This window comes from Microtus oregoni, unplaced genomic scaffold, assembly GCF_018167655.1.
Source record: "Microtus oregoni isolate MIOR12 unplaced genomic scaffold, Mior012 000020F_ref0000438, whole genome shotgun sequence".
Lineage (NCBI taxonomy): Eukaryota > Metazoa > Chordata > Mammalia > Rodentia > Cricetidae > Microtus > Microtus oregoni.
The window spans coordinates 1,112,345-1,234,240 of NW_024543079.1; the positions used below are offsets into that span (position 1 = coordinate 1,112,345).

The window sequence follows — 121,896 nt, forward strand, 5'->3', positions numbered from 1 at the left end:
ATCTCATGCCCGGGTCCAGGGCATCCTCCACGCCCCTCTCATGCCCGGGGCCAAACTTCCCTGAGGATCCCTGCAGGTGAAGCCCAGGCAAGTGGAACATTGAAGAGCTTGTTCCTGGAACTTCTTCCGCCAAGTTTGCTTTGACGGGACCTCGGGTGTTTCCTTCCCCACCCCCTTACCAGCACTGAGGACTCCATCCCGTGTAAAAGTGGAACTTAATTTTATTTGAAGTTTGTAATTACCGCACCTACGTAATTTTAAACGTTTAATGGATTCTATGAATTGCTTGAGGCTATTAGATTTTATTACTGTACCAAGAGTCCATAGGGACATTTGTTGAGTGCAGATTACACCACGGGCACCTCACCTTGTCTCGTTCTCTCCCCTCCTACTCCTCCTTTTTTTTTTTTTTTACTTAAATTTATGTATTTATTTGTGCGTTTGTCAAGGGAGGTCCACATGCCACAGCTCGATGTGGTGGTCAGAGGACAACTTAGGGGAGTGGGTTCTCTCCTTCTACCATGTGGGTCCCAGGCACTGAACTCAGGCCATCAGACGTGGTGGCAAGCCCTTGACCCACTGCGCCATCTCCTCAGCCGCTCCCGCCGTTTCTCCAATGCCACTTTAAAGCCGGGATTTGGAGCTGCACGGAACACAAACCACTCAAACTACTTTGAGTGAAAGGGGAGAAATTTTTTCCCAGACAATCTGTATGAAGAACAACCTTGTCAAAAGTTTTTTTTTCTTTAAGATTTTGCACAGAGTGGCCCGAGCGAGTGTCACGACCCCACCAGACTCCTGCCCTGTAGACTGCAAACCAAAAAGCAAGTCGAGGAGGAAAGGATTTATTTGGTTTACACTTTCACGTCTCTGTTTCTCACTGAAGGAAGTCAGGACAGAAACTCAAACGGTAAGATCTTGGAGGCAGGAGTTGATGCAGAGGCCATGAAGGGGGTGCTGCTTACTGGCTTGTTCCCCGTGGTTTGCTCAGCCTGCTTTCTTACAGAACCCAGAACCACCAGCCCAGGGATAACCCCACCCACAATAGGCTGGATCCCACATCAATCACTAATTAGGAAAATGTACCACAGGCTTGCCTACAAACCAATCTCAGGGAAGCATTTTTTCGACCAAGGCTCCCTCCTCTCTGATGACTCTAGCTTGAGTCAAGTTGACTTAGACTGGCCAGGACAACCCCTCAGTGGGGGACAGGGTAAGTTTCCCAGGATGCAAGGTGAGCCTTCTCAAACAAATACGATCCCCACCCTTGGCCGCTTAACCCATCAAGAGCTGGCGAGATGGTTCACCAGCTAAAAGCCTCCTGCTGCCGAGCCTGAAGATCTGGATCTAATGCCTAAAGCCCACAGAGCAGAAGGCAAGAACTGGCTCCCAAAATTTGTTCTCTGACGTCCACACATGTGCTATATCACAGAGAGAGAGAGAGAGAGAGAGAGAGAGAGAGAGAGAGAGAGAGAGAGAGAGAAGAAAAAATGTAGTATGATTTTAAAAGAAAAACACTTAGAAAAACATCAGAAAGTAAACATAGAAGTTAAACTCTCCCTAAAGAATGAATAGAAATATTTTCCTTAATCGGAACCCTTGGCCGCCCCTCCCATTCCTCTGCACAGGTATGAGAGAACTTTGTGAGGTTTCTTGTGGTGCTGACTAACGTCTTGACAGATGTTGACAGGTGTGAGCATGTTCTGATACTTACACTCAATTTGTTTGACTTCTATGCTACATGGAGACTGGACAAACATATACTCCAGGAGCTATGCTTTATAAAAAGAAAGAAAGAAAGAAAGAAAGAAAGAAAGAAAGAAAGAAAGGAAGAAAGGAAAAGAAAAGCCGGTATCGTGGTGCACACCTGGGGCCTCACTACTTTGGGGCTGAAGCAAAGAGATTGTGAATCCAAGGCTCCTCTGAGGAGCAGAACGAGATGTGATAAAGACAGATCTGTGTCTGCCCTGAGGACCACGCACTGTCTCCCTGATGGGAACTAGGGCTCAGCATCTTTAAGGGGCACCTTCCCAGTGGCAGGAGGGGCCTCTGTCTTCACCCTTGCTGGCTGAGGCAGTCACACTACAGACTCCCAGTGCTGACATGTGTGGATCCTGCCTGCAGAAAACATGTATGGGGAAAAATACACACGCTACCTCAGAACTGTGGTCATGTTCCCTTTGTGGGTTCAAATTAATGGGACATTTCCTGGTTGTGTTGTTCTGTTTTGTTTTCTGAGTGGTCTACCAGCTGCACACACTTCAGTGGGGTTTTGTTTTATGCGTGTACATGTACATGTGTGTACGTGAGTGCACGTTCATGTGGAACCTCAAGTGTGTGCAGGGCAGAGGTCAGTCACCCTCAGGTGCTACTCTCCAGGAACCATGTTTCTGACACACACTCTCTCATTGGTCTGGAGCTCACCAAGGAGGCTAGGCCTAACCAAACACCAGGGATCCTCCTGTGTCCACCTCTTCAGCTAGGGTCACAAACAGGCAACCCACGCCCAACCTTTTAGGTGGGTTCTATTTTATGTGTATGAGTCTGTCTGCATGTTTGTATGTAATATATGTATGCCGGGCCCGTAGAGGCCAAAAGAGGGGTGGGAAAGAGGAAAGAGAGAGCAAGAGAGAGAGATCAGCAGATCTCTGACAAGGAGGCTGGAAGTGAACCCAGGTCCTCTGGAAAAGCAGCCAGTGAGCTTAACCTCCAAGACCCCTCTCCAGCCCCACATCTTACAATTTTTAACCTGAAGGTGATCAGTGTTTGTTTGTTTGTTTGTTTGGGAGTGTCATAAATTTAGTTTGGTTAGCTAAAAAGAGAAGCCAAATCTATGAGCATCTGTGGCTTGAAACAAAAAATACATCTAAGTTCAGTAGCGTCTGTGCCCACAGAGGGAGCAGAGGGGAGCAGCAGCACCCAGAGGGTGAGATGGGGGCACGAATCAGCATCCTCCCAGAGGGGATGGTGGAGTGGCTCAGCGGTTGCCATGTGACTGAATGTGGAGAGATCAGAGGATGAGGATGAAAGGGTGTGGCAAAGAGGAGGCGAGGGAGAGAAGAGGTGAATCTGGGGAGACGGGCAACGGTTCTAGTGATCCTGCAGTGACCATGCAGGGACAGAAGGGACAGAAGGGACAGCGGCAGCATGTGGAACAACACAAACCATTATTTAAAAACTCCGCCTGGGGCTGGAGAGGTGGCTCCACAGTTACAAGCACTGGCTGTTCTTAAAGAGGGCCTCTACAGGTGCCTGCAGGCATGTGACTTACACACACACATGCACACACACACACGCGCACGCACACACACACATACATGCACGCATGTGCACACACACATTAATAAAAATACCACTTTTTTAATGTGTGATGAGGGACTGGGAGATAGTGCAGCAGATAAAATGCTTGCCACAAGCACAGGGGCCTGAGGTTTGTTCCCACATCCATGTCCAAAGCAGTGACAGCGACTTATACTCCCAGCTCCAGAAAAGCAGAGACGGGAACATTCCAAGGCTCACTGCTGCCTGAACTTACAAGCAAGCCGGGTACCAAGGAGAGACCCTGTCTCAAACAGGAAGGTGGACAGCTCTGAGGAACACCCCTGAAGGTGCCCTCGACCTCCACAAGCACATGAACACCTACAGAAACCACACCACGGCACATATGCCCATACAGAAGTGTTACATACACAAAATAAGTCAATGATGAAATGTTTATTGCTTGAATTTTGCCAAAACATCTGTCCATATGATGGAAACCCTTGACTGGCACAGAAATCCATTTCTTTAGACTTAGGGACCTAAATTTCGCATGCCTGCTCTATCACTCTCAAAGGAGACTTGAGCTCTAAACTATAACCGCTTCAGAAATGTGGAATATAGTGAGACAAGTTAAATTAAGAAAAATGCCAAGCGTGGTGGCACACACCTTTAATCCCAGCACTGAGGAGGCAGAGGCAGGCGGGTCTCTGTGAGTTCGAGGCCAGCCTGGTCTACAGAGTGAGTTCCAAAAGAGTCAGGGTTTTGTAGAGAGACCCTATCTCAAAAAAAAAAAAAAAAAAGCAAGAAAGTGGGGAGGAAGGGAGGGAGGGAGGGAAAGAAAGAAGGAAGGAAGGAAGAAACAAAAGCCATTGATTTGTGTTGTTTTCTTTTCTGACCATGGGGAGATTCTCATTTGCCTTTTTTGGAGGTGGTGTGACTTGATGCAGTTTTTAAAATGACAGTGTCTCATGCAGCAGGGTCTGAGTTGAGTCTAAAGAGAAAGACAAAGAAGCCAGAATAAGAATCAAAAGGGGAAAGGGTCAGAGTTACTGTGTGGGCAGAATGAGCTTCAGACAGAGACTCCTGAAAAACAAATTGAGAGGTTGTACTGGAAATGATTCGGATAACAAAGTCCCTGGAAAACTGGACAGAACTCATCCCCAGACCACACGGCCTCTCTTTTGTCTCTTCACAAAGGATTTAGGCGGGCAAGCAGACAGAATTAATATTTACAATTTATTTCCTTTGAGTGGTAATGTATATAGAGAAACAATAGCCCAAAGACCTATGGGGTTGCAGTAATTTAAACTTATGTCTTTTGCCTCTGTGGTGCCAGTGTGCCATGGGGACTTCACACACACGGACAGATTTGGGGTCATGTTATACTTCTTAAAATGGGATTTCACACATAGAAGCTGAAAAATAAAACAATGTCTGGGAGAAAATCTCATAACATGTTCAACAAGAATTGTATCAGAATTCATAGCCCTATCGTCATTTTTATTATTGTTTTTGTAAAAAAGAAAACGTTAAATACACAACTAAATAGCGCCCTCTAGTGAGGCACGCTACGTATAGAAAGCACCCAGAATTTGACCTATTTCCAGAAAATGCCTTCTCGGGTTTGCTGCAAATAAAATCAACTGTGCTTAGAATGTAGTCCTTTAAATCAGGGTGCTCTCGTCAGTACCACCGTCTTCATTATCGGCTCTCCTTTATGGCGAGTGAAATGGCACGGCTTAGTCTTTACAACATCTTTCTCTTCTCAGGGAACATCAAGACTTCGACCCTCCATCACTTCCCGTATTCAGACAAGTTCTTTGTTTGGAAATCCCTGCTTGCTTCCACCACTCCAGGCACATGCGGACGGAGACACTGACTGTAGGTTTTTCCATCTCTTGCAGGCTCAGGGCAGAGCTGCTGTGTCCTCTTAGGGGCTGGTGATGACATGGTAACTACCAAATTTAAAGCCATGTTTGGGCAGGATGGAGATGAGGAGAAAGCCAGATTCAGCGTACTTCAAGTACCCAGGCCTCGCAACCTCTGTGCGGCCATTAATCTTGGGCCGCACACGAGGGAAAAACAGTATTTCAAAGCTACCGAATTGAGACAGTCTGAAGCACAGTCGGAAAGTCAACCTCAGAGGTCCCAAAATGAGGTTCCCAAGGCGACAGCCACAAGAACTTTTACCACAGGAGTCTTCCGAGAGCATCCGCCCAGGGTCTGCCCTTCAGGGGTCTTGAGCACGTGACCACCTCGTCTGCCCATCTTTCTTTCTAACATTTGTCGTTAAGAAGCTTGCCATTCATTTAAATAAGGGAAGACCAAAATCATGCCGCGAGCACAAACTAACCATCAAATAAATAAAATGAAAACCCACTTGTAAAGAGAGCAAGGCTGAAGTGGGAGAGAGAGAGAGTCAGGTCAAAAGAGCATTCAGTGGAGTGAAATGTGGACAGCCATTTTTATAGAAATCAGTGAGGAGTGTCCTCCAAAAATTAAAAATTCATCTACCATATGACCCAGCTACGGCACTCTGGGGTGGACACCCTAAGGACTCTGCACCCTCCCACAGAGACACTTGTATTTCCATGTATTGTTGCGTATTCACAACAGCAAGCAAATGAGATCAGCCTAGACGAGCAGGTATGAAAATGCGGTTCATACCTATACATCAGAATATAATTCAGCTGAAAAAGAAGATAAACTCAAGAAAACTGCAGGAGAATAGATGTAGAAAGCATAGAGCGAGGTAGCCCAAGACCAGGGCGACAAAAAGCACACATTCTCCCTCTCGTGTGGGTCAGAATCTAGAATTCAAGCATGCACTTATAGGCAAGCAAGGCGGGGAAAGTCTTCAAAACCTAGAAAAGAGACCAAGAGAGGGTAATATTAGATAGAGAGAAAGGTACACAAAATATTAGATAGAGCAGCCAAAGGATACAAGGGATGTGAAGAGTCCAGGGAAAGAGGCTACGAGACAGCAGAGAGAGAAGTGGAAATAAGAAATCAGACGTGAGAGTCGGAAAGCAAGACAGGCTCGGGCCTGTGAGACAGTTTTCCTTAGTTATGATAAAAGACAAATTAGATATAAAACTTTAGACTCACAAAGATAGGATAGATGATAGAGTATTTTCCTTAATTTGCCAAATGTAAATTGGTTAAATATTGTAACTATAATTCTTGTTTAATAACTATTTTGAATATGTAATTTTACTATGTTAAAGTTAAAGCCTTCTTTTTTAATTAGATAGAAAAGTGGAGATGGTATGGGATGTCCTTCTGTATATGTGTTGCTTTTATTGGTTGATGAATAAAGTTATTTTGGACAATGGCTTAGCAAAATAAAGCCAGGCAGAAAATCTGAATAGAGATATAGAGAGGGTAGGTGGAGTCAAGGAGATGCCATGTAGCTGCTGAAGGAGAAAGATGCCAGAACATTACTGATTAGCCACAGCCTCATGGCAATACATAGATTAATAGAAATGTGTTCATTTAAGATGTAAGAGCTAGCTAGGAATATGCCAGTGTTGTAATTAATATCGTTTCTGTGTGATTATTTGGGTCAGGGCAGCTAGGAGACAAAAGCACAGTCTGTGTCCACATTTCCAGATCAAACAACTAGGCCTTTGTAAGGCAAAAGCAGTCGATCATAGAGCTGGGATGAGCAGGAGTGGAAGGCACTGACATTGTATTGAGAAAGGGAAGAGTCTCCATTAGGCTGCAAACAGAATGAATCCTGCCTGAAGGCCCAGAAACATCAATTTTACCATCAGCAGTCACAAGATGTGACTATTGAAACCTAGGTCATTGTACAGACAAACAAATCCCAGGTGGTCTCTTGAAAGGAAATACTTCAGGCATTCATATAAATAATAATGTTTCTCAAGTTTGAATAATGAAACCAGGAAGGCAAGAGTTATCCTCATGATACTTGACTTTCTTTTAAAATAAAATAAATAAATCTACTTCAGGGGAAAAATGTGTTCTCTTGGGTGTGAACGCGAAGGTTAAGAAATATTAGCAGTCTATTTATTTCTACCATAAAACAGAAACAAAAAAGTAGATGTTGCATAAAATAAAAATTGCCACGCTTCCCCTGAAGTATGTATTAAAATATACCTGGGAGAAGTTTAAAAAACAGAGGGTTAATATAGACGGCTTCTCTGTTCTGTGATTTGTTGAAAAGTGGGGTTGGGAGGAAGAGCACAGAACGCTGCGAAACTTATGGCACTGGAAGGATAACTTTATGTAATCAAAAATTCATGCCTGGTGCTAGAGAGATGGCTCAGCAGGGACAGGCACTTGCAGCCAAGCCTGATGACCTGAGTTCGAGCCCTGGCACCTAGATGGTGGAAGCAGAGAACCGGCTCCCACAGTGGTCCTCTGACCTCCACATGTGTGGCATAGCTCCCATACACACACCCAAAATAAATAAAATATAATTTTTTTGATCCACACTTAATTATGTTGTAAACATTAAAATCAAATTGTGCTAAATCACTTCTGATTCGGCAAACGTTTGAATGGCAGTCTTTGAATTCATTCATCAGAACATCAGTTGGGCTACAGAACAACTTAGCACTGTATGAGACAGATGGGCAAGATGAGCATGCAAATGGCATGCGTGTACCCAAGGTCTCACCTTCCCATATGCAGTCACAACATTTAAGAAGCATGGATGTTGGGGTTTTGTTGTTGTTGTTGTTGTTCCATTTTCTTTTTATTTTTTTAGATTAATTTTATTTTATTTATTTGCAAGTGTGTGCATATGTATACGTATACATGCCTGCAGGGGACCTTGGAGTCCAGAAGAGGGTATCAGAACCCCTGGAGCTAGAGTTTCAGTCAGTTGTAAGCCTCCTGATAACAGGTGCCGGGAACTGAACCCAGGTCCTCTGGAAGAGTAGCAAGCTGCTTAACCACTGAGCCATCTCTTCACCGTGTTCTGAAGCTGCATTTTTTTCTTGTTATGTTTGCTGCCCTAATGCAGCGGTTGTCTGGCCACTTCAACGGCAATAGAACACACAGAAGTGCAAGTGCTCTTCCCCAAATCTTACCCGTGACTCAAATTCCAAAGAAGCACTTCTAGATGAGTTTCCATCCTTCCTCTCAGCCTAACTTTAAGGCTGTGAGTTATTTTTCTAGGCACTGTCAAGAAGAGAGCAGTTTGAGGAAATGAAGAAGGGAGAGAGAGGGAGGGAGGAAGGGAGGGAGGGAGGGGAGAGGGGTGGAATGAGAGAGTGAGGGAAGGGGGAGAGAAAGCGGGGGATGGAGAGGAGAAGGAGTGAGGGAGACAGAGAGAGGGGAAACTGTTTTGGGGTCATGGTTGAGAGTGCACAGTCCACCACGGTGGAGGAGGAATGGCGTGGCAGAAGCAGTTCATTGCTGGGACAATGAGACTGACTAATGCAGTTGGTTACATCACAGGAAGCAGAGAGCTCAGGTCTTACTATATCTGATACAGCCCACCTTCCCCAGTGACCAACTTCCGCCCAAAAGACACTGGCTTCTAAAACAGTGGTTCTCAACCTGTGGGTCACAATCCCTTTGGGTCACCTAAGACCAATGGAAAATACAGATGTTTACCTTATTATTCATAACAGTAGCAAAATTACAGTTACGAAGCAGCAGTAAAATAATTTTATGTTTGGGGGTCACCACAACATGAGGAACTGTATTAAAGGTCACAGCATTGGGAAGGCTGAGAACCACTGTCCTAAAGACTCCACAGCCTCCAAAATAGCAACATCAACTGAGGACTAAGTGTCCAAATACATAGGCCTGTGGTACATTCCACATTCAAACCACTGCAAACAATGGGCCAATTAAAAATAAAAACAAAAACACATTGACTCTACCCCATCATTATTTGCAAGTATTATACTAATTAAAACTTAAAATCATCATGGCAATGGTGGCACATGCCTTTAATCCCCGCACACGGAAGGGAGAGGCAGGCGGATCTCTTAAGTTTGAAGCCAGCCTGGTCTACACAGTGAGTTCCAGAACAGCCAGGGCTACACAGACAAACCCTGTCACAAAAAATCAATAGATAGAGAGACAGATACACAGACAGGCAGACAGACAGACAGAAAATTTAAATCCTGGGGCTGGAGAGACAGTCTGACTGCTTGTCAGCTAAGAATGCTGGCTGTTCTTCCATAGACCTGAACTTGGTTCCTAGCATCCAGGATAGACAGCTCACAACTGCCTCTAGCTCCAATTCCAGATCTGAAAATGCTTGTGTTGGAACTGGAGAGATGGCTCAGCAGTTAAAAGCACTAGCTGTTCTTACAGAGGACCAAGGTTAAATTCCCAGCACCCATGTGGCAGCTGATAACCATCCAGTTCCAGGGAATTTGAATCCTTTCCTGGCCTCTGAAGGCGCTGGGCACCCAAGTGGTGCACAGACTACTTGCAGGCAAAGTTTTCACACACATAAAAATAAATCTTTTTTAAGTATTTGTGCTAAAATGCTTTAGACAACTGTCTCATACCTTTTTTTTTTTTGATAGAATCTCCTGTGGCCCTGCTACCCTCTAGCTCTATGCACAGCTGAGGATGACCTTGAACTCTGGACCCTCCTACCTCCACACCTCAGGTACTGAGATTACAGACTTGTGACATCAAACCTGGATTAAGTGGTTCTGAGAATTGAACCCAGGGCCTCACACATATTAGACAAGTGCTCTCCCAATGGAGCTACGGCCTCAACTCTTCCCTCAAATCTTAACTTACCTCCTTTGTTTATTCTCCACACCAGTATCTTTGAACTACTCATCCTGACCAATGAGATAGGTCAGCTGGTCAAACCTGAGGACCCAGTTCGAGTCCTGAGTCCCACAGTGGAGGGAGAGAAATAACTCCCAAAAGTTTTCTTCTGGCCTCCACATTCATGCTGCTATACATATGGGCTTGCATTCATACACACTGTGCACATGCACACAGACACACAAATAGTAATAATGATTATAAAATTACCCCCAACAATTCTACATTGACACACTTACCTATTTATAAGTAATAAAAAATACACACACATGGTAAATATATCAAATTATAATAGTGAGGAACTGTAGACAGTTGCCTTCCGTAGGGAATGGCTAATAAATTTTATTAGGGTCATAGCCCCAGGAAATGCAGCTCTCAGTTTGCCGTCATTCTGATAAAACTGCCTTTCCGACATGGAAGTTTATTATCCTTGGCTTAGCACTGAATGCGCAATGCACTCGGCATTCAGACAGCGCAGGAGGATCTGGGGTAAATAAGCATGTGCAGATATATTTGAGCATTGTTTGCATAATGCATTACTTTAAACCATTGTCTGAAGGATCCAGAAGGGAAGGGGGAAAGTCACCTGTTAAAAGAGGACCTGTGGGAAGATTGCTCTTCATCTTTTCTGTATCAAACCTTAGATTTTATTACTCTTTTTAAATTCATATACGAAGCAACAGTTTTCACGACAGCATTTGCATAAATACATCTCTTTTCGTTGTTCTGAGACAGTCTCATGGAGCCCAGGCTGGCCTCCAGCTAACTGTGAAGCCAGGGCTAACCTGATCCTCTTGTTTCTACTGTCCAAGTGCCAGGATTCCAGGCATGTGCCAGCACATATGGTCTGTGCAGTGATAAGGATGAAACCCATGGCTTCATGCGTGATAAACACATGCTCTATCAGCAGCTGAGCCATGTCTGCAGCCCCCACAGTTCACTTTTCTTGGCCTTCCCCCCACACTCTTCCCGTCTCCCTCTGTCCTTTTCCTTCCTGTCCTCTTCCTTACTCAGTAGCCCTGCTTTTTCTTTCTCGACACAGACTCTCCAAAGCCCTCTTTCTTCCTACCTGCTTCCCCTCATGATCCCTCTCTCAAGACTTCCCTATCCCCTCTTGGGGTCCCTTCTATAGCTGCACCATGCCCCATCACACATATGTACACATACACAAATTTTAATTTTAATGTGTCTCTCCGAGATACTCTGTTTAAGCTAACAATTTCCAGTTCCAGCCGTTTGTCTACAAATGTCACGACTGCATTTTCCTTCATGGCTGAGGAAAATCCTTTTTTTACCCATTCATACATAGATGGACACCTAGGCTGGTTCTACTTCCCCGCTGTTGTGAACACAGCAGCAACAAATGCAGACAAGCGGGTGTTTGTGGGAGGATGTGGAGTCCTCTAGGTGTGTACCTAGACATAGCACAGCAGAGTCATATGGCAGCCATATTTGCAATATATTTTTATTTGATTTTTATCTATTCATGAATAAAATTTAATTTTAGATTCCACATGTGAGTTCATGAAGTAGTTTTTTGTGACTACAAAGGCTTTGCTCTCAACCAATACACTGACCTATGTTCACACTGTCACAGAAAAAAATGGTTCCTTATTCCATAAAAATATGGAATACAGGGGTTAGGGGTAGCTCTCGTGATAGAATGCCTGCCCAGCGTGCACAGAGCTCTGAGTTCAGTCCCCAGTATCACATGAAATTGGGTAAGCAAACACTTATGAGGTAGCGGCAGGAGGATCAAAAGTTTAAAGTCATTCTTAGCTGTGTAGTGAGTTTGAGGTTAGACCAGACCACAAGAAACCCTGTGGCAAATACACACACACACACACACACACACACACACACACACACTCGTATGTGGGAAAGTATGAGATGAGAGAGAACATAATGTAGTATTACAGCATGATCCTCTAATACATGCTACACACAAACATATAATTTCCTAAAAGTAACAAATATTTAATTCTTGACATCAGAATTGGATGTGGAGGTTTTTAATCATATTCTAAGTACTTAACAGCGAAATAAGCAAGAAAAAGAAGAAAAGATACAAATCCCATGTTATAAAATTCTATCTCAAATTCCAAGATCCGAAGTCCTACATCAATGGGCTTTTCAGACTTCTTATCCTTGTCTGCCTCTAGCTGTGTGGCAATCTCTGCCCTCCTCTCCTCAGAGGCAGGCAGCAGAAAAAAATGAAAATATAGACATGCAACTGGAGACTATCTGAAACTGAGGATCAGGAATAAACGCAATGTCCTCATTGCACGCAGAAAGCATTTTCAGAAGTTTTCAACATTAGGACTTTGGGTGGGAGGCATGTCATGAATACATTAATTTAAACCTTTGTCATTTGATGTGGGATGTTCTTACGTATATGTGTTGCTCTATTGGTTGATGAATAAAGCTGTTTTGGCCAATGGCTTAGCAGAGTAGAGACAGGTGGGAAATCCAAACAGAGATAAAGAGAGAGTAGGCAGAATCAAAGAGGACACATCAGAACCTTACCAGTAGGCCACAGCCTCGTGGCAATACACAGATTGACAGAAATGGGTTAATTTAAGATGTACGAGCTAGCTAGGAACACCCTAGAGTCATTGGCCAAACAGTGTTGTAATTAATATAGTTTCTGTGTTATTATTGGGATTGGGCAACTGGGAGACAAATGAGTGTTCTCTGCCAACAGTCACTGACCTTCAAGCTTGGACTCATCACAGTGTCTCTCACCCAGGGACAGCAGATAATCACAGTTCCCACCTCAGTGGCTCCAAGAGCACATCAGGGCACCAAGCCTGGAGTTGGGCCTTGAAAGTGTGTTAATTCCAGAGCACAGCTGTCCTACCATCCCTGGCTCAGTGACACAACCTTCACCTCATAGTGTCAGCTGCTGGGGGACACTGGTTCTGAATACTGCCCTTGGCCAAGTAGCACAGCAGATTCATGGTGTGAACATTAAAAAATAGAAAAGGTAGAAGAATATGAGGAGAGAAAGCAGACTCTGGCAAACAAGGCAAGAACAGAAGAGACCATTCTGAGAGGGCATCTCCACCCACAGTTCTTAGACATTGATTTTTTAGTCTGAGACACCTTTCTAGAACTTTCTTGAGGATTTTCAAAAAGGTTTTTTTTTTCCGGTGGAGGAGATGTAACAGATCCTGCCAAAAATAAACTCTCAAATAATACATCTCAAAAGAAAATGGACACGTTGTTCCAGAAGGTAAGCCTTGACTCTAACAACATGGCTGGCATTTCCCATACCCTTCCCCAAATTAATAATTACACATTTTAGAGAGGAAGCAGACAAATTGCTGTTTTGACATAATTAATTTGGCACATCTCTGCTGTTATGAAATTATCATCGTTGCTCAGTCACACTTTGATGTGTACATGTCAATAGGGTGAGTGGAGGTGGGGTTTGTCAGCGGTTTCCAGGAGAAAAGTCATTTATTTTTATGACTGCTATGTAAATATGGCACCAAGTGTCCACATGGCACATTGGAGGAATCCAAATGGCTTCATCAAATCCAAGGGAAGGAAAATCCTAATTACACATATTGGGGGTGGCTAGCTACTCATTTAGCAGAAGTCTTTTGCTAAAATGTAATGATCATTGGGTTTTTTGTCAGAATGTTCCAAAATGTGCACTACTGTTGAGACAAAGAATACATAAGACTACACACACACACACAGGAAGAGGCAGGAAGATAGCTTTCTCCAGAAACCAAACAGACTGGCACATGGTAACCGGATTTCCCAAACTCCAGAATGAGGAGAAACAAATGTCTTTGGTGCTCGCTGGACACTGCCCCAGTGCTTTCACCAGATGTAACTCTGAACTGCACCCATGATTGGAATTACTGCTGCAGCTCCACCCCTGAAGTAATCATGTGACCCCAGACAAGGTACTTCCCTTGGCCCTCATAGAGTCTGTATACAACTGAAATCAAATTGCTATCATTTAAAAAATACTTTCATAGCTATAAAATGCATAGACCAAGCAGATAGAGCAACAAGGTGGCAGAGGACCTACACAATGGCCAGCCAGGTCTAACAGAAAAAAGACAACTTAGGAGAAGAAAAGGTCTATTTGGCTTACAGTTCTAGGCTCCCATCCATCATTCTGAGGAAGCCAAGGCAGGAACTTAAGCACCTGGGCACATCATAGTCATAATCAAGAACAGGAACAGGGTGTGCCTGTGCTGCCTACTAGTTTTCAGCTAACTTTCTACTGCCCTATACAGTGCAGAGCCCCTGCCTAGGGGATGGTGCTGCCCACTGTAGGATGAGTCTTCCTACACCAATGAACAATCAAGACAATCGCAAAGTCACACACAATGGTGCATACCTTTCATGCCAGCACCTCAAAGGCAGAGGTGCAGCACAAATTCTAATTGTTCTTAATAAAAACATGGAATCAGATATGGGGGGGGGTGAGAGCTGAAGGAGCAGAGAAGCGGAGTGGCCAACCTTTACCTCTACCTAAGCCTCAAACCAAAATGGCGATCATGTCCTCAGCCTGCTCCCTCAGACTGCATCCTGATGTAGGATTCCCCTCTGTATGCTGTGAATGTGTTTTATTACCCTTGGTTAAGAAAGAAGCTACTCTGGCCTATGGCAGGACAGAATAGAGCTAGGCGGGAAAACTAAATGAATGCAGGGAGAAAGAAAGCCGAGTCAGGCAGATGCCATGTAGCTGCAGAAGGAGAAAGTTGCTAGAACCTTACTGGTTGGTCACAGCCTCTGGTGATACACAGATTAACTGAAATGGATTAATTTAAGATGTAAGAGCTAGCTAGGAATACACCTAAGCTATTGGCCAAACAGTGTCTGGGCAGCCAGGAAATGAACAAGCAGTCTCCATTTACAGAGTCCTCTGACTGACCTCTTCAGATTGCACCTCAGACTGCATCCTCAAACCACAACTGTCTCCATCAAACCTCAGACCACATCTGAGTTCCTGTCTCCTCCCGCCTTATAATTTATTTCTCTTTCTGCCCAGCCATATCACTTCCCTTCTCCACCTCCCTGGTGCTGGGATTAAAGGTGTAAACCACAACCACCTGGCTCTGTTTCTTTTTAAGACTGGATCAATCTGAGTTCAAGGGTGGCCTTGAACTCACATAGATCCATCTTCCTCCGCCTCCCAAATCCTGGGATTAAAGGTGTGTGGCAGCACTGCCTGGCCTCTAGTGGCTTAGCTCTGCACACTGCTCTTCAGGCAAGCATTATTTGTTAAAACACAAACAAAAGTATCACTACACAGAGGCAAGCTTATCTCTAGGAGTTTAAGGAGAGCCTGGTCTACAAAGTAAGTTACAGGTGAACCAGGGCTACATTCTCAAGGAAAAAAAATCAACATAGTTTCCTACATGTAGACCAACCTGTGCCTCTCTGAAATGATTCTAAGTTGTGGCAAATTCACATTTAAACTTAACCATCACATTAACAGATATATTTATGGAAAGAATAAATCTCAAGGAAGAGCAGAAAGCCAAATGAAAACAACACAATATACCAAAGCTTAGAGGATATTACAAGAACAGCAGGAAGATGAAAGTTTGAGTTTGAACACTTACATTTAAAGTAGGGTGAAAATCTATTTTATGCCTGAGAGAAAGAAGAAAAAAAAATCAACTAGTCCCAAAGTTAGCACAGGGAAGGAAATAAAAAAATATAGCAGAGATAAACAAAATAGAAAATAGGGGGAAATCAATGAAATTAAGAGTTGAACTTTGAGAGAAAACCCAAATTCAATACAATATCAAGTGGACTGGGAATGTGGCTCAAAGAGAAAAGTGGTTGGTAGAAAAGCATGAAAATTGAAGCTCTGACCCCCAGCACCTACACAAAACCCAGGGGACTTAGTGACCCATCTATGTAAATCCAACACTCAGAAGGCAGAGACGGAGGACACTAGGGCAAGCTGGCTAGCTAGAATAGGGTTCAGTGAGAGATTGTTCGTCCATAAAGGACATTCAAAGGATATACCTAACATTAACCTCTGACCTCCATACACATACATGCGCACACACATGTGCACCCACACACAACTGCAAACATGCATTACACCACACACAGATAAAATGAGATATGAAACAGAGATGTTACATCTGATGCCACAGAAATAAAAAAAAAGGATTATTAGAGACTACTGTAGATAATTATATTGTTAACAAATTGGGTGACCTATAAGAGAGGGCGAAATTTCTAGAAATATTCTACCTGTAAACCTGAACCGCATAGAAATTCATATTGTTCTCTGGCCCCCTCTTTTCACAAGGAATTGAATCTAAGGCGCTCCACAGTAGACCAACGACTTTACACGGTAGACCAGTGACTTTACACGGTAGACCAGTGACTTTACACAGGAGACCAGTGACTTTACACAGGAGACCAGTGACTTTACACAGGAGACCAGTGACTTTACACGGTAGACCAGTGACTTTACATGGTAGACCGGTGACTTTACACAGGAGACCGGTGACTTTACACGGTAGACCAGTGACTTTACACAGGAGACCGGTGACTTTACACGGTAGACCAGTGACTTTACACGGTAGACCAGTGACTTTACACAGGAGACCAGTGACTTTACACGGTAGACCAGTGACTTTACACAGGAAACCAGTGACTTTACACGGTAGACCAGTGACTTTACACAGGAGACCAGTGACTTTACACGGTAGACCAGTGACTTTACACGGTAGACCGGTGACTTTACACAGGAGACCGGTGACTTTACACAGGAGACCGGTGACTTTACACGGTAGACCGGTGACTTTACACAGGAGACCGGTGACTTTACACAGGAGACCAGTGACTTTACACAGGAGACCGGTGACTTTACACGGTAGACCAGTGACTTTACACAGGAGACCGGTGACTTTACACGGTAGACCGGTGACTTTACACGGTAGACCAGTGACTTTACACAGGAGACCAGTGACTTTACACAGGAGACCGGTGACTTTACACGGTAGACCAGTGACTTTACACAGGAGACCGGTGACTTTACACAGGAGACCGGTGACTTTACATGGTAGACCAGTGACTTTACACAGGAGACCGGTGACTTTACACGGTAGATCCGTGACTTTACACGGTAGACCAGTGACTTTACACAGGAGACCAGTGACTTTACACAGGAGACCAGTCTCTTTGCACAATAGACCAGTTTCTTTTCTCTCGCTGTGATAAATCGCCGTGACCAAGGCAACGTCTAGAAGAGTTCATTAGGGCTCGTGGTTCCAGAGGGTTGGTGTTCATCACCACGGTGGCAGGTGAAAGTTTCCACATCCCGATAAACCTCTCCGCTGATGCAGCCATCCAGACCAAATCAAACCCATTAGGAAAAGCTGGGGTTTAATGAGTAAAATGTTCCCAGATGATTTTCCAGCCCCACCCCAGAAAGGAAGGGAAGATGAAGAGAGACCAAAAAAATCACATGTGCATTTTCTTGGGGGCAGTTTAAATACCCTGTGGGAGCATCTCTGGGGAATGAGCCATGTTTGGTGGGCTTTCTGAGCTGAGGCAGGGTTTCAGGAGAAAGAGATAGGGGAGGGGGACTGAGGTGGAGTGTCTGCCAGAACACTCCAGACTCTGGGTATGTGGATGCCAGGTATTGGGGTGGAGCTTCCGCCAGAAGAGCAGGGAGCATGGCAGCAGGCAGGCAGGCAACCAGAGCTGGACTCACATCTTGAACCACAAGCAGGAAGCAGAGAGAAGAGTACTTGAACTCTCAGTCACACACAAACCCCGTCGGTGGCATACTTCCTTCAGCAAGGCCGGGCTGTGGAATAATCTTTTTATGCGCTGTGAAGATGAGTCTTTGCCAAGGCACTTTCTGATTGGCTTAATAAAGAGCTGAATGGTCAATATCTAGACAAGAAGGTGGGACTTCGGGGAGAGAGGGGAACTCAGGGGGATGCTCATGAGTCGCCAGCAAGACATGGAGGGAGTCAGACATACAGAGTGAAAGAAAGGTAAAGAGTCACGTGGCAGACCATAGATTGATAGAAACAGGTTAATTTAAGTCATAAGAGCTAGTTACGAATAAGCCCTAAGTTAAAGGCCAAGCTTTCATAATTAATAATGTTTCTAAGTCATTATTTGGGGGTACAAGGCCACACCTAAGCTCCTCCAAACAGCACCACCAACTGTAGGTCAACTGTTCAAATGCCCGAGACCATGGGGAATATCTCATCAAAACTACCACAGATTCTAGCCAAGTGCTCTAACACTGAGCTGCAACCCCAACTCTTTGTATTCTTTATTTTGAGTCAAGGTCTCTTTACCAGAGACCTGCTTCAGTAGGGGGGGTTCAGGTCCCAAAGAGGATGTGTGGAGAGTCAGCGGGGAGGCAGGGAGATGGACACCTTCTGAGGGCGCATCAGGATGGCTGCAAGCAGCTTTTTTTTTATGATTTTTATTGAGCTCTACATTTTTCTCCACTCCCCTCCCCTGCAAGCAGCTTTTAATTGAGAAAAGATTACACCTTTTATACTCTACTCTTTAGGTGTACACAGGATTAAATGGGAGACAAGGGGCACGTGAGCTGAGATGCTAAGACCAGGGATTGAGAAATCTATAATTGGCATTGACAATTGGAACCAGTCACGTGTTAATGAAAGGGTCACAATTTCCTCTTGCCAGAGATATCAAGCGGGAATTTTCCTCAAGCCCGGGGAGGCCCTAGTCCACATGCCTGACCTTGGCAAAGGTCTTCTGCAGAGCAGACTCTATGCTATAATTTCTAGGTCTCGCTTTATGGGCCTGTTCCCCTCGAAGTGTTCCCAAAAAGGAAGGTTCTTACTCTTTCCCCACTCTACCGTACCGCTCCGATTTCTCAGTATTTACTCACTGAACACTTGCCTTTAATGGCCTCAGGCTCTGGATCTGAACTGTAGGCGTTTCACCCTTGGGACCGGGTGTCTAGTAAATCTCTAACTTTCCTGTTCTTGATCCCACTCCACGCTCAGGTCTCACTCCTCTCATTCCAAATACCACCCACCTTCAAAAGGTCCACCAAGCAGCAGCTCCTCCCCTCAGAAAGCCCCCCAAGGGTCAGCTCCTCCCCTAGGGGCTGCTCAAGACCACGCCTATAGGCTACTTAAGACCTGGCTGCCATATTTGTCACGTGATTCCTCTCTCGCCCTCCTGAGGGTCACCCAGGAGGGCTTTGCTCTGTTCATTAAGCCTGGATTTATTAATTCGGTTTGATTGGCTTATTACATCCGCGGCGGTAGATAGCCGATAACTGGGGATTCAAAACTTAACAATCTGCAGTTCTAGCAGCCAGAAGTCTGCAATGAAGGTACCACCAGGTGCTAGCGTAGAGCTTATTCTCTTGATTTCTTTCTTAGCTTCTAAAGATACTGGCATCTTTGATGGGCCCATAGCAGCATCCCTCCAATGTCTGTGCCTCCTCCACTAATTTTTTTTCTTGTACAAACACCAGTCATTTTGGATTAAAGACACACGCTATTCCAGTGGGACTTCATCTCAATTTACATCTCAACTACGCGTGCAAAGATCCTGTTTCCAAATAAGGTCACTGTGCCAGGCAGCGTTCGTTGTTAATGGGACAGAAGTTAGAAGTGCCTAGGCAGGGAGTCTGAATGACTGTATGGATAAGACTGGCCTGCTGGCATCCCTCTGAGGGATTTCACTAATCAGGTCGATTAGTGTTGACTTCTTAGTTAGGATTTATTATTGCTGTGAAGAGACACCATGACCATGGGCACTCTTATAAGAAAGCATGCAATTGGGGTGGCTCACTTATAATTTCAGAATTTCAGTCCATCATCGTCGTGGCAGGGAACATGGCAGGGAGCATGGTGGCGTGCAGACAAACATGGTACTGGCTACATCTTGGCTTATAAGCAACAGGAAGTCCACTGACTCACTGGGCGAAGGAAACCTCAAAGCTGGACTCCAAAGTGACACACTTCCTCCAACAAGGCCATATCCACTCCAGCAAAGTCACACCTCCTAATAGTGCTACTCCCTATGAGATTTGTTTAAAGATTTATTTTATTTATTGTGTATGCAGGGTTCTGCCTGCATGTATGCCTGCAATTTAGGCCAGAAGAGGGCACCAGAATGTATTATAGATGGTTGTGAGCTACCATGTGGGTGCTGGGAATTGAACTCAGGACCTCTGGAAGAGCAGTCAGTGTTCTTAGCCTCTGAGCCATCTCTCCAGCCCCACTCCATATGAGATTATGGGGGCTAATTACATTCAAACAACCACAGCAGCATCATTTTAGGAGCTGGACCTGGACTAGACGAGAGAGCTGAGCACTCAAGTTCATTGCTCTCTTTCTTAAGATTAATTTTTAATTATGATTGTGTATACGCATGTGAGTGCAGGTGCCCCTTGGAGACCAGAGGTGTAGCATCTGCTAGGAGCTAAAGTTACAGACGGTTGTGACTGGGTTGTGAGATGCCCAGAGTGGGCTCAGGAATCAAACTCGAGTCCTCTGTGAGAGCAGTACTTGCTCTTAACTAATGAGCCATTACTCCAGCCCCACTCTCTGCTTCTCGACTGTAGACACCATGTGATGTCTTGCCCTCTGCCCCTGTGACCTGAAACTGTGAGAATAAGTTATTTTCCTTTTAAATTACTTTTATCATAGCATTTTATTGCAGGAACCAGGAAAACAAACCAAGACATTCACATCCACATCTGCAGCTAAGAGGGCTGGAAACTTGTCTTCTGTAGGGAGGGAATTACAGACAGCATAAGAGAAGCTGACCCCTAAAGCCAGTCACAGGACTCTCCGTGAGCAGTTCTGGGTAGAGGGTGGACCGGAAACGAAATGCCCCCATAGGCTCCGATTTGGCCATGAGATGACAGAGATGCTTTTGGAGACTGTAGGATCTTTGGGAGGTGGAGTCTAACTGGAGGAAATGGGTGCTGGGGACGGGTCCTTGTATATTATTTACTTCCTGCTTCCCCCCCCCCTTGCCGGTCAATTTACTTCCTGCTTCCTCCCCCCCCCCCCCCCCCCCCCCCCCCCCCCCCGCCCCTTGCCGGTCAGCGGGGCTGATCCTTTGTGTCTTCCTGCCGTGATGAACAGACCATTGCAAAGCTGGAGCTCAAACGGCTCCTTCCTCCTTCGGGTGTTCACGCCAGGTGATCTGGACATGGGAACAGAAAAGTGACCGTTAAGGAGAGTCACAGAGGAAAACAGGGAATGCGGAGATGGTAAATACGTGGAACTTGGACAGCAGTGAGCTGCCGGGGCCTAATCTGGCCCCTCTTCTATTTCATTTTCCTCCCTTCCTACTCTAGACTCGGGTTTTGTTCTGTTTTGTTTTTCCTTATCTTGAGTCAGATAGGCTAAGACACAAGATTAAAGAACGGTATACAATTTAACAAGCTTTTTTTAAAGATTAGTTTATGTGTGTGACAGCTTTCCTGTACATCTGTGCATTACCCACAGAGACCAAAAGAGGGCATCAGACACCCTGAAACTGAAGTTACAGGCAATTGTAAGCTGGGGACCAAATACAAGCCTTCCACAAGATCAGCAAGTACCCTGAACTGCTGAGCCATCTCTCCAGCCCTTGAGGGAGATTTTTAAGGGGAAAAATAGGGATGGGATACAGCAAATCTGCTAAACACACACACTACACACAAACAGAGAAATTCAGAACAGGAATGGACTGTGATATTTCAGCTAGAATGTCGTCTTTGCAAAAATGGGAAGAGAATAAAGTCAGAGACTCTCCCCGGCTGCTCTGCTCAGCCTTTGGTACCTGCTGAACATGGACTCATTAGCACCAACTTTCTCTCCCTTAGCTGCAGGAGGTAAGAACAACCTTCAGTGTCCCACATCCAGACAGGAATGCTGACCCAACCAGATCTTTATGTCCTGTGCTTCCAGGACAATTGCTGTCGTATTAATGGGAATTCGGGGATCTTGGCACATTATTTAAAACTACATAAGCAGTCCCAGTACAATAAAAGCTTGTTTCAATTCAGGTGGGTGACTTCACTCTGAGTTTTCTATCGCCAGTGAGCTATTCAAGATTATCTCCACAGCAACCTTTTCATTTCAGGCCCTGCCACTAAAATTTCCTTTGTATCCCCAAACAGAGGATGAGTGTTAGGTTTTGTATTTAAGGTTTTACTTCTTTTGAAACAGGGTTTCACTTTATAGCCCTGGCTGTCCTGGAACTTTCTATGTAGAGCAAGCTGAACTTATAGAAATCCACCTGCCTCTTCCATCTGAGTGCTGCAATGAAAGGCACCACCCCATTCTGAAAAACTTGTTTACTTTCTATTGACTGATTGATTGTACAGCTGTTTGCCTGCATGTGTGCACACTTCTGAGTCTGGAATTACAGAGAAAGAGAGAGAAAGAGAGAGAGAGAGAGAGAGAGAGAGAGAGAGAGAGAGCCTTGTTACTCTTCTAGAAGACCTAGGTTAGATTCCCAGCACCCACCCATACAGCCACCCACAACTGTCTGTAATTCGGGACTCGGTGGTGTACACGCCTGCCTCTGCCTCTCAAATGCAGGGATTAAAGGCGTGCACCACCACCCCCTCACAGCACAGCAAGGGCTCTTAAGTAATGAGTCCTCGTTCCAGTCCTTTAAAGGAATGTCTGAGACTAGCCTCAAACTTGTGATCCCCTTGTGCCCACCTCTCCAGCATATCCTACCAGTGTGAGATACCACAGTTGGCTTAAATTTCATTCTTGCACATGCATGTTGGTGGGGGGGGGGGGCGTGTACATGTGAGTGCTGCTGCCTCTGGGAGCCAGAAGAGGGCACTTGACTCCTTAAAGGTAGAGTTACAGCACCAGAGCCAAGCTCTCATCCAGGAAGAGCTGCAGGTGCTCCTAAGGCTGAGTGATCTCTCCAGTCCCCGGGGGTATTCAGGCTTTGGTTTGGCTTGGTTTGGGTGTTTGTGTTTTCTGTATTTTTTTTTTATTTTTGTGGTTGTTTTGTTGATTACTATAATAAACAGCCCTGAACACAGAGGTTTGAAGCAACACTGATTTGCAATGGTGCCACAGGCCCAGAGGTCAAAGTCCAAAACCAGACTCCTCTGCCTAAACTCATGGTGTCGGTGTTACAATATAGCGCAAGAGGGACCTTGACAGGTCCAAGGAGTCCCACAGCAGCTGAGCACCCGAGGTGAGAGACAGACACGCCATGCAAATGGTGCTCACATGCAGGGGTTTTATTGAGAGAAAGGGAAAGGAAACTGGTGAGGGGGGAGACTGACCTCTGGGTACAGGAGTGGCAGAAGAGAAGAGTGGCAGAGAGAAAGAAAGACAAATAAACAGGCAAAGAGGCGGAGACAGAGAGAAAGACAGAGAGAGAGAGAGAGAGAGAGAGAGACAGGCGGCACAAAGACCTGCCTGCCTCTTCAGAGGAGTAGTGGGAAAGAGACAGCAGGAATGGGCAGAGCTTGTCTCTTAAAGGGGCCTTTATGCCTGCATACAGACTACATAGTGACATGCAACCATAGGACCCTAGGCTGGCCAGGGGACTGCCTGAGTGCAACCTGCCAGGTGACAGACCAGCATAATGTCTGAATCCTAACATTCCCACATTCCCACATTTCTCTTATTATAAAAAGGTAGGGAATTAAAGGGAATAGCAGGTTGGAGAGGGATGGGGGCACCAGGCTCTCAGGACTGCTTCCTGCTGATTTGTGGGGATTAAAATCTTAGGGGACCTGACAAAGCTGGGGTACCAGCCACATGATGGGGGCCCTGGACTCTCAGGACTGCTTCCTGCTGATTTGTGGGGATTAAAATCTTGGGAGACCTGAGAAAGCTGTGGTACTGGCCACATGCTGGGGTATCTGATTGCCTTACTTCTGTCAGGTTCAGGTACCTCTTGGACCTGGTGTCAAAACCAGGGAAAGGTGGGGAGGCATAGGCTGTCAATTGGCAGTACTTACCTGGAGTGCACCTGGCTGTCTGAGATGAATCCAAACTGACTTCCTAGAACTTACAAGAATTTTTTGAGTTTGTGAAAGGGTAAGATTTATACACTCACATTCCCACTGTTTATAATCTGCACTGAAATTTTACAGATTATAGAAATGGCAGTATAGTCATGCCAGAAATGATTTTGGTTGACAGCACTGACCTTCTTTCTTCTACCCCCACAAAAAAAAAATCGTGACAGATGTTTTTAGCACAATGAAAAGCACCCTTTAAGTCTGTAGCTAGGAAACAGCCAGAGGGAGTTTGAAATCTTGAGCACGTGGCTATGATGATAGTGGTAGTCCTCTGCCAGAGTTAGCTAACAGCTTATCAGAATTTTATTGATTAGTGTTAAGACTATGAACTTTTGGAATCTTAATATAACAGTAGCATGATGAGAGAGCAAAATCTGGAACATGTTTCATTCTTTTTCTTTCTTTCTTTCTTTCTTCCTTTCTTTCTTGGGTTTTGTTTTGATTTTCAGTAGCTAAGGAGCCTGTCCTGGAACTAGCTCTTGTAGACCAGGCTGGCCTCGAACTCACAGAGATCCGCCTGCCTCTGCCTTCCGAGTGCTGGGATTAAAGGCATGCGCCACCACTGCCGGACGTGTTTCATTCTTTTAAACATCTCAATCACTTGTCTTCGTCATCACTTAAGCTTTTTATCCTTAGACCTTTATAATTTGCATTGCACATCTTATTAACCTGCATTTATACACCTTAAAACACCTTCTTAGACCCTAAAAACATTCTTAGAGCTTCATATGTTAAGCCTTTCTATCTTTACATAAGAAAACCTTATAGCACCCCATTCCTTCCCCATCATCACGGCATCACTGTAACACTCAGGACACAGGAGATTGACTGCTGTGGGCAGTCACTGCAAAGTAAGATCCTTAAACAGAGGAATGGTAAGAAGTTGCACTGAAATTTGTTTTGTGAACTTTTTGAGTCTGGTAATGAGGTAAATTGTGTCTAGACTTGGTATTAGCTCTAGGAGAGTGAGGCCTGTGACCCTAACCCTACATCAAGAACCACGAAGGCAGCTGGAGCCTGGGGATGCAGTTGAAGCCCTAGTTGCTGCGGCCAAACTGGCAAAGCTCCCACTAGCCTAGTCATCAAACAGCATCAGAGTTCGGAGAAGGATAAATCTCACCTGAGTTAGTGATTAAAAATGACAGAGACTTACCTGCTTGGCTACCTAGGCAGACACCCCAGGGTCCTCCATAGTCGTTGAGGGCAGAGGTCTCAGGGCAACATCCCACCTCTAGCTGGCAGAGGTAGGCCTGCAAGGCCCCAGAGAATCCTACAGGGTCCTCTGAAGTAAGGACTCATGGGAGAACCAGTCTACCTTTGTCCAGGCAGCTCGAGGCTGTCAATTCCCCAGTGTCGTGTTTTGTCCATGGTCTGAAGTGGGTCTTTGCAGTAGCTGAGGTGAAAGGCAGGTTTATTCAGAGGCTAGCACTGCCACTTTTGAAGCAAGTTCTGGGTGGAGATTCTTATGTGCCCATCTATCTTCTTTGGAGGAAATAGGGATGCTGCCAGGAGCAGGCATGTCTCTCTGTTACAAAAAGCTTTTTACATAAACATTTTAAATGCCATATTCTGCAGATCTCTGAGCATTTGAGAACATTCCGTCTATTGGGTATATCTGAGTGACAAACTTTGTCTTTAGTTATCTGTTTCAAGCTTAACTCTGAAAACATTTAGGGGGCTGAGTAAGGCTTTATCCCTGTGATGAATTACATCAGTACTTAGCATGACCACAATTAAAGAACTTGATCATTTCGTCCTTCACAGTCTGAATAGATGATGCTTATAACCTTAAATTTTATCACCATATAGAATATATTTTAAAGCAGAGTTGAATCACATATACAGTATGTTGTAACAGATCTAACCATATATTTTTATCATCATCTAAAAGCACATACCAAAATAAAATATTTGAGACTTGCTTTCTTAGTCTGGAAGGAGATAGAGTGAACAGAGCTCATTAGAGGTGTTTAAAAGAGATCATTTGGCTGTTTACATCACTTTTTTAATCAATAGCTACAAGGACACATACACGAATTGAATTTAAGAGGGGACATTGTGCAGTTACCTGTACTTTCCAGGTGGCTACCCTGTTACTTTTGTCCCTAGCCATTTCTGAGGACTGGAATGTTTTATGGGAAGCTTACACAAGACACAAGATGGAGGCAGAGGACAAAATGGAAGAACTTTGGTTCTTCAAGAGGAATCCTCAGTTGGGGGAAGCGGCCAGAGGTAGAGAAGGAGTGGCTTACCAGGGATGGACGGAGGGGCCCAGCAATTCTTGAGTTGGAAAGGTGATGCTGTTGATGGTTCCAGGAACCCAACACATCTCACATGGTCGGGAAAGCCTGCTGAGTTTCACGACCCCAATGTTACGATATGGCACGGCACAGCATGTAAGAGGGACCTAGGCAGATCCAAGGAGGCCCACTGCGGGTGAGAGTCCACAGTGGGAGAAAGACAGACAAGCCATGCAAACAGTGTTCACATACAGGGGTTTTATTGAGAGAAAGGGGATGGAAAGGGGGGTAGAGGTAAAGTTTACACGGAACATCTGGGGCACCCCAACTCCCCTCCCCTACCACATTCTGAGAGACACAGGAAAGATCACACCCTCCAGGTAGTCAGCGTACAGTTCTTTTTTGGGAAATCTGCCCAGTACAGAATATGCAAAGCGAGGGCAGGAAGGATGTCTCAGCAGGTAAAGGCGCTCATCTCCAAGACTACCAATTTGAGTCCAATTCCTGGGACCTACACAGTGGAGGGAGAGAACCAACTCCTAAAAGTTGACCTCTGACCTCTATATATGCACCATGGCCCAAATGCATACACATATACATGCTAAATAAATCAATAAAATATCTTTGTGTGTTCAAGGCCAACCTGGTCTATAGAGTGAGCTTCCGGACAGCCAGGATTGTTTACACAGAGAAACCTTGTCTCAAAAAAAATTTTTTAATTAATTAGTTAAATGGAAGACCATGTAAGGAAGAGACAACCCAGAATTGGTCCCTCTTCACCAATGCCCAGGCTCGAGATTAACATCCCCACCACCACCACACACCTACCATGCTCCCAGAACTGTCAATCACCTCCTTGTGGCTATTTTCTAGAATAAGACTGGACAGGTACACAAGACCCTTGAGGGTCCCTGAAAGGCCAAGACCCCATTGGTACAAGTCAGACCACAGGAAGGAAGCCAGAGCACATCGGATGGGTGAGGGCCCCCAGTGCTTTAGCAACCTCAGACAGATTAAACTCCCCACCCACAAAATAGGAGCAAGATACTAACTCTTAAGATGCAAATAGCAGGGGCTGGAGAGAGCACTCAGTGAGGAGTGTTTGTGAGGCACTGGGTCCTCCCACACTCTTTCTGCCATCTTCCTGGGCCATGGTGCGCATGAATGTCCTGTCTGATGCTCTCAAGGGCATCAACACTGCTGAGAAGAGAGGCACTGTAATGAAGCATGGTTACATCAGTGAATTTGAACTCACTGTGACCAGAGAGCTGGAAAAAAATCATTGTGAATCTCATAGGCAGGTTGAACAAGTGTGGAGTGATACACCCTATATTTGATGTGCAACTCAAAGACCTAAAAAAAATGGCAGAACAATCTGCTCCTGTCCCGCCAGTTTAGTTTCATTGCTGGCACCATGGACCACGAAAAAGCAAAATGAAAACACACAGGAAGGAAAATTCTGGGGTTCTTTTCCTAGAAATGTAAAACACATAAATAAAAAAAATCCTCCACAGCACTCGGGAGGCAGAGGCAGGCGGATCTCTGTGAGTTCGAGGCCAGCCTGGTCTACAAGAGCTAGTTCCAGGACAGGAACCAAAAGCTACGGAGAAACCCTGTCTCGAAAATTCAAAAAAAAAAAAAATCCTCCACAGAATGGGAAGAGGGGGAGAGAGGTATGTTTGCTATTCTTCCAGAGAACCTGAGTTCATTCCTCAGTGTGTTCTTAGGTTGGGAGGTTCACAACTACCTGTAATTTCAGCTCCAGGGGAGTCAACGCCCTGTTCAGGCCTAAGTGAGCATCTGCACCCACATGGTACACATATACATACAGGCACATACACAGACAAACACACACACATTAAATAAATAAATAGAAGCTTCAGGATGATGCTAAAAACAGTATTCTGGGGCTCTTGCCACTCAGCTGCCCTCTCTAGACTGAGAAACTGCCTTTAAAAACACAAAATTTACAGATACAAGCTTGTGTTCAGATATGGTCAGAGTCGTTTGTACAGCCAGCAGTGAGCAGTTGAGATGAATGATTATATAGAAAAGTAAGCAAACAAGATGTTGTTAATGCCAATGAAAACAAAGAGTATCGCACAAAGGAGAAGCAATCAGAATAGACACACTCTGGCTCAGCCAGGACCACTGTTTGTGTGATGCAAACATTGAATATTTATCTAAAAACACTATGTAATTCTTCTGAGGTCTGAGAAATGAGTATGAAAAATCTCTTTTTCCTAACATTTAGAGTAACTCTTTAAACTGGGTGCCCTTCGAACAAGGGTGAAGATTAAAAGTAGATTTAAGTGTTGAACACTATGGTGCCTCTTCTGTTTTCCTAGTTCAGAACTAAGAAAGGGTTATTCCTACGGTATCACACCTGGAACCATCTTTGATACTTTAATGGATCTGTAACATTGTGTTACTGGTCTGCTGGCGTGTTGCTGCTTGGGCAGTTGGATGGCATCTCCCAGACTCTGCCCTTCTTCACCTGTATTGCTGCTTGGATTTTCAACCTAACTCTGTCTTGCCTTGCCATAGGCCAAAGCAGCTTTATTTATCAACCAATGAGAACAATACATATTCACAGCATATAGGATCCCACAGCACTGAACTTTTTTTTGAATCCTTGAAGCAAGCCTAGAATCACCAGGAAGTGATTCCCTGATCTCATTGTCATGCAAAAAAACCACAGGGGGATGTCTTCGCCTTGTAGTATTTGCTTTAAAAAAAAAAAATCCTGAATTTGCATAAGGCCTTTGTGTGTCTATAAAAGAGTTTCAATGCACACCTCAGAAACTGATATCAAAGCTTGATTCCTGGGAGAGAATCTGGGGTCCCTGGCAGTAGATAACCCAGGGGAACTGGGGTTTTTCATTGTATGCCCAGGTAAGATTTGGATATTTCCATGTTTATTTAATCTTACAAAAGAGAGGCAGGCTTGTGTGTGCTTGCTTTGTGTGAAGTCATCTGATGAAAATAGTGAAAACCATATAGTGTGTCACCCTGAGTTAGGTGCCAGGCGAGACTCCAGGCCAACTCTCGGGAAAATACACGTTGTGTACCCACCGCCCAGCGACCAGCAGGTTCAGTCTTGATCATTCCCATAACAGCAGTTTAGCCATGATTTTACGTTTCAAGTTGTGTCTTCACTGACATTTACCTTAATGTAAAAGATTACAAGTCATTGTTAAACATTAGAGAATCCATTTTAGAATGGGAATTCCCCCCTTTGTCCCTGTCTGAGACTCCAGCGAGAGTCACCTGGGGCATGTCTCTGCTCTGTACACGCCTGCACCACAGTTCCAGCACATCTGGGTGGCACCCAAACATGCGTGGCCTCAGCAAGTTCCCTGGGAGAGTGTGAGGCATCCACGCAGGCAGGACCGCCCGTGGCATGATCAAGATGCAAACACAAGATGAAAATTCCCGTGTGCCATGCTCTCCTCCAGCTGTGTCCCTCGGGGCCCAGCGGGGAAGAGAAGCCACTCAGAGAGTGACGGTCATCAGAAGACTGAGAACTGAGAGCTAGTGACAAAAAGGATGGAAAAGTCAAGAACAATGTGTTGATGTGAAGGGACAAACCTGGTAAATGAAACCTGGGAGCCACTGCCCTCTCTCCCCTGGAAAGCAGGGGCAGGAGAAGAGGGGGAACAAAAGGGAAGGGTGGTGATTTCAGAGTGAGTCACCTGGCAGGGGTGAGGCCACTGTGGACCACGAGGGGACCCATCCTGGACTACAGGGGGGGACACAGCCACGGAGACCCGATAAAGGACTGATAAAGGATCAATCCTCAGACTTCTCCATTCTCCCCATTAGACAGACACAGCAGGAAACCAGAAGCCTGGGAAGCAGAGATGAGCATGGGTTCCCTGAGATGCAGAGCAGAGGCCACCCACCCAGCTGCCCATCAGCCGTGGTCAACCGAGATTGTACCTTAGCCGGCTATTTGGCCACACTAGCCATCACTGTTAGCCTTTATGTAGAAGAACATGGGGAGTGTAAAAACAGCAGCTATTTTACCAGCTGAGCCATCTCAGCAGTTAAGAGTCCCGGCTACTCTTGCAGAGGACCCAGACTCGATTCCTAGCACCCACACAGTGGCTCACAACCATCTGTAATCCCAGCTCCAGGGACTCTGACACTGAAGCTGCCTTCTGGACTCCTTGGGCACCCGGCATGCATGTAGCACAGACAGGCATGCAGGCAAAACACACACACACACACACACACACACACACACACACACACATATATATATATATATAATCGAATTAGTTAGAAGTGGAAAACAACAACTGTTATCAACTTTAAATTGACTCTCTAAAGCTCCTGTGCTGTCCTACAGTAGCTTTGCTCTTTACTGAGAAAGGAAACATACTTCCCCAGAACAAAGGTTTGCTTTCTTAGTTATTACGTTAGTTGAGGTTCTCATTGCTGTGACTGAATGCCTCACGGAAGCAACTTCCAGGAGAAGATTGCTTCTCTCAGGATTTCAGAGGGTTTACTGTCTGTCACGGTGGAGAAGGCACTGCGGGTGTGCTCTGTTGTGTTCTTTCCATGGTAGCAGGACTATGGAAGCCTGGGCTGTGTTGTACCATCTGAGAGGTCTCCCCCGTGGTCTATTTCTTCCAGCTGGGCTTCATTTTCCAGAGGGTCCACAATCTCCCAAAATAACAATACTGAGGACCAAACACTCAAAATGTGAGTGAAGAGGAGAGGGGAAACAGGCTGGAAGAACTTCCGATTCAAACCACTGCAATCACCTTCCAAGGCAGTCTTTACACTGTGTGTTCACACCTTCATTCACCTTCCAAGGCAGCCTTCACACTGTGTGTTCACACCTTCATTCACCTTCCAAGGCAACCTTCACACTGTGTGTTCACACCTTCATTCACCTTCCAAAGGCAGTCTTCACACAGTGTGTTCACACCTTCATTCGCCTTCCAAGACAGCCTTCACACTGTGTGTTCACACCTTCATTTACCTTCCAAGGCAGCCTTCACACTGTGTGTTCACACCTTCATTCACTTTCAAAAACAGCCTTTACACTGTGTGTTCACACCCTCATTCACCTTCCAAGGCAGCCTTCACACAGTGTGTTCACACCTTCATTCACCTTCCAAGGCAGTCTTCACACTGTGTATTCACTGTGGAGGCCCAAAAATGTGAGTCTATTTCCACCTTGTCTGAAGGTCAGAGTTTGTTCAAAGCTGTTGACAACAAGTTTGGCTACACTTCCTGACCTAGGGTGTGGTTACTTGGTCCTTTTGACATTAAGATGGCCCATGCAGGTAGATCCACACCCCTACACTCCCTGACCAAGAGTCAGGATATTCAAGCATACTTCTGCTCCTTCTTTTGAAATAGGAGGTTTGACCTTGGGAGTGGCAGCCTTCAGGATACTTGGCCTAGGGTGGGTTCAAGGCCTACTCAACAGAATGCTAATGAGTTGATGTCTCAAGTTTAGAAGCAAGTAGCTGTTCTAGTTGTTCTTTGCATCATGTTAAAGCCGTCTTTTGTCTGTTTCCCCCTGTTGCATTGGGGTATAAAAGTATATGGAAAATTAAACACAGATGACTTCAGGATTGACTGAAACTCCCTCCCAATACTATCCTGATGTGGGATTTACCATTCCCAAATATTGTTTGTAAATGTTTCTTTACATTTAAAGGGGGATATGCCATAGAGATTTGTATTGGTATGGATCTTGGTTTATTAATACAAATTTAAGGTCAATTTTGTTATTTGCATATGTATTTCTGATCTTGATTAAGGTGTGATTGTGTAGTTTATTTTTAAAATGTAATGTATAACTTAGAAATATAGGTTACTAGATCGTCATCATAATAGTCAAGATTGTAGTCATGTTAGTTAAGGTTACTAGATAGTCATCATAATAGTCAAGATTGTAGTCATGTTAGTTAAGGTTACTAGATAGTCATCATAATAGTCAAGATTGTAGTCATGTTAGTTAAGGTTACTAGATAGTCATCATAATAGTCAAGATTGTAGTCATATTAGTTAAGGTTACTAGATAGTCATCATAATAGTCAAGATTGTAGTCATGTTAGTTAAGGTTACTAGATAGTCATCATAATAGTCAAGATTGTAGTCATGTTAGTTAAGGTTACTAGATAGTCATCATAATAGTCAAGATTGTAGTCATGTTAGTTAAGGTTACTAGATAGTCATCATAATAGTCAAGATTGTAGTCATGTTAGTTAAGGTTACTAGATAGTCATCATAATAGTCAAGATTGTAGTCATGTTAGTTAAGGTTACTAGATAGTCATCATAATAGTCAAGATTGTAGTCATGTTAGTTAAGGTTACTAGATAGTCATCATAATAGTCAAGATTGTAGTCATGTTAGTTAAGGTTACTAGATAGTCATCATAATAGTCAAGATTGTAGTCATGTTAGTTAAGGTTACTAGATAGTCATCATAATAGTCAAGATTGTAGTCATGTTAGTTAAGGTTACTAGATAGTCATCATAATAGTCAAGATTGTAGTCATGGTAGTTATGTTTTCTACCCTGGTAAGTGGTATTTTTGTCCAAGATGTCTCCAACAATTCACACCTTCGTCCATTCATCTTCCAAAGAAGCCTTCAAACTATACATTCACACCATCCAATCACCCATACTTTTCCACAAACCATGCAAGGTCACAGGCACCAGAGGATAGCGAAGAAAATCAGCCAAATCTCCTACCTTGAATCCTTAAACATTGGCAGAACTGTGAACGGCCACCCTAGTATGGGCTGAATCAAACATATAGGAGGCTGGAGTGGCCAAGTTAGTGCAAAAACAGTCACAGAAAAAGACACAGTTGGTGTCAAAAAGCGTGACAGCTGGAAAAGGCACGAAATTCAAAAACCAGTGACGTTACAAAGCCCGCGAGAAATATTTCCAGCCAAGATGGCACTGATCAGAAGGGAGCGGGGAGGAGATAGACTTATTTACAGGAAGATGATTGGAGTTAGGGATGGGGTAAGATGACATAAAGCACTTGGTGCCCTTGTGGTCCCCATTAGGGGCCATAGGAGCTATGGATCATGCAGATGTGACTGCTGATGTGATTGGCTAATTCCCCTTCCGCTTCTTCTGGGATTCGTGGGTTTTTGCTTTATAAGTTACATGCTGTAAGGAAGTAAACAAGTTCCTGCTTGGCTCGACTGTCTGATTGTCTCCAGGACCCCAGGGTCTAGCACATCCCCTCCTCAGCCAGGGCCTGTATCAGGTGGCTGGCTCAATTCTTTAGCGGGGGTGTAGAGAAGGGACCCCCCACACCACAAGAAGTACATTTCTTTGTTCTCTTCTTCCTCATATATGTGGGTTGTGGGGCTTGAACTCGGGACTTCAGGCTTGCATTTTTGAATGGCAAGCTCCTTTACTGGCTGAGGCATCTCACTGGTCCCATAAAAGACACAATTCTAAAGGAAGGGGCATGGAAAAGTTGCACATGGTCCAAGACATGTGTATGAGGAACCTATCTATTATGTGCCGAATCACAGAGTGAGTCTGTAAAGAGGTCTTTTGTTTTTTTTTTTTTGTTTGTTTGTTTTTTGTTTTTTGGTTTTTCGAGACAGGGTTTCTCTGTGGTCTTGGAGCCTGTCCTGGAACTAGCTCTTGTAGACCAGGCTGGTCTCGAACTCACAGAGATTCGCCTGCCTCTGCCTCCCGAGTGCTGGGATTAAAGGCGTGCGCCACCACCGCCCGGCTGAGGTCTTTTGTTTTCAAATGCTTCGTAGGGATTTATTGCAAGGGTGGCAAGGCTTAACACGCAAGCATTGAACAGACTGAGAGTCAAAGCTTTAGTTTGAAAAAGGTCCTTTGCTTTTACATATGAATGCAGGCTCCGTGGTGGTTTTGGGAGGACCCACAATCTCCTGGCATCTGCGGCAGAATGAGGGTCCCAAGTAGAGCGAGGTGCAAAGGTGCAGGGTGGCCACAGAGCCCCCAGACTGCCTGGGGTGAAGTGGTGGAATCCGGACCCGGGGTCTCAGGTCCCTTCTTGTGTCCCCGGGAGAGCACAATATGAGAACCCGGCTGGGCGCACCGGGCCAGCGCCCTCTAGGCAGCGGAAGTGGCGCGGACTGTACATCCGTCCCCGCCTCAGAGTTGGGAGCAGACAGGCAGAGTTGGGGGGGTGTGCGGGGAAAAAAATGCAAGTGTAAAGTCTTTGAAGCATGTAGGGCGACCCGGGGGCTCCCAGAAACGGCACCTCAGGTCTGAGGCCATGAACGCGAGCGGCGAGGGCGACAGCTTCTCAGGGTCGGTGCAAAGTAAGTGCTGGGTGGATGCCCGCCGCCGGGCGAGCAGGCCCCGTGTATCTGGGATCCGGGTGACGGCGCACCTTGCATACCCTCATCCCCGACCCCGAGAGAGGCTGGGCTGGGAGCAGAACCCCTGTAACACCCCCAGGGAGGCATGGTCCGGGAAGGCCATGCCTTGCAGAGACCATCACCACCTTCCCCGCCCGCCTGGCAGAGTTTGGGGTGTAGCGGAGAGAAAAAGAAAGTGGGGTGACCCGGGCAGACAGGTAGTGAAAACTTCTGCCTCTGTGGACAGGTTTGTAAAGCTCTCCCCAGCACTCCGGGTGTGGGGAGGGGGGGGGGGGAAATAGGGAGGACCAGGTTGTGGTAGCTTGCTCTGAGTTTCGTGTTCTCTTATTTCCTGGCATTGATTTTACCCCCTCTAAGTTCTTAGTATGTCCGTACGCCTTTGTTTCCCAAAGTATGGGCCAGGGACTGAACCGAGGCCACCACCTGGAGCGCCAGCATGTGTTTAAAACAAGGCGGCTGGGTCCGGCCCCCCCAGGTCTCCGGGGGTGGGGCCAGAATCTGAGGTCTTCCCTGAAGCACCGGAAGTTTGAAAAGCCCTGGCCCCGGTTTGCAGACACCTGGCTCAGTTTGCTAACTGCTGTTCTTAGAGCCATTGATTCCCAAACTTGCTTGCGTGTGCCCTACATGACGTATAAAACAGAGAGGTTTCACTGAACCCCAGTCCCCACCCCATCATGTCTCAGTGTCTCCGGGTACCATGCACTTTAAAAGGGACGACCCCACCACGTGACCTGGTTTGGCGTTAGAATTGGGCCCCCTTTCAGGCATTAGCCCTTTTACTCTTTGGTGGCCCTAAGAAGAGACCTGTCTTGCCCTCCTCATTTTGCAGACTAAAAACCCAGGGCTAAAGTCAATGTTAATAGTGTCAGTTTAAAGATGCTAAGAAAAGTCCCCGTTGTGACTTACTTCTTTCGTGAGTACCAGAAGCATAACTTAGTACCGGAAACTGCTTCCTCCTGGACACCAATACTAGTCCACCACGAAGACAACCTTAGCTGAGCAAATATGGCTTCATTCTCACCGTTTCCCTAGTACTGGGGCTGTCCCTGTGGTCACCTTGTTCCTGGCATCATCTGTTAATTTCTGAGGCATTCTGCAAGGTGACTTCTAAAGTGTCGCTCCCCCCAGCATCACTTTCCCTGGGACGTCGACCACAGACACCTCAGGCAAATGCCTTGTCTTAGTCCTGAAGGAAACTGGACAGAATCGAAATAGCTTATAATTTTCAGAAAATTGCATGGTACGGGCACTGTGTTCTACAAATGTAGTCTTGTAATATTTAACTTGACTAGTTACAGACATTATTATGTGATACATGGATACCATGGAGTGACATGTTCCCACTAAGCAATTACATGTATAAAGAATTTTCATGCTTGGTATTATATAGGGGAAAGGTTAGCTTCACAATAGAGTGGAAAAAAATGAATTTTTAAGCATAAATAGAAAATGTGTTTGTAATGTCCATGAAAGTACAAGTGGATAATATTATGAGGGTTTTTCTGCCAGTTCTTACTATTCCAGATTTTATTCTGTGCGAGTTTTATTATAATGCAAGAGAAAAATTTTAAGTTTTTATTTCTATTTTTAATTGTATGTGTACATAGGAATGGGTATGTGGTTTTCAGAGCCAGTGCTCGTGGAGGTCAGATCCCCTGGAGCCAACGTTGCTGGTTGTGTGCTAACGAGTGTGGGTTCTGAACTCAGATGCTCCATAAGCAGTAATACTACAGAGCCATCCCTACAACTCCGCAAAGGAAAAATTTAAGGATAAAAATTAAATTTCTCGTATTGAGACTTACTAATTAATTGTTATCTTGCCAGAAGAGGGCATCAGATTCCATTATCTAGATGGTTGTGAAACACCATGTGGGAATTGAACTCAGGACCTCTGGAAGAGCAGCCAGGGCTCTTTAACCACTGAGCCATCTCTCCAGCCCAATTGTTATCTTGTTTAACAAACGTTTATATAGTGCTTTCTTTCACTGTTGTTCTGAGACAGGGTCTAGGTGTTTCAAACTGGCCAAGGCCCACGAGGAGTCTTAAGACCCAGCCCTCCAGCCTCCACCTCTCTAGTGGCTGAGATTGCATTACTGGCCTGTGTGCCTCCATCAGCCACGCCATTTTTAGGAGGTGCTGGGGTTTGAACTTGGGGCCTCAGATATGCAAGGCGAGCCCTCTACCCACTGTACTACACGTGAAGCTATGTTACCTTCTAATATAGTATCAGGTACCATGCTAGTTGCTTTGAAGCTCTCAATACAGTTACTAACACTCACTCTCTCTCTCTCTCTCATTGCCATAAAAAAAAAAAAATGATGTCCCTGTTAGTTAAGAATGAATTTAGTCTGCAAGTGCCAGAAACCTGAACTGTACCATCCCAACTGATCTATTCTGGGGTTGCATTCAGAGACCAGGGAAGTGGGAGCAAGAATCAGGGATTTTGGCATTTTCTTCATAGTTATAAAGTGTCTGCTGATGTGTGAACATCGCGTCTGCATCAGCATCTTTAGGAAGAGGAAGCCACAGCTGGCCTTGCTCCCTTTGTGGTGTGTGTGCTGGAGGAGTCCGCACATCTGTCAGAGCACCATGGTGAACTAGTGGGTTTGTAGGTGATGAGGCATTTGGGACTGTGTGTTGGGATTGGGGCAGGACTTGGCCTCAGTCCCTGGGAAGGGCTAGGCAGTCCTACACATCAAATTAACTTTGTCTTTTAGTGGTTGTGTGTATGTGGATACACTGGTATACATCCTTGTGTGTGAGCATATGTGGAGGCCAGAGGACAATCTCTGATGTTGTTCCTCAGGTACCATTCCTTGGGTTTGAGACACTTGCCAAGTAGGCTTGGTTGGAAACCTAGCCAGCAAGCGTGGGGATCCCCCTGCCTCCTCCCCTATGCTGAGATTACAAACTCACACCCCACACCCAGCTCTTTACATGGGCTCTAGGGTTTGGACTCGGGGTCTCATGCTTGCAGGGCAAGCAATCTGTTTACTGCCTCCCCAGCTCTGAAAGAACTCTCTTGTAAAACACAATCCCCAAGCCCTCAGTGGTGCCTGTGAACAGTGCTGCATCATAGACCGTGGCTCCCATCTGGGGACACAGCTGCTATGACAGAATTTGGAGTAGGTTTCCAAGAAAAAAGGAGGGACATGACCATGTCTGCCTCCTGCCGTGATACTGGTCTGAAATCAATCTGTGATTTTTCCTTTGTCCCATGGAGTCCCCGGAGGCACCGCGGTCCTGGTAGAGCTGACACCGGACATCCACATCTGCGGTATCTGTAAGCAGCAGTTCAGCAACCTGGATGCCTTCGTAGCTCACAAGCAGAGCGGCTGCCAGCTGACCAGCACGCCGGTGACAGCCCCCAGCACGGTCCAGTTTGTGTCGGAGGAGACAGTGCCTGCCACCCAGACCCAGACCACCACAACGACCATCAGTTCGGAGACACAGACCATCACAGGTACACAGGGCGGGGGAGGGGAAGGATGGACAGAGGTGGCTGGCTGCACCCCCCACTTCTGTGGGACCTGTTTGGATGGATGGCCTGCCCAGGTCCTAGCCCCTCAATCACCGATGCGTTATTTTTAACCAGCACTGCTGGGAAGGTTTGGAGGCTTTTAGGTTTAAACCATGAGTGTGCATTGTGAGAAATGTCACGTGTGTAAGTAGACGGACGAAGGCCAAGTTTCTGAGCCAAACCTCCAGGTGCTGAGAAGCAGAATCTCGTAGATATTTGGGGTGGGTATGCATACGAGCCCTGCGTTGGCATCGTTTGTGTGATAGACAAACCTAAAGAATGTCTGGGGTCTTATCTTGGCTTGATTTGGCTGGTTTTGGGGAGACACAGATGTTCATTTAGAGATTAAAAAACAAAATAGCCAGGTGGTGGTGGCACATGCCTTTAATCCCAGCACTAGTGATGGAGGAGGGTCATCTGTCTATTTGTTACTTTCATTGGTTAATAAAGAAACTGCCTTGGCTTTTTGATAGGGCAAGATTTAGATAGGTGGAGTAGACAGAACAGAATGCTGGGAGAAAGAAAACATAGTTGGTCAGACTGCCATAGAGCCAGCTGCCAGGTCAGACATGCTGAATCTTTCCCGGTAAGCCACCACACAGATTATTACAAATGGGTTAGTCAAGATGTGAGAGTTAGCCAATAAGAGGCTAGAGATAATGGGCCAGGCAGTGTTTAAAAAGAATACAGTTTCCGTGTAATTATTTTGGGTAAAGCTAGCTGGCAGCCAGGCCCCGGGTGATGGGAAGCGGCCCGCAGCTCCTTACAACACACTAGGGAGGTAGAAGCAGGCGGATCTCTGTGAGTTCAAGCGTGGTCTACAGAGTGAGTTCCAAGACAACAGGTACACAGAGAAACCCTGTCTCAAACAACCAAAAAAAAGTAAGATACCACTCTCTGAGATGCTGGGTGCTCCAGGAATTAAATAATACATTTCTTGCTGATTGGACTGCCCTCCCCAGAGGGAGGGAAATATGAATGTAGCTGCAATGACATTACTTATTTTTACCCCAGAAATATAGGGTCTAAAAATGAGCATGTTGAGAAAAGGTTTGCAGCTTATGCATATAAACAGCCTTCCTATATAAAGAACGTCTAAAAACCAACAAGAGCAGAGTACCAGAAGCCAGTGGGAAAGTCAGTAGAGGACAGCCAAAGGGTGTGATGAACACATCTGGGCATGGTCCCTGAAGGAGGAGAGCAAATCAGGCTAAAACCGGGCGTGCAAATTCCTACATCCTGGATAGTCCTGTGATAGCTTTCAGATTTTAACGCTTAAATTTTAAATCTCTGTTTTAAAATTTACCGGAATACTAGGCAGAAAAAATGGCCCAGAGGGTAAAGCCGCCGCTAACGGCCTGGGGACTTGAGTTTGATCTCGGCAAAAGGAAAGAGTGCTCTCCCAGGGTGGTCTTCCGACCTCCGCCCACATACACTGTGATGTGTGTACGTGCGCTTACATAACGCACACACATAAATAAATGAGGAAGAACTAATTAATGAACTATGCCTAAATACTTGTAATAGGTCAGTCTCTAAGTGTTTATGCTGTAAAGCCTGATGGCAGATGAAGGGTGTTCGTTACAGTTTTTACTGTGGACAAAGTCAGTTTTATGTGTGACGTTCAGGGGAAAGGTGGGTAAAAGCATGTCAGACACCATACAGCGCAAAGTGCCCAAGCCTCAGAAAGAGGGGCCGTGTCTGTGAGAGAGCAGGGCAGGTGTGTGCAAATCTAACAGTGTTACACTGTTACAGGAAGCAAAATTCAATGAGAGCCTGAAGAGGGTGGCCGTTAAGGCCCGGCACAGACTTTGGAAAACTGGAAAAACCACCCACAAAGCAGCTCTTCTTTGGGTCCGGCCAGTTCTGTGTTTTGATTTTTTAGTTGCAAAAAAAAAAAAAAGATATGAATTTTCCTAATTAGGTTAAATTATGTTTGTGTGTGTGTGCCAGCAACTTTAGAGTTGATTCTCTCTACCAGGTGAGCGCTGGGAATCGAGCTCAGGTGGTCAGACTTGGCAGCAAACACCTTTACCAGCTGAGCCATCTCAACAGCCCAAATGTTCTCGGTCTCAGCTCCAAGATCTACTGGAGCCAACGGTCAGCCAACTTCCCACTTTTATAAATTATTCATGTGCTGTCTAAAATTTGAGACCTGAGGCTGGAGAGCACTGGCTGCTCTTGCAGAGGACCTGGGTTCAGTTCTCAGCCCCCACATGGTGGCTCAAAACATCTGTAACTAGTTCCAGGGGATCAAGTTCCCTCCCTCTGACTCTGAGAGCATGTGCACAAGCAAGGCACACATACCACACTCATGTTCATGCACATGCCTGAAAGTGGCACATATACTATACTCCAGTCCACACACGTGCTGAAAATGGCCCACATACTACACCCAGGCCCACACATATATACATAAAACAGGTCTGGACAATAAGCAGAATTTCTTGAGGTTTTGTTGGTTTGTTTTTGATTTTTCGGGACAGGGTTTCTCTGTAGCTATGGAGCCAGTCCTGGAACTCAAAGAGCCACCTGCCTCTGCCTCCCGAGTGCTGGAATTAAAGCATGTCACCACCGCCCGGCTTTCTTGAGTATTTTTAATGCTTCCAAAATATGTGTCTGGAGAGATTTTAGGATAGGATAATAAACTAACCCTTAAAGGAAGTAGTCAGGAAAATATGGAGTCTAGAACCACACAGTACTCAGCACTCAGGTGGCAGAGGCAGGCAGATCTGAGTTTGAGGCCGGCCTGGTCCAGGACAACCAGGGCTGCTATACAGAGAAATCCCGTGTAGAAACAGAAAGAAGTCACTTTGCAGGTGGCCTGTTGCAACCTGCTTGGGTCTCAGCTAGATAAGGAGAAACTGCCTGTGGGGAAAAGATGGGTCCAGGAGAACCCACAGATCCAGGGCTGTCCTGGAACGAGTGCTTCGTCCTTTTCCTCATGGGCATCTCCCTGAAGAGAGCTGAGCTTCCTGACTGCAAACACAAAACCCCCTGTGTGGAAAGCTTTGAACTACACTCTGCCTGAGGCGTCCACCACACTGACTTCTGAGCCTTTTCTTTCTCTATTGCTTCTTCTGGAAATGCCTTTCCCAGCTCTGCCCGGCTGTTGGCACCTGGTGACAGTCTACACACACAGCTCTGACCTCCCTCACACACATGCCCTCCGCATGTACAGCCAGGGCACACACGTTTTTCCTTGCAGTTTTTCCAGTGAACCCCATTTCTTAGCACCCTAGAGCCCTGGCAGGTAGTGTTCCCTCTGCCTAGAATTGCAGCTCTGACCTCAGGCCAGGCATGGGGTTCTCTTGGTATCCAGTTCAGGGAGACATCTCCTGTCCAGAGACACCCAAGTCTCATATCCCACATCTGTCTGATAGCTCTGGCCACAGCTTCATGCCTGGGCTGGCACAGGAATTCTGTTGATAATGGTCCACTAGAGGGCAGGGATGGCTGCTGGGGTCCATGAGACGCGCAGAGTCTAACAGATAAAGTGGCGACTGGCTGATGTGCCAACTTCAAGTGTCTGGCTCTCTCTCTGCCCGACTCAGCTGCCCTTCTCCAGACAACCAAACAGGATCCTGCTTGTCTTTCGTCTGGACTCCCCTCTCACCCCCACCACCACTTGGACTTAGCTACTCCGTTAGCTATCAGTTCTAAGACCCGCTTGTAGATCAGGGTCCTTGGGGGAACTTGTTAGACACCAGTACCCAGGCTCCACCTTGGAGGAAACAGGATTTCTGAGGTGGAGACTCCAGCTTCACTGAAGAAGCTCCCTGGGGGACCCACGGCTCTGGCAGGTTGGAGAGTCACTCACTTGGCCCAAGGCCTCAGACCTTCCCATGTCAGTGACGATTTCTGATGGCTCCCATGCCCTCATTCTGAGATGGCCCTTGATGAAGCCAGACCTTCCCTCAACAGTTCCTTGCTGCCCAGGAGTCATGGAGCCATGTGAAAAGTAACCAGTGCGTTAGCAGTCATACCTTCAGCTCTAACCCTCACAGCCACCCCAAGAGAGAAAGAAAAAGGCCCATTCCCCAGACCAAAAAAAAAAAACTGAGGCCAGGGCCAGCAAAATGGCTCTGTGGTAAAGGCACCCACCGTCAAGCCTGACAACCTGAATTTAATCCTGTGGACCCACATGGTGGAAGGAAAAAAAAATTTCCACAGATTATCCTCAGACCTCTCTATATGTGTGATAGCACACATACACATATAAATAAATAAGAATGGAAGGAGGGAGGGAGGGAGAGAGGGAGGAAGGAAGGAAAGAGAAAGGAAGAGAGAGAGAGAGAAAGAGAAAGAAAAGAAAACGAGACTCGGAGGTGAAGCCTCCCAGCTCACACTTGAGTAGATCCTTTTTGGCCTGTGGCTCTGCCTCTAGACTGTGTGGGTCTCCTGTGATTAGCACCATCCCCAGAATGACCCCAGCTGTGCCTGGCTGTCCCCGCTGGATTCCACTTGCCCACCCCCATGCTCCCATCTGCATCTAATCTTGACATTCAGAGAGCAGCACTGGCCATGAGAGGGAGAAAGAGTAGCCTCAGAATGAGAGAAGATGCTCAAATCGTGACTCCAAGGGCTTGTAGCAGCATAGGCCCAAACCAGTCCCTCGGAATGTGGTTGACAGTTGCAGGGCTGGGGCAGACTGAGAGGCCACAACATGAACTGTATTAAAGCATTGCAGCATTGGGAGGTTGAGAACCACTGTTATAGAACTTAGGATCACCATCCCAGAGGTGGCACTTCCCATAATGGGCTGTCCCGCCCCATCATTCACTAATTAAGAAAATGCCCCACTGGCTTGCCTTCGGCCCGATCTTATAGAAGCATTTTCTTAAGTGAGGCTCCCTTCTCTATGATGACGCTAGTTTCTGTCAAGTTGACATAAAACTTGCCAGTACAACTGACCCCTGTCAGCTTGACACACAAACATTGCCTTTCCGTTAGAGCATTTCCTTTATCATTTATCCTCAAGATGACTCATTAATATTAATATACCAATATAAAACAAATAACTTCAAAAATTCAAACACATTAAAAGTTTAGTCTCTTTAAAAATCCCAAACATTTTTTTAATTTATTTATTAAAGATTTCTGCCTCCTCCCCGCCACCGCCTCCCATTTCCCTCCCCCTCCCCCAATCAAGTCCCCCTCCCTCATCAGCCCGAAGAGCAATCAGGGTTCCCTGACCTGTGGGAAGTCCAAGGGCCACCCACCTCCATCCAAGTTCAAAGTCTTTCAGCTGTGGGCTCCTATAAAAATCAAACTTAAGCAAGGCAGTGGTGGCCCACATCTTTTAATCCCAGCATTTAAGGAGGCAGAGGCCCAGGAGGCTGGAGGCAGGTGGATCTCTGAGCTCAAGGCCCACCTGGTCTCGGGAAAGAAAAAAAATCAAAATTAAATTACTTTCTTCAGGAGGGAAGAACCAGGGCACAGTCGCAATCTGCACAAAGCAAAACCAAACTCCAACAGTGTAAGAAGCTCAGTGCCCAATTATCTAGGATCCACTCACCGGGCTCCTCCAAGGGGCCTGGGTCAGTCCTCCAGCTCCGCCCCCTGCAGCACACACAGCTTGTCTTCTGGGCTCAGGCTGGCTCCACTCCACCGCTGCTGTTGTTCTTGGTGGCCATCCCGGGTACCAGCATCTCCAAACTGCTGGGGTCGCGTGCTGCAGCAGGGCCGCGCTTTCACCAATAGCCTCTCCTGAGCTCTTCTCAGGGACTCCAGCCCTGCCACACGGTGCCAAGCCTCAGCCGCTCTCCATGACCCCTGCATACCTTCAAAACCAACAGCACCTGCGTGACTCTGAACGCTACCAAGTTCAGCGGTCAGCAGGAGGTATAACCTTGGCCGGTGTGGAACACAGCTTCTGTGTACTGACCCTGAGGGAACACTTCCCAGAAGTTTTCGCCTCAGTGATGATGAACTTTTCTTTTTTCAGCTTTTTGAGACAGGGTTTCTCTGTGTAGTCCTGGCTGTCCTGGAACTCACTTTGTAAACCAGACTGGCCTTGAACTCAGAGATCTACCTGCCTCTGTCTCCGCAGCTCAGGGATTAAGGCATATGCCACACCCGCCCATCTGATCTCTTCTTAATCACTGCTGGATTTGCAGCTCCAGCCGACCAGCATCAAGTATCCCAGCAAAGGTTTCGCCTTCCTTAATGGTCTGGTCTCCTATTAGTCCCAGCTGATTCTGCAGCCCTGCTAACCAGAACCACAAAATCTTCCCACAAAACTCCCTGTAAAGTCTTTGCTCCTCTCTGAAGCTCCACAAGCCAGACCTCCATTGTCTGCACTGCTCTCAACAGCCTTATCTTCCAAGCTCCTACAGAAGAGCCCGCTGAGCTCTCAATAATCAGCGGCTTTTCTAGCCACAAGCACACAGGCAAGTGGGCCGCTCAGAGAGACTGGGTGTCGAGACGGAACAGTGCTTGTCAGAACTCCACGGCTGACCTTCAGTGGCCAGACGTCCACGACAGTTCCCCACTGAGAAAAGTGGAAACTGAGTTCGCTCAGATGCCAAAGGTTGTGAGAGCCTGGGTATCATCTGTCGTAAATCAGTGACAGCGTCATGAAGACTCCAGAAAGGTGCCGGTGAGCAGACCTGGACTCTCAGCCAGAGATTAGAGTGTGTGTTTATAAATTGTGATAGCGGAAGAGAAGTTGTGTGCTGGGAGGTGATGGCTGCGTGCAGTTTATTTTAGCAGGATTTTTATTTATATGTCATTTATTTATGTGCACATATGTGTGCCTCTGTGCGTTTATACCATGTGCAAACCCCTGGAAGTGGAGTTACGAATGGTCGTGGGCCGCCATGTGGCTGATGAAAACCAAACCCAGGTCCTCTGCCCAAGCAGCCGGTGCTCTTAACCACTGAGCCATCTCTCCGGCCCCCTCGTGATCTTCTTTTTTCTTTTTTTTTTTTTTTTTTTTGGTTTTTCGAGACAGGGTTTCTCTGTGGTTTTGGAGCCTGTCCTGGAACTAGCTCTTGTAGACCAGGCTGGTCTCGAACTCACAGAGATCCGCCTGCCTCTGCCTCCCAAGTGCTGGGATTAAAGGTGTGCGCCACCACCGCCCGGCTCCTCGTGATCTTCTTAAAGAGGTCCCCCTGGCCACTGTTAGGGTTCAGCTGAAACCATGCCTCCCCAGATGGTGTCAGGAGTGGAGGTGGAAGTGGACTCCATAAAGGTAATTGGGTTTTCCCGGTGAGGAACCCAGAATGGGATGCTGTTGGCACCGGAAGTGAAGGTGAGGACCTTAATAAGGAGGCATCACTCAAAGACAAAAACCAAGCCAAGTCAACTACCCTTCAAGAAAATCATCCTGAGGAGGAGGAGGAAACCACATGTTAAAATCAAGCTGGAGGGGTTGTTCAGTGGTTAGAGCACTTGCTACTCTTGCAAATGATCAGGGTTCAATTCCCAGCACCCACATGATGGTTCACAACCATCTGTAATTCCAACTCCAGGGAATCCAATGACCTGCAATGGTATCAGGCACACACATGGTGCACAGACATACATACAAGTAAAATACTCATATGCATAAAATATAAATAAATCATCTTTATGTCCTGGTTTGGGACACACACCGCTCTGTATTGTGACATCTCCTTAGATCCTTCCTGACTGTGACATTTTCTTGGGTTTCATTTTCAATGACCTGGACGGTTTCTGAGGTGAAGTGTTTTGGTTTTTCAAGACAGGGTTTCTCTGTGTGTAAACCTGGCTGTCCTGGAACTCACTCTGTAGACCAGGCTGGCTTGAACTCACAGAGATCCGCCTGCTTCTGCCTCCCGAGTGCTGGGACTGAAGGCCTGCACCACCACCGCCTAGCTGAGGTGAAGTATTTTTACCAGCTGCCCTATGCTGGGATTTATCTGTTGTGTTTCTCATTTTGCTGGGACTTTGGTCTTAGAAGAAAACGGCCTATGGCAAATAGAGCTAGGTTATGATGGCAGGTCTGAGTTGATTCAGATCAATATATTCGGGAAATAAAGTGGTAAAGGCAGGACCTCTCCACGTTTCCTGTCCCCGGTGAACATAGACCGCCTTCACTTGGAACCAGGCCTCCCATGGGCAAATGCTCAAACTAAGAACATCATTCACAAAATGGGCACAAAAAATTATAAACAGAAAAATTCAAGACTTCCTTATTTTTTTAATGATCTCATTTGGGATCTTTTTGTTTTCTTCTGTCTTTACAGTTTTGTTTAACTCTAAATTGCAGTGAGATGTCACGGATGCCTGAGTTTTGAGAGAAGTCCTGGAGTTTTAGGACTCTCTCAGGAGAGTGCCTTGTACATCTGCCTGCAGTTAACGGTGCCTACATGACATCAGTTTTAGGGACATTCATTGCTCGTTCAAGAGGTCTGAAGCTGGGGCTGCGGAGATGGCTCGGCACTTGAAGAGGACTTGTTGCTAAATCATGGGAATCAGAGTTCGGATCCCAGCGCCACATGACAAGTCAGGTGTCTTGCAGACACCTGTAACTCCAGCTCTTAGTGGTGTCCCCTGTCTTCTGCAGATGCCACCACACACAAATAAATAAGGCCAATCTTTAACATCAAAAAGAGAAAGGAGTTCAAAACTAAGAATGGTGGTGTATACCTGTAGCATGATGCATAAAAACCCAGAGACAAAAACTGGGGTTCAACCTGAAGGTTAGAAAAGCAAAACAGCCAGCCACTGGCTCCTACCTCAGTCCAAAATGGTGATCCTGCCTCCAGGAATCTCAGAATGAGACTATCTGAGAGCTGTCTCCTCCCGTCTTATATTCCTCTCTAGGGGTGGGATTAAAGGTGTGCACCACTACCGCCCAGTTTCTATGGCAACTAGTGTAGCTACTGGGATTAAAGGTGTGTGTCACCATTGCCTGGTCTGTAAGGCTGATCAGTAGGGCTGTTTTACTCTCTGATCTTCAGGCAAGCTTTATTTATTAAAATACAAATGAAATATTGCTACCTACTTGTAATCCAATTTTATAGGAGCTCAAAACCAACCTCAGCTACATAGTGACTTGGAGGCCAGCCTGAGTTATGTGAGACCCTGTCTTGTCTGGTGTTTTAGAGCCCTAGACCAGCATTTGTGTTGTGGTTGTGGTTGGATGGTCACTTTGTTGAGACTGGGTCTCATCGTGTAGCTCAGGCTGTCTGGGGCTCACTATATAGACTAGGCTGGCCTTGAACTCTTAAGTGCTGGAATTAAAGGCTTTTTTGTCACCACCTTCAAAAGCATTTCTTTTTATTTGAAGTGTGAGGGTTAAGGCAGGTTTGTAGCTCTGGCTGCCTGGTATTCCCTGTGTAGACCTGGCTGACCTGGAACTCACAGAGATCCACCTGCCTCTGCTCCCTAAGTGCTGGAATTAAAGGTGTGTGCCACCACACCCAGCCACTTGATTTTTTTAATTAATATTAATAATTTTAAAAAGTGCAAATAAAAACCATCACATACCGAAATTAACCAATTTTTTAAGGATTTTTTAATGTATGTGAGTATTTTCCCTCCATTTGTCTATGTAGCCCACGCGTGCCTGGTATCAGTGAGACCAGAAGAGGGCCTCAGATCCCCTGGAACTAGAGTTACAGACAGTTGTGAGCCACAGTGTGGGTGCTGGGGATTGAACCTGAGTCCTCTGGGAGAGCAGCCAGGGGTCTTATCCATTGAGCCATCCCTACACCTCACACACTTGATTTTTGAGTGAGAGATTCTTGTTTCATGCCGCATTAGCTGGATTGAGTTACGTCATCGCTCTGCGTCACGGAAATTAATAAGCCCTGGGTCCTTTAGTTTCAGCTCCAGAATTCGTCTTTGAACATGGCTATCAAACTTACCTGCCCACGGAGAGCAACGAAAACCAGACAGCCACCGTGATCTCGCTCCCTGCCAGGACACGTGCCAAGAAGCCCACCACGTCCCTTGGGCAGAAGAGACTGGGCTGCTGCTATCCAGGTAAAGGGGGCTCTGGGCACAGCAAGGGCAGACAGGGTTCATAGGATTTGTTTTAATAGGGGCAGGCTGGGTCCTGACTCTGTAGCTCAACCAGACCTGGAATTCACTATACCACTTTGGTGGGCCTCGAACTCATGATTCTCCTGCCTCAGCCTCCCACCTGTTGGAAGTAGAGGCCTGAGCCACAGTGCCCAGCTTCTTGGTGAATTCTTATTATTCCTAAAGGTTTATGAGTGTAAGTCTACACCTGTGTATAAGCCTATACCCTCCCCCTCCCACGTGTGTTGGATGCCCAGAAGAGGGCGTGGAACCCTCTGGAACTAGAGTCACTGGGGGCTGGGCACCAAACCTGGGTCCTTCGGTAGAGCGGCCTGTGCGCTAACTTCTGCACCGTTTCCAGTCCTGGTTACTCTGGTTCTTATGAATCTTCAGTCTTCTCTAAACAGGAGAGCATTTGTCTGCCTGATGGCTGTCTTTCCTAACACTGCCACCTTTTATTCCATACAGTTCCTCATGTGGTGGCGACCCCCAGCCATAAAAGGATCCCTCTGCTACCTGATAACTGTAACTTTCGCTACTGTTATCAATCACCATGTAAATATCTGATATGCAGGATAGTGAGGAGGTCCCGACCCACAGGTTGAGAACCACTGTTGTAAAGTATGACTCCATGCGTCATCATTCTGCTGACTCTTTTGGTGTTGTTGTTTTGGAATTTTCAAGACAGGGTTTCTCTCTGTGTAACAGCCCTGGCTGTCCTGGAACTCTCTCTGTAGACCAGGCTGGCCTTGAACTCACAGAGATTCACCTGCTTCTACCGCTCAAGTGCTGGGATTAAAGGCGTGCGCCACCACTGCCCGGCCTCCTTTTGATTTTGGTTTGTGTCAGATCAATACTGTACTGTGTCTGGCATGTGTTGTCAGTGTCTTTCCCGTGTTGCTGGCCATCTCCCCGTTGTGTGGCAAGTCGACCACTTCGGTTTTCTCTGGACTCTTCCGTTGGCTTTTTCAGGTTGCCAGTTCAAGACTGCCTATGGCATGAAGGACATGGAGCGCCACCTGAAGATCCACACAGGTAAGTGACATCATTCACTAGGTAGAGTACCCTGAACACCCACCCAGGAGAACCTGGGGACCCAGAGATGTCGGACCTGTAAAAAGGCCCAAGCCTCACAGAGGTCAAAGGAACACAAGTACAAAGTAAATAAACATACAGTTTGTACACGTGACTATGGCAGAAACATATCTAAAGCAATCAAAACCCAGCAGTAAACCAGGCAGTGGTGGCACACGCCTTTAATCCCAGCACTTGGGAGGCAGAGGCAGGCGGATCTCTGAGTTTGAGGCCAGCTACAGAGTGAGTTCCAGGACAGACAGGGCTGTTACACAGAGAAACCCTGTCTGCACCCCTCCCTCCAAAAAAAATGAAAACAAAAACAGCAGTGGAGGACGTGAGCACTGAGCCAGAGGCCAGGAACTGCCACGGCCACGTGAGCCATAGCCACGTGAGAAGTGACGTACTGTTGTTAATCCGCATCAGATGCAGATGGCATTCAGGTGGGAGATGTGTCCTATATGATACCACGTTAGTAAAGAGAGAGGAGAGTGTTTGTTTGTGTCCAGGGCTGGGGTCAAACCAGAGGATACATGAGCTTTGTTTTCACCGGTCATTTAATTTGTTGTTGATGTTGATTATTTAGAAAAGATCTCACTATGTAGCTCAGGCTAGACTAAAACTCATTATATAGCCTGGGCTTGCTTCCAATTCTCATACCCCTGCTTCACTGGGGTCATAGGTGCTCACCACCACACCCGGCCAGGGACAGCGGCTTTCCCACAGCTGCTTTCTTTACTCGTGACACAAAGCACAGAAAGGGGAACCTAAGGTGGTCTGCTTTAGAGCAGCAGAAAGGGCCAGAGGATGGTTCAGCAGGAAGAGGAGCTTGCCACCAAGCCAGATGACCTGAGGTCAGTCCCTAGGACCCATGTGGTGGAAGCGGAGAACCAGTTTGGGAACTTTAGAACATTTTCCTCTGACCTCCACAGGCTCAAGTGTGAACACAAGCACACATGCACATATCAAACACACACCCGCACATACCACACACACACACCACACACAATTTTTAATGTAACCAAATTTTTAAAGGAGGGAAAAACATCAATGCTTAGAAAAAGGAGGATTAAGTGGGGATATTTTAATTTTCTTGATACAGTCATCCTTTAGACCCCTGGGATTGCTGTCAGGGAGCCCCCTCTTCCCAGAGATGCCAGAAGCTAAGGATGTTCTGCACAGTGCCCACATTCGCCCTCCGGGTACCCACTGCACTACGGAGGACTGACCCTTCTTGCCAGAATGCCAGCCCCACACTCTCTGTCTTCTCAGTGCGGCTACTGCTTATGCTCCAAATATCATTTGCTCCGCAGCCATTTGAATGCACAGTTGCAGGGCCCTCTGGTTACAGAAGCCAGCTTGCGTGCTTTTATGGTTTCCAGATGTTACAGATAGAGAAAGAATTGCTGCCAGGCGGTTTTAGAGGAAGTCTGAGAGGTTCCCGGTCAAGTGACCCAGAGGTGTAAATTCCAAAGGGAAGAGTACAGAAGCGAGGGAGCGAAGGGTCTTCTCACATTCTATCTGCTGGGCAGCCTCAGCCCTTCGAAAGCTCAAACCGCTAATGGCTATCAGCTGTGACCCATGAGTGGCACTGGGGTCACTCCTGTCCGCTGGACCTCACACTGCCAAGTCACACGGACTTATTCTAATTACCCAAATATTAACTTTCATAAGAAAACAGTGGCTCCCCCCCCCCATATGGTCTGCATGGGTTAGGGTTTCATCGAGTAAATTGCACACATTATCAGTGACAATTGGGGAAACTGGGTCAGAGTATAAGTGAAGACATATTGGTTACTTTATTGTTGCTGTAGGATGTCCAACCAATGCCACTGGAAGGAAGGAAGGTGGGGAGGGAAGGAGGGAGGGAGGGAGGGAGGGAGGGAGGGAAGGAAGGAAGGAAGGAAGGAAGGAAGGAAGGAAGGGATGGAAGTTTATTTTGGCTCACAGCTTGACGGTGTCCAGTCCATGGTGGCAGGATCATGAGGCCGCTGGTCACATGGTACCCACAGGCAGGAAGCAGCTGGCCACACAGCATCCACAGTCAGGAAGCAGAAAGTTGAACCCCAATGCTCAGCTCACTTTCTCTTTATTCAGCTCAGGACCGCAGCCCAGGATGGTACCATGCCCATCCAGTCAGACTTCTCTACAGACCCCCTCACAGACACGCTCAGAGGTGTCTCCTAGGTTTCTCCTAAGTTGACAGTGAGGATGAGCCATCACTTGCTGCAGCAATCTTAGATCCATTCCTATATGTCATCTGAAGACACCGCTGCACAGCAGAGTGGGTGACCTGAGGGTATCCTTGCTGGCCTCTTTTAAGGAGGGTGGTTAGGGTTGGTGGCGAGCACCCCATGTGGTTCCTGCCTGGCAGAGCTGTTGAAAACCAGCCTCTGCATCACGAGCAGGCAGTACCCCTGGTGCAAACTGACAGTCCAGAGGGCACAGGCAACACCAGGCAGCAGACAGTGCAGAGAGATGCCCCACTGGGAGCTTGATTTCAGTAAAATGACTTTGTTTTTGCAGTGTTGAGGGTCAAACCCTGGGCCTTGTGCTTGCAAGACAAGTGGTCTACCAACTGAGTTACATCCCTAGCTCAAGAAAATGATCATCTTTAAGAAATTGTCAGATGTATTTTTTTTGAGACAGGGTTTCTCTATAACTTTGGAGCCTGTCCTGGAACTAGCTCTTGTAGACCAGGCTGGGCTTGAACTCACAGAGATTTTCCTGCCTCTACCTCCCAACTGCTGGGATTAAGGATGTATTTTTTAAGATTATTATTATTATTATTATTATTATGTATACAGTGTTCTACCTGCCTGTATGCCTGCATGCCAGAAGAGGGCACCAGATCTCATTATAAATGGTTGTAACCTACCATGTGGTTGCCAGGAATTGAACTCAGGACCTCTGGAAGAAGTCTTAACCTCTGAGCTATGTCTTCAGCCCCAACAGATGTGTTCAGATGTGCCAACCTTACTCTGACACGATCAGCTTTGGCACACTGTCAGTGCGGGGCTCAGTACATACTTGATCTACAGAGTGGAAAGTGAAAATCTCACTGGTGTGCTGACTCACAACTGTAATCCCAGCACTCGGGAGCCAGAGGCAGGCGAATCTCTGTGAGTTCAAGACCAGACTGGTCTACAGAGCAATTTCAGGACAGCCAGGGCTATATAAAGAGAGCCCGTCTCCAAAAAGCAAAACAAACCCAAAAAAGCAGAAAGATAAGACAAACAAAAGACAAGGTAAGAGTAAAAGTCCCTACTTAGAACATGTAACTTCTTAATATACCTCAAAGTCACCAACCTTTGTAGTCCACACCGCAATATTCTGAATTTTTTGTGTGCAGATATAAGGCCTAAGACAGACTAACAATTTATTTTATTTATTTTATTTTATTTTTTGGAGACAGGGTCTCACTATATAGCTATTACTGTCCTAAAACTCACTATATAGACCAGGCTGACCTCATACTCACAGAGCTCAGCCTGCCTCTGCCTCTGCCTCCCTGGGATTAAAGACGTGTGCTCCTATGCCCAACTCCAGACTCACAATTTTATTTTCTCTTATTAAGCAAATGTGATATTCTTGTCCCCACTTAATGTGTGTCTTTATTATTTTTAAACTTTATTGTGTGCATGTATGTGTATGTGTGTACACACATGCTCATATGCCCACTGCTTTATCCGTGTGGAGGTCAGAGGTCAATTATCATAATCTGTTCTTTACTGCCATGTATGGTTTCCAGGAATTAAAATTGAATCACCAAACTTAATGGCAGATGCCTGTAACCCCTAGACTGTACCCCCTGGAGCCATCTCAACATTTGCATGTCTTTGTGCAGGGGCGTGTGTGTGTGTGTGTGTGTGTGTGTGTGTGTGTGTGTGACTGGGGAATTGATTCAGTAATTTATAGCCCATCCATAAAGTAAAATCGCTCAACCTCAGCTGCTTAATGGTGTGGAAATGACAGGAAGGACTACATGAGCCAAACTAAGCCAACAGGGAGCGGAACAGAATCTGCTCGAAAAGCTGGGGAGCCCTGGATTCTAGTCCCAGCTTTGTGAAGAGGAGGAAGTGAAGTCCAGGGACCGGACAATAGAGCATGAAGGGTCTGAGTCAGTGCGAGGGCTAGGGCCGTGGCTCCGGTGGTAGAGCACTCGCCTGACGTGCTCGAAGCTCTGGGTTCCATCCCCAGAATGGCATCAGCGAGGCCTGGCGCACACTCACATTCCCAACGCTGTGCAGGCAGAGGCTGAAGTTCAGGGTCACGTTTGGCTTCTTGGCAAGTCCAGAGCCAACCTGGAATGCACGAAACTGCCGCAGATAAAAAAAGAAGACACTAGCTGGCACAGGTTTTTGTGCTAAATACACACATCTACAAAAACTAATTAATTAAAAAGAGGTGAGGCTATATGTAGCCCAGTTATAGAACACTTGCCTAGCAACCCCGAGACCCTAGCTTATTCCCTAACCACACGTACACACACGCACACACATGCACCTCTGCACTGGTGAGGAGGTTCAGTGGGTAAAGGCGCTTGCTGACAAGCCTGAAGACATTATAAATGAGTTCAGTTCCCAAGACCCACATGGTAGAGGGAGAGAGCCAACTTGTGCAGGTTGCCCTCTGACCTCACATGCCACGGTATGCACAGGTCCACACAGAGAAATATCAACATACACGCACTTAATAAATAGGAGCTCTCCAGGTCAGAAGTGAGCAGTTGCTTAGATGCTGACATCTGCCATCAAGGGTCAGACTAAACTGCTTTAGCAGAGAGACCTAAACAGCACCTATGCCAAGATGAGGATGCGGGCAGTGGAAAAGGCAGGCCACGCGGGCCCAAGACTGTAAAGAAGGAACGGATAGAAGAGAGATGGCTGTTTCATATTACACTAATGTCCTCAGTGCTTCTGTGTCTGTAGAATAAAGTAATACTTTAATATTGGGATGATTTACATATCAAAAAAGGCAGTAAAAGAAAATATGCTAAGTCAGGTATGGTGGTGCACACTTTTAACCCCAGCTCTTGGGAAGCAGAGGGAGGCAGATCTCTGTGAGTTCGAGGCTAGCCTGGTCTACAGAGCATGTTCCAGGGCTACATAGTGAGATCCTGTCTCAAAAATAAAAAAGTACAATAATCAAAATTAATAAGATAATAGAAGTTGGATGGATGAGCTACATAGAGTGTTTATACAAGACCCTGTAAAGCACGGGGAACATCGAGTAAAGGGGTCAGAAATAGCCAGAGGTAAGCAGAAAGACCTCAACGTTCTTGTTTTAAAGCCTGGCATAGTGAGGCATGCCTCTAACACCAGCACCTAGAAACTGGAGGTGGGGCAAGTTCAAGGCCAGCCTGGGCTACATGGATCCCTGTCCAGAAACAGCAAAATATTTATTTTTTTAGTTGCTGTGTGCTTTTTAGCTAACAAGGAATTCCTAGTCATCTTGGGGGAAAAAGTTTGAAATCTCCTAAAAAGCCACACAGCAGAGCCGCCACCCCACCCCGGGGCCTGCAGGTTGATTCTCCCCGAAGGTGTCGGGAGTAAGCGTTAACTTCTCAATCTTGTTTCCCGCCACGGCTTGCTGTGCACCCAAAGGTGACAAACCCCACAAGTGCGAGGTGTGCGGGAAGTGCTTCAGCCGGAAGGACAAGCTGAAAACGCACATGCGCTGCCACACGGGCGTCAAGCCCTACAAGTGCAAGACGTGCGACTACGCGGCCGCCGACAGCAGCAGCCTCAACAAGCACCTGCGCATCCACTCGGACGAGCGGCCCTTCAAGTGCCAGATCTGCCCCTACGCCAGCCGCAACTCCAGCCAGCTCACCGTGCACCTGCGCTCGCACACGGGTAAGTCACGCGGCGCCGCCTCCAACTCCAGCGCGGGCACCTGCCGTCCGTGGGCAGCTGGGAAAGAGAGGAGCTGGGGCTGGTGGGTTAGAGCCCTTGCCGGGCGTGCACAGGGCTGCATCCCCAGCACCGCTTAACAGGTGTGGTGGCACACACCTGTAACCCCAGCACCGGAGAAGTAGCAGCAAGGAGGATCAGGTCATCCTTGGCTGTGTCCAGAGTACAGGGCTAGCCTGGGCTACCTGGGACTCTGTTTCATGGAAACAGTTTTCAAGGCGCTGGGGTAGCCGACCCTCCTTCCTCTTGTCTTTGCCTTCTCACCCGTGTGAAAGAACCTGTCCCAGTAACACAGGAGCAGCTGTGTGGCAGTCATCACCTTCCGTGTGTTTTTATGGAACTCATATGTGCGGGGCTGAGGGACTATATCCTATGAAATAGATACAGTGAGTTTTTAATCGTCGTCCGAGTTACAGTCAGTAAAGCCATTTTTAAATGTAGCACTGTGTTCAGACTAGCGCGCCTTAATCGGAAAGCACGCGGCAAGGGCCCTGGTATGTGCTTGACTCTTGCCTGGCCCACCAGAGGCCCTGGGTTGCATCCTCAGTGGTGCTTCTTAGCAACCATCACCCTGTCCCCACGTGTACTGCAGCAGGTGTATTGTATCACGTCCTTCAGGTCCACAGGCGTTGATGTTGGTGTTCGCTTAGCTTAACCACGTGTGTGAAAAGGCTTCTGCCTACCTCTGCTCGGGAGCCGCTGAATGTGGGCTTGGCGGCTGTGCGTTGGTCTCACCTGGGGTGATCAGGCTGTACCCCATCTATCTCTGACCCTGCTCTCAGGCCTGTGGGCTAGCCCAGGTGTAGCGCCGGTCCTAAGGGACGGTCCGCGAGCCGGGAAAGGGGCTGGAGAATAAACACATATGCACATAGACAGGGACACGGGTCATTCTTGAAACAAGAATGTCCCCTTTATTGTGTTCCAGGGCAGCTTATATAGGGATCCTGAACTGATAGCCATGCCCCAGCCAAACCCACCAGAAACCACTCCCCTGTCATCAGGAACTCCTGAGGGTCTCGTGCTCAGAGCAGCTGCAAACACAGGAAAACAAGTTGTTTTGCTCAGAGCAGCTGCAAGCATTGGAAAACAAGTTGTTTACAGGAAATTCAGGGTCTGGGGGTCCACAGCCCCTAACACCCAGGCTTGGCTTTGTCATGGTCGCCACACAGAACAGGCAGGCAGGCCAATGTGGAAGCCCACTGAAGCCTCAGATTGCATGTGTCCACAAACAACACATTGGCACCTAAAGCAAGTCACAGGCTGGATCTGGTGTCAGGGGTGGTCTCGAGCTCACCCGTGGGACAGCCACCACCAGATTACATGGCAAGGGACAGGAGAGGAATGAAGGTTTAGTACTGTTCGTGCAGACAGTCACCTACCATGACCACGACCACCACCACCTTTGTCCCCACCATCAGGCTCATCTCTGACATTCACACCATGTCCAGGACGCCCATAAATCTCACCCAAGGATCACACCAAGAGACGGGGACTGAGTGAGGCCCCTCAGGTCAGAAAGGATAAGTCTGATTGTGGCATTCTGGAGTCCCAACAGTGACAATAATCCTGTATGGGGAATGGTGAGGATGAAAGCCTTATCTGTGCCTGGTCCCACACATGTCTAAAATCTCTCTTGGCGTATTTCCCAGATCCCTTTGTTCAGGCTTGGTTGGCGACGAGTAGTATCTAGCTCTGGCTCATAACCCCGCCCACTTGGGACATCCTCTCAGGCTATATTCTGGACCACTTCTAAAGACTTGGCCTCCCAAGACTGCCACTTCTGCTTGCTACCTACAGAAGGGGGTGGGCGGATATACATGCATTCTGCTCACAGAAGGGGGTGTCCAGGTGCATATGCATGCTGCCCGCAGAAGGGGGTGTCCAGGTACACATGCATGCTGCCCACAGAAGGGGGTGTCCAGGTACACATGCATGCTGCCCACAGAAGGGGGTGTCCAGGTGCACATGCATGCTGCCCGCAGAAGAGGGTGTCCAGGTACACATGCATGCTGCCCACAGAAGGGGGTGTCCAGGTACACATGCATGCTGCCCGCAGAAGGGGGTGTCCAGGTGCACATGCATGCTGCCCACAGAAGAGGGTGTCCAGGTGCACATGCATGTTGCCCACAGAAGGGGGTGTCCAGGTGCACATGCATGCTGCCTGCAGAAGGGGGTGTCCAGGTGCACATGCATGCTGCCCACAGAAGGGGGTATCCAGGTGCACATGCATGCTGCCCACAGAAAGGGGTGTCCAGGTGCACATGCATGCTTCCCACAGAAGGGGGTGTCCAGGTACACATGCATGCTGCCCACAGAAGGGGGTGTCCAGGTACACATGCATGCTGCCCGCAGAAGGGGGTATCCAGGTGCACATGCATGCTGCCCACAGAAGGGGGTGTCCAGGTGCACATGCATGTTGCCCACAGAAGGGGGTGTGCAGGTGCACATGCATGCTGCCCACAGAAGGGGGTGTCCAGGTACACATGCATGCTGCCCACAGAAGGGAGCGCATAGGTACACATGCATGCTGCCCACAGAAGGGAGCGCATAGGTACACATGCATGCTGCCCGCAGAAGGGAGCGCATAGGTACACATGCATGGACAGGCCAGGGAGGATCTTTTCCCTTTTCGTTTTAGTGGAGACTGGTACCCCTTGTACTACTGCATCTGCCTTTAAAACTTGAGTTCCCTGAGCTGGAAATGGTGGTGCAGGTGCACACCTTTAATCCCAGCCCTCAAGAGGCAGAGGCCAGGTGGATCTGAGTTCGAGGCCAGCCTAGACTACGGAGTGAGTTCCAGGACAGCCAGGGCTACATAGAGAAACCCTGTCCCAAAGAAGAAGAAAAAACTTTGAGTTTCCCATTTATTTGTAAGATTTAAAACTAGTTGTGCGGCGGGCATCCTGCCTCTCTAGACTCAGTTGTGGACATTTCTTTCTCTGACACTGGGGGAGCTGGGAGGCTCCTGGCGCCAGGGTAATCTTTTTGGAGGTGGACACAGAATCTTACACTAGGGTTTCCCTTTCTCATTTGGTCCTCATTCAGAGGTTATTTCCTTGGACATGATCTTGGTCCCCATGCCTTTGCCTAACTTTAAAAGATAGTTGGAGGGGGACTACAGAGATGGCTCAGCGGTTAAGAGCACTGACTGCTCTTCCAGAGGACCTGGGTTCAATTTCCAGCACCTACATGGCCGCTCACAACTGTCTGTAACTCCAAGATCTGACACCCTCACGCAGGCAAAACGCCAATGCACATAAATAAAAGTAAATAAATTATAAAAAGCTAGCTGGAGGCGCTGGAAAGATGACTCAGTGGTTAAGGGTACTTGCTACTCTCCCAGAGGATCAAAGTCTAGCACCCACATCAGGCACCTTACAACTGGCCACCTATACGCCAGCTTCAGGGGATCCACAGCCCTCATCTGTACTCCAAGGCTACACACACACACACACACACACACACACACACTTGCATGTACACACAGACACGTGTACATAAGTAAAAACTTCAGTGTTCTGTTTTGTGTGGAAACAAGGTCATGGAGATCCACCTGCCTCTGCCTCACAAACACTGAGATTAAAGGCGTGTGCCACCACGCCTGACTAAAGTAATTTTTTTTTTAAAGTCTGTACTATTTTATTTGTTTATTATGTACACAATGTTCTGTCTGCATGTATGCCTGCCCACCAGAAGAGGGCCCTAGGTCTCATAGATGGTTGTGAGCCACCATGTGGTTGCTGGGAATTGAACTCAGGACCTCTGGAAGAACAGCCAGTGCTCTTAACCTCTGAGCCATCTCTCCAGCCCCTAAAGTAAATTTTTTAAAGAGCTCGTAGGAAATGACTTCCAAGGATGCCCACAACAGATTATGTCTAGAAAATCCTTGCCTTTCCCTCCACACTCTGCTTGGAACCCACTGGGCTCTTTAGTGAACTATCTTCTGGGACCAATCATAGCACCCTCCAAGCTCAAGCTGCCTGGGTGTCTGTTTACCAGTGTGTGGATTGAATAACTTTAGCAGCTGGATCTGGATGTCTGTTGTCAGTGTGAACTACCATTTCTGTGACTTGATTCCCAAACCCAGGCTGAAGATTTGGGTTCTCCAGGTCTCTAATAACCTACCCTCCCCCAAACCTCCACACACAGCAATATCCTCCATTCTCAGGCTGGGAAGCAGCTGAGGTGCCTGTAGGTAACTCTCTGTCCCCAGCTGGGCTTTCAGTCTGAGAAGCTGCTGTGACAGGAAGTCACTGTGCCCTGGGCTGGAGTGATCTGCCTCTGCACCACACGTCTGTCCGTCTGTCTGTCTGTCTGTCTGTCGTCATTCTCCTGGAACCAGCGGGCTAGCAAGAAGCGACCTTCTCATGACGTGTGAGCAAGACATTCCCAAAGACAGAGCCTTTCCAAAGTGCCTAGTGGGCCTTGTTTTCTGTCATCCCAGCACTCAGGAAGTAGAGGCAGGAGGATCAAGTAGTTCAGTGTCATCCTCAGCTATGTAACCAGTTTAAGGCCATCCTGAGCTACATGAGACCCTATCTCAACAACCCCCTACCAAATAAATGACAATAATAATAGTAATAATAATAATAATAATACCACTTTCATGTCAAGTCTGGTTGCTCCTGCTAAATAGTATCAGCCAGATCCAGTGACCTTTGAGCCCAATGTAGGTCACAGCATGTCACTCTGCCCTATTCAATAAGCTTATGTAATTGTATAGGAGTCAGAGGACACAAAGAGGGACAGGAGGTGGGAGACTGGGGGATGCTTGTGCGCTCTTTGCAGCAGGCTAGGACACTGGTGTAACTGGCACCCAGTCTGTTGTCTGGAGTCTGCTCCATTTCTTCCATCTGGTTCTTCCTGGTGACTCACACCCAAAAACCAAGTACCCGACTGAGGCAGGAGGATCAAGAGTTCATAGCCTGGGGATTAAGGAATTGGTTCAGTAGATAAACTACTTGCTAAGGACATAACACCGGTGGATGAGGATGGTGGCCTGCCTGTAATTTCTGCACTCGGGAGGACGGAATGGGGAATCCCTGAAGCAAGCTGATTAGCCAGACTAACGAAATAGCAAGCTTCAAGTTCCCTGAGAGACCCTGCCTCAGTAAATAAAACGAATAGTGAAGGAGGAAGACGTTGACGTCAACCTCTGGCCTCCACACGCACGCTCACACATGTGAACACACACACACAAAATAAATAAAATATGTACAAAATGAATATGAAATTAAAGAGTTCAGAGCCAACCAGGGCTACACAGCGGTTCCTGCTCTCACACAACACCATTACTAGTCCACTTGGGCTTACGGGGTTGGACTCATTAGTGGCATCTTTGGGTTATGCTAGAAAGGCATGTTTCCTAACATTTTAAATGTGTGCCGGTTATGTGTCGTCTCCACGGAGTGTTCATTTTGTTGAGTTACAGTGTTCTTTCACCTGCCGGTCCGTCTGGTATTCTGTGCCGCCGACCGTTCTGCTTACCGCTGAGAGTAGGAAGGCTCTGTGGGTTTAAACACACTGTCTGTCACTCTGCAGCATTCCTTAAGTTCCGCTTTCCCCAACGCTGGGGGCATGGGCTGCGGTCATTGGCACTGAAGAACTTACAGTAGGGCTTTGACCAGTACACTCCATTTAAGAAGTAAATTTAGAACTGGGCAGTAGTGGTGCACACCTTTAATCCCAGAACCGGGGAGGTAGAGGCAGGAGGATCTCTGTGAGTTCAAGGCCAACCTGATCTGTAGAGCCAGTTCCAGGACAGCCAAGGTTACACAAAGAAACCCTGTCTCAAAAAAAAAGAAAGAGAGAGAGAGAGAGAGAGAGAGAGAGAGAGAAGGAAAGAGGGCTGGAGAGATGGCTCAGCAGTTAAGAGCACTGACTGCTCTTCCAGAGGACCCAGGTTTGATTCCCAGCAACCACATGGCAGCTCACAACTGTCTGAAAATGCAGTTCCACAAGATCTGACACCTTCACACCAATGCACATAAAGTTAAATAAATCATTTAAAAAATTTTTTAAGAAAGAAAGAAAGAGAAAAGGAGGTAGGAGGAGAGGGAGGGAAGGAGGGAGGAAGGAATTTAGGGCTAGAGAGATGGCTCAGTGGGTAAAAGTGTTTGCTGCCTGCTACATGACCTCAGTCCTCAGGACCCACTTGGTGAAAGGAGAGACTGGCTCCCACAGGTTGTCGTCTGAGCACCCACCACCCACGCAATCATTCAATCAGTAAATAATTATTGTGATTTTAATGCATCCAGATGTAATAAAAAGAAAGCTGAGAAATGTTTGTGGGGTCAGAGTGATGGCTGAGCTGTTAAGAGCACCTGCTGCCCTTGCAGAGGGGCTGGGTTTGATCCCCAAAACACATATGATGGCTCACCACCCTGTAACTCCAGTCCTGGGGATCTGGATCTGTCTTCCGGCCTCTGTGGGTACCGCACACAAGTGGTGCATAAACATGCATGCAGACAAAACACCTATACACACAAAATAAATCATTTTAAAACATGTGTGATTAAAGAAAGAATAGTCGGGGCACTGTGGTGTACGTCTGTAATCCCGGCACTTGGGGGGAGGGCAAAAACAGGAATTTAAGGTCACCTTCAGCTACATAGGGAGTTAGAGACTAGACTGGGCTACAAGAGCCCCTATCCCAAAAAAAATCACAATCTCTAAGAAAGAGTTGTTAGCTCTGCGACCTAGCTATAAGATTTGGTTCTGGGTTGTTGGGTTTTTTCCCCTGGATTTCGTCACTAATGCAATTGATGGAGAGAACAAAAGGAAATTTCTGTTATTCCACTCTGAGCAAATGCTATGAACTTGTCACCCAGGGGACTCACGGGGTTTCAAAGCCATCAAAGCAGTTAAGCAAAAATAAATTTGTAACTACCGTCTAGAAGCTGCTGAAATTCCAAGACCCGCCGCTAGGTGGCGATGGAATCGCGGCTAAAGCACATGTGGCTCGCTACGATTCTTTCAGTGGTTTTAATAGCCCTCTTAATGTAATTGGTTTCTTCTGTATTCCTGGTTTTATTTTAGTTTGTGCGTTTGAAACTTCCTGTAGAAGGGTTCTGTGAGTTAACTGCCGCAAGGGGGCGACATTGTTTGAAGGCAGGGGGAAGCTAATGTTTACTGAAAACCCATTTGGGAGCCCGGGATATGGTTCAGTCTGTGTTTACCACTCAAGCACTCATGTAAAACGCTGGCCATAGTGGCAGACACGTAATCCTGGACTGGGGGCAGAGGCAGGAGAACTCCAAAGGCTCACTGGCAGCTAGCCTAACCTTACTGGTTGGGCCCAGGCCAGTAAGAGACGCTGCCTTAAAAAATACAAAGTAGGGTCTGACAGCGGTAGCCCACCCCTTGAGTCAGAGCACTTGGGAGACAGAGGAAGGTGGCTCTCCGAGTTCAAAGCCATCCTGGTCTACAGGTCTTCAGAGTGAGTTCCAGGACAGCCAGGGCTACACAGAAACCTTGTCTCGAAAACAGAAACACCAAGTAGACAGCTGCTAAGGAGCCATGCTTGAGGTTGATCCCTGGAACCCACCCACACCACACACCCTGCATTTGCATAAATTAAAAAGACGACTTAGGAATGCCTGGGGCTTTAAGGGCCAAGCAGCCACTGGCACAGCCACTCGTCCACACGTGGCTGCTTTCCTTTTCCTTCTGTTGCTGTGATTAGCGTCATGGCCCGAGGCAACTGGAGAGAAGAAAGGTCTCACACTTCCCAGGTCCCAGCCCATCCCTGAGGAAAGTCAGGGCAGGAACAGAAGCAGAAGTCACGAGGGAGGCTGCCTCGCGCTCCGAATTGTTCTCTGCTAGCTTTCCTGCACATTTCGGGTTACCCGAGGAACAGTGATGCCCAACAGTGGCCTGGGCCCTCCCACATCCATTCTCAATCAAGACAATGCCTCACAAGCTTAGCAGGTCTTCAGGTGAAGGTCTCGGGTGACTCTGGGTTGAGCCAATAAAACTAACCAGGAAAGTGGCCACGTGACAGTAAACCGGTGTAAACAGATGTAAACAGCTGCACCGTCCTAACATGGCTGACGCCTGGGCTCAGTCTTCGGCACAGGAGGAGAATGGCTGGCCCTGATCCAATAAGCTTTATTTATAAAACCACCAGTGGCCAGGGTCTAGGCCACAGCCTGGAGCTTCCCACTCAGGAGTTAGCGACCATTTGGTTTTTTTTTTTTTCTGTGGTTGTGTTAAACTGACCCCTGCAGCCTCTCGTTGGATGCCTTAGGCAGCTCAGGATGACGTCATTGGCCACCTACCAAAAAGTGAAGTCTGACCACAGCCTTCAGAGGGCGCGGCCTGAGACTGTGTGCGTGGCTTGCACGAACAACTCGTCTGCGGAGTCAGTCTGGCTTGGTAGCAAGCCCTGCCACATGTTATATGGTGAGCATGAGTGAGTTACGCGGGCTCGGGCCCCACTCGTTTGTAGAGTAGTGCTCAGACCAATGTCAACAATGGCTCCTGCCTTGTAGGGGTGTAGTGCTCAGACCAATGTCAACAATGGCTCCTGCCTTGTAGGGGTGTAGTGCTCAGACCAATGTCAACAATGGCTCCTGCCTTGTAGGGGTGTAGTGCTCAGACCAATGTCAAGAATGGCTCCTGCCTTGTAGGGGTGTTGCCAACAGGGACAGCCTCACCCTGTAGTGTCCTTGCCGGGGCTCCAGCCATCCAGAATCAACCTAAAACTCTGCACCACTGTGAGCTCACTTGCCTAAACCATGATCGCGTGCTGGGGAAGCGCCTGGGCTCCTAAGAGCTCGGCTCCCAGATTTCACATAACAGTGCCAGCTGTGGTGGACGGTTGTGATCCCAGCCCTGGGCTAGCAGAGACAGGTGGATCCCTGGGGCTCGGTGGCCAGTCTGGCCCAGTTGTGGACTCCAATGAGAGACCCAAAGAAGGTGGGCAGCATTCCTGAGGGTGACACGCTCACACAGTCACACTCGCGGCACACGTGAAAACACACTATTCAAGAGCAGGCCACTTGTTTGATGAGCGCTGCCTCCCCCAATTTGGACCTGGCATCCACTGAGTAAATGAGTTTGGGATGTCCCAGCCACTTAGATGTTTGTAATTACACTCTCCCCATTCATCTCTCAGCAAATACAAATTAAAAAAAAAAAAAATCAAGCAGCTGGATTCTGCAACTTCTTCCCAAGTAGAGAGCACAGTAAGGGAAGAGTAAATCTTGTGCAATAAACACGTCTCTATTCATGAAAATCTGCAAGAACTATCCACAGTGTTCCCATAGCGTGGGGAGTGGGAAGGGATGCTCAGGAATGCAGCCTGGCGCTGACACGTTGGAAATGTGTGCATAGGTTTGGGACGGCACTCATTTCCATCCAAATCCAGAAGGATGCAGAGCCATGGAGCTGTCAGCTTCTAAGTATGTAAAATTAGAAATAAAATCATTTTTAAAAATTATAAGGAAGCCAGGTGTAGGATGTAATAGTGCTTGCCTTTAATCCCAGGACTAGGGAGGCAGAACAGGCAGATCTCTGTGAGTTGGGGACCAGCCTGGTCCTGGAACTTGCTCTGTAGACCCGCTGGTCTCGAACTCACAGAGATCCTCTTGTCTCCACGTCCCAGGTACTGGGATTAATGCAGATCCTATTCAAGACATTTAAATGGCTCTTTTTAAGAATCCCCGTTTATCCCCATGTCTGAGTTTTCTAGCGGTGGATCTGTGACGCCATCACAGTGATGACTCGGTTTGGGTACCTAAAAGAATCCCAAGGGCTGCTGGGAACTGTGGTGAGGAGGGGCCAGCCTCCTGCCTTGCTATAAGCCATTTTCTGGTGTGTGCTTCGGGGGGATCCTTGTTGATCCTTGTTGTCGTTTTTAACCTGTTCTTATGGAAACTCACCTTGTGTTGACAGGGGACGCCCCCTTCCAGTGCTGGCTCTGTAGTGCCAAGTTCAAAATCAGCTCCGACTTGAAAAGGCACATGCGCGTGCACTCGGGGGAGAAGCCCTTCAAATGCGAGTTCTGCAACGTCCGCTGCACCATGAAGGGGAACCTCAAGTCGCACATCCGCATCAAACACAGCGGCAACAACTTCAAGTGTCCGCACTGCGACTTCCTGGGGGACAGCAAATCAACCCTGCGGAAGCACAGCCGCTTGCACCAATCGGAGCACCCAGAAAAGTGCCCGGAGTGCAGCTACTCCTGTTCCAGCAAGGCTGCCCTGCGTGTGCACGAGCGCATTCATTGCACTGAGCGCCCGTTCAAGTGCAACTACTGCAGCTTCGACACCAAGCAACCCAGTAACCTGAGCAAACATATGAAGAAGTTCCACGCGGACATGCTCAAGACCGAGGCCCCCGAGAGGAAGGACTCCGGCAGGCAGAGCAGCCGGCAGGTGACCAAGCTGGATGCCAAGAAGACGTTCCACTGTGACATTTGCGACGCCTCGTTCATGCGGGAGGACTCGCTCCGCAGCCACAAGAGGCAGCACAGTGAGTACCACGACAGTAAGAACTCGGACGTGACGGTCGTGCAGCTTCACCTTGACCCCAGCAAGCAGCCGGCTGCACCCCTCACTGTGGAGCATCTCCAGGTCCCCCTCCAGACCAGCCAGGTGTCTCAGTTCAGCGAGGGGAGGGTCAAGATCATCGTGGGGCATCAGGTACCTCAGACTAACACCATCGTCCAAGCCGCTGCGGCGGCTGTCAACATCGTGCCCCCCACCCTGGTAGCCCAGACCCCAGAGGAGCTCCCGGGGAATGGCCGCCTGCAGATCCTACGCCAGGTCAGTCTCATCGCCCCTCCTCAGCCTTCTGGGTGTCCTGGCGAAGCAGGGGCCCTGAGTCAGCCAACCGTTCTGCTGACCACCCATGACCAGACCGCGGGGACCACCCTGCAGCAGAGTCTGATCCCTACCACCCCAGCTGGGACCCAGGAAGGCACAGGAAACCAGACGTTCATTGCCAGTTCGGGCATCACTTGCACGGACTTGGAAGGCCTTAACGCTCTGATTCAGGAGGGAACTGCAGAAGTGACCGTGGTGAGCGATGGAGGCCAGAGCATCACGGTGGCCACCACAGCGCCCTCTATATTCTCCTCTCAGCAAGAACTGCCCAAGCAGACTTATTCCATCATCCATGGGACTGCACACCCTGCCCTGCTCTGCCCGGCTGATTCTATACCAGACTAGTACTTAAGATATTCAAAACATTTTGGAGGGGAGGGATGCTATCAGAGAAACTACAAGAAGAATGTTGTGAGAGGCTCCTCGTAATTGTATTTTATATGGTTTATGTAATTTTTTAACAGAGAAACAACATGGAGACCATCCTGATTCCTCCTTCAAGCTGTTACATTGTCTGAAAGGTTACCACTGCTGATTCCAGTAGGAGTAGGAGCTCACTGCAGGAGGGACTAGATGTGTTTGTTTGTTAACAGTTTGATTTCCCATCTTCCAGATTTGATTCTCCAACTAGAATAAAGGTGTTTGGGTTTGGGGTTTCCATCGCACTCGGTTTGTATAGTAGGTGATGGTACTTAGCTTCCCGGGAGCCCCTTCTGGAATTACAGACACATACAGAGTCCCGAATACTTGTGTAGTGCATAGATCCCTATTAGTCCCTGCATAGATCCAAATCTATATCAGACCATTTCTAACAAGAGTGTTGGAGATGGGGATCTGAAGGGAATAGTGTCCTAATGCCTGGTTAAAATATGTTCCCTAGTGATCGTTTGTTACAGCTCCACATGGGTATAGGATTGTGAAGTTTTTAACTTATTTTGTAAAGAGTGTGTGTGTGTGTGTGTGCGCGCGCGTGTGTGTGCATGAGAGTGGGTACCCACAGGAGCCAGAAAGGGCGTCAGATCCCCCTGGAGCTGGAGTTACCAGTGATTGTGAGCTGGCTTGGGTTCTGGGAAGGAAACTTGAATCCGTGCACATACTCTTTGTGATCATCTCCCCAGCCCTGTGGACTCTTCTGTCATCACGGGGGACTTGGCACAGCTGGGGTCTGGGGTCTTCTCTTAAATACTTCCCTTCTTCAGCTATGTCTAATACATTCCATGTCTCAAGTGACCCAAACTCCTTCGTCTTTATTTTTGTTTTTGTGACAAGGTCTCACTCTGTAGCCCAGGCTGGCCTCAAATTCAAGACCCAGAGGATTGGCCTTCTGCCTCCTGGGATTACAGGCCTGCATGCTGCTCGCCTCATGTGGCTCCGGCCCAACTGTGCTTTGAAACTGCAGTCCTCATGACGGTCCTGACATTTCTGTTTAGATGTAAACAGAGTGTAGGATCCTAGTAAGGTTTGACTGGGTTTTCCAGGATGTGGTTTCTTAAATGTCTATCTCTGTTCAGGGTCTAAATGAGAGAAGGATTACGTTGTTGAGAAGCGTGAGCCACACTGAGAAATTCAAATTTCCTTTTTGAATTGAAATGACGTTTGGTCACTAGGTGGTGCCAAAGAGAAAGCCAGAAAGACCAAAGATGTTAAAAGTAGGAATAGTGTCTCCGGTTTCCAGGGTAGGACTGTCGGTCACTATTAAAAAACAACAAAAAAATAAATTTTAGGGGTCAGGCGATGGTGGTACACACCTTTAATCCCAGTGCTCTTGGGAGGCAGATCTCTGTGAGTTCGAGGCCAGCCTGGTCTACAGATCGAGTTCCAGGACAGGCTCCAAAGGTAGACTGAGAAACCCTCTGGGGGGTGGGGGAAAGTGGTCATGCAACCATCTCACTTTTATATGAAGAGATGATCTGTTTGCGATAATAAACTGGGGAAATACAGAACACAGTGGTGTTTGAAACTTTATGGTTCTGGGCTAAGTCAATAGTGTGCTTGCCTAACATGCAGTAATATCTGGGCTCCGTTCCCACATCCACCCCACGGTGGCACTTGTGAGCTCATGGTCTCAGTGGTCTGGAATTAAAGGTAGGACGATCACAAATTCAGGGTTAACTTCAAGCAGGTAACAAGTCAAAGACGAAGCTGGGGGATGGGGGAGACAGGATAACACACCCTTAAATGCAAAGTTCGAGTCCCCTGGTGAGCCTTAGAGCTGGGCTTGTCTCCTTCCTATGTTTTCTGGGTTATTGATATCTGAGCAGATTACTTTTTTTTTTTTTTTTTGGTTTTTGGTTTTTCAAGACAGAGTTTTTCTGTAAACTAGGCTGGTCTCGAACTCACAGAGATCCACCTGCCTCTGCCTCCCGAGTGCTGGGATTAAATGGATGTGCCACCACTGCGACCTGAGCATAATTATTACTTCTGGGTCTCTGCTCTTCGTCAGAAGTTCTCTATTTTGATATGAGCAATAATAATGACTTACTTATTCTAATGTATGTAAAATACAGGAAATCTCATAGTGCACAGATTAGAAACCCATCAGCCCACTTCCCCCACATTCATACCCGGAGTCGTATGTAACCTTCGCCTAACATCACATACCCAGAGACGTAAATCCTGTATCCATCTCCTCACGTCTCATACCCGGAGACATAAATGCTGTATCCTTCGCCTAATGTCTCATACCCGGAACGTAAATGCCGTACTCTTCCCCTAACGTCTCATACCCAGAAACATAAATGCGTCTTATACCCGGAAACGTAAATGCCGTACCCTTCTCCTAACTTCCAGCTATCTTGCTGTTTGTTTCAGGGAGTTGTTAGAAGGAAATGAAATCCGGGAGCTAAATCCATATTCCTTAGTTTTTAAGTAGTTCAAATTTGGGAAAGGATTTTGGTTCTGCTCCCTAATGTTAATGGTTTGGGTCTGAGAATGAGACTGGGAAAATGTGTGGGGTTTGTAATTATTGATTTTGTGTGTATGTAGGTGGGGGCTCTTCCCATGTGTCTCAGCACCCAGTGGTCACGTCAGACAACAATTTGCAGGAGTCAGGTCCCTCCCTCCGAGGTAGGGAAAATCCAGTCAGGTTACAAAACTAGGCAGCAAGTGCCTGACCTACGGAGCCACCTTGCCTGCTCTGGTTTGGTTTTCATTTGGGTTTTGTTGTTCATATTTTTTTCTTAAATATTTATTCACTTTTGTTTTATATGTATATGTGTTTTGACGGCATGCACATCTGTGTACCGTGTGTATGCAGTACCCTTGGAGGCCAGAAGAGGGCGGGAGCCAAAGTCTGGAAATATAAATACAGGTAAAATGGGTTTTCAAGCCCTCCTGAGCTTATGTAAGTACTGACGTTCCGTCCTCAGAGGCATGAGCAATCCTCTGCCTATGCCAGCCTCGTGTTCCCTCAGGCCAGGAGTGATTAGGTCACCTTTCCAAACCATGGGATCTCCTCTGGAAGGACACTAATCCATCTAGTAGGACCCCAACCTCATGACCTAATCACGTCCCTTCCAACATAGGATTTTGAAGAAAAACAAACACCGTACCGCAGGGCAGAGGAGAGGGCAATTAGATCATGTCGAGCCGACCCCACAAGCCCCTCATGCCTGCTCCCCACTTTTTCCCTTGACAGCCAAGATTATGACTTTCTGTCTCTTTAAGGCTGTGCTGTATGGAGTGGGCAGTGTTTGTTTTTTGTTTTTTTTTTAATTTTTATTTATTTATTATGTATACAATATTCTGTCTATGTGTGCCTGCAGGCCAGAAGAGGGCACCAGACCTCATTACAGATGGTTGTGAACCACCATGTGGTTGCTGGGAATTGAACTCAGGACCTTTGGAAGAGCAGGTAATGCTCTTAACCTCTGAGCCATCTCTCCAGCGCTGTTTGTTTATTTTTGAGACAGGGTCTCAGGTAGCCCAGGTTGGCTTTGGATTCTCTATGTAGCCAAGGATAGCCTTGAACTCGTGATCCCCACTGCCTCCATCTCCTGAGTGCAGAGAGAAGAGCTGTGAGGCACCCGTTCCTTCCATGCTAGGGGTAGAACCAGGGCTTTGTGCATGCCAGACGAGCGCTGTACCAACTGTGCTGCAGCCCCAGCCCAGGCAGTCACTTTACAAAATTCTTTATTATGTGGGAGTGTGGGGTACCTGCATGCCACAGTGTGTGTGTGCAGGTCAGAGGACACCTTTGTGGGGTTGGTTCTCTCCTTCCGCTTTGGGTTTTCTGACGATTGAACTCAGTGTGTCAGGCTTGAGGGGCAAAGACTTTTACAAAGCCCCTAACTACCTTGCCGGCCCGGCCCCCCATCTATTTCTTCCTTATTTAAAATAACGTATGGATGAGAGTGTGAACCGATAAAGCCCGCGTGACACTCTGGGGACCTTGTTATAAAGCAGAGTCTGATCTCTGCTTCTCTTGTTTGAGCCCCCCGGGGAGCTGGTCCAGGGCAGATTCAGGGTATGGAGAAGCGTCTATGCATGGACCGAGAGTCCGTGCAGGAATGTACATACCTGCATCGCTCATAATTACCACGCCACAAAGCGTCCTTTGGCAGAGCAAGGCGCACAGTGTGGTGTGCTCACATGCTGGATTACGGGGGAATGAAAACAGACGCGACTGCCTGTGGTAACATGCTGAATCACACGCTTCCAGATTCCAGGCACGGAAAACTCTCAATGAAGAAGGCAAGACTGTGCAGCATATCATTTAGGTGATGAAATTTATAAGTGAAGCTTACAAAAAAAAATCAGAGGTAGTGGAAGAGGCTGGCAGAGGAGGGAGAGCTGATGGGTTTGCCGAATCCAAGAATGTGCCACGCCTTGAGACGGGAGGGGGTCTCAAAGGCGGGTTAGGCTTCCGAGCCGGGGTTGTCCTGAAATGGCATGGTTATCATTTTTACATGTAAGCCAAATTTTATTGTTTAAATTGTTGAAAAATTTAAAGCCCGAAGAGGCAGCTATTACAGAGGACGCGAGTTCAGTTCCCAGGACCCATAGTATGCTGCTCCCCATTGCCTGTAACTCCAGCCTCAGGAGAATCAAAATTTATCAACTTCAGGCCAGGGTGATTGCTGCACAAGCAGAGGACCTAGCTTGGGTCTAAGTGTCTGTGTAATAATGAGCATGGTCCATGGACAAGCCTGTATCTCCATCATCTGGGAGAGGAGAGAGGAAAGAGGAGCGGACTGCCAGGGCTTGCTGCCTGCCAGCCTGACTTCAGGTTCAATGACAGCAAAAGCGACAGACAGCCCAGGACACCTGGTGTTCTCCTCTAGCCTCTGGGCATGTGTGACCTGGACACATATGTTCAGACATACCACACACACATACATACACACTCAGAATTATCGGCTAGATTTAAACAAACAAAAAACAAGTTGATAGGAAAACTGGGTGAAAGCTAACAACCATGGCTCCTGAGCATGGGCCCTGCGGTTCGTTTTCTATAATTTTTAGTAATGATCCTTGAAATCAAGTCATTAAAACTTGGTAATAAACTCAGTAATAAAATTTAGTAATAAAAGTAGAACTAGAGCTTTGACCAGATGTCAAGCAGGCTCGAAACCCAGCACTGAGCACTGAGGTAGGAGGATGGCTGGGCTACATAGGACACCCTGTCAGAAAGAAACGAGGGAGAAGAGAAGGAAGGCAGACAGACAGACAAACTGGCTAGAACTTTAGATAGACCTTATAAAATAGTATAACATCCTTTTAAAATAAAACTAAATGCTGGATATGGTGGCACGTGCCTTTAAATTTTTTATTTTTATTTGATGTATATGGTTGTGTCCCCTGCACGTGTCCATGCACCACATTCCTGGTACCCATGGAGGCCAGAAGATGCCATCAGATCCTCTGGAAGCAGAGTCCCAGGTGAGGGTGAGCAATCACTGGGAATCGAACCCAGGTCCTCCGAAAAAGTGGCAGGTGCTCTTAGCTGCTGAGCCATCTCCCCAGTCCAGGTGGTGCACTCAGCATGACCTATACATGCCTAAGTGGACTGGCCACTGGGAAATGAAAGGGAACTTTAATCTTGGCACTCAGGAGGCAGAGGTAGACAGATCTCGGTGAGTTCAATCCAAGTGAGCCTGGTGCAGGTTGTGAGTGCCAGGCCAGCCAGGGCTGCATAGTGAGAACCTGTCTCAATAAACAAATAAATAATAATCAGTTCTTGCCATTTTATTTGTGGAAAATATAATTTCCTGATGCATGATTAATAAAAACTCAGAGAGAGAAATTGGTGTTCAACCTAAAAAGTAAAACAGCCAGCCACTGGCTCTTACCTTAACCTCAGTCCTGAAAATAGCGATCCTGCCTCCAGGAATCTCACAATGAGACTGTGGTTGAGAGCTGTCTCCTCCCGTTTTATAATCCTCACTAGGGCTGGCATTAAAAGTATGCACTATCAGGATTAAAGGCATGCACTGGATGGTTTCCATGGCAACTAGTGTGGCTACTGGGATTAAAGGTGTGTGTCACCACTGCCTGGTCTGTAAGGCTGACCAGTGGGGCTCTTTTGCTCTCAGACCTTAAGGCAAGCTTTATTTATTAAATTACAATTGAAAGCCAGGCGGTGGTGGCGCACGCCTTTAATCCCAGCACTCGGGAGGCAGAGGCAGGCGGATCTCTGGGAGTTCGAGGCCAGCCTGGTCTACAAGAGCTAGTTCCGGGACAGGCACCAAAGCTACAGAGAAACCCTGTCTCGAAAAACCAATAAAATAAAAAATAAAATACAATTGAAATGCCTCTACATTTCCCCTTTCCATCTAAAATAAAAAAGGCTATAACTAATATAAGAAAAACCATATACAGTAAGTACAATAACTATATACAATATATACAGGCAATAAATACATCAACAATGTCTAGTCCATTTGCATTTGACAAACTTAGAGAAAATACTCCATATTTATCCTATGTTGTGGGTCCAAAGTCTTGTACCTAATTTACTTTCTATCATAACTTGCTTTCTGCATCTGGTAAACAAGGAAAACTATAACTATAGCTATCTAGTCTTCAACTCCCTCAGAGACCCAAGAAGGAAATAATATTAACTGACTAAGCAGGAAGTGCAAGCAGGTGACTTCCAAAAACTCTGAGTAATGACAGAAACAGCTGGCCGCCTGGACAGTCACCCAAAGTTCCTCTGCAACGAAAGAGCCAGTGGCTGGCTGTTTTACTTTTCTGGCCTTCAGGTTGAATGCCAATTTTTCTCTTTGAGTTTTTATTAATCGTGCTTCAATTTCCATCTTATTCTTTCTTGTAATCATATACACAGGGAAAATGCAAATTATGATGCTATGAGTGACCATTTTCTTTTTCTTTTTTTTTCTTTTTTTTGGTTTTTCGAGACAGGGTTTCTCTATAGCTTTGGTGCCTGTCCCAATGAGTGACCATTTTCATCAGTACAGTTAACAGAAGTGAGACAGTTGGGAGCACTGTGTGTGGGAGGCTGTGTTGGGCCGTGGTCTCCTCTCCCTTGCTGGGATGGGGGACACTGGTGTGATCATTTTCTCATCCTCTCTCCTGGCAGCCTAGGGTGGTGCTTGCATTCACTCGAGAGAAACCAGGACACTTCTGGGGATGATCTCGCACGCTGGCAGCCCAGTCCACACCAGCACAGGCCTGGCAGACGTACAGCTGCCCAGGAGAGCAAGTGAATAAATCACGGTGTCCTCACACCACTATCATCCTACAGTAGTCAAAGTGGATAAACACTGACAATACTCACAATATCTAGCCCAGCATGACGGCACCTGCTGTTAATCCCAGCACTCCGGAGGCAGAGGCAGGCCTATCTGAGTTAGAGAGTTTGAGGCCAGCCTAGTCTACACAGTGAGTTCCAGGACATCCAGGACTGTATAGAGAAATAATCCTATCTTGAAAAACCAGAAAAAAAGAAAGAAGACGGATCTTCGCAGATAGTATGCACTAAAGATGAGAAGGGGACTCCCGGGTCCTGGGAGAAGTCTGGGCAGGAAATGGGCTTGCCCATTGCCCAGGTATAACACAGTATCAAGTGTCTCCCCATGTCACCCCTAATGAACCCTTTTTCCAAGTTTCCTGAGGGGATTTCTGTCCTGAGGATTTTTGGTCCTGAGACAGTCCTGGGAGACACTAATCCAGAGCACGTGTGTGTTTTCAAATCTGTCTGCTTGTGGGGCAGGGGGATGGCTCAGCAGGTAAGGGGCACTAGACACCGCCCTGACAACTTGAGTTGGAGTCCAGGAAAACACTCATGGTAGAAGGAGAGAACTGGCTCCTACAGGTTTGCTTCTAGCTTACACACACACACACACACACACACACACACACACACCCCAAGCTGGCCTAGAACTTACCTTGTAGACAGGCTGGCCTTGAACACACAGAGATCCTCCTCTGCCTCCCAAGTGCTGGGATTAAACAAAGGCACATGCCATTACACCAGACTGTAAAAAAAAAAAAAAAAAATGCTGTAAAGAGTGTGGATGAGCTAAGGGCTCAGCAGTGCAGAGGACCAGAGCTCAGTCACAGCTCAGGACTCCCTGTAACCAGGGAAACCAATGCCTCTGGCCTCTGGAGACACGTGCATTCAAATGCACAGATCCAAGAGACATGCACACACATACACAGAATTTAAAAAGAAAATCTTAAAAAAAATTTAAATGGTTCTGCAGAGGTATAGCTGCACACATATAACAAAGAAAACTTTTATTAAATTATGTCTTAGGGTTTAAACTTAAGTGAGTTCACCCAGCATTGCTTACACATACCTGAGAAGACTGACACCCAGGAAACCCTAAGGAAGTTTAAGAAAGCCAGCCCAGCCAGTGCCAAATATACGCTCGCCGCATCCCCTGCTGCTAAGCCCTCTGAGCCCATAAAGCCTCCTTTCCTTAACGTGTCTCATTTGCCTTGATTTAAAAATACTGAGTCTCAGGTCCCCACCGCCGAATTCGCTTCTGAAAGCGGCTGGGTCTGAGCCGTGGCCACCACGTGATTCTCAGGTTTGGGCAGGCTTGGGGCACAGCCCTGTTTTAAGTAACTTCCCAATGTGAAGAAAGTAAACACCTTGAGGGGACGTAGGTGGCTTTCCCGATCCTTGTTGGACGTCGTTCAGAACGTAGAAGGAGGGGTCCCCCTCGGGTCTCCACAAGGTCCCAGCTAGTCTGAGCACGAAATGTCAATTAGCCAAAACCCCCGGGACGGTACCGCGCCTCAGTTACCCAGTGGGTGGGGCCTGCGCCCTGGCTGGCCCCAAAGGCCCCTCCTGTGTGGTCCTAGACCCTGAGTCCCGGGGCAGGAACGCAGGACAGAATAAGAGTACAAGTTGCAGGGCTCTCCTCCTGAACTCAGGACTTTCAGAATCTGCTTTTTAATTTGTTACTGCATGTATTTGTGTTTGTGTCTCTGTGTGCTGTCCCATTTGTGGAGGCCAGAGGACATCTTACAGGGATGAGTTCTCTCCTACCACCCTGTGGGCCAACTCAGTCATCAGGTTTGGTGGCAAGCGATTTTGCCCGCTGAGCCATCTCGAAGCCCACAGCTACTTTTTTTTTTTTAAACTGGCTGCAGAGAAAAGAATGCACCCTGCAAACTAGAGGCACCCTGTCCTCAAATTATTTACCCGGATGCACAGGTGAAAGGACGCGCCACGTACCCCTCTCCTTCTCCACCTTCGCCTGTACATGAGAAAATCCCTGCTAGCTTTTGTGAGAAATAGCCCAGGACCGCGGTCCCAGGCTGGACCAATTAAGAGCGAATGTAAATGCTCTCCAGCCCGCGTGGCAGCGGCCACGGCCTCACGTGGGAGCTCGTTAGAAATACAGACGTTCGGGCCCCACCCCAGACTCACCGAGTCAGAATCTGCATTTTAACGAGCTCCCCAGCGACTCAGGGAGCGCATTAAAGTGGGAAAAGGGTTGGCGCTTCTGCAATTTTAATGAGTCAACGAATCACCTGGGATCTCGTTAAAATGCAGACAGGGTTTCTCCGACCTGAGCGTGCGCGCGCATCACCTGAGGAGCTTGTTAAAATGCAGATTCTGGTGTGGCGGGGCCGGGGTGGAGCCGGAGCTCGTGCGTGGGAGCGGGGTTCCCGAGACCCCTGAGGTCCTGGCTGCCAGCCAAGTGACTGTCAGGACACTTGATAAATCGTCCTACCGGGCTGACGGGCGGCGGGGCAGGGACATGCGCGATCCGGCCTGTGAGGGGGGTGTGCCTCCGAAGTCTGGAAACGCGCGCTCTTCAGGAGGCCACTCTTGGGGACCCGCCGGGAGCCTCATCTTCGCGCCATGTCGCGGCGCAAGCAAGCCAAGCCCCAGCACCTGTGCTCTCTGGAGCCGCAGCCCGAGTGCAACGAGCCGGGCAGAGCGGTACCGCGCGTAACCGGGGAGCTGGGTGAGTAGCCAGCGGACGCCAGGGACAGTGGTTCCGACGTCCCTAGTTTCTCTGATGTACACCTCACCCCGGGAACTCTGTGGGTGTCGGGTCTGGACGGAGGAAGGGGCGCGCGGAATCGTGCTCGAAGCTTCCAGCCGCAGTCCTGGACTTGGGTACTGCTGTTCTGATGTCCTCCAACACCCCCCCCCCCCAGTCCCTGGACCTCCCCGTGGGTCTCATATCTAGGCAGGGGAAGGTTGGGTGCTTGAAATGGTGCAAGAAGCTTCCAGCCCCAGCCCAAGTAACTGCGCTAATGTCCCTGACCCTGTGCCCCGTTAGTGTCAGATGAGGGAGTACTTAGAATGGTGCGCGAAGCTTCCAGCTCTAGTCTTGGGACTTGGAGACAGTTGCTCGGAAGTCCCTGTTGCCTGAGCCCCGCAGATGTCAGAACTGGAAGCGGCTGGGGGGGTGCGCGCTATGGTGTGCAAAGCTTCCAGCTCCAGTCCAGAGACCCAGACAAACCTGGGCGCGTCTGCGGGTCTTTGTGAATTATACGCGCTTGTCGATTACACCCTGAGGGTTGGCTGCCATCTCCGGAAAAGCGCTGGGAGCTGCGGGTTCGCTTCCCACACTGGCCGCGGGGGTGGAGGTGGAGGGGTGCTTAGAGCCCGAGGGACGAAGCTGAATCCAAGGACAAGATACTAGCTAGCTCTTTTCCACGCGAATACAAAACAGAGAAGCCTTTACGGGCAGGGCGAGACGGGTTTCAAGTGGCTATCCACCTCCCGGAGAGGGGGATCTTCCAAGGACCTGAAGGATATGTAAGGGGTGACTGAGAGGCTGGAGCCTGGTAAAGGACGTGATACCCCTGGGAAGTGCGTGGAGCCGTGAAGGCGGGGGAGGGGGGTGGGCAGCCTGGTTGAAACCAAGAGGCTCTCGCTTCCCCCACCCACCTCCATCGTTGCACGGACCAGTAGGGAGCGGCGAAGTGACACCTCCCCTCTAAGTACCCTAGGTCTTCCCCCTCCCACACACCCTACTCCTGAAGAGCCAGGGAAAGGGGGAGCCTTTAAGAGTTTGTAAATTCCTCAGTCACCCTCAGGCACATGCCCCCAGGGAGGGTGGGGCTCGGCATTCCTTGGGCACCTCTCTTTGATTTTCTTGCTCCCTGGACTTTGTAGATTCCTCCTGCCCTTCTTTGGGGGTGGGGAGAGGAATTTTAGATGGACTTTATTCCCGTCTCCTCCTACCTGCGGCTTCCAGGGATGGGGGTACTCTGTCCTCTTCTGGTCTCAAACCACATTCCCCATAAATCTCTGGGAAGATTCGCCCCGTTAATTGGCCAGGGTTCCAGTGAGCATCTCTCTCCGAGGGGTCGGGGAGTAGTTTGATAAGAACTCTTCTAAGTAGATTATATTCTAAAACCTAATAAGGGGTACCATAAGCCAGCCACCGTGAAGTCCAGTCGGTTGGCACAGTCTGGGTAAAGTTAGAGGGCCTCCCTGCTGAATAACCCGGGGCAGAAGCGCAGAGTCCAATGTAAGAGGCGGAGTTACTGTCTCTCGCTGTGTGTGGGGAGGGGGAGACCCGAGATCCCCGTCTTCCCGACCTCCCTGTCAGGAGTCCTGGCTCCTAACCCTTGCTTCAGAAAGTGCCCTCTGAAGACTGGTGGGTGGGTGAAGACTGGTGGTCGGTGTCACCCAGCAAAGAACCTTTGTATTCCCTCAAAGCCCAACCGCTGTTAATTGCCCAGAGGCCTCACAACCCTCAAGCGTTTTTTTTTCAGTAGAGGCAGGCAGAGGGCTGTAAATTTGAGGCTAGCCTGGTCTCTATAGGGGTTCCAGGCCAGCCAGGGTTGCATAGTGAGACCCTGTCCAGGTGGCACAAGGCTTTAATCCCAGCACTCTGAAGACAGAGGCAGTTGCATCTCTGAGTTCAAGATTAGCCTGGTCTAAACCAGGCAGTTGGAGGTCCATGCCTTTAATCCCAGAACTCAGGAGGCAGAGGCAGGCGGATCTCTGTGAGTTTGAGGCCAACCTGATCTACAAAGCAAGTTCCAGGAAGTTCCAGAACGGCTAAGGCTACACAGAGAAACCCTGTCTCGAAACAAATAGTAAGTAGATAAATAATAAATAAACAAATAGCATTTTTTAAAATGCCCAATTCTATCAGTGAAATAATGAAGCAGCCGCAGGGGACACCACCAACCTAGCCTGCCAAGGTGACTCACAACCCTAGAGGCTTGGCCTCTCAGCCCTCGGCCTTTCTGTCTAAGTTTACATGGAAAAGTGCCAGCTCGTGCACAGCGTTCTTTAATGTGCAACGGTGAACTTAGCCTGCAGCTGACCTGTGAGGCAGAAGCATCTGTGAGACAGATGTGGGAATGCAGAATCAGAGAGGGTGAGCGACTGACTCGGGGCCACACAGCTACAGAGACAACCAGAGTTTGTAACTCACTAGCTGGCTACCTGTTTACGGTTCAACACCTCATTTAGATTTCAGTGTTTAGTCCGACATGGCTACTGTGAAATAGGAATTTCTCCCGAATTTCATGGGTTTTTTTTTTTGTTTTGTTTTTTTAATGTGTTGAATTGTTAAGTAGCTAAGATTTACTGCTTACCTTCCCAGGGCCAGCAGATAGGTAAGGGTTGGTTTGAATAATCTAAAAACTTCCAGCCCTTTGACCTTTAGCATTTCTGAGCCACTTTCCTCGTTTCTCATAAAGCACAAATTGTCTGGTGTCAGCCCAGACCATTACCACCACCACTACCACCATCACCAACCAGTTGGGAACTTGTTAGAAATGGGAAAATATCAGCAGCTCTGCCATAGCCCCCACCAGAGAATTCTAGAGGTGGGCCCACCAACACACTCACAGCTGGGAGCCACTACCTGTCAGTTCTCTCTCCTTCCCTCTCTCCCTCCCTCCCCCCTCAGTAATTTTCAGGAACTTATTAAAATGGAATGGGTATTGTTTAATCTTTTATTGCCTGAGGATCCACCCAGATGCCTGTGACAGGGTCCCCAGCTGTGGACTTGCCTCTGACACAGGCACCCTGGCAGTCCTCAGGACAGCAAAAGAACTGTGCCTGGGCCCTCCAAACATGGATTCTTGTGTGTATGTGTAGACCAGAGACCAGCTTTGCTGTTCTTCCTTTAGGGACCTCTCTCGGCCTCCCAACGCTGGGATTACAATCACGTGCATGCCTGTGCACAGAACTTTCTTGATTATTATTTTTATTTATTTTTCTTTGTTGATTTTTCGAGATATGGTATCTGTAGCTTTGGTGCCTGTCCTGGAAAGCTCTCTGTAGGCCAGGCTGGCCTTGAACTCACAGATATCTGCCTATTGCTCTGCCTCCTGAGTGCTAGGATTAAAGGTGTGCACCACTATCACCCAGCTATTTCTTTTTAAGATTGTATTCGTTTTATTTTCTATGTGTGGGTGTATCTGTGCATCATGTGCTTGCAGTGCTCAAACAGGACAAAGAGGCCATCAGGCCGGACCGCCAGGAACTGCAGTTAAAGATGTTGTTAAGGTGCTAAGAGTCAGCTGGGCGGTGGTGATGCACACTTTTAATCCCAGTACTCGGGAGGCAGAGGCAGGTGGATCTCTGTGAATTCGAGGCTAGCCTGGTCTACAAGAGCAAGTTCCAGGACAGGCTCCAAAGCTACAGAGAAACCCTGTCTTGAAAAAAACCGAAAAAAGAAAAAAGGTGCTAAGAGTCAAACCTGTATTCTCTCGAAGAACAACCCATGCTCTTAACCACCGAGCCACCTCTCCGTCCCCTCCAGCTTTTTTTCTCTAAGTGGTTCCTGGGGATTGAACTCAGGTCCTCATCTTGCATGGCAAGCATTTTACAGACTGAGCCATCTCTCAAAGCTCCACAGATTCTCTTTTTCAGATTTATTGATTTGATTTTGTGTGTGTGTGTACGCGTGTGCGCGCGTGCCACATTCGGGGCTGGTGCCCTCAGAGGTCAAAAGAGGGCATCGAGTCTCTGGGACTAGAGTTCCAGGCCATGTGGGTGCTGGGAATCAGACCCGGGTCGTCCTCAAGAGCAGCAAGCGCCCTTAACCACGGAGCAACTCTCCAGTCCCCATGTCCTCTTTTTCGAGGGGGGATCTCACTGTTTCTCAGGCTAGCCCCAGCATCCAGCATTAATGTAAAAGCCAGTCTGTGGGGTGCATCTATATCCCCAGAACTGGGGAGGTGAAGGCAGAGGGATGGATTCCTGGGGCTCACCGGCCAACCAGTCTATCTAAATTGGTGAGCTTGGATTTTGTCTCAAAAACTAAGTTCGAAAGTGATTGAACTTCTGCCTTCCATGTGTGTGCACACCCGCACACACACAAACACATGCACATCCACACAAAGCCATGTTCCCCACTCTTCGCTATATTAGAGAGAGCTGCATCCAGCACACACACAGACCCTCTGCTGAGGTCCCGCAGGCAGCTCCTCCGGGCCAGTTAAGGTTTGTCCTCCCCATATGTGTCCTCCCTTCAGCTGTGTTTGAACCCAAAGTATGGTACCGTTCTGCTTGCAAGCGTTTATCCCTAAAGCGCTGGGATGCTTTAAATGCCGCCTTCGTCTTCATTCATGCACCGCCTCTACTCTAAAACCCATCTGTCAACACGGGATATTTCCCCATTTCAGGTGGCATGCGTGGCATGTTTGAATCAGAAACCAAATAAGGTCCCGCCATGTGTCAGGTCCTCAGCTTCTGAGGCCTCTGGTTTCTCTCTCCATCTCCCTTCTTTCCAGCAATTTGTTGGAGAGCTTTATCCTGGCGAGCGCAAGGCCTCCAGCGTGGCCTGTGACCCATGGTTGAACTTGGAGCAAATCAGCTCAGCATTAAAGTGAGCCTAAGCATTGCAGAACTGCTGTCTGGGGTGCATCTCTGTGAGTTCGAGGCCAGCCTGGTCTACAGAGCGAGTTGCAGGACAGGCTCCGAAGCTACAGAGAAACCTTGTCTGGGGGAGGGGGAGGGGGAGGGGGAGGGAGAGCTGCTGCATGGAAAATAAAGCTATGTCTGAGAATTTGTAGAACATGGCTGGGGTCATAATGCTTGGAATCAGATGCAGGGGAACCACTGTAACTTCAAGACCAGGTTTATGTTAGGCCATCCAGGGCTAAGGTAGACCACATAGCATGAGCCAGTCTCCAAACAAGCCAACCGGGCATTCGATCTTGGTGATATTTGCGACGTGCCTTGCTCACTGGTCCTTTATCTTCAGGTATTGTGGCGCCATGTTCTTTTCTTTGTTCTTCTTGGAAACAGGTTCATGTGGAGCCGAGGCTAGCCTTGGATTAGCTAGGCAACCAAGGATGATCTTGAAATTTTGTTTTTGTTTGTTTTTCAAGACAGGGTTTCTCTGGACAGCCCTGGTGTTGGGACCATTTGGAGTCCTGGCCTCCAGCTGCTCTTCCCTGCTAGTGACCTTTATTTGGCCTTCTGATTTGAGTTACTAAAAGCTGTGTCAAAGTTGTTTACCAGCTCTGCTTCACGAGCACGTGTTGCCTTGCCTTGAGGATCAGAGGATAAGGTTTTCACCTGTTGGCCCACCTGACTGTGTTGGATATATAAGCCTCCGTGGTGCTATTCAATAAGGGGCTTCTTTGCCAGTGACTAGAGGTCCGTGTCTGTCTGTGCTGTCTCTGTGTGTCTTTGTGTGTTTCCATCTCCAGCCCCTTGCCCAGGCTCAAACTGTATGGTAGTGCATTGAGCGCAGTTGGGCATCGTGAGCTACACCCTGGCTGTCCTGGAACTCGCTCTGTAGACCAGGCTGGCCTCGAACTCACAGAGATGTGCCTGCCTCTGCCTCCCGAATGCTGGGATCACAGACCTGCACCACCAGGCCTGGTTTGCGCAGTGATAGGGACGGACCCCACAGCTTCCTGCATGCTGGGCAAGTCCTCTACCAACTGAGTCCTAGTCCAAGCTCTAGTACGTGTGTAGCCATGTGTCAGTGCATGAGCATGGTGTGCAGGTGTCTGTGGAGGCCAGAGAGTTTTAGATCTCTTAAAGTTGGATAGGCAGTTATAAGTTGGGTGCTGGGACCCCAACTCCAGTCCTCTGCAAGATTGGAAAAAAAAAGAAAACGGCCCCAAACTACCCTTTCTCAGACTCACCATGACAACTGTCCTGAGAAGCCAAGTCAAACTTCCTATCTCCATTGCAGCCTCTGCGCTCGATGACAAAGTCCCGAAACCATCGGACCTCACTGCTGAAGACGGTGACACCCAGCAAGCCCCTGCTGTCGCGCTACCCTCGGAAGCAAAGGAACAGACGGGCACCCTCGGAGAGAGGACCTTTAACTGCTGCTACCCAGGTAAAGGGTCGAGCCTGGTGGTAGCAGCCCCTTCCCTGCCCGCAGGTCACTCACAGAGTTGGCACGTGTCCTCCTCAGGGGTCCTGTAGGTCCTTACGGGTCCCACCGCTGCAGTGTCAGAGCAACTACAAAGACTGCGTTCACAGCTGCTCCTTAACTGAGGGTGGAGTCACGTCTCTATAAACCCATTTTAAGTTGAAACATCAAGTCAAAAATTCAAGAAGGGGTGTTGGAGAGATGGCTCAGAGGTTAAGAGCACTGGCTGCTCTTCCAGAGGTCCTGAGTTCAATTCCCAGCAACCACATGGTGGCTCACAACCATCTGTAATGGGATCTGGTGCCCTCTTCTGGTGTGCAGGCATACATGCTGACAGAATGCTGTATACATAAGAAATAAATAAATCTTTAAAAAAAAAATTCAAGAAGGGGGCTGGAGTGATGGTTCAGTGATTAAGAGTGCTGACTACTCTTCAGAGGACCTGGGTTTAATTCCCAGCATTCACATGGCAGCTCACAACCCTCTGCAACTCCAGTTCCAGGGAACCCGGTACGCCCACACAGACAGACAGCATTGCATGCAAAAAAAAAAAAAAAAAAGAAAGAAAGAAAGAAAGAAAGAAAAACACCAACACACATAAGATAAGAATAAATTATTTAAAATGTGGAAGGAATGGGTGTGGTAATCTCAGCACTCAGGAGACGGAGGCAGGAGGATTACTGCAAGTTTAAGGACAATCTAGTGAGTGTAGTGAGTTCAGTCCAGCCAGATCCTGTAAAAGAGGAAGAAAGAAAGAAAGAAGGAAATGCATGAGGGCTGAAGGTGTGTCCCAGCCACAGGGCACTTACCTGGGATGCCAAAGGTTCTGGGTCTCGCCCCCAGCACTGCCGCACTGCCAGACAGAAGGAAGATGAAAATGCCCTTTATCCCCTTGGCTCACTGAGTGTACCAGCCCCTTTCTTTAAGCCTCGTGCAAGACTCTGGCCCTAGACCCAGGCTGAGCAGAACACCTGGCACAGGGCTCTGTGAGGAAGGGTTGGCAGGGGCTGTCATTAGCTGGCAGCCGTACTGAAAGCAGGAAATGACAGTATGGGTAGGCGTCCGTCAAAGCCAAGCCGTGGCAATTTGGGGCATTTTGAGAGCCAGCTTTGCTTCTCTTCCAGGTTGTCATTTCAAAACTGTTCACGGCATGAAAGATTTGGACCGCCACGTGAGAATACACACAGGTGCGTACCCATTCACTCAGGAGTTAGGGGAAAATACAAGGAAGTGGATTAAGTGTTGGGGACCCAGGAGTGTGTCCATGGCTGGTGGCATCTAGCTTAGAGGTTGGAACAGGAAGGAAGGGATGTGAGGATGGCCTTGACAAAAGCTTCGGTACAGCAAAGCTGTTGCTTCAAGACCAGTCTGGTCAGCACATACAGAGCATGGACACAGGCTGCTTAAATTAAACCAAGGAACTTCTGGGTGTGACTTACTGGTATGTCCAACCTTCTTTTTTTAAATTTTTTTAAAGATTTATTTATTATATGTACAGTGTTCTGCCTGCATATATGCCTGCAGGCCAGAAGAGGGCATCAGATCTCATTACAGATGGTTGTTGCTGGGAATTGAGCTCAGAACCTTTGGAAGAGCAGGCAATGCTCTTAACCTCTAAGCTGTCTCTCCAGTCCTTAATTTTGGTTTTATGTGCATTGGTGTTTTGCCTGCGTGTATGTCTGTGTGAGGGTGTCAGACCTTGGAGTTACAGACAGTTGTGAGCTGCCATGTGGGTGCTGGGAACTGACCCCGGCTCCCCTGGAAGAGCATTCAGTGCTCTTAACCGCTGAGCCATCTCTCCAGCCCTGTGTCCATCCTTCTGACATAGTGGCAGAGTACTGACTGTAAAGTCCACACTCCAGAACCCTGTTGTAATATGAGCGTCGGGGCTGTGTCCCCAGCACCCCGGCCACCTGCTAGCTTATGCCGAAATAACAAGACACAAACTGTATTCATTTAAACACTGCTTGGCCCATTTCTATCTAGCCTCTTCTAGGCTAATTCTCACATATTAATTTAGCCCATTTCTAATCATCTGCATAGCACCACTAGGTGCGCTTACCAGGGAGATTCTAGCCTACATCCATCCTGGGCCGGAGCTTCATCGCGTGTGCCTCAGAGAGCAGAGCTATCCCTGCGTCCGCCCAGGAGAGGGGAGCATGGCGTCTCTGAGCTCACTTCCTCTTCCTCCCAGCATTCTGTTCTGTTTACTCCACCCACCTATGTTTTAACCTATGAGGGCCAAGCAGTTTCTTTATTGCTTAACCAATGAAATCAACAGATTGATATATGACACTCCCACATCACTTCCCCTTTTTCTGTTTAAACAAAAAAAAGGAAGGCTTTAACTTTAACATAGCAAAATTACATATCACAAAACAGTTATTAAGCAAGAATTGCAGTTACAATATTTATATCTACCTTATCTTTTATCATAACAATGGAAAACTATAACTAACCATTCTTCAAGTTTATCAAAGACTCCAGAAGAATATAATATTACCTAAGTAAACAAGAAATCCAAAATTCTAGAAATAATAGAGACATTTTGCTGCCTGGACAGTCACCCAAAGTTCCTCTGTATTGTTGGGGCATCCATCTTCGGCCTATAGGCCCATAGTTTCCAGCAGACATTTCCACAAAGCAGGAAATTTCAAAGGCAGTCACTATCTGCTTTTCCTGAAGAATGTCTTGCAGACTCTTTCATGAATCAGGAACCCCGAAAGACCATCTCACCTTTAGGCAAGTTTAGCAGTCCTCTCTCTGCGGGTTCTCTGTGTCCAGTTTATGCAATAGTCCAGGCAAGAACAGTTTCTTGCCCAAATGGCTATCAAACTCCATAAGGATCCTCTTCGATGCCCATCTTCTTCTTGAAGTAGATTGGTGCTGCCAGGAGCAGAGTGTCTCATTGTCATGAAAAACCTTAAGTTATTAAAACATTAAATGCCATATTCTGCAGTCTTTGAAAGATATGAAGAATGTCTATCTAACTGAAATGTATCTCTGTATATCTAGAAAATCTAACATGACTACAAGCTTGACTATTACTGATGATTATCCATTAACCTATATTTCTTAATTATACATTACATTTTTTTTTTTTTTTTGGTTTTTCGAGACAGGGTTTCTCTGTGGTTTTGGAGCCTGTCCTGGAACTAGCTCTTGTAGACCAGGCTGGTCTTGAACTCACAGAGATCCGCCTGCCTCTGCCTCCCCAGTGCTGGGATTAAAGGCGCGTGCCACCACTGCCCGGCTATCTTTGTTCTGGAATAACTCTGTAGACCAGGCTGTCCTTGAACTCTCAGAGATCTGCCTGTCTCTGCCCCCCCCCCCCCCCCCCCCCCCCCCGAGGCATTGGGATTAAAGGTGTGTGCTACCACACCTTGAAGTCACAGAGGTCAATCTCCCTCTGCCTCCCAAGTGTTGGGATTAAAGGTGTGTACTACCACACCACACACAACAACTCTCTTCCTTTTTTTTTTTTGTTTTTTACTTTAAGAACTTCTACTTTTAGTCTGCATATATTTTTAACACGCTGTAAATCATTTAAAAAAAATTTTTGGATCTCTCTTTACTGTATCTCTCTCTCTCTTTCTGACCACATGAGCCTTTAAATTACTGAGCAATATGGGTAGGATTAAAGCTGTGGCTTTGCCAGCTAGATCCAGTCCATTCCTTAGCTTTCCAGCTTCATGGCAGATGTACAGGCTGTAGCCATGTTTACTGCCACAACTCTATGGCATTTCAAGGTTCCTGCCAGCAAGCGAACTTCAGCAGCCTGTGCTTGCAAACCGCAGGAACCGCCAGAGTTTGCCCTGGCAGGACAGCCCAGAAAACCGGCATTTTTAAATGGCGCAGCTTTTTTCCTGCTATGGCTGAAAACCGAAAAGCATGCGTTCAGCTTTTCATCAACACCGTTTAAGTGTTTCGTGGCAGGACCTCTTAATGAGCTGCAGGGTTTTGCAGCTAAAGCTGAGTCAGGAAGCCTCTCTTAGATGAGAGCGCTTGTTTGCCTCTAGCAAGCAGAGTAGACCCAAGAAATTGCCACAAGAAACATGCTTTATTATTTTCCAAGCTTTCTCAGGCTTTCTGTGGACTCAGTTATCCACACGTCTGGGCGCCAACTGAAGGCTTACGTCACAAACAATGCCACACCAGTTTGGAACTATGATTAATAGGGTGGTATTTATTTAAAAGGGAAAAAACTTACAGATCACCGTCCCAGACAACAGCCCTCTGCGCAACCAGGAAGGGAGTCTAGTCGCTGGCGGAGCAGGAAGTGAAGAGAGAGGAGAGGGAAGAGGCCGCTTTTTAAATGGAGAGAGACCACGCCCCAATGGGCTGGTATCTCAGCGGCTATAGGCTGGAGGAGCGGGAGGACCTCCCACAACAGAACCCTACGTTCCAATTACAGGGGGAAAAATCTGAGTGCTTTGTTGGTCCACATTCATAGCTGTACGCAGCCGCATGGGCTGGATACACTTCTCTCTGCAACAGGATGTGTGAGCTTCAACCCAAAGAGTCTCAGCCATGGCCAGACCCTTTGTCGAGCTCTCCTCTGTGGCTGATGTGGCTCTACAGTGATGGACCTGAGGGCACAGACTGGTGCTTCAAAGCCCAAAATGGCTATTGTCTGGCTCTTTAAAGTATATCCCTTCTGAGTGCCTCTCTGGGCCAGAGTGTGGGTTCATTTGCTGCTAATGAAACAAAGTTGAGTGGCTTAAGTTGTTAGTGTCCCTGCAAATGTCACAGCCGGATCCACGTGAGATGAGCAGGCGCCAGGTCAAAAACTGGCAGAGCCCAACCGAGTGGTTTATTTTCTTATTTAAACTTTGGGGGAAAGTCTCCAGGTGACAGCTATTACAATAAAGCTTCAGGGATGGCTATGTGGAAACCCCCTTGCAAAGGACACCTCTACTGCGGAGCACTTGTGACCATCACCATGAGAAGGGGCTCTAGTGACTGATACAGCCAGGGATCAGCAGGGAGGAGAAATTTGTTTTGTTTTAAGATTTATTTATTATGTATACAGTGTTCTGTTTGCATGTATGCCTGCAGGCCAGAAGAGGGCACCAGATCTCATTACAGATGGTTGTGAGTCACCATGTGGTTGCTGGGAATTGAACTCAGGACCTCTAGAAGAGCAGTCAATGCTCTTAACCTCTGAGTCATCTCTCCAGCCCAGGAGGAGCAATTTATAATAAACATAAGGAGTCTGTTGACGGAGGATGCAAAGTTCATAAGGACGGGTTCTATTCTCTGAGAGACGAAGCTCGGGACTAGCGCCTGCGCAATGCTCAGCCTCTGGGACATTCGTGTGAAGGCTGGCTCCATAGAATAGCAAAAGATCCCCAGGTCGTCAGACAACATCCACCCCAGCCTTCCCATTGACCAGAAGGCCATCATTTTCTTCATCATTTTCTTCCCTTGAAGAAAAAAATCCTGTGTGCATATTCAACCATTTTGGTTTTTGCTTTCTGTGAGCTGTACCTCCTATATGAAATCCAATTGCTTCCTTTTTGAGCACAGTTTAAAAGCTCTGCCTTCTCTGGGACCAAGGTCTCAATCTGTGAATCTCTACAATGGGAAGCAAGATTGAGGCTGGGGATGCCTACAGCACCCCTCTGCCTGTGGCCCAGGAGCTGAGCCTTCTGGTCTAGCGAAATGAGTGGAGATTTAATGGTGTTCCCCTAGCATCCAGGGGAGCAGGGGATGGTGACCGCTGCCCAGCTCTACCTTGGAGCTGCAGCATTGAGATCACAGAGTCTCCTGGACCTCTGCTGGTTTCTGCTGCCGATGGACTGAGAGGAAGGCTCGCCTTCCTCCTCTGTAGTGAGGAAGATCCTGCCTCACCTCAGCAGGTGAGGCAGCCAGTCACCAGGAGACTCTGCCAACACAGAGACCAATTCAGGGCCAGGAAGTATCCTGAGACTTGCTTAACACTCCTCCTGAGCTGGGGTTTGCACTGCTGCCATCTAGTGGGAAGAAGAAAACTACACCCAAAATTGATTGGCCTCCGGTGCTCACAGTACTGTGGGTAGCCCTAGAGAAGTGGACTCTCTGATGGTGTTTAACTGCTTGGTATAGGCATGCTGGGGATAAGGAAACTGGGGAGGGTCTGATCCTTGAGGAAATGGTAACGGGGCTGCTACCCTGAGTTCACGGCATCTGGTTTGGCTCTTCGTATCTCTTAACTGGCAGAAAGTCAGAGGAGAAAGGACATAGAGGTGGACTCCCGGAGCCCAGCACTCAGTGAGAGGGGACAGGGCATGGAGTTGGACTCCCGGAGTCCAGCACTCAGTGAGAGGGGACAGGGCATGGAGTTGGACTCCCGGAGCCCAGCACTCAGTGAGAGGGGACAGGGCATGGAGTTGGACTCCCGGAGCCCAGCACTCAGTGAGAGGGGACAGGGCATGGAGTTGGACTCCCGGAGCCCAGCACTCAGTGAGAGGGGACAGAGCATGGAGGTGGACTCCCGGAGCCCAGCACTCAGTGAGAGGGGATGGGGCATGGAGGTGGACTCCTGGAGCCCAGCACTCAGAGGGGACGGGGCATGGAGGTGGACTCCCGGAGCCCAGCACTCAGGAGACTGAAGTGGAGAATCAAGAGTTCAAGGCCTCAGCCACATTGAGAATTTGAGGACAGTCTGGCCTGTGTGAGACCCTGCAGAATGGGGGGCTTAGCAAGTAAAGGCAGTGTCCACCATGCTGATGGCATGGCGGAAGGAGAGAAGAGACCCCCACAAACTGTCCTCTAATTGACACAAATCTACTGTGGTTCATGTACACATACACACATGGGGGATTAGAAAAAAAATGCCATTGTTTTAAAAACTAGAGGTCCTGGAGGTCTCAGAGAATCCCTCCCTCCAGGGATGATGCAGAAGAACAGAGAGACCTGGCCAGTGGTGGCCTAACACTAGATTGCCAAGCACTTGTGAAACCCCTATTGAGGACCCTTTTGTACTTGAAGGCCTCTCCGTTGGCTACTTTCCTGTGGCTGTGCTGAATGCCATGACCAAGGCAGCTTAGAGAAGAGTGAGTTTGGGCTTGCGATTTCAGAGGGATAAGAATCTGTCATGGCAGGGAGCATGGCAGCAAACAGCAGGCATGGTGGCCGGAACAGGAAGCTGAGAATCCTTAACCACAACCATGTCCATGAGGCCGACGTCAGTTGCCGCCTAGGGCTTTAATCTCAACACCAGCCTCCAGGGACCCACTTCTCCAGCAAGGCTGCATCACCTGACCCGCCCCAAACAGCGCCACCGACTGGCGGCAAAGTGTTCAAATGCCCAAGAGTACGGGAGACATTCAGACTATCACAGCCTCCGCCAAGCAATGTCCTTGGTGGTTTCTACATTAGAAATTAAAGCTGAAACATTAACATACCCATATTATAACAGTAGACTGGTTGTATTAATATGACATCTTAATGAGTGGACACTATCTTCCAAGGCTGATGGAAAGCATGGATCACACCTTCGCAAATCTCTTAGAGGACCAGTCGGCAGGCTCCCATAGCTGTTTCTGTATGCAGTCCCTTGCAATGTGTCGTGTTGTTTGGTGTTGACCCACACATGTGATGACATTCTGGCTTCATGTGTGGTTGGGAAAGGAGACGCCAGAACACAGAAGGTGGCTTTCCTTTCTTGGTCATTTATCTTGGCCTCTGGAGCCCAGCGTCTTATGCACGCTAGGCGAGAACCCATCCCTGAGCTACACACCCAGCTCTGATAGTGGGAGTTGCTTTCCTATCCCTTTTTAAAAAAAAAAAAAATAAGTATATGGTGTCCTGCCTGCAGGTATGCCTTCAGGCCAGAAGAGGGCACCAGATCCCATTATAGATGGTTGTGAGCCACTACATGCTTGCCAGGCATTGAACTCTGGATCTCTGGAAGAGCAGCCAGTGCTCTTAACCACTGAACCACCTCTCCAGCTCCCTTTTCTTCTTCTAATACATATTATTTTTAGAGTAGTTTTGGGTGTACACAGAAATTGGACCAAAAGCACCTCCCATATATTCCCAGCCCCCACTTCCCATAACCTCTCCTGCTCTGGACATCCCAAACAAAAGGTACACACTGTCACAATTGAGCCTACATGGGCACACCATCATCACCAAAGTCCTTAGTTAAGCTAAGGTCCCCTCTTGGTGGTGTACTTTCTTGGCTTTGAGACATGGTTTCGTGTATCCCAGGCTAGCCTCCAGCTCACTGTGCAGTGGAGGATGACCTCACACATTTGATTCTTGTCTCCACCTCCCACACGCTAGGATCACAGGAGCGCACCATCATACCTGACTTTTTAAAATCGCATACTTTTTTATTACTAAAACAGGCCATCAATATGGCTCAGTGGATAAAGACACTTGCTGAGCAAACCTGCTAACCTGTTCGACCCATGGAACCCATAGTAGGAAGGGATTGATTTCCGCACTGATACTCAGGAGAGTTCTCTCTCTCTCTCTCTCTCTCTCTCTCTCTCTCTCTCTCTCTCGTGACTCCAACCCAAAAGGGATATAAAGGCTAAGTATTGTGATACATGGTTTTGACTTTGATTCCAACACTCAGAAGGCAAAGGCAGGCAGATCTCTGAGTTCTAGGTTAGCCTGGTCTATGAAGACAGTTCCAGGACAGCCAGGTATACACAGTGAGACCCTGTCCAAAAAAAAAAAAAAAAGGAGGGTATAAAGTGAGCTTAATGGCTTCCAGTACTCAGGAAAGTAGAAGCAGGAGGGTCAGGAGTTCAGGGATCAATCTAGGCTACATGAGGCCCAGGAGTGGAGACAGAGCTGGTAACAAAGTCAGCCTGGTCATTCTGTAAATGCTTCATCATCTAGGGGCCAGAAGTCTGTCCAAGCCTCCTACACCTGTCACTTCTTACCTTGAATCGTTCTGTGGCGGAATTTAGCTTCTGAACTCTGCTTAACCTGTGTCTTAGGCTCCCTTGATGTTTGACTCACTTGCTTGTTCCCCACCCACTGACCTTTGGTTCCTCTTCTCTGTGTGGCCACCGAAGGGGTGGTGGGGGGAGCAGGCCCACCTGTCTACACTGTCATCTTGATCAAATCTGCACATCACCCGGTGACAGTGTAATTGTCAACCCAAGAGAACCTAGAACTACCTAGGAGACAGGCCTCTGGGGCATTCCCTTGATGGAGTTAACTGAGGTATAAAGACTGGGTGGCACCATTCCCTGACTGGAATCTTGTTTAAATAGAGAACGGGGGCTGAGCAGCTGCAGGCATTCGGTCCTGTTTCCTGATTGTGGCTGCAATGTGACCAACTGCTTCAAACCCTTTCTCCCTTAAGTTGGGTCTGTCAGGGTAATCAATCACAGTATCACAGTAATGGGAAGAGGAACTACGGCCCAGCCCTGACCAAGAGACCCATAACCTTGACTCCTTATGTCTCTGAAGGAGACAAGCCGCACAAGTGTGAGTTCTGTGACAAGTGCTTCAGCCGGAAGGACAACCTGACTATGCACATGCGCTGCCACACGAGCGTGAAGCCACACAAGTGCCACCTGTGCGACTACGCGGCCGTGGACAGCAGCAGCCTCAAGAAGCACCTGCGCATCCACTCGGACGAGCGGCCTTACAAGTGCCAGCTCTGCCCCTACGCCAGCCGCAACTCCAGCCAGCTCACCGTGCACCTGCGCTCGCACACCGGTAAGCCTCTCCCCCCAAGTCCCCTGCTTTGCTTTCTCTGTTGGGTGCTTCCTTATGACACAAGCGACTGAGATGAGTTTGCGGGAAGAAGCACAGGGATTTGGAATCTGACCCGATACAACGTGTTCAATCGTCTTTGCCAAAACACCAGTTTTCAGTAGATCGGTGTGATGGCTGTATTTTGTAACCATATGGAATACAGGAGGGGAAGGTGATCCATCACAGCAGCCACGTGTCAAAGGATGCGTCTCAAATAAAAATGACTGGCCAACTAGGTGTTTTTAGTGTTTTGGTTTACTCTCTGCCTGGCGGGCCTCGTTTATGTAGCAGAGCCAACTGAATGCGTTTGCAAACCATACGAGTCTTGTTCTTGAAGGTTTCCCCTTGCTTCTTGGTAGGTAGGACTCCACAAAACTAATGTTAGCTAGATAAAACCAACCTATTATAGTGTGCACCCATTCACACACAAGTAGGTGGATACAAGCAGTTCAATAAACTCATAGATGGCGAGACCATAGAAAGGTGTTGGCATTTAAAGCTGAGTTCAGCCAGGCAATGGTGGTGAACACCTTTCATTCCAGCACTCGGGAGGCAGAGGCAGGTGGATCACTGTGAGTCTGAGGCCAGCCTGGTCTACACAGAGAAACCCCTGTCTCAAAGAAGCAACAACAAAAAAGAACTGGAGAATGTAGCCAAGTTAGAGCAATTGCTTAGAACATGTGAAGCCCTAGGGTCCATCCCAGCACCACATAAACCAGGCATGGTGGTGCACAGCTGTTGTCCCAGCACATGGGAGATTAAAGCAACTCTGGTGGTCAGAGTTGAGTGAAGATCAAGGCCAGGCTGGGATACACGAAATCCTGTGTCTTAGAGTTTCAGTGGCTGTGAAGAGACACCATGACCGCAGCAACTCTTTAATTAGGTGGCTTATAGTTTCAGAGACTCGGTCCATTAGCATCATGGTGGGAAGCAAGGCAAAACACAGGCAGACGTGGTGCTGGAGAAAGAGCTGAGAGTTCTGTATTTTGATTTGCAGGCAATAGGAAGTGAACTGTGTGTGTCACTGGGTATAGCTTGAGCATAGGAGACCTCAAAGCCCACCCCCACAGTGACACACTTCCTCCAACAAAGCCATACCTTCTAATAGTGCCATTCCCTTTAAGGACCATTTTCTTTCAAATTACCACACTGTGTGTCACAAAGTAATTGACTATGAATGTATAATTCTTTTTTTTATTTAATAAAGCTTTATTTTTCCAAATATACAACTGATTGAACCTGTTCATGCATCTTTACCAGCAGCTGGGGCATCTCCTCCCTTTGTGTTTCTTGTGTGTAGTACTTGGGCTCTCTGCTTTGAAACCAGCTTGATAAGTGAACATATAATTCTATAGCCACATGCAAGAGGAACAGTAGTCTATTCAAAGACTCAAGAGTTTAATTGAGTAAAGAAATGAAATATGTTAGGCCCAGCAATGAATCCTGGAAGCCAGAGTACTTGGGGAATTAGAAAGAGTTTGGCTAAATTGATTCTACTGCCAGCAGAAATGCAGGTAAGGTCCATGAAGAGATAAAACAAAAAGGCTTGAATTAAGGTAATGCTGCTAGGTGGGGGGTAAGGACACCAATAAGACAAGGCCCTCTAAATCAACAAGGCCAATACACACATGAACTCACAGAGAGCTAGACAGCATGCAGAGGGGCTGCATGGGGCTGCACCAGATGGGGTCCTAGAGCTGGAAGAGTCCCTAACCCAAAGCTATCTCCTATTGAGAACCACTAGCAATTGAAAATTTTCTCTCTCACTGAGGAAACACTGTTCTTAAGGGTAGACTGCACACTCAACAGTAGATGCCAACTGAGGAAACACAGTTCTTAAGGGTAGACTGCACACTCAACAGCAGATGCCAACTGAGGAAACACTGTTCTTAAGGGTAGACTGCACACTCAACAGTAGATGCCAACTGAGGAAACACAGTTCTTAAGGGTAGACTGCACACTCAACAGCAGATGCCAACTGAGGAAACACTGTTCTTAAGGGTAGACTGCACACTCAACAGCAGATGCCAACTGAGGAAACACAGTTCTTAAGGGTAGACTGCACACTCAACAGTAGATGCCAACTGAGGAAACACAGTTCTTTTTTTTTTTTTTTTTTTTTTTTTTTTTTTTTTTTGGTTTTTCGAGACAGGGTTTCTCTGTGGTTTTGGAGCCTCTCCTGGAACTAGCTCTTGTAGACCAGGCTGGTCTCGAACTCACAGAGATCCGCCTGCCTCTGCCTCCCGAGTGCTGGGATTAAAGGCGTGCGCCACCACCGCCCGGCTGGAAACACAGTTCTTAAGGGTAGACTGCACACTCAACAGCAGATGCCAACTGAGGAAACACTGTTCTTAAGGGTAGACTGCACACTCAACAGCAGATGCCAACTGAGGAAACACAGTTCTTAAGGGTAGACTGCACACTCAACAGTAGATGCCAACAGAGGAAACACAGTTCTTAAGGGTAGACTGCACACTCAACAGCAGATGCCAACTGAGGAAACACAGTTCTTAAGGGTAGACTGCACACTCAACAGCAGATGCCAACTGAGGAAACACTGTTCTTAAGGGTAGACTGCACACTCAACAGCAGATGCCAACTGAGGAAACACAGTTCTTAAGGGTAGACTGCACACTCAACAGCAGATGCCAACTGAGGAAACACTGTTCTTAAGGGTAGACTGCACACTCAACAGCAGATGCCAACTGAGGAAACACTGTTCTTAAGGGTAGACTGCACACTCAACAGCAGATGCCAACTGAGGAAACACTGTTCTTAAGGGTAGACTACACACTCAACAGCAGATGCCAACAGAGAACGAACTCCATGGCATCTTTGGAGTTTCCTTGTCTTGTAATGTCATGTCAATCTTTTTAAAATTTTATTTTATTATTTTTTATTGTTGTGTTTATTTCATTTTATTTATTTTCTCCCTGCCGCCACCACCACCACACACACACACACACACACACAGGGTTTCTCTATATAGATTTGGCTGTCCTAGAACTCACTCTGTAGCCCAGGCTGGCCTTGAACTCACAGAGATCCCCCTGCTTCTGCCTCCCAAGCGCTGGGATTGAAGACAGACCCCACCACTGCCTCGTGATCTCTCTTTTTGCCCTTAGGTCCTTTACACACCTATCATAGCTTCCAGTTGAGTGTCTCTGTGAGATTCCCAAGTGTGCAAACCAGTGGGTCTCTGTTTCTTGTGCCTCCTCTTGGGTGCTTTTCCTTCTCTTTGTTTTGTCCTATTCTAATGTGTTGTTTTCTGTTTTATCACGTTATGTTTTATTGTATTATTATTATCCTTTAGAGGCCTGTTTGTTTTCTAGTGGGAAGAACCTGGATGGAAGGGGTAGGGTAGAGAAGAAATGGGGGGAGTAGAAGGAGGGGAACTATAATCAGGTTATATTTTGCGACAAAAAAAGGTCTGTTTCCGATAAAAGGGTGGGCGGGACTAGAGTTGCTAGTTTATTTAACAACTTCCCAGAAACTAAAAAAAAAAAAGTTAGAGGATGAAACGCCAGAAATTAGAATTATTATTTCTGAATAGTCTAGGAAGAAAAATAATCAATAAAGAATCTTGCAAGTCAAACAGTGACACACACCTTTAATTCCAGCACTCAGGAGGCAGAGGCAGGCAGATCTCTGTGAGTTCAAGGCCAGCCTAGTCTGCAAAACAGGTTTCAGAACAGCCATGGCTACACAGAGAAACCCTGTCTTGAAAAATCAAAAAACAAAAATAAATAAATAAAATAAAATCAAAAACCACCCTGACAATTTGGAACTTGTTGCAAAGAGAAGAAAAAGAAACTCAGTTCTGGTGTGGGCCGCTGTTCTCCTAGAAGGTAATGCTGGGAAAGCAGGTCGTTGCCATGGGCACGTGGCTGTTGAGGATGACTTAGGGGCTTTTCTGTAGCTGATAATGACTAAAGTAGCCATCCCTATGATTACCAAAAACCTCTACAAGGCCTTCAGAGAAAATTCTCAACTGCACCACCTTGGAAAGCTGTGGCTTTTCCACTGGTTGCACCCAGTGCGTGGTGCCTGCCACCTTTGTGTGTTAGCTTTTTAGATCGTTCTATTCTGAACCAGGCAAAGCGCACGGCTTTAAGCCCAGTACTTAATAGGCAGAAGCAGATGGATCTCCCTGAGTTCAAGGCCAGTCTGGTCTACAAAGCAAATTCCAGGACAGCCAGGACTTTAACACAGAGAAACCCTATCTTGAAAAAGAGATTTTTTTTAAATGTGTATGGATATTTTGCCTGCGTGTTTGTATGTGTGCAGTACTTGTGGAGGCCACAAGTGGGCGTCCGAGTCTCTGCTTTGGAGTTACAGGTGGTTGTGAGTTACCATGTAGATGCTGGGAACTGAGCACGGATCCTCTGCATGACTAAGCAGTGCTCTTAACCACTGAGCCGCCTTGCCTGCCCTGTGTCTGTAAATCTTATTTGAAGAACTCATATGCAACATATATTGCGTTTCTAGAACCCAAGTGTAATTGAGTGTGGACTTGGTGGGGGCATGGTACTGAGTTTGGGCCCCTGCTACTAGAACTCTCTGAGTGCTGGTTGCCTCATCCTTAAAACCGGCAACAGTACTGAGTTATTGAACATGGTAAGTGTTGCCACTGGGAAGTTGAAAGGCATGGTTCAAAAGACCTAGCCGTTTCCTGGTCAGGTAGATGATGCATGTCTAGGTGGGAATTCTGCTGCCTGTCCACGCTAATGTAATCATCCCTTCCGTTGCTAGGGGACACCCCCTTCCAGTGCTGGCTCTGTAGTGCCAAGTTCAAAATCAGCTCGGATCTGAAGCGCCACATGATCGTGCACTCAGGGGAGAAGCCTTTCAAATGCGAGTTCTGCGACGTCCGCTGCACCATGAAGGCGAACCTCAAGTCGCACGTCCGCATCAAGCACACCTTCAAGTGTCTGCACTGTGCGTTCCAGGGCCGGGACCGGGCGGACCTGCTGGAGCACAGCCGACTGCATCAGGCTGACCACCCCGAGAAATGCCCCCAGTGCAACTACTCCTGCTCCAGCCCGGCCGCCCTGCGCGTGCACAGCAGGGTCCACTGCAAGGACCGGCCCTTCAAATGTGACTTCTGCAGCTTTGACACAAAACGGCCCAGCAGCCTGGCCAAGCACGTGGACAAAGTGCACAGGGAAGGGACCAAGACAGAGAACAGGGCCCCGCAGGGGCAGGGCAAGGATGGGCCACAGGAGAGCAGCCCCCACCACGTGGCCCAGATTATCACCCAGAGGGCCTTCCAGTGTGACAAGTGTGGCGCCTCCTTTGTCAGGGACGACTCTCTGAGGTGCCATCGGAAGCAGCACAGCGACTGGGGTGAGAATAAGAACTCGAACTTGGTCACTTTCCCCTCAGAAAGCGTTGCTTCGGGGCAGCTCAGCCCGCTGGTCTCTGTGGGGAGGCTGGAGAGCACCCTGGAGCCCAGTCATGACCTCTAGAGCAGCGTGAGTGGTCTTAGGAATCTGAACAACGCTGGTGCCAGCCCCTCGTGGTGACACCATGAGGAGGACCCCTTGCCTTCTCCTCCAGAGTTGGCAGCCCCAACCTCCCCAGCCTCCAGCAGCGGAGCAGCTGACCCAGCAGGGCAGAGGTGCCAAAGGGGGACCACAGAGACTATTGCCCACGGTCCAGCTGCCTGCTTGGATGATGCCTTGTGGCTTGGGTCATTCGAAGGTGGGAGCCACTAAGCACACCTCTGCCCCGTTGGGGAGAGTTGCTCTGCGTGGATTGTGGTTTGAAAACTGACTGGTCTCTGGCGGAGTTATTAAGCTGGCAAACCCAGAACACCGCATCTAAACTGAGCTGTGGGGGTGGGAAGGAGTCGGTGCTCCGTCAGGGTATACGGTAAAGCTCTTTCTTAACTTGAGTATGACTGTTAGTGTTGGCCTTATACATTTGTGCGGTGTCTTTTCTGTGTTTTTTGCAATAAAAAGTGAACTCTATAGAGGGATGTGAGTGGCTTTACAACCATCCTTAGACAGGCTGTCCCCACCACCCTGTCAGTAACCAATGCCAGAGGCTCCTCGGATTTCCCAGTGAATAGTCTCCCAGGGGAAGCGAGATGCAGTTTGAACTGAAGGTGGCGCCAAAGATCAAGCTAGCCCTAATGGCCTCCCGTCGGATGTTACGGAATTTGAACCGCAAATGAAAAAAGTAAAGTCTGGGGCCCAGGGTGTCCTGGACAGGGTCCCAGGTGAGTGGAGCAGACCAAGACTGGGGTCTTCCATGTAATACAGAGGACCCTAACTCAGTCCTCCGATCAGACCTGTCACTCAGCTCCAGCGTCCAGATTGCTTAAGTAGCATTTCATTTGTATTTTAATAAATAAAGCTTGCCTGAAGATCAAAGTAAAACAGCCCCACTGGTCAGCCTTACAGACTAGGCAGTGGTAACACATCTTTAATCCCAGTAGCCACACTAGTTGCCATAGAAACCAAGCAGCGCACACCTTTAATCACAGTGGTGCCTGTCTTTAATCGCAGCACTAGAGAGGATTATAAAACTGGAGGAGAGGCCGGGCGATGGTGGCGCACGCCTTTAATCCCAGCACTCAGGAGGCAGAGGCAGGCGGATCTCTGTGTGTTCGAGACCAGCCTGGTCTACAGAGCTAGTTCCAGGACAGGCTCCAAAGCCACAGAGAAACCCTGTCTCGAGAAACAAAACAAAACAAAACAAACAAAAAAAAAAAAAAAAAACTGGAGGAGACAGCTCTCACACACAGTCTCATTCTGAGATTTCTGGGGGCAGGATCACCATTTTCCAACCAAGCTGAGGTAAGAGCCAGTGGCTGTTTTGCTTTTCTGACCTCAGGCAAGTTTGTTATAGGCAGAGGCTTTATCACTGAGCCACACCCCAGCTCCTCACTGGGGGGTTCTAGGCAGGGGCTCAGTGACTGAGCCCTATCGGATTCACCTGTTAGTCATCCAGAATTCTGTTTTCTGCCCCAGCTGGTTTTCTTCGAGCACTGCCCTTGTTTAATATGAAATTGTATGTGAGTTGGACTCGGTGAGCTAGCCTGATATCACTTAGCAAATTTGTTTGTTTTCTAATTGCGGCACACCATGCCCGTCTACACTCTATGCGCCACCGTACAGTTCGTGAACCGGGCAAGGGGCTGAAGATTGAAACACACAGAGACACAGGTCATCCTTGATGCCAGAATGCCCCCTTTATTGTGTTCAGGGGCAGCTTATATAGGGATAGCCACGCACCAGAAACCATTCCCCTGCCATCAGGAACTCCCGAGGGTCTCGTGCTCAGAGCAGCTGTAGGCACTCAGATCAAGGGAAAACAAGCTGCTTACAAGAAATTCAGAATCTGAGGGTTCATAGCTCCCAACATCTAATTATTTTTATTATTTATGTACATTGGTGTTCTGCCTGAATGTCTGTCTGTCTGAGGGTGTCAGATTCCCTGGAACTGGAGTTGCCGTGTGTGTGCTGGGCATCGAACCCAGGTCCTTTGGAAGAGCAGCCAGTGCTCATAACCACTGAGCCATCATCTCTGCAGCCCCCTTGTTTTTTGCTTTTGTTTTGGTTTTTGGTTTTTGTTTGGCTTTGGGAGGGATTCTTTTTTTTTGTTTGTTTGGGTTGTTTTGTTTTGTTTCGAGACAAGGTTTCTCTGTGTAGCTTTGGAGCCTGTCCTGGAACTTGTTCTGTAACTCAGGCTGGCCTCAAACTCACAGAGATCCGCCTGCCTCTGCCTCCGAAGTGCTGGGATTAAAGGTGTGCACCACCGCCGCCCATCTTGTGTTTTGTTTTTGAGACAGGGTCTCTCTACTTAGCACTGGCTGTCCTGGGACTCACTGCACTGACCAGACTGACCTTGAACTCACAGAGGTCTGCCGCGCCCCAGGGATTAACGGTGTCCACCACCACAGCCAGTTTACTTAGCAAATTTGGATTCATAGGACACACAGGGGAGCAGAAAGTTTGGGGTCAGGTGTTGCCTATTTTAGGCATTTGGGGCTATAAAGGCTCCCTTGCAACCACTCAGCTCTGCACTGTTTTTCAGAATTTAGATTTGATTTTCTATGTATAATGTTTTGTCCGCATGTATGTCTGTGTACTACATGTGTGCCAGGTGCCTATGGAGGTCAGAAGAAGGCATTCAGAAAGATCCCTTGGAACTGGAGTTAACAGATAATTGTGGGCTGCCATGTGGATGCTGGGAACCAAACTTGGGTCCTATGCAAGAGCCACAAGTGCTCTTAACTTCTGAGCAATGTCTGTGGCCACAGCTTTAACACAAAAGCAACCAAAGGTGGCAAGACAGAGTGAGCAAGTCATGCAGTGAAATGCCATGGAAACAGATCACTCCGGAACAGTCGTATGAGCTAAATCGACAGAGAAATGACTTGCAGAATGCAACAGAAGAGGCCAGACTCACAAGCATTCATGAATTGGGTTGACAGAAAATATAGTCAAGTTTGCTGGTGTTTTTTTTAATTTTAATAAATTTTTAAAAGGACCTTCAGCTGGGTATTGCAGGCTATAGTCCCATCATTCAGCAGGCTAAGGGACTAAGGCCAGCCTGGGCTACATACTTTGTCTTCCTAAAAAAAAAAAAAAAAAAGATGTCGGTATAGAATAGCTCAGTTGAAGAAGAACACCTGCCCAGTGTGCTCAGAACCCTGGTCTAGTCTTGAACCCCACACACACCAGACAAAGGTGTGTACTGGAATCCAGCAGTGAGGAGGTGGAGGCAGGAGGATTAGAAGTTCAAGGTCCTCATTAGGAGAGACTGAGGCCAGCCTGGGGTACCGGAGCCGACTGATGTGTACCTACAGTCCTAGCACTCAATAGGAGGGTCGTGAGTTAAAGGCCAGCCTGGGCTACAGAGTAAGGCCCTGTCTCAATCGGGGAAGAGAGAGTCTTGGAAGCGCTTCGGGAAGGGCTGTTTCATGCCAGCTAGGGTCCGGGCTGCGTGCTGGAAAACTGGCTTCCTCTTCTCTTTATTCTTCTCAGCTGTGAAGTCTTCCAGGCTGAGCTAGGAGCCCATAGGGCACAAACTCTCGCTCCTTCGCTGGGGGTCCAAGAAGGAAGTTGCCTCAGCTCTTGGTAGCATCACCACCAGGTGACACATAAGCCCCGACTCTGGGTTACCCTGACTGCCCCTGTGAATCCGCTCCAGAGCTGGAACCAAGACGTTAGCATCAGGTCCAAGGTGAGGGGCTGCAACCCAGGCTCCAAGTCTGTTGTTGTTTGTGATTCTTCTTTCTCTGATCCTCCTTCCCTCCCTCCTCTGCCTCTTCTTTCTCAGACAGTCTTACATAGCATGTATCTCAGGTCAGCCTCTAACTCCCCAGGTAGCCAAGGAAAACCTTGTGCTCACGATCCCCCCCTCACCTCTACCTCCTGAATGCTGGCATTATAGGCACACAGCGCCAAGCCAATTTGCAGGGTTCAGCGTATGCTAGGCAAGCAGTCTACCAAGGAAGCCACATCCCGAGCCCTGAGAGTGTGTGTATCGTTAGCACAGTTGCCAGAAGAGGCCATTTGATCCTCTATTGCTGCAGTTAGAGGCCATTCAGGGTGGGTGCTGAGAATCAAGCTCAGGTTCTCTGAAAGAGCAGCAAGTGCTCCTTAACCACTGGGCCATCTCTCCAGCCCCAAGCAGTATTTCCTAAGCGTGAGTGAATAGCAGTCCCGTGAGTCACCACTTTGCTCTTGTCCCAGGATTTGCTTGGAAATTAGGATGAGATGGGTTCTGCAAACGTACACAGGGTTCCTGTGTATAAAGTGTGTAGAGCTGGTTTATGTGGGGTTGGTGGTCTCTCTCTCTTTCCTCCCTCCCTTCCTCTCCCTCTCTCTTTTTCTCTGTCCCCCCTACCCCACCCCCGTGTGTGTACGTGCAGATATACATGTGTAACCAGAGGTCAACCGTGGATGTTACTTTTCCCTCAGATGCCATCCAGGCTTTGAGACCAGGTTTCTCACTGGTGTGAAGCCCAGGGCGTAGACTAAGCTGGCCTATCATCCAGCCCAGGGATCCTCCTGTTTCTGACCCAGCTCCCCACAACCCTCACCCCCAGTGCCGCCACTCCTGGCATGTTTTTTTCCTCAGTGATATTGTCTTAGCCCAGCCTTGAACTTTCTATGTAGCCCTGAGGTTAGTCTTGAACTCTTGTTCCTCCTGCAGAGTAAGAAATATGTGTCCTGTCCCCCACACACACCATTTCATTTGTATGTGAGCGAAGAGACATTCATGTCACATGTATGCAGCACCATGCAGGCCAGAAGATGGCATCAGATCTCCTGGGGATGGGGCTTCGGGCATTTGTGAGCCCCCTGACAAGGATGCAGAGAACTGAATTTGGGTCCTTTGGAGGAGTGCATGCAGGCAGGATCCACTGAGCGGTCTCTCCAGCACTGCATGCACTCCTGGCTTCTTTGATGTGGCTTCTAGGGACAGAGCTAGGATCCCCATGCTTGTATGGCTGTCACTTTCCCAACTGAGCCGTCTTCCCAGCCTCCAGTTTTGGTTTTGAACAGGTTTGTGTCACAAGGTTTGTCTTATTCACTTATTTCAGCCCCATCTCTACCACATGCCCGAGTCAGGGCTCAGCCAACACCCAGCCCCTCCCTGATGCTATTCTCCCTGCCCAGAGCTTCCCGTCTCTACAGTCAGTAGCGTCAGTAGCGGTACTTAGAGTGACAGATCTGGGTAGGCGGTGACAGAGCAATCCCAAAGAAACTTCGTTTTAAAAATATCTTCTTGGCAGAGTGTGTATGTCCAGCACATTCAGTGTGAGTGCCCGGCCTACCTGACCCATGACCCATGACCAAACGCGGTCAGTCACCGCACTCCGCTGCACCTTCCACCCCAGCCTCGTTCATCTCCTAGTTGAACGTCCGAGCCTTTTGACCAACAGCTGCTTTCCCTCAGGCCCTGAGAATCGCTGCTCCGCTTTCCCGGAAGCCACCTGCTGTGATAAGCTAATGGGTTGAGTGTCTACCGGAAACCCTGCCTCTGGGTGGCTTTCGCCTCTGGCTGGGGGCTCTCTATCTGCCTTTTCCCTGTGTCCATACCTTCAACACCAGGCCCTGGGTGTAAACTCTAGGAAGGACGGCGTGTGCTCCCCTTCCCTTGAAGACACCTAGAAAATTGCTTTCTGGTATTTCCTTGTCTCCATCCAATCTCATGGTCATTGTGCTGCAAAGGATGCTGGGAGGCAGCTCTGTGGCTTCTTAAAGCCTGGAAGAGACACTGGGTGAAGGCTGTCATCTACACTCTGAGGGCAGGGTGGGCTTATTAACCTTGGAACTGGCCTTCTCCTTTGTGTGTTCCTAGGAAGAGGTGTGCACATGTGTGTGAATATACACTTGGAGGTCCCTGGAGGTCAGAGGTCAACCCTCAGGTCTTATTCCTTGGCTGTTATCCATCTTTTTTATTTTTAAGTGTTTTTGTTACACCCCCTTGACTCCCCCCCCTCTCTCCCTCTCTCTCTCTCTCTCTCTCTCTCTCTCTCTCTCTCTCTCTCTCTCTGTCTCTGGTGGCCTGATTTCAATCCCTAGAACCATACTGTGGAAGGAGAGAATGGATTGGCTTTTGCAAGTTATCTTTTGCACGACACTGATGAGGTGGCCCACACATGCTTCCCCCACCCCCACAAGACCCCAGAGAGAGACAGAGACACAAAGAGACAGAGACAAAGAGACACAGACAGACAGACAAGCTCCTGTACCAGCTGACCCATCTCACCAGCCCCCATCTGCACTTGTTTTCGCCTCCAGGAGGCAAACATGACTTGGGTTTTATTGGTGAGCACTTGTGACTTCTGTAGGTCTGCAGACAAATGTAAGGAATCAAATTGTGTGTGACAAGGACTGGGCCTGCAGCCGCTGGAGTTGTGGTCCTTGGAGGCTGGTTTAGGCTGTTACCCTTTAGCTCCTAAAATATAGCACTTTCTCCTTCTCCCTGGAGGCAGGGGGTAGCTGTCAGTTACAGCAGGGGAAGCTTTTAGTTTAGCCTCTGGTGAGATGACTTAACAAAGCTCTTCGGATGCTGAGTGGCCAGTAGTGTGGGACCTCCTCCTCCTCCTCCTTCTCCTCCTCCCCCTCCTCCTCCTTTTCTTCCCAGATACAGGGTTTCTCTGTGTAGCTTGGTTGTCCTGAGATTGACTCTATAGACCAGGCTGACCTCAAACTCAGATCCTCCCGCTTCTACCTTCAAAACGCTGTCTCAAAAAACAAAAAACAAAAACAAAAACAAAAACAAAACGCTGGGGTTGAAAGTGTGTGCCACCCCATTGGCTAAAATGGACTGCTTCTTAGTTCAGAGCCAGGTGTCATGCCTTAAATCACAACACCCAGGAAACCAAAGCAGAAGGATTTCCACAGGTTCCAGGCCAGCCAAGACTATCTAGATAGGGCCCCCATCTAGAAGAAGAAGAAGAAGAAGAAGAAGAAGAAGAAGAAGAAGAAGAAGAAGAAGAAGAAGAAGAAGGATAGATAGATAGATAGATAGATAGATAGATAGATAGATAGATGGAGGGGTGCACTTCCAAACTGATGAGCTTATTAAAATTTCTGACCTTGTGGCAGCAAGACGGCTCGTTGGGTAAAGGTGCTTGCTGCCAACACCAACAACCTGGGACCCACAGAGTGGGAGGAGAGAGCCAAAGCCCTCAGATTCTCCTGACCCTCACATGCATCCCACCATACACACCTGCCGCCAATCTGATGACCTAATCAAAATCTCCAGAACCTGAACAATGGAAGGGAAGGAGCCACTCCTGCAAGCTGTCCTCAGACCTCCACGTGTGAGCATGCCTGGGGCACAGCTTCCCCACACACACAGTCTGTCTAGGACCACAGTTTTGCATTAAGTGGTGATATTTTTAAAATCTCAGGCCATGCAGATGGTTCAGTGGGTTCACTTGCCACCAAGCCTGGTGATGCTAGTTCGAGCCTGGGGATCTACATAGCATTAAGAAGAGGACCAACGACTCCTGCAGGTTGTCCCTCTGACTTCCACACACTGGCATGTGCATGTATGCACACACACACACACATGTGTGTGCAGACACACCCGTGCATGCACACATGCACAAACACAAGCACGCACACCACCCACACACATACAGGCAGACACAAACACAGAAACAGACACGCATACACACAGACACATATAACAATCTCAGCTGGTCATGGTGGTAAATGCCTATAATCTCAGCACCTAGGAAGCTGAGATAAGAGGATTGCCAAATTCAAGACTCTTCATAGTGAGACCCTGTCAAAAAAAAAAAAAACCTCAAATTTCTGCATGTTCTTTTGTGAGAAGAGGTTGGAGATGGGAGTGTCACACACATAGTCTAGGTTATCCTAGAATTCACTATGTAGATGAGGCTAGCCTTGGACTTGCGATCCTCCTGTCTCTGCCTTTCAGCTGTTGGAATTACAGTGAGAGCCACCATATCCTACTAGGTCCTGAATGAGGTGTCAACACAGTCGTAAAATCCACCAACCCTCGATCAACAACACAGTAGTCTTTGTAAACATCAACTCATTTGAAACTTGGCCACAAGAATGCAAAATTTTTATAGTAACCATCTAAAAGGCATGCTATTAAAATTTTGGGCTTTTTGCACCAAGAGTATTGGGAATTTATCCTACATCCCTTGACTCACTCAAGCGACATAAAGTATCACTTGTCCATAGATCCTAGGACTCAGCAAATGCTGGCCCCTCTAATGGGACAGGGTGTGCTCCCTGTGACCTTATGCTGCCAGCACAATTGGTTTTTGGTGATGACTCCACTTGCAATTGGCCAAGAGGGAACCATTTCCATCGATTACCTCTCAGGGCTGCTCAGACTCCCACATTTAAATGTAAATCTTGACAGTGGAACAAAATGGTGATCCGGAAGGGCTGTGAGAGCTGGGAACCACGATCAAATAAGTAGACAGATCTGCAGACAGAGCTCATTGTGAAGGAGGAGGAGGAGCAGGAGGAGGAGAAGGAGGAAGAGGAGGAGAGGGAGGAGGAGGAGAGGGAGGAGGAAGAAGAAGAGGAAGAGGAAGAAGAAGAAGAAGAGGAAGAGGAAGAGGAAGAGGAAGAGGAAGAGGAAGAGGAAGAAGAAGAAGAAAACAGGGGCCTTGAGAGATGAACAGGGGTAGGGAAGCTGCTGTCCTCCAGCAATCTCTTAAAGTTTGATCTGCTTGATTTCTTATTGCATTTATTTTGAGAAAGAGTTTCACTATGTAGCACTCATTGGCCTGAAATTCACTAGCTCCTACATCCTGACGGCTGGGATTAAAGGCGTTAGAGATGGAACCAGAGCTTCATGCACACTAGGCAAATGCTCTGCCTGCTAAGCCACAGCCACAGCTTCCTCAGGCATCACCTGATGCTCACTCAAAGTCTAGTCTCTTATTTCGGTGTGGCCACGCCCCTGAGGAGGGGGTCTTGTAGTAATAAGAGTGGCGGGGCTGCGTCCCCAGCACCCCAGCTGCCTGCTAGCTTATGCCCCGAAATAACAACACACAAATTGTATTCATTTAAACACTGCTTGGCCCTTTAGCTCTAGCCCTTACTGGCTAATTCTGATATCCCGATCAACCCATCTCTAATAATCTGTGAGCACCGGTCTTAGTGAGCACCGGTCTTACCGGGAAGATTCTAGCCTACATCCATCCTGGGTCGGAGCTTCATCGCATGTGTCTGCCTGGGAGCCGGGCATGGTGTCTCTCTCTGAGGCGTCTTACCTCACTTCCTCTTCCTCCCAGCATTCTGTTCTGTTTACTCCACCCACCTATGTTCTAAGCTATGAGCCCAAGCAGTTTGTTTATTACTTAACCAATGAAATCAACAGATTGATATATGACACTCCCACATCACTTCCCCTTTTTCTGTTTAAACAAAAAAGGAAGGCTTTAACTTTAACATAGCAAAATTACATATAACAAAACAGTTATCAAGTAAAAATTACAATAATCTTTATCATAACTAAGGAAAACTATAACTATAACTAACTATTCTTAACTCCATCAAAGACTCCAGAAAGATATAATATTACCTAAACAAACAAGAAAAAAGCAACTTTCAAACTCTAGAAATGACAGAGACATCTCGCTGCCTGGACAGTCATCCAAAGTTTCTCTGTATTGTTGGGGCATCCATCTTCAGCCTTCAGGCCCATAGTATCCAGCAGACATTTCCATGAAGCAGGACATTTCAAAGTCAGTTCAATCACTATCTGTTGTGTCCTGCAGAATGTCTCGCAGACTCTTTCATGAATCAGGAACCCCGAAAGATCATCTCACCTTTAGGCAAGTTCAGTAGTCCTCTCTCTGCAGGTTCTCTGTGTCCAGTTTATGCAATAGTCCAGGCAAGAACAGTTTCTTGCCCAAATGACTATCAAACTCCATAAGGATCCTCTTCGATGCCCATCTTCTTCTTGAAGTAGATTGGTGCTGCCAGGAGCAGAGTGTCTCATTGTCATGAAAAATCCTAAGTTATTAAAACATTAAATAGCATATTCCATAGTCTTTGAAAGATATGAAGAATGCCAATCTAAAATATATCTATGTACAGCTAGAAAATCTTAACTAACATGACTACAAACTATTATGATTATCTATTAACAATCTATATTTCTAATTATACATTACATTTTTAAATTATACAATCACAGTACCTTAATCAAGATCAGAAACACATATACATATAACAAAATTGACCTTAAATTTAAATCACTAAAACAAAATCCATATCAATGTAAATTATTCATATCTCTATCAGGGTCTCTGAATGGGGAAACTGCCAGTACTCCACCTCCCCTTAAGGTGTCACTAACTAACTTGGCATTTGCTTCCAAGGGCTGTGGCCACCAAGCTGGGTGGTCAGAAGGGACAGGGGGAAATGACTCAGTGTTATGACAAATCTCCCATTTCCTCTGCTGCCTGGTGGACAAAGTGACAGGGTGCTGATGTGCCCCACCTGCTCTGCCAGCTGGTCTGGCACACCTGGTCCTCCGAAGCCCTGGAACTTTCTGTTTGAACCTTCATAAATGGGCCACACAGATAAGTCACTTACTGTTGTTATTGGTCCTCACCTACCCCAACCCCCCCCATCCCACCCCGCTGAGGACCCAGTATTATCACTTGGGCTCTGGGTAGACTCCAGAGAAATGTACCATAGTAGTTCTGCTCTTGGGCTGGAGAGATGATGAAAAACACTGGCTGCTCTTCCAGAGAACCTGGGTTCAGATCCCAGCACCCGTATAGTGGCTCACAGCCATCTATGGCTCCATGTGGGTTCTGGGAATTGAACTCAGGACCTCTGGAAGAGTAGCAAGGGCTCTTAACCACTGAGCCACCTCTCCAGTCCCAGGTTTTTATTTTTGTACTGATGCTAATTTCTTCATTCTAACAAATATGCTATGGTTACACAAGAGAAGCTGGGGGACACACATGGTGGAGCAACACAGCATACCTTCAGCAATGCCAGAATTCTGAAAGTTTTGTTTGGGGTGGGGGGGGGGCTTGGGGGTTTTAGGGTTTTGTTTTGTGGCTGATGCAGGCTTTGAACCCAAGTCCTCACATTTGCCAGCAAGCACTCCAACACTAAACTGTGTCCCCCATGCCTCTTTTTTCTTTTAATTTGTTAACAGGGTTTCATTAAATTGCCCACCTGGCCTCAACGCCCTTTGAGTTGATCTGACACCACCATCTGGTCTCTGTGGCACCAGGCACACATTCAGTGCACAGACATACCTGCAGGCAAAACATCACACACATAAAAGTAAACAAATCAGATTTTTTTTTTTTTGCAAAAGAAAGAAAATGGCCCTCAATAGTCCTCTGAGCTTTATCTTTATCTAAATTGTTTTAACTAGCCACCCATTGGGGCTAACTAAGACACTCAAGCTGGAAGAGGGGCAGCTCTTATAGAGGAAAACAATTAATTGGAGTTGCTTGCTTACAGTTTCAGAAGTCCAGTCCATTATCATCATGATGGCGAGTACAACAGTGTGCAGGCAGATGTGGTACTGGAGAAACAGCTCAAGTCCAACATTTTGAAGGCAACAGGAAGCCAACTGACAATCACACTGAGGGAAGCTTGAACAAAAGAGACCTCAAAGCCCAGCCCCACAGTGACACCCTTCCTCCAACAGGCCACACCTCCGAATAGTGCCACTCTCTCTGAGGACCATTTTCCCTCAAACTACCACAGTCAGATCAGCCCCACTGAAGCAAAGACCTCAGTGTCCTTCATTTCTGCTATCTGTTCGACTAATTTTTGCTCATTTATCCTCCTCTGACTTATTCTTCCTTTTTTATTTTAATTTAAGTTTTTTATCCTATTTTTTAAATGTATTATGTATAAAGTGTTCTGGGTACCAGATCTCATTACAGATGGCTGTGAGCCATCGTGTGTTTGCTGGGAACTGAACTCAGGACTTCTGGAACAACAGTCAGCTCTCTTAACCTCTGAGCCATCTCTCCAGTCCTCTATTTTATTTTTGTGTAGGGCAGGAGGCAAGAAAACATTTGACTACCTAGCATGGATTTGCACCCACCCAACAACCAAACCGTGACTGTTTGTGGCTATTATCACAGTTCATGCCTCAGGGAGGAAGAAGAGCAGGAAGTGTTCATCCTCTGCACACACACCCCATAAGTTCCTCAGCTTCAGCACGATGCTAGCTGAGGAATGACATGGACTCTGAGGCACTAACACTGACTGCTTCTCTTGGATGGGTGGAGGGAGGAACTGCTTGCGGGGAATAGGTGGCTCTGGGACGCCCTGTGACCCGTTCTTGGTTCACACCGTTCTTTTGTGGACCCAGGATTGCAGGATGGCTTCTGAGGCAGCCCCCACAGTATTTCCATTTACAGGATCACCAATTACCCCATGCCTATCCTTACCCCAGGTTTGGACTTACACTGTTAAAATTGCCACTCTCCCCAGTTTAGACCCCATGCCATATTGGTGGGATTCCCCAAAGAAACTGTCCAGCCCAGAGGGTGCTTAAGAACTATCGAAATGTGGGGTTTGTCTACAACCTGAATAGCCAGGGTCTCTAATTTTTTAAATAATTTATTTATTTTTATTTTATGTGCATTGGTGTTTTGCCTGTGTGTGTGTCTGTATGAGGGTGTAGGGTCCTCTCGAACTGGAGTTACAGACAGTTGTGAATTGCCAGGTGGGTTCTGGAAATTGAACCCAAGTCCTCTGGAAGAGCAGTCAGTGCTCTTAACCAGTGAATCATCTCTCCTGCCCCAGGTGTTGGTGGAAGACGCTTGTTTGTTTCCTGGCTGCTCAGACCCAAATAATCACACAGAAACTGTAATAATTAAAACACTGCTTGGCCTATTAGCTTATGCCTATTTCTAACTAGCTCTTACATCTTAAATTGATCCATCTCCATTAGTCTGTGCATCACCTCAAGGTAGTGGTTTACTGGCAAAGTTCCAGCAGGCTCCTGGAAGCATCTTTCTCCTTTGGCAGCTACATGGCTTCATCTCTGACTCTGACTTCTTTCTTCCTCTATCTGTTTGGAATTTCCACCTTATTCTATTCTGCCCTGATGGTAGGGCAAAACAGCTTTATTCATTAACCAATGGTTCAGCATACAGAGGGGAATCCCACATCACCTGGGTTTCTAATTTTTGAATCTGTAAAACTCCCTGTCTGGGGGCTGGAGAGATGGCTCAGTGGTTAAGAGCACTGACTGCTCTTCCAGAGGACCTGAGTTCAATTCCCAGCAACCACATAGTGGCTCACAGCCATCTATAATGAGACCTGGTGCCCCCTTCTGGCTTGCGGGCACACATGAAAGGAATGCTGTACACATAATAAATAAATATTAAAAAAAAAAAACTCCCTGTCTGGAGTTGGAAGACAGTTTGAGTCGGAGGTGGGGTGGGGGAGAGAAGGATGGGTTTCTCCAGGTCTGGAATGTAAATCACTCATTGTGGTGATTTTATAGGAATCCCCAAAATAAATAATCTGTGTTTAGAAAGGAATGCTGGAACAAGCTATCAGGAATAGAAAAACTCCTTGACCAGCCTTCTCTAGCCAGCACTAAAGTGTTATTAAAAATCTTATGTTGGGGCTGGAGAAATGGCTCAGTGGTTAAAAGCACTGGCTGCTCTTCCAGAGGACCCAGGTTCAGTTCCCAGCTCTTTCATGGCAGCTTACAACTATCTGTAACTCCTGTCCCAGGGATATACATGCCAGCTAAACACCAATGCACATAAAGTTTAAAAAAAAAAAAAGGTGCTGGATCCAGAATTATTTGGTTATTTGTTCTTACATTTTGCATTTATGTGTGTAGGTGTGGGGGACAAGCCAGGTTCACATGGTCTTTAGATGATAAGGTTTCCTGTCGCCCAGGCTGGCTTCAGACTGACCCTCCAGCCTCCACCTCCAGAATGCCGGGATTTCAGGTGTGTGTGACACCACACCCAGTTCAATTCGCTCAGTTTTCAGGGTGGAAGATGTATTTGAAAAAGAAATAGGGACGTAGGGTGTGTAAAATGGAGTCTGTCACTTGTAACCGGCTGTTGGTTTGCATTTGCCTAGAATATATACATATGTGTGTGTATGTGTGTGTGTATATACATATATACATTACATATATATATATATATATATATATATATATATATTTCTTTGCAGTAGTGGATTTTGACCAAAGCCTATTCTATCTATCTATTCTATCTCTGAGTTACTCCCCTCGCTACTTTACTTTTTTTTTTTTTTTTTTTTTTTTTTTTTGGTTTTTCGAGACAGGGTTTCTCTGTGGCTTTGGAGCCTGTCCTGGAACTAGCTCTGTAGACCAGGCTGGTCTCGAACTCACAGAGATCCGCCTGCCTCTGCCTCCCGAGTGCTGGGATTAAAGGCGTGCGCCACCATCGCCCGGCTGCTACTTTACTTTTAAATTGTAAGATAGTGTCTCTCTATGTTGTACAGGCTAACTTGTGAACTTTCAGTCCTCCTGCCTCAACTTCAGCTGAATTACAGAGCTGAACCAATAGACTCGTTGCTTGCCTCTTTATCTCCTTTCCTTCCCCTCCACTCCCCTGTCTGAGTTTTGTTTTTTAAGATTTATATCACGGCTTTGGTGGCATACACCTTTAATCCCGGCACTCGGGTGGCAGAGGCAGGAGGATGTCTGTGAGTTTGAAGCCAGCCTGTCCTACAGAGGAAGTTCAGTACAACCAGAGCTACACAAAGAAACCCTGTCTGGAAAAAAACAAATAAAAACGAAACAAAAAGAAAATTATTTTTATTTATGTATATGTTGTGAATGCCGGTGCCCACGGAGGCCAGAAGAGGGCGCCATATTCCGTAGAGCTGGAGTCAGTTGAGAGCCTCCAGGTGCAAGCACTGGGAACGGAACTTGCTTGTGATTTCTGTTGCACTGGAATGCAAGGGAAGAATCTCTTGGATATACCCTCCTCCAAAAGGCTGTGGCAGGGGGCTAGCCTGGGCTACAGTGATGACGCTGTTTTGTCAACTTGATCTGGAATCAAGTAACAAACATCCGAGGGCATCTGTGAGGATTTCCGAGAAAACCCACCGTAAACGTGGCAGCTGGACAGAAGGCAAAGCTCTTGATCTCTGCTGCTGCTGCTGCTGCTGCTGCTGTTGTTGCTGCGGCCGCCACCGCCAACGCTCATTCTCCATGGCCTCAGTCATCCAGTGTGGACTGAAGACCAGCGACTCTCCAGGAATCTTCCAGGCCTTTCAGGGCCTGGCTGGGCCTGCTTGTAGATGGAGCAGCTACAATGTTCTCGGCGATTCAGTAGGAAACAGCCATTGTCGCCGGTCTTAGACGGTATCGTGTAAACCAATTGAAACTCCTTTTTAATACATATTCATTTTATTGACTAACACAACAACATAGCAGGACCCTATTACCAAAAACCCAGCCAAGCAAACAAACAAACAAACAAGAAGCCTCGGCTCCAGAGCCCCCGTGCTCCTCGGACGAAGGCTGGGGTCCAGTTTTTGTCGCCAGCTTTGGGCTCCATGTTTGCGTTCCCCACTGTTTGATTGATCGCTCTCTGGGTAAACAGCAGCGGTGCTTGCTTTGGGGGGCGGGGGAGAGGTTCACAGGGGTCTGTCACTCCCCCATGTCCTGCCCTGGGCCATCCTGGAGGCCTTCTCCATGTTTCCCAGGCTTCTTTCCCCTACACTGTCCCCATCCGCTCTCCAACCCCAGCTTCAAGGAGGCGGCTCGATCGGTAAAGCGCTCATGTCACTTAGAGTTCATCCCCCCAGCACCCATGGAAAAGCTGGGTACAGCCATGCCCCACCTAGAAGCCTATGCGAGGAAACAGGCAGATGGACGACCACACTGGTCAACCAGAGCCGCCAAATCCATGGCTCCAGGCTCAGTGACTCATCTGAAGAGATAAGGGCTGAAGAAGATACCTGATGCTGACCTCTGACCCCGTCCATGCTCATGTCCACACATATGGCCACACACGTACTCACACAACCTTTCACCTGTGACAAATGACTAACTCAAATTATCCCTCATGTTAGTGACCCCTAACTTTACTTCTGAATAAGCATTTTTTACCCAGCCCATAAATCGGCACTTTCTGTTCACAAGTCATTAAAACCCAACTGTTTTTTCGGGAACACCCATTAACTGTCCCGAGAAGATTAGGGTGCCTAATAGCACTTAATGGAGTTCACACACTCGTGCATCACGCACGCATGCACACACACACACACACACACACACACATACACACACGCGCCCTAAACCTGCACAGTCACTGCCCCCTGAGGAAATGGGATCGGGTCACTCACTTGCATTCTCTGGATATATTTTAATGTTTCTAAGAAGGAAAAGATCTCTGACAGGTTCAACCAGAAGACAGAAGCCTTATGTTTTGTTTGTTTGTTGTTGTTTTTTTTTTTTTTTTTTTTTAACGTATAGCTGAGGGGCTGGGGATGTGACTTGATTTTCAGACTGTACAAGAAGGCCAGGGTGCCTTCCCCAACAAAGCAAAAGCCAGGCACAGTGGCCCACACCTGTCACCCCAGTACTCTGGAAGCTGAGGCAGGGGGGTAGGATGGGGAATTCAAGGTCATCCTTGGCTGTGTGGTGAACCTGAGGCTACATGAATCAGTCTCAAAAGGTGGGAGAGGATGTCGAAAGAATGGCTTGCATCACATTAATTTTTTTTTAATATTTTTTTGATTTAGTGGTGTGTGGATGTGTGTATCACACACGTAGAGGTCAGAGGACAACCGTTAGGCAGCAGCTCTCTCCTTCCACCTCTGTGGTTTTCCGAGATTGAGCCAGGTTTCTGACTAGGCACTCTTACCTGCTGAGCCATCTGCACTCCCTCTATTCATTTTTAATTTTTTTATTCCATTTATTTGTTGGGGGGCACAGGAAGTGTGTGTGGAGGTCAGACAACTTTCAAGGACTGGGTCTCCCCTCCCACTATATGGGTTCTAGGAATTGAACTTAAGGGGTTAGGCATGTACGGCAGTGCCCTTCCCCAGTGAGCCACCTCACTGGCCCTTGGGGTTATTTGTTTAAAGCAGTGTTTCTCAGTTGTGGGGGTCCCTTACTAGTTATCCTGCATACTAGATATTTACATTAGGATTCATAACGGTATCAAAGTTACAGTTATGAAATAGGAATGAAATAATTTGAGGAACTTTATTAAAGGGTCACAGCATTAGGAAGGCTGAGGACCATTGGCTAAAGAGATAATCCATTCATATAATTCAATATTCAAAAAGTTCAGAGAGCCACACGTCAATATTCTAACAATCATCCAGGGTCCCAGCCCAGAAGCCCCCACCGTGACCAGCCTGTAAAGACCTTCTTGAGTACCTGGGCTTTGTGCTGCACCCTTTAATCCAGCAGAGGCGGGCAGATCTCTGTGAGCTTGAGGCCAGCCTGGGCTACAGAGTCTCCCTCCCTTCTTCCCTCCCTCTCTCCTTCCCTTCCTCAGTGTGTGTGTGTGTGTGTGTGTGTGTGTGTGTGTGTGTGTCACAAGATAGCCCAGGTTGGTCTTGAACTGCTGACAGTCCTCTTGCCTCAGTTTCCCAAGTGCTGGGATGACAGTGTGAACCACCATGCCCAGCTTTTTGGAAATTTACTTATTCACCAAGTGAATAGTGTGTGTGTGTGTGTGTGTGTGTGTGTGTGTGTGTGTGTGTGTGTGTGTATGCGTGAGTATATGTGTGAGAGAGAGAGAGAGAGAGAGAGAGAGAGAGAGAGATAGAATGAGAAAGTCAGAAGGATGTCAAATCCCTTGGAATAGGCATTACAGGCATTTGTGAGCTGCTTGATGTGGGAATCAAACCCAGGTCTTTTCCAACATGCTCTTAATCCATGAGCCATCTCTTCAGTTCCCAATTTTATTTATTTATTTATTGTTTGTTTGTTTGTTTGTTTTGGGGAGGGTTCCAAGACAGGGTTTCTCTATGTAGCTCTAGATGTTCTGGAACTCACTCTGTAGACCAGGCTAACCTCAAACTCACAGAGATCTGCCTGCTTCTGTGCTGCAATTAAAGGCATGCATCACCACCGCCTGGTCAGAAATACTTTTTTAAAATGTCTGTATGTGTAAACCTGTCTATATGCCCCACATGTATGCAGTGCCCACAGATACCAGGAGAGGGCGTCAGATGCCCTGGAGCTGGAGTTCCATGCAGTAGCTCCCCTGATGTGGGAGCTGGGAACCGAACCTGGGTCTTCTGCATGAACAGTGAACACTCCTAACAGCCGTGTCATTTCTCCAACTGTATCACCAAGCAAATACCGTGAACACAACCTTTCTATTCATTGTTACAGCTGAACTGAATCACATTAGTGTGGTCTACATAAGACCGCTGTCTCAATAAAATAAAATCAACACACACAAGGGTGGGGAGGGAAGTATAGCCCAGTCCATAAAATACATATCTTAAAAGTTCATGGACCTGATTTGGCTCCCCAAGACCCATAGAAAAACGCAGAGGGTCGGGGTATGAGCCAGTAATCCCAGCACTGGGGAGAGGAAAAAAGCTCTGGGGCTCATGGGCCAGCCTAGGCTAATCTATGAGCTCCAGGCTAAGGAGAGTCTCGTTCTCAAATGTCAACATGGTTTCTGAGAGTGACACCTGAGCTTGTCCTCTGACCTGTGCATACACATGCAGTTTTAAAATGTATTTAGGGGCTGGGGACATGGCTTAGTTGGTAAGAACACTGGCTGCTCATCCAAGGGACCCAGGTTCAATTTCCAGCATGTACATGAAGGCTTACGACCATCTGCAACTCCAGTTCCAGAGGACCTAATACCCTCTTCTGGCCACCTGTATGAACACGTTGCACACAAATACATGCTGGTTCTCACAATACATATATGACAAAAGATCTTGAAAAGAAAAATCTATTTAGGGGGCTGGAGAGATGGATCAGCCATTAGGAGCACTGGCTGCTCTTCCAGAGGTCCTGAGTTCAATTCCTAGCAACCATGTGCCCCCTCACAACCATCTATAGTGGGAGCTGATGCCCTCTTCTGGCATAAAGGTATATAAACAGATAGGGCACTCATACATAAAATAAATAAATCTTTAAAAAAAATTTTTTAAAAATTTGGCCTGGAAAGATGGCCCAATGGTTAAAGAGCACTGGTGGTTCTTCCAGAGGACCTGAGTTCAATTCCCAGCACTCACATGGCAGCTCACAACCGTCTTTAATTCCAGTTCCAGGGGACCTAACACCCATGGCAAAATACCAATGTGCCTAAAATAAAAACAAATAATTTTTTTAAAAAATTAATTCATTTAGTATTTAAGTCTCTGTTACTTTCCACCAAAGGGCTTAGCAAGCCTGACATCCCTGAGACCTGGGCCTTCTTAGCCCCATTTTGTAGGTGAAGAAGCTGACGCTCAGAAGATGAAGGCACTCAGAGGCATGGCTGGACTAGATCTCAGATTTCAACTTCCAACTCCTGTACCTACTCGCCTGCCTCAAAACACAGAGAGTCTATTTCCCTGCAGAGATATAGCATCCAGCGGCCAGAACGTGGCAGAGCTGCCCAGGGCAGGGACAGGTGTTGGGAGCAGCCTTTCTGCAGAAGAAGTCAGGGAGCTCTCTGGAATTAAACTGCAGACTGAGCACCGTGCCTTGTGACAAACAGGCTCTGCTCCTCACTTTGGGAAGCTCACTGCCTGCATCTTATCAGGCTGCCATAGAAATGTAAGCAAGTTCTCAAGACTTGGGAGTCCAAGGTCAAGACATGAAGATACCAGCAGAACTAGGCACACCGGGCAAGCCACTGTTGCTAACCTCCAGCCCCTCCTGTCCCGTTTTCTTCAAGATTTTATGGTTTTATTTGTACGTTTATGTGAAGAGGATGTTTTCCAGCAGTATTTCTGTGTACTACATGCATACAGTGCCCATGATGGTCAGATTGAGAGCATGGGATCCCCTGGAACTGGAGTTATGGATAGCTGTGTGTGAGCTGCCATGTGGGTGCTGGGACCCAAATTTGGGTCCTCTGGAGAGTAGCCAAAGCTCTTAATAGCTGAGCCATCCCTCCAGCTCCAGCTTGAGTTTCTGAAAAGGAAATCAAATAACACTGGAGGTTCCTTTGTGGTTTGGACAAAATCCTTCTCGAGGAACTACAGGGTTCGCGCCTATATTTTGCTAGTCTGAGTGTTTATTATTTCAAACACTGGGGGCAAAGCTGAAAATTGTTCCCTTCTTGTGGGGGAAAAAAGCTAGCAAAATTGTCAGAAGTGAGCCATCACAAAAGAATGGGAGAGCCCTTCTTCTGGCAACTTGTCTCAGAGATCTTGCTGTAGGCCAAGGAGACCCTGAGACTCTGATCAGTAGCACATCTTGACTAAGGATATCCCAACTCGAACAGGTGACCCCAGAGCTTTGGATGAAGTGTCAGAAGAAGTGGACGGAAAGCCAGGGAGCCCTGGATGAAATGGGGAGGGCTGGCATGTCATCTAAACATGCCTTTCCTGGTGACAAATGACACCACAGGGGGTGAGGTGGGGCTGTGGCCTTCTCCAAATCAAGCTTGATGTGTGATCACTAGGGGCTGGACACACTGCAAGTCAAAGTCTGGCACGTAAATTTGAGATGCTCAAATGTGCCACCACTGGGTCAGTCTGTAAGAACACACTGCTGGCTGAGTGCCCTTTGGAAAGGGCCTGTAGTGATGTGAAAGAAAATGACCACCAAAGGGAGCGGCACTATTAGGAGGTGGGGCCATGTTGGAGTAGGTCTGGCCTTGATGAAGGAAGTGTGTCACTGTGGGGGGAGGGCTTCAAGGTATTCTATGCTCAAGCTACGCCTAGATCAGTTCACTTCCTGTTGCCCGTGCGTAAGAGTTGTTGTGGTTTCCCAGTAGCAGCCGTGATGGCGCACGCCTTTAAGGCCAGCACTCAGGAGGCAGAGACAGGTGAATCTCTATGAGTTCAAGGCCAGCCTGGTCTACAGAATGAGTTCCAGGACAGCCAGGACTGCACAGAGAAACCCTGTCTCGAAAGAAAGAAAATGAATGTGGTAACTCATCACTCCAGTACAAGTAGCATAGCATTGTTTGCCAAAAGTGTTTGGATTTTCAGGGAAAACCTAGAATCTGGGAGTGTTTCTATTGACCACCTCGCACTCAGAGTCCCACAATTCTCACACGTGTCTTTTAGTTTTTAAACATTTTTAGATGTATTTTATGTGTATGAGCCCTATGTAGCCATTTGCAAGCAGGTGCCTCTGGAAGCCAGAAGAAGGCATCAGATCTGTGGAACTGGATGGAGTTTCAGACGGTCATGAGCCACCCTCTGAGTGCTAGGAACCGACCCCAGGCCTCTGCAAGGGCAAGCAGTGCTCTTAACCACTGAGCCATCTCTCCAGTCCCCACTCACGTGCTGAAGTGGGGACAATGGTGATATGCACAAATAGGATTCTTTTTTAATGTTTGATAATCAAATATGTCAATAATTGGACAATCTGTATAAAACAGTTTTCTTTTTCTTTTTTTTTCTTTTTTCTTTTTCTTTTTTTTTTTTTTTTTTTTTTTGAGACAGGATTTCTCTGTGTAGCTTTGGAGCCTAACCTAGAACTTTCTTTGTAGACCAGGCTGGCCTTGAACTCACAGAGATCCTCCTGCCTCTGCCTCCTGAGGGCTGGGATTAAAGGCATGTGCCACCAACCACTGCCCAGTTAAAACAGTTTTCTAGTTATTTCTACATGATCAAAGAATGTTATTATAAAATCCTGCTTGGGGAAAAGATGTGTTCAGAATGCCAAATGGTGGCCAATATTTATATTACTTTTAGTACTGCGGATGTAGCCCTAGGCCATGCTCATGGAAGGTAATTGCTCTCCCACTGAGACACACCAAGGTCCCTAGGCCCCTGAAGAAGGAATGGGAGGGAATAGGTAGGTAGTAGGTAGGTAGGTAGGTAGGTAGGTACAAAGATTTGTGTGCATGTGGGGTATGTGTGGGGAGGTGTGCGGGTTGCACACTCGTGGGTGCGTGCATGCTTGCCTATGTTCAGGTGCGTGTGGAGGCAGTCAGTAGTTGATGGCTATCTTCGTCACTCTTCACTTTATTGGTTGAAGCAAGGTCTGTCACGAACCTGGAGCTCGTCACCCATCGTCTAGCTGGCTAGCTTGCCTCAGGGATGCTGTGTCTGCCTCCTGAAGGCTGTGATGGCAACTGCCCACTCTGTATGTAGGTCCCGGAGACCGCAAGTTCAGCCCTCATGCCTACATGGCAAGTGTTTTATTCGTCAGCTCTTTGCCCAGCCCAACATGTATCATTTACTTTTTATGACTTTCAGTAACGATCAAAGCCCCAATGATGATCAATGCCTATAAATGCTTTCGTCTTATTTCCTGTGTGTGTACATGTGTGGGGTCTGTGTGCCACGGTGCACATGTGAATGTCAAAGAATTTAGGGAAATCAGCTCCCTCCTCCCATCACATGGTTCTAAGGCTCTAGCGCAGGTCATCAGGCGTGGCAGCAAGCGCCTCTACCTCTGGAGACAGCCCCCCCATAACCTTCTCATCCTGTGGGGAAACTGAGGGCCACCAAGATGGTATTTTAATATGCTGATCAGCGAACTCACCAGAACTACGGTGATCTGTACTGTCCCCACTGGCAGCAGTATTAAAATCTCCAACCCCCCCTCCCACATAGTCTTGCTACATTGCCCAGGCTAACCTGGAGCTCACTGTGTGGCTCGCGTTGGCCTTGAAATCATGACTTGCCTGCTTCAGCCTCCTGAGTGCCAGCTGAGGTGACAGGCCTGCGCCACAATGGTATGATGGTTCTGTTCCTTGTCATCTATTCACACTGTGCCCCACCCCCCAGACATCTTAGCACTCTTAGCACGTGTCTGTGTTTATTTCATACCAGACTTCATGTAAGACGGACTGGGGAACAGATCTGGGAAGTAATTTCCCAGCACCTTCTTTTCCTTCTTGTGTGTATATGCGTGGTGTGCTTTGTGTCTATGTGAGTTTGCATATGTCTTAGTTAGGGTCTCTATTGCTGTGAAGAGATACCATGACCACGGCGACCCTCATAGGAAACATCAGAGTACAGTTCACACGGATGGCGGCATAGTAGCACCCGGGCAGACTTGGTGCTGGAGAGGTAGCTGAGAGTTCTTCATCTGCATAGGCAGACAGTAGGGAGAGAGGGTGACGACACTGGGCATGGCTTGAGCATCCCAGACCTCAAAGCACACCCACGGTGACACACTTCCTCCAGCAAAGCCGCACCTACTCCTACAAGGCCACCCCTCCTAATAGTGCCACTCCCCATGGCCTATGGGGGCCATTTTCATTAGAACCACCACAGCAAGTGTGGATGGGTGGGCATGTGCCTGTGATATCACCAGTCATTCTTGGTCCTCTCTCCCATTGTATTCGTTGAGGCAGGGTCTCTCAATCAAACCCAGAGCTCGCTGATAAGGCTCCTCTCACTATATCTCACTATATATACATAAATTACTGTAGTAAGAGCTGCAGGCCTCTTCCCACAGCCCGGCTCCTGACCGCCTCGCTAGCTTATGCCCCGAAATAACAACACACAAATTGTATTTATTTAAACACTGCCTGGCCCATTAGCTCTAGCTTCTTACTGGCTAATTCTTATATCTTGATTTCCCATTTCTATTAATGTGTGTAGCATCCCAAGGTGTGCTTACCGGGAAAATTCTGGCCTATGTCCATCCTGGGTCAGAGCTTCATCACATCTGCCCCAGAGAGGGGAGCTATTGAGTCTGAGCTCACTTCCTCTTCCTCCCAGTATTCTGTTCTGTTTACTCCACCCACCTAAAGGCTGGCCTATCAAATAGGCCGAGGCAGTTTCTTTATTAGCCAATGACCTTCCTCCATCAAATTGCAGGTACTTCTGTGGCTTGTGGGAATCTCAACTCCAATCCTCTTGCTCACACAGTGTTTTACCACCAAGCCATCTCCCCAGTCCTCTCTCTTGATTGTG

General features: G+C 47.6%; 1 protein-coding gene and 1 pseudogene across 2 annotated transcripts; both read left to right on the forward strand.

The window, feature by feature from the left end:
- The first annotated feature begins 27,431 nt into the window (after nt 1–27,431).
- LOC121460330 lies at nt 27,432–27,757 on the forward strand (annotated as a pseudogene).
- Nucleotides 27,758–34,416: 6,659 nt separating this feature from the next.
- Zfp64 (ZFP64 zinc finger protein) lies at nt 34,417–98,233 on the forward strand. 2 transcript variants are annotated; one of them, XM_041670976.1, is made up of 9 exons: nt 34,417–34,575; nt 37,859–38,098; nt 47,951–48,112; nt 49,124–49,186; nt 54,832–55,083; nt 82,526–82,675; nt 83,836–83,898; nt 92,129–92,380; nt 97,172–98,233. In XM_041670976.1, the coding sequence occupies exons 1-9, from the start codon at nt 34,530–34,532 to the stop codon at nt 97,885–97,887; spliced, it is 1,944 nt and encodes a 647-aa protein (XP_041526910.1). In that variant the 5' UTR covers nt 34,417–34,529; the 3' UTR covers nt 97,888–98,233. The 2 variants fall into 2 exon arrangements, with proteins under 2 accessions (XP_041526910.1, XP_041526909.1); XM_041670975.1 differs by lacking the exons at nt 82,526–82,675; nt 83,836–83,898; nt 92,129–92,380; nt 97,172–98,233 and adding an exon at nt 65,038–67,780.
- Nucleotides 98,234–121,896: the final 23,663 nt, after the last annotated feature.

Coding starts and splice junctions, on each gene's coding strand:
- Zfp64 (XM_041670975.1), top strand. CDS start 34,530: ATGAACGCGAGCGGCGAGGGCGACAGCTTCTCAGGGTCGGTGCAAA. Junction 34,576..37,858: donor CTTCTCAGGGTCGGTGCAAA/GTAAGTGCTGGG, acceptor TGTCCCATGGAG/TCCCCGGAGGCACCGCGGTC. Junction 55,084..65,037: donor GCACCTGCGCTCGCACACGG/GTAAGTCACGCG, acceptor TTGTGTTGACAG/GGGACGCCCCCTTCCAGTGC.